Consider the following 143532-nt stretch of genomic DNA (forward strand, 5'->3'; position numbering starts at 1 on the left):
GCAGGAGCATTTAACGCAAAGGTGACCTGACACCTTTATCCTGACGCGCGCCCCCCGGCAGAGCCGAAGTGACCGCCGTCACTTCACCGCTCCGCTGACCGGCCTGACAGAAGGACAGCGCCGCCTGCGCCACTCCGACTGAAGTGCCACTTGACAGAGTGAGACTGACAGGCAGTCAGGCCCTGCCAAAGGCACCATAGGAAGCTCCGCCCGACCCAGGGCTCAGACTCGGGCTAAGTCCCGGAAGACGGCGAACTCCGCTCCGCCCGACCCAGGGCTCGGACTCGGGCTAAGTCCCGGAAGACGGCGAACTCCGCTCCGCCCGACCCAGGGCTCGGACTCGGGCTAAGTCCCGGAAGACGGCGAACTCCGCTCTGCCCGACCCAGGGCTCGGACTCAGGCTAAGTCCCGGAAGACGGCGAACTCCGCTCCGCCCGACCCAGGGCTCGGACTCGGGCTAAGTCCCGGAAGACGACGAACTCCGCTCCGCCCGACCCAGGGCTCGGACTCGGGCTAAGTCCCGGAAGACGACGAACTCCGCTTCGCCCGACCCCAGGGCTCGGACTCGGGCTCAGCCCCAGAAGACGACGAACTCCGCTTCGCCCGACCCCAGGGCTCGGACTCCGCCCTGGCCTCTGCCGAACGACCTCCGCCTCGCCCGACCCAGGGGCTCGGACTCGGCCTCGGCCATGGAAGACAGACTCGACCTCGGCTTCAGAGGAGCCTCCACGTCGCCCAACCTAGGACGCAGGCCAGCCACGTCAACAGGAAGCGCCATCATCACCCTACCCCGAGCTAACTCGGGCCGCAGGGAACAAGACCGGTGTCCCATCTGGCTAGCTCCGCCAGATAGGCAATGATGGCGCCTCGCATGCTCTGTGACGACGGCGGCTCTCAGCTCTCTTACGAAAGCAGGAGGACGTCAGCAAGGACTCAACCGCTCCGACAGCTGTCCCTCCACCAGGCTCCGTCGCTCCTCCGACGGCCACGACATCACACCAGCTGGGTGCCAAAATCTCTCCGACTGCCACATCGACATGTACTTAGGGCGCTAGCTCTCCCCCGCTAGACACGTAGCACTCTGCTACACCCCCATTGTACACCTGGATCCTCTCCTTACGCCTATAAAAGGAAGGACCAGGGCCCTCTTAGAGAGGGTTGGCCGCGCGGGGACGAGGACGGGACAGGCGCTCTCTTGGGGCCGCTCGCTTCCCTCTCCCGCGTGGACGCTTGTAACCCCCTACTTCAAGCGCACCCGACCTGGGCGCGGGACGAACACGAAGGCCGCAGGATTCCCACCTCTCTCACGCCGGTCTCCGGCCGCCTCGCTCCTTTCCCCCCTTCACGCTCGCCCACTCGCTCGACCCATCTGGGCTGGGGCACGCGACGACACTCACTCGTCGGCCCGAGAGACCCCCCGGTCTCAAAACGCCGACAGTTGGCGCGCCAGGTAGGGGCCTGCTGCGTGTTGACGAACAGCTTCCCGTCAAGCTCCAGATGGGCAGTCTCCAGCAACCTCTCCGACCCGGGACGGTGCTCCGTTTCGGGAGTCTCGAGTTCATGTCCTTCGACAGCAGCTACGACATGATACTCCTTCCACCACCGCGCGACAACGACAATGGCGGCCGACAGCCCACCCGCCGGCGGCGGAATCGACGACGTCTTCCCCGCGTGGTGGAAGAACAACATTCGAGCTCGCCCCGTCCTCTCCCCCACCAACGGAGGAGGAGGCGGGGCAACCAAGGCCAAGCGGGAGGCCGCGCCTCGTCGGCTGTCGAGCAAGTCGACGTCCCTAGCGCCCCAACGGGGGGCGAGTCGGGCGTCGACCACGCGTTTGAGATGAAGGCGAGCGCCGTCTCCCCGTGACACGCCAATCCCGAGCAAGCGGACGACGCCAGCACGCTCGCGGAAGGCTTGCTGGGCGTCACCCTCGTACCTGAGATGACGGTGCAGTCAGTCCCCGACGTGACTTCATCGCCGTTCGTCGACCAAAAGGTACCGACCGATTCCCATCCTACGTCATTTGGATTCAGCCTCAACCCGCCTAGCGACCTTGCTTTGGTGGGCACTCTCGTAGAGGCGAGTTCAAACCCTCTGGGGTTTCGCATGCGGTAGCCTTGGGACCGGCTGACGGACGTCTCGACCTACAGGCCCTCTGGGTCCGAGGAAGATGACGACCCCAACATCTGTTGGGATTTCTCTGGACTTGGCAACCCCAGTGCCATGCGGGACTTCATGACCGCATGTGACTACTGCCTCTCCGACTGTTTCGACGGTAGCCGCAGCCTCGACGACGAGGGCTGCGGCCCAAGCCGCGAATGTTTCCACGTCGATCTAGGGGGTCCCTCCGAAGGCAACCATCTCGGCATGCCAGAGGACGGTGATCTCCCTAGGCCGGTGCCTCGCGCTGATATCCCGCGGGAGCTAGCTGTGGTCCCCGTTCTGGTGGGGGGTCACGACCCCCAGCTCGAGCAAGTCCGCGGGGCGCAGGCCAGGCTCGACGAGGGAGCAGGAGCGCTTGAGCCGATCCGCCGGGACGTCGGGCAGGCATGGGCGGGCCAACCCTCGGCCGGAGACATACGTCACCTGCCCCAGGGTCTCCAGCTCCGCGTCGCCAACGACGTCAGGGTCGGGCCGCCACCCGCATCCGGTGGGGTCGGTCAGAACCTGGCCGCAGCAGCGATGCTTCTCCGCGCGATGCCGGAGCCATCAACCACCGAGGGTCGGCGAATCCAGGGGGAGCTCAAGAATCTCCTGGAAGGCGCTGCGGTCCGACGGGCCGAGAGCTCTGCCTCCCGAAGGCAGGGATACCCCTCGGAACCTCATGCCGCGACTTCCCGATTCATGCGGGAAGCCTCGGTCTACACCGGGCACACGCGCAACACCGCGCCTGCGGCCCCGGGCCACCTCGGCAACGAGCACCATCATCGCGACCGTCGGGCCCACCTCGACGAGAGGGTGCGCCGAGGCTATCACCCCAGGCGTGGGGGACGCTACGACAGCGGGGAGGATCGGAGTCCCTCGCCCGAACCACCCGGTCCGCAGGCCTTCAGCCGGACCATCCGGCGGGCACCGTTCCCGACCAGGTTCTGACCCCCGACTACTATCACAAAGTACTCGGGGGAAACGAGACCGGAATTGTGGCTCGCGGACTACCGCCTGGCCTGCTAGCTGGGTGGAACGGACGACGACAACCTCATCATCCGCAACCTCCCCCTGTTCCTCTCCGACATCGCTCGCGCCTGGTTGGAGCACCTGCCTCCGGGGCAGATCTCCAACTGGGATGACCTGGTCCAAGCCTTCGCCGGCAATTTCCAGGGCATGTACGTGCGCCCCGGGAATTCCTGGGACCTCCGAAGCTGCCGGCAGCAGCCGGGAGAGTCTCTCCGGGACTACATCCGGCGATTCTCGAAGCAGCGCACCGAGCTGCCCAACATCACCGACTCGGATGTCATCAGCGCGTTCCTTGCCGGCACCACCTGCCGCGACCTGGTGAGCAAGTTGGGTCGCAAAACCCCCACCAGGGCGAGCGAGCTGATGGACATCGCCACCAAGTTCGCCTCTGGCCAGGAGGCGGTCGAGGCTATCTTCCGAAAGGACAAGCAGCCCCAGGGCCGCCCACCGGAAGATGCTCCCGAGGCGTCTACTCAGCGCGGCGCCAAGAAGAAAGGCAAGAAGAAGTCGCAAGCGAAACGCGACGCCGCCGACGCGGACCTTGTCACCGCCGCCGAGTACAAGAACCCTCGGAAGCCCCCCGGAGGTGCTAACCTCTTCGACAAGATGCTTAAGGAGCCGTGCCCCTATCACTAGGGGCCCGTCAAGCACACCCTTGAGGAGTGCGTCATGCTTCGGCGCCACTTCCACAGGGCCGGGCCACCCGCGGAGGGTGGCAGGGCCCGCGACGACGACAAGAAGGAAGATCACCAAGCAGGAGAGTTCCCCGAGGTCCGCGACTGCTTCATGATCTACGGTGGGCATGCGGTGAATGCCTCGGCTCGGCATCGCAAGCAAGAGCGCCGGCAGGTCTGCTCGGTGAAGGTGGCGGCGCCAGTCTACCTAGACTGGTCCGACAAGCCCATCACCTTCGACCAAGCTGACCACCCCGACCACGTGCCGAGCCCGGGGAAGTACCCGCTCGTCGTCGACCCCGTCATCGGCGACGTCAGGCTCACCAAGGTCCTTATGGATGGGGGCAGCAGCCTCAACATCATCTACACCGAGACCCTCAGGCTCCTGCGCGTCGATCTATCCTCCGTCCGAGCAGGCGCTGCGCCCTTCCACAGGATCATTCCCGGGAAGCGCGTCGAGCCCCTCGGACGACTCGACCTTCCCGTCTGCTTCGGAACGCCCTCCAACTTCCGAAGGGAGACTCTGACGTTCGAGGTGGTCAGGTTCCGAGGAACCTACCACGCGGTACTGGGGAGGCCATGCTACGCGAAGTTCATGGTCGTCCCCAACTACACCTACCTGAAGCTCAAGATGCTGGGCCCCAACGGGGTCATCACCGTCGGCCCCACGTACAAACACGCGTTCGAATGCGACATGGAGTGCGTGGAGTACGCCGAGGCCCTTGCCGAGTCCGAGGCCCTCATCGCCGACCTAGAAAGCCTCTCCAAAGAGGTTCCAGACGTGAAGCGTCACGCCGGCAACTTCGAGCCAGTGGAGACGGTTAAGGCCGTCCCCCTCGACCCTAGTGGCGACGCCTCCAAGCAGATCCGGATCGGTTCCGGGCTCGACCCCAAATAGGAAACAGTGCTCGTCGACTTTCTCCGCGCGAACGCCGACGTCTTCGCGTGGAGTCCCTCGGACATGCCCGGCATACCGAGGGATGTCGCCGAGCACTCGCTGGATATTCGGGCCGGAGCCCGACCCGTCAAGCAGCCTCTGCGCCGATTCGACGAGGAGAAGCGCAGAGCGATAGGCGAGGAGATCCACAAGCTAATGACAGTCGGGTTCATCAAAGAGGTATTCCATCCCGAATGGCTTGTCAACCCTGTGCTTGTGAGAAAGAAAGGGGGGAAATGGCGGATGTGTGTAGACTACACTGGTCTCAACAAAGCATGTCCGAAGATTCCCTACCCTCTGCCTCGCATCGATCAAATCGTGGATTCCACTGCTGGGTGCGAAACCCTGTCTTTCCTCGACGCCTACTCGGGGTACCACCAAATCAGGATGAAAGAGTCCGACCAGCTCGCGACTTCTTTCATCACGCCCTTCGGCATGTACTGCTATGTCACCATGTCGTTCGGTTTGAGGAATGCGGCCTCGACGTACCAGCGGTGCATGAACCATGTGTTCGGCGAACACATCGGTCGCACGGTCGAGGCCTACGTCGATGACATCGTAGTCAAGACGAGGAAAGCTTCCGACCTCCTCTCCGACCTTGAAGTGACATTCCGATGTCTCAAGGCGAAAGGCGTCAAGCTCAATCCCGAGAAGTGTGTCTTCGGGGTGCCCCGGGGCATGCTCTTGGGGTTCATCGTCTCCGAGCAAGGCATCGAAGCCAACCCGGAGAAAATAGCAGCCATCACCAGCACGGGTCCCATCAAGGACTTAAAGGGCGTACAGAGGGTCATGGGATGTCTCGCGGCTCTGAGCCGCTTCATCTCACGCCTTGGCGAAAGAGGCCTGCCTCTGTACCGCCTCTTAAGGAAGGCCGAGCGCTTCACTTGGACCCCTGAGGCCGAGGAAGCTCTCGGGAACCTGAAGGCGCTCCTCACAAAGGCGCCTATCTTGGTGCCCCCAGCTACCGGAGAAGCCCTCTTGGTCTACGTCGCCGCGACCACTCAGGTGGTTAGCGCCGCGATTGTGGTCGAGAGGCAAGAAGAGGGGCATGCATTGCCCGTTCAGAGGCCAGTTTACTTCGTCAGCGAGGTACTGTCCGAAACCAAGATCCGCTACCCACAAGTTCAGAAGCTGCTGTATGCAGTGATCCTGACGCGGCGGAAGTTGCGACACTACTTCGAGTCTCATCCGGTAACTGTGGTGTCATCCTTCCCCCTGGGGGAGATCATCCAGTGCCGAGAGGCCTCGGGCAGGATTGCAAAGTGGGCGGTGGAAATCATGGGCGAGACAATCTCGTTCGCCCCTCGGAAGGCCATCAAGTCCCAGGTCTTGGCGGACTTCGTAGCTGAATGGGTCGACACCCAACTACCGACGGCTCCGATCCAACCGGAGCTCTGGACCATGTTTTTCGACGGGTCGCTGATGAAGACGGGAGCCGGCGCAGGCCTCCTCTTCATCTCGCCCCTCGGGAAACACCTACGCTATGTGCTACGCCTCCACTTCCCGGCGTCCAACAATGTGGCTGAGTACGAGGCTCTAGTCAACGGGTTGCGGATCGCCATCGAGCTAGGGGTCAGGCGCCTCGACGCTCGCGGTGACTCGTAGCTCGTCATCGACCAAGTCATGAAGAACTCCCACTGCCGCGACCCGAAGATGGAGGCCTACTGCGATGAGGTTCGGCGCCTGGAAGACAAGTTCTACGGGCTCGAGCTTAACCACATCGCTCGGCGCTACAACGAGACTGCGGACGAGCTGGCAAAAATAGCCTCGGGGCGAACAATGGTTCCCCTGGACGTCTTCTCCCGGGATCTGCATCAACCCTCCGTCAAGATCGACGACTCGCCCGAGCCTGAGGCGCCCTCGGTCCAGCCCGAGGTGCCCTCGGTCCAGCCTGAGGTGCCCTCGGCACAGCCCGAGGCACCCTCAGCTCGGCCCGAGGCGGCCTCGGTTCAACCCGAGGTACCCTCGGCCTCCGAGGGTGAGGCACTGCGCATCGAGGAGGAGCGGAGCGGGGCCACGCCTGATCGAAATTGGCAGACCCCGTACCTGCAATATCTCCACCAAAGAGAGCTACCCCTCGACCGAGTCGAGGCTCGGCGGGTAGCACGACGCGCCAAGTCGTTCGTCTTGCTGGGCGATGAGAAGGAGCTCTACCACCGCAGCCCCTCGGGCGTCCTCCAGCGATGCATCTCCGTCGCCAAGGGTCAGGAACTCCTGCAAGAGATACACTCGGGGGCTTTGCGGCCATCACGCAGCGCCTCGAGCCCTTGTCGGGAATGCTTTCCGGCAAGGCTTCTACTGGCCAACGGCGGTGGCTGACGCCACTAGAATTGTCCGCACCTGCGAAGGGTGTCAATTCTATGCGAAGCAAACCCACCTGCCCGCTCAGGCTCTGCAGACGATACCCATCACCTGGCCCTTTGCTGTGTGGGGGCTGGACCTCGTCGGCCCCTTGCAGAAGGCGCCCGGGGGCTACACGCACCTGCTGGTCGCCATCGACAAATTCTCCAAGTGGGTCGAGGTCCGACCTCTGAACTGCATCAGGTCCGAGCAGGCGGTGACGTTCTTCACCAACATCATCCATCGCTTCGGGGTCCCGAACTCCATCATCACCGACAACGGTACCCAGTTCACCGGCAGAAAATTCTTGGACTTCTGCGAGGATCACCACATCCGGGTGGACTGGGCCGCCGTGGCTCATCCCATGTCGAATGGGCAAGTAGAGCGTGCCAACGACATGATTCTACAAGGGCTCAAGCCTCGGATTTACAACAACCTCAACAAGTTCGGCAAGCGATGGATGAAGGAACTCCCCTCGGTGGTCTAGAGCCTGAGGACAACGCCGAGCCGGGCCACGGGTTTCACGCCGTTCTTCCTGGTCTACGGGGCCGAGGCCGTCTTGCCCACTGACCTGGAATACGGCTCCCCGAGGACGAGGGCCTACAGCGATCAAAGCAACCAAGCTAGCCGAGAAGACTCGCTGGACCAGCTGGAAGAGGCTCGGGACAAGGCCTTGCTACACTCGGCGCGGTACCAGCAGTCCCTGCGACGCTACCACGCCCGAGGGGTCCGGCCCCGAGACCTCCAGGTGGGCGACCTGGTGCTTCGGCTGCGGCAAGACGCCCGAGGGAGGCACAAGCTCACGCCCCCTGGGAGGGGCCATTCGTCATCGCCAAAGTTCTGAAGCCCGGAACGTACAAGCTGGCCAACAGTCAAGGCGAGGTCTACGGCAACGCTTGGGACATCCAACAGCTACGTCGCTTCTACCCTTAAGATGTTTTCAAGTTGTTCATATACCTCGCACCCGCGCAAAGTTTAGTCGTCAAGGAAGGGTCGGCCTCGCCTCGGCAAAGCTCGACCCTCCCTCGGGGGCTAAAAGGGGGGGAACCCCCTCCGCGTTGAAATTTTCCTCGAAAAAAGATCTCTTCTGCCAGAATATCTTTCGTGTTTTCTGACTACTTCGAAAAGTGGATCCTGAAAACGACGGAGTACACGTAAGCAGCCAAGGCTGACCGAGCCAAGGGACTCCTACGCCTCCGGGATACGGATACCTCACTCATCACCTTCTGTGATAAGTAACTCGCGTTCGGATAAAGTGATTCCGCGGACCGAACAAGTCTTCACGTTCGGAAGCTCTTCTGCCGAAGCGATCCTTCGAGCCTTCTCGACTGAGTCGGTGACAGGGCCTCATGGACGGGTGAAAGTGCGCGTAAGCGGCAAGGCCGACCGAGCCGAGGGACTCCCACGCCTCCGGGATACGGATACCTCACTCGTCACCTTCCGCGAGAAGCAACTCTCGCTCGCACAAACATCCCTGTTACTGACAAAAAAGTCCAGATACTCGAAACAAGAGGAAAGAAGACGCAGCTTTACAACACAGCGAGGGTGTGTATTCTGGCCTCGGCGGCCGCAGAAGGCACACGCTACAAGACACTCTGATCCTGCAGGCTTGGGTCTTGACGCTGGAAGGGGGCAGTAACACCCTCGACATCGGCGACACCTTCAGTAAGGTCCGACCTAGCCTCGGACGGCGACGCGGTCCAAGGATCCCCACTCTGGAGGACGACGTCATCGTCACGCCCGGACAATCGCTGCCAGGGACTTCTCCGGGAATCCGGCTCGAGCAGGCGGCTTGGCCGGTTACCCCTGGGGCCTCGGCCAACCATCTTCCAAGGGCGACAGCCCGACCCGAGGCCTCGGCTGATCGACTCCGGCGTCGGTCCCGCTAACGGACAACCCGGCTAGGCTCCAGCCAACCAGGTTTCATTTTCGAGCCAACTCCGCCTCTGTTCATGCTGATATCGCTACCCCTGGCCTCGGCTCGTCGAAGAGCAGCCAAGGGGTCCCTTTAACTGAGCTAGAGGAGCCTCAGACAACAATGCCGACCGAGCCGAGGGACTCCTACGCCTCCGGGATACGGATACCTCACTCGTCACCTTGACACGGGGCGACTCATGCTTGGTGAAGCGGTTCAGACAACCAACAGGCGAGTCTTAGTGCTCGAAAATGAGGAAAAAAAACACGGCTCCGTGCCAAAATTACATACATGTTCAGGCCCCGAAAGCCATAATGAACAAAACACTGGCATTCAAGATGCTATTACAAACGGAACTCCGGTTCCGTCCCCACGGGTACGGACAACCTCCACACCGGGGAAGCCTGCGGAGCGACAAGCTCCGGGCGAATCACCAGCAAACGCGGGTCGCCCCCAAGCGCACCGGCAGGTCCTCGCTGCCGTCCTCGCCGCGAATGCGAGGGAGAGGGCGGAATGTTGCATCCTAGCTAGGCAGCAACAGTTCGCCTTCCCCGGCATGGCTGGAGGACGTCTCCGCCGCAGGGCTGGAAGGCGATTGCCACCACCAGAAGCTGGAAGAAGAGGTGGCCCGCCGACCCACGCGGAGGCAGCCCCCCGACTCGCCTCATCCTCCATCTTGGCCTGGATGACGAAAATCCTTGAGGCTGAGGGAGGGGCAGAGGCCGCAGCCCGGCTCGCTTTCCCCCACCATCAAGCTGGAGGTCACCATCTTGGGTGACCGCCGGCGGAGGGGTGCAGCCGGGCTGCATGATGAAAATCCTTGAAGCCGAACGATGGCTGAAAGGTACCAATTCCCACGGAGTTGCGTTCCTCCAACGATGAGGCGAAACGACGGCGGGTATCCCCATCCGGGGGCTTGGAAGGTGGAAAGACGCAATGCATAAGGGAGCGAGAGGACATGGTCGCCTTCCGAAGGGGGTCACCCTCCTTTTAAAGGCAACTCTCCCTGCTTGCGCCCCCAACCGTCACGGGCTGAGTCTTCTCCAACACGCTCCAAGGCCATCCCCTGCGGCGCGGGGGCTGGGTCCCGCATGTCATGCAAGCCGGCTCAGAGCAGAAGAAGCCAAACCGCCGCGCGTGGTGCACACGACCGCCCAGCGGTTACAAGTGACCCTCCACTTTTGCCCAGACCAACGGGCGAAAGAGGCGGGCAGCCATACAGGCGGCATGCAACCACGCCAAGTGGACGCGCTTCTCCGACTCCCGACACGCCAGCATGGAGGCCCAGGCCCACGCGTCACGCAACCGACGCGCCGGATGCTGCATGCAAGCAACTGCACCGCCACTTGCGCCACGACCGCACCTCCTCGAGTGCGGAACCAATACCGCGACTCGAGGCGACCCAGCGCACGACCCAGCAGTGCCAGCCTGACGCGGCGGTCAATGCGGCCAAAGGTGGGCCGGCAGTAATGACGATGGCAGGCGGACGGGAGCAGCGGTCACGTCATCAGCCAAGCTCACGTCCCATCCGGGGGCAGCAAGAGAACCCCCTCTCACGGCGTGAAGACAACGCGCCCGTGATCCGTTCCTCGAGCGGCTCGCGCACGCGCAACGGCCGCCCCGCCAACCGCTCGCCCCGTCGCATTAACTCCGCGGCAGGACAGGCGGCGCTCCCGGCGGGAGCAGTGGGCGACGCTCCGCCTTCGCCGTAATAACTGCGACAAAAAAGGTACGCCGCGTCGTTCGATTTCGTATCCTTTTCCTTTTTTCCTCTTTCTCTATCTCTTGCAGCAGGGACTGGGAAAGGGGCATACCCCGAAAAGGATCCTTCCCCGTGAAGGAACCAGGCTCCGAGCCTCCCTACTGATCAGAGGTTCGAAGGCTGGCCCCCCGAAGGGTTCGACAGCCGCCTCAGATCGCGTGGGCCCTACACCCACTACTGGTCAGGGGTTTGAAGGCCGGCCCCCCGAAGGGTTCCACGGCCGCCTCAGGCTACTCGGGCTCCGCGCCCATTACTGATCAGGGGTTCGAAGGCTGGCCCCCGAAGGGTTCACAGTCGCCTCAGACGCCGAGCGAGGGATGACCAGGGGTACGTTCGATACATAACCAAGGCTCGGGCTGCGCTCCCGAGGTACCCTAGGACATTTCCGAGACCAGCGGGAGCGATCTTGTAACGGAATCCCATCAGAGGGAGGCATCGAGCCCTCGGACCCCGTCGCCAGGGGACCGGGTCCGGCAAATCACCCGCAGGTACTTTTGGGCGTGCCTCTGGGCCCCTAGCCGACCCCTAACGAACGGGGCACGGACGTCCACTCGGATTACCCGTTTGCAGCTCACCGGAGACACCATGTTCGGCGCCCATCGAGGGTAACATGGCGCTTTCCCCCCCTCCTCCTTGCGGAAAGGCGACGCAGGGGCGTATGCAAAAAGCCGAGTCTGTCCCTGATCGCCCTCTCGCCCTATGCAGAGGCTCGGGGGCTGCTCTCGCAAACCCGGCTCCGGCCGAACCGTTGACAGCGTCAACATACCAGCCCGAGAACTTGGGCCCCGACCGTACACCCGGGCTACGGCCAGTTCGCATGAGGGAACAACCAGACTAGCTGAAGCATTACACAAGGCATTAAGACCTCGAAGGAGTGAAACCACTCCTCCGAGGCCTCGGGGGCTACACCCGGCGGGTGCGCTCGCGCGCACCCACCGGAACAAAATGCAACCGATAAAGGCTGGTCCCCTTGCAAAAAAGTGCGACTAAAGCCTCCAAGCGAGTGCTAACACTACCTTTGAGGCTCGGGGGCTACTGTCGGGGACCATAATTAGGGGTACCCTCAAGACTCCTAATTCTCAGCTGGTAACCCCCATCAGCATAAAGCTGCAAAGGCCTGATGGGTGCGATTAAGTCAGGGATCAGTCCATTCGAGCGACTCGATCGTGCCTCGCCCGAGCCTAGCCTCGGACAAGGGTAGCCGACCCCGGAGGATTTCCGTCTCGCTCGAGGCCCCCCTCCAACGGCAGACACATCTCCGGCTCGCCCGAGGCCCTGCCTTCGCTAAGAAGCAACCCTGACTAAATCGCTGCACCAACCGACCAAGTCGCAGGAGCATTTAACGCAAAGGTGACCTAACACCTTTATCCTGACGCGCGCCCCCCGGCAGAGCCGAAGTGACCGCCGTCACTTCACCGCTCCGCTGACCGGCCTGACAGAAGGATAGCGCCGCTTGCGCCACTCCGACTGAAGTGCCACTTGACAGAGTGAGACTGACAGGCAGTCAGGCCCTGCCAAAGGCACCATAGGAAGCTCCGCCCGACCCAGGGCTCGGACTCGGGCTAAGTCCCGGAAGACGGCGAACTCCGCTCCGCCCGACCCAGGGCTCGGACTCGGGCTAAGTCCCGGAAGATGGCGAACTCCGCTCCGCCCGACCCAGGGCTCGGACTCGGGCTAAGTCCCGGAAGACGGCGAACTCCGCTCCGCCCGACCCAGGGCTCGGACTCGGGCTAAGTCCTGGAAGACGGCGAACTCCGCTCTGCCCGACCCAGGGCTCGGACTTGGGCTAAGTCCCGGAAGACGGCGAACTCCGCTCCGCCCGACCCAGGGCTCGGACTCGGGCTAAGTCCCGGAAGACGGCGAACTCCGCTCTGCCCGACCCAGGGCTCGGACTCGGGCTAAGTCCCGGAAGACGACGAACTCCGCTTCGCCCGACCCCAGGGCTCGGACTCGGGCTTAGCCCCAGAAGACGACGAACTCCGCTTCGCCCGACCCCAGGGCTCGGACTCCGCCCTGGCCTCTACCGAACGACCTCCGCCTCGCCCGACCAAGGGGCTCGGACTCGGCCTCGGCCATGGAAGACAGACTCGACCTCGGCTTCAGAGGAGCCTCCACGTCGCCCAACCTAGGGCGCAGGCCAGCCACATCAACAGGAAGCGCCATCATCACCCTACCCCGAGCTAACTCGGGCCGCAGAGAACAAGACCGGTGTCCCATCTGGCTAGCTCCGCCAGATAGGCAATGATGGCACCCCGCATGCTCTGTGACGACGGCGGCTCTCAGCTCTCTTACGGAAGCAGGAGGACGTCAGCAAGGACTCAACCGCTCCGACAGCTGTCCCTCCGCCAGGCTCCGTCGCTCCTCCGACGGCCACGACATCACACCAGCTGGGTCCCAAAATCTCTCCGGCTGCCACATCGGTATGTACTTAGGGCGCTAGCTCTCCCCCGCTAGACACGTAGCACTCTGCTACACCCCCATTGTACACCTGGATCCTCTCCTTACGCCTATAAAAGGAAGGACCAGGGCCCTCTTAGAGAGGGTTGGCCGCGCGGGGACGAGGACGGGACAGGCGCTCTCTTGGGGCCGCTCGCTTCCCTCTCCCGCGTGGACGCTTGTAACCCCCTACTGCAAGCGCACCCGACCTGGGCGCGGGACGAACACGAAGGCCGCGGGATTCCCACCTCTCTCACGCCGGTCTCCGGCCGCCTCGCTCCTTTCCCCCCTTCGCGCTCGCCCACGCGCTCGACCCATCTGGGCTGGGGCACGCGGCGACACTCACTCGTCGGCCCGAGGGACCCCCCGGTCTCGAAACGCCGACAATTTCTCATGGCAAAAACATAAGTATCCTTTATTAATATGGTATAAATATAAACAACTAAATTTTAGACTGCACAATCCAAATATAAACTAATTTACGCAAAGACCAATAGTAACTTGAACAAGTGAATCGTAGGATTAGATCCATAAGGCCATGTACAACCATATTAATTGAGAGGTCTATTGAGAGATTTCTAAACAGTAAGTGAAAAGAATAAGAGATTGATTTTAGCCCGTATGACTCTCTATATATATTGTCTCTCAACAACATTTAAGATTTAGAGGTTTAGAGCTATATATAATGGAGTTGGTTAGGTAGTCTGAGTAGCACTTCTACTGCATGGATCTACTCAGGAGTCCAATAAAATTAGATCTCTTATTTTATAATCTCTACTACTTATTGAGGCAGTAAGGGGTAGGCTGTCATTCCGTGTTCTGCCATTCCCATTCCCTATTCTACCTTTCCGATTCCCCCTCCCCGCACAGTCCATTCTCACCATTCCCTGTTCTGCCTTTCCGATTCCCCCTCCGCGCACAATCGGTCACCATTCCCTGTCCGATTCCCCCTCCGCGCACAATCGGTCATCATTCCCTGTTTCCTTTCTCATTCTCCCAGGCCTAGCTAAAATTAAATTAAAAAATAGGCCCCAAGGGGATTCGAACCCGTGACCCCTCAAGTAAATATGCTTGTAGCTACTACTACACCACATATGTGTTTATGTCTACATCTATTATAGTAAAAATATATACTACATCTCTCTCGAAGCTCACCTGCTATCCTTGCACAATGTGTAGTAGTAGATAAGTATCACCGAAATTATTAAATTATATTTTTGGATTGAGGGAGTAGTATTTAAAGAAGAGCCTTGCATGCAATAATGTTTTCAACTTAAATTTCTTTTTTTGCATGTGTGACATTTATTCTCCGTAATATTTTTCTATGGATCTGACTTATAAGTCATTTTCATAAACCAATGCCAAAGATGAATCCATGTTTCTTACTTGGAAACCCCGAACAAACACCACTAGCACGAGGCGCTCGCGTTGGCGTCGCTCATCGACGACGAGAAGAAACTTGGCGACTGCCAGTTCGACCTCTGGAAGCAGTCCTACATGGCCCATGCGCCGCTGTGTATGGCAAGCTCCGGCGCAGCCGCCGCTTGGACGCGGTCGAGAGCGGCTGCATCGTGCTGTCCATCGTCATACATGGGGACCTCATGGTCGTCGCCAATGCCGGCGACTCTCGGGTTGTTTTGGGCACCGCAACCAACGACGGCGCCATCACACCGTCCAGCTCATCATCCACCTGAAGCCCAACCTGCCACGTAAGTCGCTACTGACCAGCCATGAATTCTTGTGCGCTGAGCTGACGGTCATTGTTGCTGTTGTGTGAGTGTCCTCGAACAAGATGTATGTAGAGGAGTAGCACATCCGGTGGTGCAACGACTAGGTGTACTACCTCGATGATGAGTCCAGGGTGTACTTCATTTGGCAGCCCAGCCAAGAGTCATCGGTACTCACCATGTCACGCGCGTTCGCCGACTACTATATCAAGGATTGTGGCGTCATCTCGGCGTCGGAGGTGAGCAGAGGAGGACCGACAACAATGACCACTCGCCATCGTCGGGGTAGCTTTTGTGCCGGCCTGCCTTTAATTCTCTTCGCAAACACACACTTGCATTTTTTGTTTAAGAAAGTGTGTATGGTGGTGTGTGCCTGATGACTAACGATGTACGATGGAACTTCTACCAGTAGGTGTGGCACGTGCTCTCCAATGATGAGACCATGCAAATCATGACATATATCGAAGTCTGCATGATACTGATGGTTGCAATGTAGTAGTGAAACAACTAAATTAAAATAACAAAATTTATGTATGGCTAGGATCACAAATGGATTATGAAATATTTTCTTATAACAATATAAGACACATTTTGTATATAAGTTATTATGGTATTATATGTTCCCGTTGCAACGCACGGGTACTCACCTAGTTTTTCTATGATTTAAAGAAGAGAATGTTGACTTATGTGATACTAGGTATATGCCTGTGCGTTGCTACGGAATCAATGTGATAAAATACATTAATATATAAAAACCCTAATTGTTATTCTACACTTTTATTAGCATCACTAAAATAGATGTTTGCACAAGCAATGACTGTGCATTGCAACGACATAATGACAGAGACGACGCTTTCTGAATGTTCTGTAGACGCAACGATCGTTCCCGGATCACGCGGTCGTGGCAAAAATATCTCACAATTTACTGCCGAGCATAGGCTTTCAATACCATAGTCATCTTTTGTGAAATGTGCCAACATCCAATCAATGAAACCAAAAGGGACGTGCTTGCCTTCAACAATCTGTTGTCCCACACAAATAGTTATTTATAAAATGCTAAAGAAACTACCCTTTGAGACCGTAGTGACCCATAGCCTTCAAATTATTCCTTTCAGACAAGCTATTCTGAGCACTGCTCCTAGCAACATCACGAGCTTTGATAAGAATCTGAACAAGAAGAGATTGTATTGAGGTTAAAACAACTCAACCTAAAAAATGAATAATGCTCTGAATGACATATACATAATAATGGAAGTAAAACATAAGCAATCAGTACCTGAGGTTCACTCTATTTTGAAACAATTCCATACATCATGTCGCGTCTCCATCTTGTAGCGACCTAGCTCAGCTTCCAAATGCTTATCACGTGCCTTTTTAATAAGTTCCTTCACACCATTCTTAGAGTAGACACTTAAGTAGTAGGATTATAATATCTGATCCTCCGTCTGTCATAGCGTTCCTCGTTCATAAGCCAACACGCAGGATCGATTCATTCCGTATAAAATCTCCAAACAGACAGCTACAAGATCTGAGACAATAGGAGAGCGTAATTATAGTACCAAGAGTCTTTGCAGGTTTAGTGGCAGCACAGCTTATATGTATAAAGCTCACAGCACGCATCCGATGGAGTGTCAAAGCTTCTATGGGACGCCATGAATGGCCAGATGTGAAGTCTGAACACTATGATATCCCTGATGAGCAAGCAAGGTTGCTATTCACTATAGAAAATTATGGATTCAAGAGAAGTACGGACCCGTTTGTTTGGGATTATAATATACTCATGGATTATAATATACTCATGGTGGAGGAGGACTGAGGTTGCGCAAGTGCTGAGATTCTAGGCGTGTAGCTTACCCTGACCCAACCACACCAACAACCTGGACCTACGTGCTTCCCATCCCATGATATACTATCAAACGGTTGGCCAAAACGATCCAGACTTCTCCAGATGTTAGAAATAAACGGGGGAGGAAAAAAACAGCACTTTATTGGTAGCCACCATTTCTGAGTTTCATCCTACAAATAGGGATGTTTAAGATGCCCAACCAGATTGTTCACCTGGAAATCAAATGATGACCTAAACAAGAGTACAACTAAAGCTAGAAATTCTTGGGCTCCTTAAGATCTCGAATAGATCCTCTGAATTCAGAACAAAACCCATAACCACTTCTCTCCATGCTTTAGCTCAGCTCTGTTCTACACTGCTCACTCACTCCAGTACCCGTCATTTTCCTTCTCACATTTCTCATCCTCATCCTCATCATCCTCCTCGCCGATCTCCATCACTGCCTCTCGGAACCACCTGATATCATCCAATGTCGCCTTCCGGAACATAGCAATGTCCACTGCGCCAGCTACCATATGGTAACCCCTCAATTTGAGCTGCTCTGGCGGGTCATTCTGCATTGCAAACCCGCCCAGGTAAGCAGCATTGCCACCCGAGGCTGCTGACGCCTTCTTCTTCTTCTTAGCCTCCAGCACCTTCCTCTTGGCCTCCCTCAGAAAATAGCCCGGACCTTCCTGTTCCCGAGGTCCCATAGGTATCCCATGCTAGCCGACAGGTCGAGCGGGCCCATCTGCACGACGTCCACGCCGTCGACGGTGGCGATGGTGTCGATCTCCGCGATCGCAGTGGCGGTCTCGACCTGGCAGATGACGAGGGTATTGTCCTCGCAGCGGGAGAGGTAGGAGTCGTCGAAGCCATAGGCGGAGGCGCGGACGATGGGGTGTGCAACGCCGTGGACCCCGCGCGGCGGGTAGCGGCACTGCGGCAGTGGGAGACTGCCTCAGCGGCGGCCTCGGGGGACTCGATGGTGGGGAGCATGAGGCCCGCGGGGCCGAGGTCTAGCGCCTTCTTGGCCCAGATGGCGCTGGCCTCCGGGAGGCGGAGCACGGCGGGGGTGCGTGCGACGTCCAGCGCGCGAAGGCAGGCGAGCGCCTCGGGGATCCCGCCCGATCCGTGCTCCATGTCGACGACGACGTAGTCGTAGTCGGCGAGGGCGACGAGCTCGGCGAGCTCGGCGAGGGTACGGGAGAAGGAGAGGAGGAACAAAACGTACAGGGTGTCTCCGGCGGTGAGGCGGGACTTGAGGGAGGGTGCGGGAGAGAGGAGGTCGGATGCCGTGGCGGAGACTGCGACGGAGGAACGCCGCCCACGGCAAGGAAGCCGGTCCGTGTTGCGGTATTGAAGGAAGGACGCAGGGTGGATGGGGTCGCGGGCGGGATGCCCCGTTGAAGGAAGGTCGCGGGTGGGGCGCGGCGTTGATTGGTGGCCGCGGGAGGGTTGGCCGGGATGCGGCCGCGGGGTGCGCGAGCGGCAGAACAGAAAGGGAATTAGGCTTACACCTATTTCCTAAACTAATTTTGGTGGTTGAATTGCCCAACACAAATATTTGGACTAACTAGTTTGCCCAAGTTTATAAGTTCTACAGGTACCAAAGGTTCACAATAAGCCAATAAAAAGATCAAGAGAATGGGTTCAAACAAAGGAGCAAAGGGACAATCGAAGGCACCCTGGTCGGGCGCACCGGACTGTCTGGTGTGCCACTGGACAGTGTCCGGTGCACCACCGGACAGTGTCCGGTGCACCAGGGGACTCCAAGCTGAACTCTTCACCTTCGGGAATTTTTCAGAGGCGCCGCGCTATAATTCACCGGACTGTCCGGTGTACACCGGACAGTGTCCGGTGCTCCAAGGGGACGCGACTCTGAACTCGCCAGCCTCGGGAATTCTCAACGGCTAGTCCGCTATAATTCACCAGACATGTCCGGTGTACATCGGACTGTCCGGTGTGACAGCTGAACAACGTCTACTTCGGCGCCAACTGTCACCTGCAGCGCATTAAATGCGCGCCAGAGCGCGCAGAAGTCAGGCATGCACGAAGCGGCGCACCAGACATCCAGGCGGGCCCAGCAGTCAGAGCTCCAACGGTCGGAACCCTAACGTTCGGGTGACGTGGCTGGCGCACCGGACATGTCCGGTGTGCACCGGACTGTCCGGTGCACCATGCGACAGACAACCTCCACCCAAACGGCTAGTTTGGTAGTTGGGGCTATAAATACCCCCAATCACCCCACATTCAAGTAATCCAAGTTTTCCACCTCTCAACCACTTACAAGAGCTAGGCATTCAATACAAGACACACTCAAGTGATCAAATCCTCTCCAATTCCACACAAGGCTTTAATGATTAGCGAGAGAGATTTGTCGTGTTCTTTTGAGCTCTTGCGCTTGGATTGCTTCTTTCTTTCTCACTTGTTCTTGTGATCAAAACTCCATTGTAACCGAGGCAAGAGACACCAATTGTGTGGTGGTCCTTGCGGGGAAGTTTTGTTCCCGGTTTGATTTGAGAAGAGAAGCTCACTCGGTCCGAGGGACCGTTTGAGAGAGGGAAAGGGTTGAAAGAGACCCGGTCTTTGTGACCACCTCAACGGGGAGTAGGTTTGCAAAAACTGAACCTCGGTAAAACAAATCCGCGTGTCACACTCTTCATTCGCTTGTGATTTGTTTTGCCCCCCTCTCTCTCGGACTCTTTATTATTTCTAACGCTAACCCGACTTGTAGTTGTGATTATATTTGTAAATTTCAGTTTCGCCCTATTCACCCCCCCTCTAGGCGACTTTCAATTGGTATCAGAGCTCGGTGCTTCATTAGAGCCTAACCGCTCGAAGTGATGTCGGGAGATCACGCCAAGAAGGAGATGGAGACCGGCGACAAGCCCACTACAAGCCACGGGTCGACTTCTTCGGAGGAGTCCTGCAACAAAAGGAAGGAAAAGAAAGACTCTTCCAAAGGGAAGAGAAAGGAGAAGAAATCCTCTTCTCACAAGTCGCATCGGAGAGGCGACAAGCACAAAAGGATGAGGAAAGTGGTCTACTACGAGACCGACACTTCATCAACGTCGACCTTCGGCTCCGACGCGCCGTCCGTCACTTCTAACCGCCAAGAGCACAAGAAGTATAGTAAGATCCCCCTACGCTACCCTCTCACTCCTAAACATACACCTTTACTTTCCGTCCCATTAGGCAAACCACCAACATTTGAAGGTGAAGATTATGCTAGGTGGAGTGATATGATGCGATATCACCTAACCTCACTCCACAAAAGTATATGGGATGTTGTTGAGTTTGGTGTACAGGTACCATCCGTAGGGGATGAAGATTATGATGAGGACGAAGTGGCTCAAATCGAGCACTTCAACTCCCAAGCCACCACTATACTCCTCACCTCTCTAAGTCGAGAGGAGTATAACAAGGTGCAAGGGTTGAAGAGCGCCAAGGAGATTTGGGACGTGCTAAAAACCACGCACGAAGGAGATGAGGTGACCAAGATCACCAAACGGGAAACGATCAAGGGGGAGCTCGGTCGCTTCCGTCTTTGCCAAGGGGAGGAGCCACAAGACATGTACAACCGGCTCAAAACCTTGGTGAACCAAGTGCGCAACCTCGGGAGCAAAAAATGGGATGACCACGAAGTGGTTAAGGTTATTCTAAGATCACTTGTTTTCCTTAACCCAACTCAAGTTCAATTAATTCATGGCAATCCTAGATATACTCAAATGACCCCCGAGGAAGTTATAGGTAATTTTGTGAGCTTTGAGTTGATGATCAAAGGCTCAAAGAAGATCAACGAGCTTGATGGCCCCTCCACGTCCGAAGCACAACCGGTCGCATTCAAGGCGACGGAAGAAAAGAAGGAGGAAGCTACTCCAAGTCGAACACCCATCGACGCCTCCAAGCTCAACAACGAGGAGATGGCGCTCATCATCAAGAGCTTCCGTCAAATCCTCAAGCAAAGGAGGGGGAAAGATTACAAGCCCCGCTCCAAGAGAGTTTGCTACAAGTGTGGTAAGCCCGGTCACTTTATTGCTAAATGTCCATTATCAAGTGATAGTGACAGGGACAACGACAAGAAGGGGAGAAGAAAGGAGAAGAAGAGATATCACAAGAAGAAGGGCGGCAATGCCCATGTGTGCCCCGAGTGGGACTCCGACGAGAGCTCCACCGACGAGGACGCCGCCAACATCGCCGTCACCAAGGGTCTTCTCTTCCCCGACGTCGGCCACAAATGCCTCATGGCCAAGGAGGGCAAAAGGAAGAAGGTAAAATCAAGATCCTCCACCAAATATGAAACATCTAGCGATGAGGATAATGCTAGTAATGAGGAGGATAACTTGCGCATTCTTTTTGCCGACCTAAACATGCAACAAAAGGAAAAACTAAATGAGCTAATTAGTGCCATCCATGAAAAGAATGATCTCTTGGACTCCTAAGAGGACTTCCTAATCAAGGAAAATAAAAAGCATGTTAAGGTTAAGAATGCTTATGCTCTAGAAGTAGAAAAATGTGAGAAATTATCTAGTGAGCTAAGCACATGCCATGACACTATTGCCAACCTTAGAAATGAAAATGCCAAATTAATTGCTAAGGTTGATTCTCATGTTTGTGATGTTTCAATTCCCAATCTTAGAAATGATAATGATGATTTGCTTGCTAAGATTGAAGAATTAAACACCTCTCTTGCTAGCCTTAGGGTTGAAAATGAAAAATTAATTGCTAAGCCTAAAGAATTAGATGTTTGCAATGTTACAATTTCCGATCTTAGAGATAACAATGATATTTTGCGTGCTAAGATTGTTGAACTTAATTCTTGCAAACCCTCTACATCTACCATTGAGCATGTTTCCATTTGCACTAGATGTAGAGATATTAATGTTGATGCTATTCATGATCACATGGCTTTAATTAAACAACAAAATGATCATATAGCAAAATTAGATGCTAAAATTGCCGAGCATAACTTAGAAAATGAAAAGTTTAAATTTGCTAGAAGTATGCTCTATAATGGGAGACGCCCTGGCATCAAGGATGGCATTGGCTTCCAAAGGGGAGACAATGTCAAACTTAGTGCCCCTCCTAAAAGATTGTCTAATTTTGTTAAGGGCAAGGCTCCCATGCCTCAGGATAACGAGGGCTACATTTTGTACCCTGCCGGCTATCCTGAGAGCAAAATTAGGAGAATTCATTCTAGGAAGTCTCACTCTGGCCCTAACCATGCTTTTATGTATAAGGGTGAGACATCTAGCTCTAGGCAACCAACCCGTGCTAAGCTGCCTAAGAAGAAAACTCAGTGCATCAAATGATCATGACATTTCATTTAAAACTTTTGATGCATCATATGTTTTAACTAACAAATCCGGCAAGATAGTTGCCAAGTTTGTTGGGGGCAAACACAAGGGGTCAAAGACTTGTGTTTGGGTACCCAAAGTTCTTGTTTCTAATGCCAAAGGACCCAAAACCGTTTGGGTACCTAAAGTCAAGAACTAAACTTGTTTTGTAGGTTTATGCATCCGGGGGCTCAAGTTGGATCATCGATAGAGGGTGCACAAACCACATGACGGGGAGAAGAAGATGTTCTCCTCCTACGAGAAAAACCAAGATCCCCAACGAGCTATCACATTCGGGGATGGAAATCAAGATTTGGTCAAAGGTTTGGGTAAAATAGCTATATCTCCTGACCATTCCATTTCCAATGTTTTTCTTGTAGATTCTTTAGATTACAATTTGCTTTCCGTATCCCAATTATGTCAAATGGGCTACAACTGTCTATTTACTGATGTAGGTGTTACTGTCTTTAGAAGAAGTGATGATTCAATAGCGTTTAAGGGAGTGTTAGAGGGTCAGCTATACTTGGTAGATTTTGATAGAGCTGAACTCAACACTTGCTTAATTGCTAAGACTAACATGGGTTGGCTCTGGCACCGCCGACTAGCTCATGTTGGAATGAAGAATCTTCATAAGCTTCTAAAGAGAGAGCACATTTTAGGATTAACAAATGTTCATTTTGAGAAAGACAGAATTTGTAGCGCATGCCAAGCCAAGAAGCAAGTTGGTGTTCATCATCCACACAAGAACATCATGACGACTGACAGGCCACTGGAGCTCCTACACATGGATCTATTCGGCCCGATCGCTTACATAAGCATCGGCGGGAGTAAGTACTGTCTAGTTATTGTGGATGATTATTCTCGCTTCACTTGGGTATTCTTTTGCAGGAAAAATCACAAACCCAAGAGACCTTAAAAGGATTCTTGAGACGAGCTCAAAATGAGTTCGGCCTAAGGATCAAGAAAATTAGAAGCGACAATGGGACGGAGTTCAAGAATTCACAAATTGAAGGCTTCCTTGAGGAGGAGGGCATCATGCATGAGTTCTCCTCTCCCTACACGCCACAACAAAATGGTGTAGTGGAGAGGAAGAATCGAACTCTATTGGACATGGCAAGAACCATGCTTGATGAGTACAAGACACCAGATCAGTTTTGGGCCGAGGCGGTCAACACCGCCTGCTACGCCATCAACCGGTTATATCTGCACCGAATCCTCAAGAAGACATCCTATGAACTCCTAACCGGTAAAAAGCCCAATATTTCATATTTTAGAGTTTTTGGTAGCAAATGCTTTATTCTTGTTAAAAGAGGTAGAAAATCTAAATTTGCTCTTAAAACTGTAGAAGGCTTTTTACTAGGATATGACTCAAACACAAGGGCATATAGAGTCTTTAACAAGTCCTCAGGACTTGTTGAAGTTTCTTGTGACGTTGTGTTTGATGAAACTAACGGCTCTCAAGTAGAACAAGTTGATCTTGATGAGATAGGTGAAGAACAGGCTCCGTGCATCGCGCTAAGGAACATGTCCATTGGGGATGTGTGCCCTAAGGAATCCGAAGAGCCTCCACATGCACAAGATCAACCATCCTACTCCATGCAAGCATCTCCACCAACTCAAAATGAGGACGAGGCTCAAGTTGATGAAGGAGAATCAAAATGATGAGCCACCTCAAGATGACGACAATGATCAAGGGGGAGATGCAAATGATCAAGACAAGGAGGATGAAGAGCCAAGGCCGCCACACCCAAGAGTCCACCACGCAATCCAACGAGATCACCCCGTCGACACCATCCTCGGCGACATTCATAAGGGGGTAACCACTAGATCTCGTGTTGCACATTTTTGTGAGCATTACTCTTTTGTTTCCTCTATTGAGCCACACAGGGTAGAGGAAGCACTCCAAGATTCGGATTGGGTGATGGCGATGCAAGAGGAGCTCAACAACTTCACCAGGAACAAGGTATGGCATTTGGTTCCACGTCCTAATCAAAATGTTGTAGGAACCAAGTGGGTCTTCCGCAACAAGCAAGACGAGCATAGTGTGGTGACAAGGAACAAAGCTCGACTCGTGGCCAAGGGGTATTCACAAGTCGAAGGTTTGGATTTCGGTGAAACCTATGCACCCGTAGCTAGGCTTGAGTCAATTCGCATATTATTAGCCTATGCTACTTACCATGGCTTCAAGCTTTACCAAATGGACGTGAAGAGTGCCTTCCTCAATGGACCAATCAAGGAATAGGTCTATGTTGAGCAACCTCCCGGCTTTGAAGACAGTGAGTATCCTAACCATGTCTATAGGCTCTCTAAGGCGCTTTATGGGCTCAAGCAAGCCCCAAGAGCATGGTATGAATGCCTAAGAGATTTCCTTATTGCTAATGGCTTCAAAGTCGGCAAGGCCGATCCTACTTTATTTACTAAAACTCTTGATAATGATTTGTTTGTATGCCAAATTTATGTTGATGATATTATATTTGGGTCTACTAACGAATCTACATGTGAGGAATTTAGTAGGATCATGACACAGAAATTCGAGATGTCTATGATGGGGGAGTTGAAGTATTTCTTGGGATTTCAAGTAAAGCAACTCCAAGAGGGCACCTTCATTTGCCAAACGAAGTATACTCAAGACATTCTAAACAAGTTTGGAATGAAGGATGCCAAGCCCATCAAGACTCCCATGGGAACCAATGGGCATCTCGACCTCGACACGGGAGGTAAGTCCGTGGATCAAAAGGTATACCGGTCGATGATAGGTTCATTGCTTTATTTATGTGCATCTCGACCGGACATTATGCTTTCCGTATGCATGTGTGCAAGATTCCAAGCCGACCCTAAGGAATCTCACCTTACGACCGTAAAACGAATCTTGAGATATTTGGCTTATACTCCTAAGTTTGGGCTTTGGTACCCTCGGGGATCCACATTTGATTTGATTGGTTATTCGGATGCCGATTGGGCGGGGTGCAAAATCAATAGGAAGAGCACATCGGGACTTGCCAGTTCTTGGGAAGATACTTGGTGTCTTGGGCTTCAAAGAAGCAAAATTCGGTCGCTCTTTCTACCGCCGAAGCCGAATATATTGCCGCAGGCCATTGTTGCGCGCAATTGCTTTGGATGAGGCAAACCCTGCGGGACTATGGTTACAAATTAACCAAAGTTCCTCTTCTATGTGATAATGAGAGTGCAATCCGCATGGCGGATAATCCCGTTGAGCATAGCCGCACTAAACACATAGCCATTCGGTATCATTTTCTTAGGGATCACCAACAAAAGGGGGATATCGAGATTGCATACATTAATACTAAAGATCAATTAGCCGATATCTTTACCAAGCCACTAGATGAACAAACTTTTACCAAACTTAGGCATGAGCTCAATATTCTTGATTCTAGGAATTTCTTTTGCTAATTTGCACACATAGCTCATAAATATACCTTTGATCATGTCTCTTTTATATATGCTATGACTAATGTGTTTTCAAGTGTATTTCAAACCAAGTCATAGGTATATTGAAAGGAAATTGGAGTCTTCGGCGAAGACAAAGGCTTCCACTCCACTCTATCACTCATCCTTCGCCGTCGCTCCAAGCAATTCTTCGTCTTTGGTATAATCTTCACTCATATGTTTTATTTGCCAAAGGGGAGAAAATAGTTAACAAAGGGCTTATATTTCACTTTAAGTACCGTTTTTGGCGATTCATGCCAAAGGGGGAGAAAGTATGAGCCCAAAGCAAAAGGACCGCACCACCACCCTAATTTTAAAATGATTTTCAATTGGTAAATTTCAAATTGGTATCTCTTTGTGTTCTAAAGGGGGAGAAAGTAGTACCTTTCAAAATTGATATCTTAAAACCCTTTTGAACACTAAGAGGAGAATTTATTTGAGGGGGAGTTTTGTTTAGTCAAAGGAAATGCATTTGAAACAAGGGGAGAAAATTTCAAATCTTGAAAATGCTTCGCAAAATCTTATTCATCCACCTTTGACTATTTGCAAAAGGTCTTTGAAAAGGATTACAAAAAGAATTTGCAAAAACAAAACATGTGGTGCAAGCGTGGTCCAAAATGTTAAAAATAAAGAAACAATCCATGCATATCTAGTAAGTAATATTTATTGGCTCAATTCTAAGTAACCTTTGCACTTACATTTTGCAAACTAGTTCAAATTATGCACTTCTATACTTGCTTTGGTTGTGTTGGCATTAATCACCAAAAAGGGGGAGATTGAAAGGGAATTAGGCTTACACCTATTTCCTAAACTAATTTTGGTGGTTGAATTGCCCAACACAAATATTTGGACTAACTAGTTTGCCCAAGTTTATAAGTTCTACAGGTACCAAAGGTTCACAATAAGCCAATAAAAAGATCAAGAGAATGGGTTCAAACAAAGGAGCAAAGGGACAATCGAAGGCACCCTGGTCGGGCGCACTGGACTGTCCGGTGTGCCACCGGACAGTGTCCAGTGCACCACCGGACAGTGTCCGGTGCACCAGGGGACTCCAAGCTGAACTCTTCACCTTCGGGAATTTTTCAGAGGCGCCGCGCTATAATTCACCGGACTGTCCGGTGTACACCGGACAGTGTCCGGTGCTCTAAGGGGACGCGACTCTGAACTCGCCAGCCTCGGGAATTCTCAACGGCTAGTCCGCTATAATTCACCGGACATGTCCGGTGTACATCGGACTGTCCGGTGTGACAGCTGAACAACGGCTACTTCGGTGCCAACTGTCACCTGCAGCACATTAAATGCGCGCCAGAGCGCGCAGAAGTCAGGCACGCGCGAAGCGGCGCACCGGACACTCTACAGTGCATGTCCGGTGCGCCACCGGACATCCAGGCGGGCTCAGCAGTCAGAGCTCCAACGGTCGGAACCCTAACGTTCGGGTGACGTGGCTGGCGCACCGGACATGTCCGGTGTGTACCGGACTGTCCGGTGCACCATGCGACAGACAACCTCCACCCAAACGGCTAGTTTGGTGGTTGGGGCTATAAATACCCCCAACCACCCCACATTCAAGTAATCCAACTTTTCCACCTCTCAACCACTTACAAGAGCTAGGCATTCAATACAAGACACACTGAAGTGATCAAATCCTCTCCAATTCCACACAAGGCTTTAGTGATTAGCGAGAGAGATTTGTCGTGTTCTTTTGAGCTCTTGCGCTTGGATTGCTTCTTTCTTTCTCACTTGTTCTTGTGATCAAAACTCCATTGTAACCGAGGCAAGATACATCAATTGTGTGGTGGTCCTTGCGGGGAAGTTTTGTTCCCGGTTTGATTTGAGAAGAGAAGCTCACTCGGTCCGAGGGACCATTTGAGAGAGGGAAAGGGTTGAAAGAGACCCGGTCTTTGTGACCACCTAAACGGAGAGTAGGTTTGCAAAAACCGAATCTCGGTAAAACAAATCCGCGTGTCACACTCTTCATTCGCTTGTGATTTGTTTTGCATCTCTCTCGGACTCTTTATTATTTCTAACGCTAACCCGGCTTGTAGTTGTGATTATATTTGTAAATTTCAGTTTCGCCATATTCACCCCCCATCTAGGCGACTTTCAAGAACGCTGTGGCTGTGGACGCCTACAGTAGGTACTTAAGTAGTAGTAGAGATTTGAGTGAAACAAAACAGACTTTTTCCGGATTATTTAACCTTAACCTCAGACGTTTTAAGCCCATAGGGCTACACGTTTCAGCTCAGGTTCTATGTTGTTGAAATCCAGTTCGTACTTGGCTGGGCTGGGCTGGGCCACGGACTACTAGAGGAAATAACTGGGCCGGGACACGGCAATAAATCGAACTTAGCTATAAGCAAATCGCAGCACGAGTGCACAACTAACATGTTGATGGTCCACTAGGATGTGCCCAGGCAACGCCGCAACGGGCCCTTCCGTCTCTTTTCCGAGAACGACTGATGTACAAATAAGACTTAGGTGTAAACATACAAACAATCGTCTTAATCTGTTAGATCATGTCTTAATCATAGATGCAACTATAGTTTATTAGAGGTTTTTATAAAGCTTTTGTGAGCTAGTGTTAAAATGGTTTAAGTGATGTACAGTTGGATTATAATCTAGCGGATTAGAATGCTGGCTTTCACAATAGTGCTTGCCCTCTTTTTATGGTCTTTTGTTGTTAAATATGTAACATCCGTTAAAAAAAGAATACGTTTTTGCTATTGGTAGATTCTAAAACAGCCTTAGACATTGATTGCAATATTTTGAGAAATTTCAGCCTTTTATATCTTTCTGTTTTAAGCTAAATCTAACTTTTGGAAGCTTCTACACATATTTTCATGAGCTCTTGTTTCGATGTCTGGTATTCTAATCTATCTCTACGTTCTTTATCATAATTTTTAGAAGGTCACAAATATGTTTGGTGGTTTAGAAACCTTATCATGTCTACCAGATTTTTAAAAAGATGAAACGAATTTGAAATATATTTCCTCCATTTTTTATTTGCCATGTTTTAGTTTAAAAATAAATTAATGGACGATAAATATTTAAAAATGGACGAAGTACTTTTAACTGAGACAGGGAGGTTTTGTTTTTTTATAAAAAAATGTGCCTGATTTATCATAGAAAGGCACTTCGGTCTCTCGGTTTTCAGGGTCTTTTTTATTAGGTTTCAATCTACATTTTTTTTGTAAAAGTTAACAAAAAAAGTCATAGATGTTTTAGACGAAAAGTTGTTTTTTACTCTAGTACAAAACAGAGTAAAAACTAAAAATAGCCCACTTCTTACATTTACATTCTATAAAAGTATGGACGTGATCAACTTTAAAAAAAGTAATCACCTACACACTAGCTATGAAGACATCATATTATTATTTTCCCTTCTTTGTCGTCTCTTACTTCTTTCCATCCGAGAGATCGTGTCCCTTTTATCATTCCATGCGGTGTCTTCAGCGGTGATGGTGCTCCATCCTCCCTTGTGCTTAGGCTAACTCCAATGGAGCATCTAAATAGACACTCGAAACTAAAATAGGTACTCGTTGAGCACCGTAGCAACATCTATACCTCTCCAACGGGCGATTTAAGGGCTAGTTTGGAAACTCAAATCTCATTCGGGATTGAAGGGTATTGGAGAGGAAATTAGTTTATTTTCACCTTAATCCCCTCCAATCCCGAAAGGGATTTGAGGTTCCCAAAGTAGCCCTAAAAGGTAATACCCATTTTGTATGCAAGGAGAGAGAACCTAAATATGGATTTTTCTCTCTGTAGAACACTAGAACCCATTGTGTGGTGTGAGCGAGAGAAGAGAGAGAAAATAGGCCTAGGTTGGTGGATTGAAAGAAAAAAATAGTATTTTATTGATATGTGTCTATATTTGTATTGTTGTTGGAGAAAATCACTACACGACGGTTGATCTTTAGCGACCCTTATTTAGGACCAACGGTTGGTCGCTAAAAGTTATGGACCTACGGTTGGTCGCTAAATGCGTTTATAGCGACGGTCTGTGGGTCGCTAAAAGTCTAGAAATTTAACGACTTATGGTCGGTCGCTATAGAGGTAAGTGTGTGACTGATGGTGGGTCGCTATAGGGGTACGTGATTTTTGTGTTTCTTATTTACTCACCAAAGCCCATCTAAAGGCCTACTAAACAAACAAACGAAACCTTATTCCACGCGCGCAGTCGCCGTCACTTCTCCCATGGCCGCCCCCTCCCTCAGCCGTGGCGGGTGCCGCCGCCACCTCACTCTTGTGCTCGCCGAGCTCGCCCTTAGCCCTGTCGTCCCCCTTCCTGCTGAGGCCAACACCCCATCCCCTCGCCCTTCCCTGCTCGACAGCCCCATCCCTGGTCTTCCAAGGCTGCGCCCTCACCTCCTTCCCATGGTGAGCTCGCCCATGGCGGCTTTCCCCGCTCGGCGTACTCCCCTCTGCAGGAGCTCGCCCTCAAACTCCCTGACTGCTCGAGCTCGCCCAGGCCGCGACCTCACCGAATCGCGCAGCCCCTGCTCTCCTTCCCCAGTCGCGCTTAGCCTAGCCTCCCTCCTGGCTCCCTGCTCTTTTCCATCGCCGAGGATTTGGCCAGCGCTATCCCTACTCGCCTCTACCCTGGTGCTCCCCTATGTGTTGTGCGATGGGGAATTTTTAGTTGCGGCAATCGCTATCTGAACCTCCAATGTCCATGTTCTTTTGGTGTGCAATTTCAGGTACTCTGCAAGCACTTGTTTGTTCTGTTCCTGCTCTAGTTCTTTGCTGCATTTTCTGAATTAGGGAGCAAATTGGGAATTAGAACAGCAAATGAGTAACTCCAGAGAGCTGTCTCTTTTGAGGTTTTATTTTGACCAGGTTTAGAAAATCAGATTATTGCAATTGCTAGAGGTATGACTAACTGTCCTTAGATGAATTATACTGCCAAATGCACAATTGTGTGTTGGCTGAATGTGCCGTAGATTTCTATAGCAGGAATACAAAGCTTTATTTCTTGCTTTCTAGAACTGAATTGCTGATGTAGTGCATTGCAATTAGTTTCCTGATTTGAGCACTTTGTTTGTGAAATTGGATTGAGCAAATGGAGAAGGGCCATTGGTCCTACTGTTACTAGTGTTGTGTTGTTTCTTAGTTCAGTTTTATGACCTTGGTCTCTGATCTGTGGGATTTCTGCTCGGCCAACACCAGAAGTGTGCACACCTGCAGAGAACTACAAGGACTATGCTCATGACATCGAGTGATAAATGAAGTTGGGAGGGGGGGGGGCAAATTGCCAAATTTGCACACGTTAGGGCTCTAGTGTGTTATTCAAGTAGATGTGGTCCTTTTAGCTCATCTAATTGGTAATATGTATGCTATGTTATATTAGATGGTTTTAACTCTACTTTAATATAAGGTGTTAGTAATATTTGAAGTACTAAGCACATGATAGTTGTAGAAGCCAAATAGGAGCTAAATTGAATGTATTGTTGTTTAGAGCTACAAGTACAGTTTTAATTGCACAGCTAATTTAACAAAGTAAGCCATGTTTTCTGTAGAAATGCTATATAGGAAACTTGTAGATAACTTCTTTATCTCACTTGTGTAAAAATTTCATGACCATAAGCTTAGCAGTTTAGAAGTTATGCTTATCTGAAGTTCAGTATCTGAATCTGTCCAGATTCTGTACATATTTCGAAAATGACCTTGTTTGCCCAAGTTAAACTGAGAATCAGCCCTTAGTAATTATAGAAGAATTGTAGTACTTTTCTTAAGCTTTCCAACAAAATTTAGAGCACCCTTTTTGGTGATCTAGAGATCAAGTTACAGCTGTTGGAAATGTGATGTCTGAATCTGTCAAAAATCTGGACAGCAATGTTTGTTTGTATTAACTGACTTCGATACACATTGAATCACCTTGAGATGATTATAAATGAATTGTAGATAATTCTATTATCTTTCTAAAAAGTCTAGGATCACCTGAATTGGTTGCCTGAAACTCAAGTTATGGATTTTTGAAGTACGTAGTCGAATTCTGTCCAAATCTGAGAAAAGGCTAGATTCTTTTGGCATGCCAACTTTTGGTTTTAAAAATATGGCCTGTGATTATTCAACAGATAACAGAATAGGAATAAGCATATATTTGTAAACATTGTAAAAAGAAACCTTAAAATGCAGTAGCTAATAAGGATCAGTTGCAATGCTTCCCTTTTATTATATGTATAATCCTTAGTTTTGGTACAATTCTACTTTTTCCATGATATAAGTTTGCTAATATACTGCTTTTGGTGTGTGTCTCTTTTCAGGCTTCAATGCAGCAGTTGCTGGGTGCTTCTTTGCCATTGAAACTGTATTAAGACCTCTTAAACCAGAAAATTCACCTCCATTTACGACTGCAATGATAATATTGGCATCTATTATATCATCTACTGTTTCAAATGTTTTACTTGGAGCCAGACCAGCTTTTATAGTGCCAGCCTATGAGCTAAAATCTGCTGCCGGTAGCTGTTCTGATCTTTTCTTACAGTAACGTTAGTAGCTATCCTTCTTTTTATGGAGCTTCGGGGCACTTCTTGTAAAATGGTTTTCTAAGTTCATTAAGCCCAGATACGTGATTCCATTTGTTTAGGTTATGAGCATAATGGCCATAACTGTTTTCTTTTTTGTTAGTTAGGATTGACCTTTTTGGTATAAATTTTAAGTTCCCTTTGGAAAACTCATTTCAATGATGTTGACTTGGATTTTTGAATCCCACATAATATTGTTCTCCTATTTTGTAAACTCAAGCGTATGTGAAATGTGTGTTTTTAAGTTTGTCCTAATCTCTTCAACTTGTTTGCAGAGCTACCCCTGTACCTTATCTTAGGAATGCGATAAGTAATAATGTGCACTAGCTCTGACTTTCTGTAGGTTGGAATGGCTGCTACACTAGCTTCAGTCTGTTCAGTCCCATTGACTTCAGTACTGCTTCTCTTTGAGCTGACAAAGGATTACAGGATTTTGCTTCCTCTCATGGTAAGTGTTAAATGTCAATGCAGTCTTACTATATTTTTTGTTTCACAACACATAAACATAAGTTATTTCCGTCGTGTAGTGAACAAGGGAGAATATTATGAACTGAAGGTCATGTATCAGCGAAAAGCAGGCTTTCCTCTTGTAGCAATTGTGCACTGAAAAACTACAGTGCCCTTATGACACCACAACAGTAAGCAAGACTACAGGACATCTATGCGAAATGCAGCTAGCCAGCTACACTGATGTAGAGATCATTCATGCAATTTAACCTCTATACTGTATCATTTTAATTTAACCAGCTATTTCACTACTGCCTTTTATAGTGTTTAGGTTATAACCAATGACCTCTGTTAAAGTTTATAATTTAAACTCATTGATTGAAAAACATTTAGTTGTGATGTCACTAAAAGGTGAAATAAATTTCTTATAGTGTGCATTATTATCCCTTTTTTCATTTCTAAGTAAAATTCTTAACAACTTCTGTATAATAATGATTGAATTTATGATTGTTGTTTGCACTAACATCTGGTCTAATTTCATTATTCTTGAACTTCTTTTGTGCCCATGCTTCATTACACATGTAGGTCGCTCGAATGCAACTGTCTGGCCTAGCATCCAATCGACCTCAACCACTCTTCATCCCACGAGTGTGTGGAGCTGATGAACTTGTCGATGTGTACTGATTTTTTCTCATATGTTTCTAGCCATACTTTAATTGATTCTTTGTCAAATTGTGCAACTTGTAAACCATATGATTACTTGGTATTATTGCTTTGATATGGACATCCAGAAAAATATTCAACTTCGAATATCTTTGGCTTTAGTGACTAGTCTTCTCCATTGTTTCTCTAGACTTTGAGGTATTTGCCATCGTGTTATTCATCATGTAAGCTTAAAATATGACACAAAGAAACTCCTAATATTATGTTTTATTTTTAGACTACGCAGACAAATAGGGTAGCTATGCTAGATGAGATCCTGGATTATGTGAAGTTTCTAAGGCTTTAGCCTTTAGGTCAAGGTTCAGCTCATTGTGCTGACATATTTGGGTTATTAACCACCAATTGGGTTACTTGTTTGATCACCGATGGGTCCCTGATTTTGAAAATGTTAGGTTCTAAGCATGAGCAAGCTGGGTTATGATGGTGTTGTGGCACTGCTGGTTGCTGATATATCACTTTCAGTTAAGTTACACATGTGATTTGTGACTACTAACTATTTCCCTTTGGTAACTTCACTTTCACTGCCATGAGATATGAAAACATTCTGAGAAAATAGTGGGTTTAAAGAAGACTTCACAAGAAACACACGTCCTCCTTCAAAAGAAACGCACTGTAGGGAAAGGACAATGCATATTAAATAAGATCAAAATTCAGATGAAACGTTGAAGCTGTGCATTTTTTATTGCTATAGCTTGTTTTGTGATAAATGCTAATGAATTGATCAATCCCTGTTTACCAATGCAGATCGGTCCTGACCATATTGAAGCTTTGTATCAGTATGCCAAATTTCAGTTTGAGTGTGGTAACTACTCAGGGGCTGCTGATTACCTTTACCAGTATGGTGCTTTGTGCACAAACAGTGAGCGAAATGTGAGTGCCCTCTGAGGAAAGCTGGCAGCAGAAATCCTAACGCAGAACTGGGACCTAGCTTTGGAGGAACTCAACCGCTTGAAGGAAATAATTGATTCAAAGGTTCTAACTTCAATGTTTTGTTCTGTGTTCTTTGTTCTTTGTGTACACTATATCACCAACCATGTTCCTTCCTAATCTTTGGGCAGAACTTCTCATCACCTCTGAATCAGCTCCAGAACAGGATATGGCTGATGCATTGGGCTCTGTTCATCTTCTTTAACCATATCAGGTGATATACGTGCATGTTTAGAACTACACTGTTTTCCATTAGTAGGTTTCACATAATTCTTTTTTTGGAGAAATTTGAGCTTGATCCAAACTCGTTCTTTTGCAACTGTGTAATCCAGTTTGAGTCGCTACTATTTTTTGTCTTTAAGATTATGTATGCTCAGAATATACTAGTAAATTTACATTCACTTGTTTCCCTTGCAGGTACTTGAATGCTATACAGACAAATGCACACCATCTTATTAGGTATCTAGCTACTTCAGTTGTTGTCAACAAAAGGAGAAGGAATATGCTTAAAGAGTTGATTAAGGTCATTCAACAGGAGCACCATACCTACAAGGATCCCATAACTGAATTTCTGGAATGCTTATATGTTAACTATGTAGTTGTGGGCTTTTGAACAATAGCTAGAGTGATATGAAACATTAGTGATGTAGTTGTGGGCTTTTGAACTACTTCAAGCTAGAGTGATGTCGTTGTGGTGCTTTTGTGACTGATCATCTCTGGAGCTTTTGTGAATGATCTAGCTAGCTATCTGTAAATGATCTAGTTGTGAATGATATCATAATTGTGATGCTTTTGTGAATATATAATTGCGGTGCTTTTGTGTTTATGTGATGGATCTATGACTGTGGTATATTGATTAACTTTGTATGTCTTTATGATTTGTGTATAAAAATCTATGATTTGTGGTGCTTAATTAAATGCATATTATTATTAATAACAACTGTAAAAGGGCGACTTTCTGTTGGTTGCTAAATGTATAGTATGACGACTTACAGTTGGTTGCTAAATCTATAGTACAACAACTCACGGTTGGTCGCTAAATGTACAATATTAGCAGCGGACGGTCGGTCGCTAAAAAGATGTCGGTCGCTAAAGCCTTTAGCGACGACACTTATAGCGACCATCCTTATGGGTCGCTAAAAGTTTTTAGCGACCAACCGTAGGTCGTTGAAGGTCGTTTTAGCAACTAACCGCAGGTCGCTGTAAGTGAACCGTCGTGTAGTAGGCAAAGGATGAATTGGGTCTTTAAATTTTGTTCTCCTGAGAAATACCCTCAGACTCATTTTTAAAATCCCTACAAATATTTTCTTAATAATTTTCCTTGAGCTCATACGTCTCCGGTGTCATACCATGAGCTCTACAAGCTAATTTCACTTATCCACAACTGTTGGGGACTTGTTCTCAAATACTATGAGTTAAGAACAAGGCAACACAAAAAATGTTAAACGTTAATGCCCTTCGTCCATCGAAGCATTATTTCCCTTGGGATATAATGATCTTCGGACGAAGGTCATGAAGTACATACCTTCATCATTACGGCATACGATAATGAAAAAAGAATCACAAGAAATGTGAACGATAACATGAGTATTTGTGTATCATTATCAGCTCATTTCTATTTTATTATCATGGAAAAATAGAAATGATATCAAGTTACAAATGTACCTTCGGTTTGAAAGAAGGCAAAAGTACAAGCGTGACGCAAAAGCAAATGCCAAGTCAGCGTGAACAGTACGGGAGCACTGTTCATCTATTTATAGGCACGGTACGCAGCCCATGTAAAATTACACTCATGCCCTTTACATTTGCTAATGACTCTATAGTAATCCATCGAGGTCTAAATAGCCTTTTCCCTTTTAAGTCGGTTCCCCTTTCTGCTATAATGTAGAAGCTCCCCTGCGCACAGCTTCGGCTCTGCGCCAACCTTCACATTCTTTGTACTTCTTCACATTGTGGTTCTAATCCGAGTCCGAAGGTACCTGTTCATGTATTATACTCCAGAAACATTGTTAAATCATGTTTTTGAGGGCCTTCAGAAGACGAAGGCCCCCAACAGTAGCCCCTCGCAAGGTTAATTTGTTAGAATAACGAATTTAGATTGCGATATGGACGAAGGCCCTAAGCCGAAGGTCCGAAAAAACACCTTCCCTTTGCTAGAATAGCAACAGTCAATGATAGACGGGTCCCTCCAACTTGGAGCACGCTGGGCATATAAATAAGAACTCACCCCGAGCACATTTGCTACGCTACTTGCCGCCTGTTTTGTTTGCTCAATTTCTTAGCTTTTGCCTACCAACGCTTGCTTGGTTTTTTAGATTTTCTAAGCTTTGGCTTTAAGAACACATTTTCACCATTTCCGAAGAGAAGATGTCTCAAGACAAGAAGACGGTTGTTGAAACGAAGCTAACCGAAGAGGAGAAGCTTCTTGAGGAAAAAATTGTTGGATTCATTGAGTCAATTGCAAAGACAAATACAGAAAAGATTACAAAAGAATTTCTAGAGGGCTGTTGGGACTTGCTCTCACTCGCAAGGGGGCCAACAAGGGTGAACAGTGACGTTAACAGGGTTACGCGCTAGATGGCAATAGCTCTGTTAATCTGGCCTCCCACGGGCACTGTGCGGGGGTATTTATAGGTACCTGAGCGCCCAGCGCCTTGTGCTAAGGACGCATGTGCCCTCAGCTACCTAGGTTATCCCCAGAATATTCCCATAAAGCAGGGTTACAGACTGTAATTACAGGGATGCCTTTACAAATTAGGCCCGTAACGCGCGGCGGCCACGCAGGGCCCGTTACACTGGGCCGGATCACACGTGGGCCTCTGAGCTGGACGAGACCGCACTGTGGGATGACGCCGTCGCAGGCCTTCGTCTGGTGCTGAGTCGAGCGAAGGGTGTCCCTGCCCGTTTTGTCTCTGTCAGACCAGCGACTGCAGCGAAGGCCTCGAGCGAAGGGTGGCGTCTTTGCCTTCGCCCCAACATTTGCCCTCCGAGGGATCATTTCGACAAAGTCACCTGGTGCCGAAGACGTCGCTAGATGGCGGAGACGCTGCCCTCGCTCGAAGTGGTTCCGCGGGGGTTTTTGACATGACCGTTGATTGACAGCGTACTGTTGGATTGCGGGTTTCCCGAAGCGCCGCGCCCTGTTGGATTGCGGGTTTCCCGAAGAGCCGCGCCCTGTCTATAAAAGGGGGCGGGGTCAGCGGTTTTTGAACTTCACTTTCCGCGCTCCGTGAAAACCCTAGCCGCCTTTTTCACCGCCTTGCTGCTCGTCTGCCCGCCGTGCTCTTATTCGCCGGAGATCTGGCTCGAGTGAAGCAGACCGTCCGCCGCCGCCGACGGTACGTAGCGATGCCGACCTCCTCTTCTTCCGCTGCCGCTACGCTGCCGGTCGCCGCCTCGCCGCCGGCCGACGCCTCGTCTGAGGAGACGCTGAGTAGTTTGATGGCGGAGGAGTTGCGCGCCAGCGATTCTGTTGATTTTGGCATGTCGCGGATGTCGTCGGTCCGCGTGCAAGATATGCAGCGGTTGGGTTACTTTGGCGGCGACGTTGCTCGTGTCCCGGGGACGGAGGAAGTCCCCGAGCCGGAGGGCGAGTTGGTCGTGTTCGAGGCGTTCTTCGTCGCCGGTCTCCGCCTGCCTGCGCACCGATTTGTTGGCGAAGTCCTGCGCAGGTTTAACGTTCAGATACATCAGCTGACACCGAATGCCATAGTGGCTCTGTTGAAGTATGTCTGGGCGACGACTTCGTACGGCGGACAGCCATCGGTCGAAGTCTTTGCGAAGTATTATTGTTTGCACTGGCAGAAGAGGATGATTGGGGATGAAGTTGCTCAGTTTGGGTCCTGCACGTTTACGCCGAAGACCGGCAAGACCACGATGCAGGTAGTCGAGTTGGTTCCTTGCGCCCGCAACAAGTGGGGCAACTGGAATGAGTTTTGGTTTTACGTCGCTGAGGGTACCGTCGAAGGCCATGAGGGACTCCCCGTGTCCGAGATGTGTTCTCATTTTTACTCAGCATACCCGCCCTTTGAGGTGGCGGAGGAAGATGCGGACGAAGGAGCCCTTCGGTGCGCCGCCGGCCTGAGCAGTGGGCGCGATTTGGTTGAAGAATTTGTCGCGTACGGGGTATGGCCCTTGGCGCATGGCTGGGCGTTGGGCGAAGTGTGCCCTCGCCAGATGCCTTTCCATGGTGGAAGGGTGGTGCGAAGTCCCGCCTTCGCGCTGAACCTGCAAAGCCGCGATCCGGCCACCTTTGTGCGCGAGGCGGAGGATGGGGCAGTGCGGCTCGTTGGACGTTACGTGCCGAGGACAGAGGGCCAGCGCAGCTGGGATATCCGCGGGTCGAATGACCGTTTGAACAGGGTTTTTGAATTGAATCAATTGCCATATGATGGCTATCCTGGTCAAGACGATGTGGACCGCCATGGGAAGAAACCGGTAGTGGAGACTAGAGACGACCCTGCGCCGGCGGCCGCCCCATCCTCTAAAAAGAGGAAATTAGGTACTGCTATGGGAGGACTTGGGGTTTCCGATGGTTTTGCTAGAGAGTTGATGAGGACATACGCGGCCCCGTGGGGAAGGATGTCTTCGCCCGAGCTCCGGGAGTCTTCGGCTCGGATGCTGAGGGTTACCGGGGGTTGTTGGCCAAGGAATGTTCCTATCCCCCACGCGGCCGGCGAAGACTTTTTTACATCTCGCATGGTTCGTGAATGGAGAGTTTTTCCTTACGGGCGGAATATTGCTGCTGTTGTGTCAGCAGTGATGGACAAGGATCGCCAGGGAGCTGCACAAAAGCGCCAGGCGGTTGTCAGGCTCCATGAAGCCAGGCCGAAGAGGCAGTGGGGGGCTGCGAAGGCTGCGGCCCCCGGCGGAGGCAAGCCGCCGCTGGCGGCGAAGTCGGGCGTCCCTGCATCTAGCAAGGCGCCGGAGGCAGCGGCAGGCGCCGGAGGCTCCAAATCGACGAAGGCTGTGCCGCCGGCCGGCAGGGTGTCGGAGGTCGTGAAGGCGGCCCGAGAGTTGCCGTCGTCGGGCAAACGCGTCGCCGACTTCGCCACCGATATTAGTGTGGAGGACTATCTTGGTGGTAAGCCCTTGGCTCGTTTTTTTTAATTCGTTGAAACGTTGCAGGGTCGGACGAGGGCCAGCTTGCTATTGTTGCGCCTGCCGCGGCGACCATGGCGGCTGCCGTAGTGCCATAGGCGAAGGGCGGTGCTCTTAGTGCCGGAGGCGAGATGTTGGCACTGGCGGCCGTCAGGGATGAGGCGGACGCTGCGTCTCGCCGGCTGAAGGAGGTGACGGAGGCGCTAAGTCAGGTCCGCTGAGTTAGACTCCCTTTTTTTATTTTTTTATTTTTTTTTCGCGGTCTTACGTGTGTTCTGCAGGTGGCTGACTTCGCCAATCGCACGGCGTCGGGGGCCCTCACGGCAGTTGTGTCTGCCGAAGTCGAGAGGCTTCGGACGCAACATGCGGACGCCGTCCGTGAAAAATCGGCCGCCGACAGTAAGTGCCGCAAGCTGGCGGACAAGGTGGCCGCGCTGGAGGGGGAGAAGGCTGACCTCCGGCGCCAATTGGCGGGGGAGAGGAGGGAGACCAACGAGGCCCTCGCTAAGGCGCAGGCTGCGCAGGTGGAGGCCAATCTGGCGCGGGCGGAGGGCAATCTTGTCAGGGAGCGCGCCGAGCAGCTGCAGGAGCGGCTCATTGCCCTGGAGAGCCGCGTGGAGAGGGCCGAGGCCGCGACGCGCGCGGAGGCCGAGCGGACGCGCAAACAGCTTATGGACTCGTACCATAAGCTGGGCGTGCGGACCGGTGACTTCGAAGTGCCGGACCGAGAGTCCGGACTTCGCTGCCTGGAGTGGGTACAGGAGGAGCTACAGGCGCTCCCCACTATCATGGAGGGGTTCATGTCGTATGCCTCCCTGGTCACCTGCGAGGGGGCGATGAACGCGCTCTCCCGCGAAGGGTGCCGGCACTTCGAGGTCTTCGACCAGGCTGATGAAGACTTTGAGCGAGATATCTACAAGGTTGAAGACCCCGTAGTGAAGGAATCCGCCGGTGCCGTCTACGACCGGATGTGGGGTCCACACGGTTGCGAGGTGGTCAGGGAGCGGGCCGAGACGGCGAGGGCTCAGGTAACGTTTGGCGTTTGCTTGGCGTTTGCTGGATGTGGGCTATGTGTGTGTTCGCTGACTTTGTGTGCTGTGTCTTAGGCGGCGCGTGGCGAGAGAGTGGATGACTTCGGGGCGTTGAACAGCGTGCTGCCTGACCCGGGGCCGACCCCGGCGGAGGCCGTGTCCGGGGCCGCCCTGGAGCCGCCCCCGGAGACCGCAGAAGGCGCACCGGATGCCTCCGCATCCGCCGCGGCCGGCGGAGACCTGCCCCTAGAGACCGCTGAAGGCGCGCCTGATGCCCCCGCAGCCGCTGCGCCAAGTGCTGAAGATCCTGTGACGGTGGCGGCGGAGGCGACAGTGGAGGCAACGGCGGAGGCAACGGCGGAGGCTCCGCAGGTGGCGTAGTGGGTGTAGATAGTTAGGGAATTTTGGATATGTTGCTGAATTTTGGTTGCTGCGCAGGTTCAAGATTTTGGGCCTGCGCACGCAACCGCCATTACTAAATTTTTGGCGGCTTCGACCGTGGATGGTGGTAATAAATGTGATGGGTCTGCATCTGAGTTTTCTGATTTTGCTGACTCTGGAGCTCGGTTGAGTGGACTGAGGAGTCGTCGGAGGAGGACTTGGACTACTTTGCGGCCTTGGATGTGGCTGCGGCGGAGGCTTCACCGCACGCCGCGGACACAGAAGATGTGCCTGGTCCAAGCACCGGGCGCCGGCGGCGAAGGGCGGTTGCGAAGCGTAGAGTTAGTGGGGCGGAGGGAGGTCAGCTTCGTGTAAGCAGGGCTGGCCGGCAGGAACTGTTGTCTTTGCCAGCCGCCGTGAGTACAGGTGAAGGGGAACTGCGAAGTCTTTTTGCGGGTGAGGAGCTTAGGATAATGTTATTTAATTATAGGGAGATGGGAATTATTCCTAAGGTTGAGCTGATGTAGAGTGTGGTGCCCTCGCTTGTATATGTGTAAAGGCTTGTAAGATGAGGTTGTATGCCCTCGTTTGTCTATGCCTGCGAAGGCGTTGTGTACTTGGTCTGGTGTGTTTTGTTATGCTGTGCTGGTGCGCGTATAGTTGGTCTTGGCGCGGACAGTTTGGTGTTGTCGTTTTTGCTTTTGTTGTGCTAGTCCGGCTGCACCCTTAGGCGTCTTCTGCACGGATAGTCTACGCGGTAGACTTTGGTTTCTTTGCACTTGTTGTGCTAGTCCGGCTGCACCCTTAGGCGACTTTTGCGCGGATAGTCTTCGCGGTAGACTTCGGTTTTTTTTGCACTTGTTGTGCTAGTCCGGCTGCACCCTTAGGCGACTTTTGCGCGGATAGTCTTCGCGGTAGACTTCGGTTTTTTCGCACTTGTTGTGCTGGTCCGGCTGCACCCTTAGGCGACTTCTGCGCGGATAGTCTTCGCGGTAGACTTCGGTTTTTTCTCGCACTTGTTGTGCTGGTCCGGCTGCACCCTTAGGCGACTTCTGCGCGGATAGTCTTCGCGGTAGACTTCGGTTTTTTCTCGCACTTGTTGTGCTGGTCCGGCTGCACCCTTAGGCGACTTCTGCGCGGATAGTCTTCGTGGTAGTCTTCGGTTTTTTCTCGCACTTGTTGTGCTGGTCCGGCTGCACCCTTAGGCGACTTCTGCGCGGATAGTCTTCGTGGTAGACTTCGGTTTTTTCTCGCACTTGTTGTGCTGGTCCGGCTGCACCCTTAGGCGACTTCTGCGCGGATAGTCTTCGTGGTAGACTTCGGTTTTTTCTCGCACTTGTTGTGCTGGTCCGGCTGCACCCTTAGGCGACTTCTGCGCGGATAGTCTTCGCGGTAGACTTCGGTTTTTTCTCGCACTTGTTGTGCTAGTCCGGCTGCACCCTTAGGTGACTTCTGCGCGGATTTGTCGCACGCGAGGGTGGCTAGCGCTTAACCTCGCGGTGACCTCGTATTGGTCGAATGTCGAAGACCGTCGTCGCGGTCTTTGTTCGACGCATGTTTTTGCGGGGGATTTTTCAGACATATATTACATGGCTCTGCCTCGTTAAAAACCTCACCCCCGGGAGGAAAAGAGTGCGGACCAGAATAAGATTGTTTTTGCGAATTACAAGGGCGAATCAGCCCTGATAAGTCAAACAAAAAATTTGCGGAGGTTGTCGATGTTCCAGGAGTGCTCCAGGTCTTCGCCGTTTGGCGTTGTGAGCCTGTAAGCGCTGGGGGAAGCTTTCGTCTTGACTATAAAGGGGCCTTCCCACTTGGGCTCCAGCTTGCCCCTGGACTCTGTCCGAACCGTTCGGACGAGTACGAGGTCTCCTTCGCTAAATTCCCTCGGGATGACTGCGTGGTCGCGCCATGCTTTTGTCTGAGCTTGGTATTTGTTTAGGGCCTGCAGAGCGAAGACTCGGTCTCCGTCAATGAGATCCTTTGAAGTTGGCTCATCCACGTCGGGGACGGCTGACGGAACTGTTCGCGGGGACCCATGTTTTATTTCTTGCGGGGTCATGGCCTCCGATCCGTATAGAAGGCGGAAAGGAGTAAACCCGGTCGCCCTGCACTCAGTCGTGTTTAGTGCCCAGACCGCCTCGGGTAACAAATCGGTCCATATGCCTTTTTCATCGAGGAGCATCTTTTTGACAGCTGTGAAGATTTTTCCATTGGCGCGTTCCACAACTCCGTTGGACTGCGGATGATAGACTGAAGCGAAGGCAAGCTTGGTGCCAATGGAGAAGCAGAAATCCTTGAAGTCTTGGCTGTCAAACTGCTTGCCGTTGTCAACTGTTAGTTCGGACGGTACTCCGAAGCGGCAAACAATGTTCTACCAAAAGAACCTTTGGGCAGTTTTTGATGTTATTGTGGAAACAGCCCTTGCCTCGATCCATTTGGTGAAGTACTCGACAGCGACGAAGGCGAACTTAAGGTTCCCCTGAGCGGTGGGCAGGGGCCCGACAATGTCCAGGCCCCAGCGCTGGAGAGGCCATGTGTGGGCGATCAGCTTTGTATACTGCGAGGGGCTGCCTGACCGAGGAGAAAATTTCTGGCAGGCTTCGCAGGACCTTGTGACCCGGTTTGCGGCGCAGATCATTGCGGGCCAGTAAAAGCCTTGGCGGATCACCTTAGCGGCTAGGGCCCTTGGCCTTGCGTGCGAGCCGCACGTGCCACTGTGGACTTCGCGTAGGATCTGGATGCCTTCGGTTTCGGTGACGCACTTAAGCATTGGCTGACTGACCCCTTTCTTGTAGAGTTGGCCTTCAATCAGTGCGAAGTCTCGGCTTCGATGTCTGAGGCGCTTGGCCTCACTGATGTCGGTTGGATGATAGTACCCCTGTAGGAACAGGGTTATTGGTGCCCGCCAGTCTTCGGTCATGATAAGGTTGACTATGCGGTGGCCCTCGCTGTCATTAGTTATTTGGAGCCCTTCGGGGCTCCGGACGGCTGGCGTGCCGATGACATGAAAGAATACGTCGGAGGGCAAGGACTCGCCCCTAGCAGCGGCCTTGGCCAATGCGTCGGCCTCTTCGTTCTTGGCCCGATCCACATGCTGCAAGGTGAATCCCTTGAATTGCCTCTCGAGACTTCGGATGGCCGCGAGGTACTGCATGAGCGCGGGGTCCTTTGCTGCATAGTCTTTCTCGACTTGGCCGGCAACTACCTTGGAGTCTGTTTTGATGATGCAGGTGGTGACTCCGAGGGCCCTTAGCTTGCGGAGGCCGAGGATGACTGCTTCGTATTCTGCTATATTATTTGTGCATCTGTCGGATTCCAGATTGAAGCTGAGGCGTGCTGCATATCTGTGCTTGACCCCGGCGGGTGAGGTGATGACTGCAGCGGCGCCTGCCCCTGCATGGCACCATGCGCCGTCGCAATGGATCGTCCAAACCATCTCTGCGGACGGGTCTGGCTGTGTTGTTGGCCCAATCCAGTCGACGACGAAGTCTGCCAGGACTTGTGACTTGATGGCTGTCCTGGGCTCGAAGCTGATGTGGTAGCCGGAGAGTTCGGCCGCCCACTTGGCAATCCTCACCGATGCCTCCGGGTTTCTGAACAATCGCCGAGTCCCCTGTCTGAGGTGACTCGGACCTTGAATGCTTCGAAGTAATGGCGCAATTTGCGCGAAGACATGACGACTGCGTAGGCAATCTTCTCCAGCTCTGTCATTTTGCACTTGGACGGTGTCAGCACTTCGGAGACATAGTAAACAGGGCACTGCCTGACCACGCCCTCAACTGTCTGCTCCTGCACTAGTGCCGCGCTGACCGCATGCGGCGAAGCCGCGACGTAGAGCAACAGGGGGAGCGAGGAGTCGGGGCTTGTGAGGACGGCTAACTCTGTCAGGTACTATTTTAATGAGGCGAAGGCCGCCGCCTGCTCTGGTCCCCAGGTGAAGTCTTTTGCACCACGAAGTGTTTTGAGGAAGGGGAGACTTCGCTCGGCGGACCTGGAGATGAATCTGTTGAGAGCGGCCAATCTGCCTGTCAGGCGCTGGACGTCTCTGGCGGACTGCGGAGGTGTCATGCTTATGATGGCCTGAATCTTGGTTGGGTTGGCCTCGATGCCGCGGTGTGATACCAGGTAGCCCAATATCTTGCCTTGGCGAACGCCGAAGATGCACTTTTCCGGGTTAAGGCGGAGTCGTGCGTCCCGCATGTTCGCGAATGTCTCGGCGAGGTCGGCGAGATGGTCCTCCTTGCTCCTGCTGGCGACGACAATGTCGTCCACATATGTGAATATATTTCTGCCAACTTGCCCTTCGAGCACTGTTTTGGTAAGCCTGGAGAAGGTGGACCCAGCGTTCTTGAGTCCCTCCGGCATTCTGATGAAGCAATATGTGCCGAAGGGTGTTATAAAGCTGGTGCTAGCCTTGTCTTCCTCTTTCATGTATATCTGGTGGTAACTGAAAGTCGCCTAGAGGGGGGGTGAATAGGGCGAAACTGAAATTCTCAAAAATAATCACAACTACAAGCCGTGTTAGCGTTAGAAATATAATAGAGTCCGTGAGAGAGGGTGCAAAACAAATCGCAAGCGAATAATGAAGTGAGACACGCGGATTTGTTTTACCGAGGTTCGGTTCTTTTAAACCTACTCCCCGTTGAGGAGGCCACAAAGGTCGGGTCTCTTTCAACCCTTTCCCTCTCTCAAACGGTCCCTCAGACCGAGTGAGCTTTCTCTTCTCAAATGCTTGGAACACGAAGTTCCCACAAGGACCACCACAAGATTGGTGTCTCTTGCCTCAATTACAAGTGAGTTTGATCGCAATGAAGATTGAAAGAAAGCACGATTGCAAAAACCAAGTGACAAGAGCGACAAATAACACACGGATTGCTTTCTCTCTCAAGTCACTAATCACTAATGATCTCTTTTCTCAATTGTGAAACTTGGAGAGGTGGAGGCTTTGAATGTGTCTTGGAATGGATTGCTAGCTCTTGTATTGAATGTTGAAGGTTGGAATGCTTGGGTAAAGTGAATGGAGGTGGTTGGGGTTGTATTTATAGCCACCAACCACTTCCTAACCGTTACTCCATTCTGCTGAGCGCGGACGGTCCGCCCGCCAGGTCCGGACGGTCCGCCCCTGTAGATCAACGGCTGAAAATGCAACGGTCAGCAGTAACGGCTATATTGCATTTAATGCGTCGTCAGATGTCAGACAGACCCAGTCGCGGACGGTCCGGTCGTGCACCCCGGACGGTCCGCGAGGCCGCTATAATTCATTCTTCCGAACCCGTCACCTTCGGGTTTTTCGGATCCTTGCCTACCGGACGGTCCGCGCCCGAGGACGGACGGTCCGAGCGAGGTCTCAGACGGTCCGCGCTTATCCTCCGGACGGTCCATAGTGCAGACTCGGATTTTTGCATTTGTTCTGTCCGAGGGTCATCCTTGTGTCGCGGACGGTCCGCCGCAAGGACCCGGACGGTCCACGCTTGGCCTGTTTTTCCAAAAAACTTCTCCTGTCCGGAATAATCTACGGTATTCCGGACAGTCGATTTAGTATGGTTGTAGATGAACCTTTGACACCTGTAGAACATATAATCTAGAGCAAACTAGTTAGTCCAATTATTTGTGTTGGGCAATTCAACCACCAAAATCAATTAGGAAGTAGGTGTAAGCCTAATTCCCTTACAATCTCCCCCTTTTTGGTGATTGATGCCAACACAAACCAAAGCAAATATAAAAGTGTATAATTAAACTAGTTTGCATAATTGTAGGTGCAAAGGTTACTTAGAATTGCGCCAATAAGAATTCTTGCATGGATTGTTTCTTTATTTTTAACATTTTGGACCACGCATGCACCACACGTTTTGTTTTTGCAAATTCTTTTGTAAATCTTTTTCAAAGTCTTTTTGCAATTAGTCAAAGATAGATGAATAAGATTTCGAGAAGCATTTTCAGGATTTGAAATTCTCCCCCTGTTTCAAATACTTTTCCTTTGACTTAAACAAAACCCCCCCTAAATAAAATCCTCCTCTTAGTGTTCAAGAGGGTTTTGATATATCAGTTTCGAAATGCTACTTTCTCCCCCTTTTGAACACAATAAGATACCAATTTTGAAGTACCAATTGAAAATCTCTATTTTAAAATTAGGTGGTGGTGCGGTCCTTTTGCTTTGGGCTAATACTTTCTCCCCCTTTGGCATGAATCGCCAAAAACGGAGTCATTAGGGCCCTTGAATTACTCTCTCCCTCTTTGGTCATAAATAAATGAGTGAAGATTATACCAAAGACGGAGTGTTGCGCGGAGTGATGGCGAAGGATGAGTTATGGAGTGGAAGCCTTTGTCTTCGCCGAAGACTCCAATTCCCTTTTAATACACCTATGACTTGTTTTTGAGATAAACTTGAAAACACATTAGTCATAACATATGAAAGAGGCATGATCAAAAGTATATAGATGAGCTTATGTGTGCAAATCAACAAAAGAAGTTCCTAGAATCAAGAATATTTAGCTCATGCCTTAGTTTGTTAAAGGTTTGTTCATCAAGAGGCTTGGTAAAGATATCGGCTAATTGATCTTTAGTGTTAATATATGAAATCTCGATATCTCCCTTTTGTTGGTGATCCCTAAGAAAAGTGATACCGAATGGCTATGTGTTTAGTGCGGCTATGCTCGACGGGATTATCCGCCATTTTGATTGCACTCTCATTATCACATAGAAGAGGAACTTTGGTTAATTTGTAATCATAGTCCCTGAGGGTTTGCCTCATCCAAAGTAGTTGCGCGCAACAATGTCCTGCGGCAACGTACTCAGCTTCGGCGGTTGAAAGAGCTACAGAATTTTGCTTCTTTGAAGCCCAAGACACCAAGGATCTTCCCAAGAACTGGCAAGTCCCCGATGTGCTCTTTCTATTAATTTTACAACCCGCCCAATCGGCATCGGAATAACCAAGTAAATCAAATGTGGATCCCCGAGGGTACCAAAGCCCAAACTTAGGAGTATAAGCCAAATATCTCAAGATTCGTTTTACGGCCGTAAGGTGAGCTTCCTTAGCGTCGGCTTGGAATCTTGCACACATGCATACGGAAAGCATAATATCCGGTCGAGATGCACATAAGTAAAGTAAAGAGCCTATCATCGACCGATATACCTTTTGATCGACGGATTTACCTCCCGTGTCGAGGTCGAGATGCCCATTAGTTCCCATGGGTGTCTTGATGGGCTTGGCATCCTTCATTCCAAACTTGGTTAGAATGTCTTGAGTATACTTTGTTTGGCTAATGAAAGTGCCCTCTTGGAGTTGCTTGACTTGGAATCCTAGAAAATACTTCAACTCCCCCATCATAGACATCTCGAATTTCTGTGTCATGATCCTACTAAATTCTTCACATGTAGATTCGTTAGTAGACCCAAATATAATATCATCAACATAAATTTGGCATACAAACAAATCTTTGTCAAGAGTTTTAGTAAATAAAGTAGGATCGGCCTTTCCGACTTTGAAACCATTAGCGATAAGGAAATCTCTAAGGCATTCATACCATGCTCTTGGGGCTTGCTTGAGCCCATAAAGCGCCTTAGAGAGTTTATACACATGGTTAGGGTACTCACTATCTTCAAAGCCGGGAGGTTGCTCAACATAGACTTCTTCCTTGATTGGTCCATTGAGGAAGGCACTCTTCACGTCCATTTGATAAAGCTTGAAGCCATGGTAAGTAGCATAGGCCAATTATATACGAATTGACTCAAGCCTAGCTACGGGTGCATAAGTTTCACCAAAATCCAAACCTTCGACTTGGGAGTATCCCTTGGCCACAAGTCGAGCTTTGTTCCTTGTCACCACACCATGCTCATCTTGCTTGTTGCGGAAGACCCATTTGGTTCCTACAACATTTTGATTAGGACGTGGAACCAAATGCCATACCTCATTTCTCGTGAAGTTGTTGAGCTCCTCTTGCATTGCCACCACCCAATCCGAATCTTGAAGTGCTTCCTCTACCCTGTGAGGCTCAATAGAGGAAACAAAAGAGTAATGCTCACAAAAATGTGCAACACGAGATCTAGTAGTTACCCCCTTATGAATGTCGCCGAGGATGGTGTCGACGGGGTGATCTCGTTGGATTGCTTGGTGGATTCTTGGGTGTGGCGGCCTTGGTTCTTCATCCTCCTTGTCTTCATCATTGGCATCTCCCCCTTGATCATTGCCGTCATCTTGAGGTGGCTCATTTCTTTGATCTTCTCCTTCATCAACTTGAGCCTCGTCCTCATTTTGAGTTGGTGGGAATGCTTGAGTGGAGGAGGATGGTTGATCTTGTGCATTTGGAGGCTCTTCGGATTCCTTAGGACACACATCCCCAATGGACATGTTCCTTAGCGCGATGCACGGAGCCTGTTCTTCACCTATCTCATCAAGATCAACTTGCTCTACTTGAGAGCCGTTAGTCTCATCAAACACAACATCACAAGAAACTTCAACAAGTCTTGAGGACTTGTTAAAGACTCTATATGCCCTTGTGTTTGAGTCATATCCTAGTAAAAAGCCTTCTACAGTTTTAGGAGCAAATTTAGATTTTCTGCCTCTCTTAACAAGAATAAAGCATTTGCTACCAAAAACTCTAAAATATGAAATATTGGGCTTTTTACCGGTTAGGAGTTCATAGGATGTTTTCTTGAGGATTCGGTGTAGATATAATCGGTTGATGGCGTAGCAAGCGGTGTTGACCGCCTCGGCCCAAAACCGATCCGGTGTCTTGTATTCATCAAGCATGGTTCTTGCCATGTCCAATAGAGTTCGATTCTTCCTCTCCACTACACCATTTTGTTGTGGGGTGTAGGGAGAAGAGAACTCATGCTTGATGCCCTCCTACTCAAGGAAGCCTTCTATTTGTGAGTTCTTGAACTCCGTCCCGTTGTCGCTTCTAATTTTCTTGATCCTTAAGCCGAACTCATTTTGAGCTCGTCTCAAGAATCCCTTTAAGGTCTCTTGGGTATGGGATTTTTCCTGCAAAAAGAACACCCAAGTGAAGCGAGAATAATCATCCACAATAACTAGACAGTACTTACTCCCGCCGATGCTTATGTAAGCGATCGGGCCGAATAAATCCATGTGTAGGAGCTCCAGTGGCCTGTCACTTGTCATGATGTTCTTGTGTGGATGATGAGTGCCAACTTGCTTCCCGGCTTGGCATGCGCTACAAATCCTGTCTTTCTCAAAATGAACATCTGTCAGTCCTAAAATGTGTTCTCCCTTTAGAAGCTTATGAAGATTCTTCATTCCAACATGGGCTAGTCGGCGGTGCCAGAGCCAACCCAAGTTAGTCTTAGCAATTAAGCAAGTGTCGAGTTCAGCTCTATCAAAATCTACCAAGTATAGCTGACCCTCTAACACTCCCTTAAATGCTATTGAATCATCACTTCTTCTAAAGACAGTGACACCTACATCAGTAAATAGACAGTTGTAGCCCATTTGACATAGTTGCGAAACGGAAAGCAAATTGTAATCTAAAGAATCTACAAGAAAAACATTGGAAATAGTATGGTCAGGTGATATAGCAATTTTACCCAATCCTTTGACCAAACCTTGATTTCCATCCCCGAATGTGATAGCTCGTTGGGGATCTTTGTTTTTCTCATATGAGGAGAACATCTTCTTCTCCCCTGTCATGTGGTTTGTGCACCCGCTGTCGAGTATCCAACTTGAGCCCCCGGATGCATAAACCTACAAAACAGTTTTAGTTCTTGACTTTAGGTACCCAAACGGTTTTGGGTCCTTTGGCATTAGAAACAAGAACTCTGGGTACCCAAACACAAGTCTTGGAGCCCTTGTGTTTGCCCCCAACAATCTTGGCAACTACCTTGCCGGATTTGTTAGTAAGCACATATGATGCATCAAAGGTTTTGAATGAAATGTCATGCTCATTTGATGCACTAGGAGTTCTCTTTCTAGGCAACTTAGCACGGGTTGGTTGCCTAGAGCTAGATGTCTCACCCTTATACATAAAAGCATAGTTAGGGCCAGAGTGAGACTTCCTAGAATGAATTCTCCTAATTTTGCTCTCAGGATAACCGGCAGGGTACAAAATGTAACCCTCGTTATCCTGAGGCATGGGAGCCTTGCCCTTAACAAAGTTAGACAAATTTTTAGGAGGGGCATTCAGTTTGATATTGTCTCCCCTTTGGAAGCCAATGTCATCCTTGATGCCAGGGCGTCTCCCATTATAGAGCATACTTCTAGCAAATTTAAATTTTTCATTTTCTAAGTTATGCTCGGCAATTTTAGCATCTAATTTTGCTATATGATCATTTTGTTGTCTAATTAAGACCATGTGATCATGAATAGCATTAATATCAACATCTCTACATCTAGTGCAAATAGAAACATGCTCAACAGTAGATGTAGAGGGTTTGCAAGATTTTAATTCTACAATGTTAGCATGTAGTATATCATTCTCATTTCTAAGGTTAGAAATAGTAACATTGCAAATATCAAAATCTTTAACCTTAGCAATCAAATTTTCATTTTCTACTCTAAGGCTAGCAAGAGAATCATTCAATTCCTTAATCTTAGCAAGCAAATCATCATTATCATTTCTAAGATTGGAAATTGATATATCACATACATGAGAATCAACCTTAGCAATTAAACTAGCATTTTCATTTCTAAGGTTATCAATGGTCTCATGGCAAGTGCTTAGCTCACTAGACAATTTTTCACATTTTTCAACTTGTAGAGCATAAGCATTTTTAACCTTAACATGTTTTTTATTTTCCTTGATTAGGAAGTCCTCTTGGGAGTCCAAGAGATCATCCTTCTCATGGATGGCACTAATTAGCTCATTTAATTTTTCCTTTTGTTCCATGTTAAGATTGGCAAAAAGGGTACGCAAATTATTCTCCTCATCACTAGCATTATCATCACTAGAGGATTCATATTTAGTGGAGGATTTAGATTTAACCTTCTTCCTTTTGCCGTCCTTTGCCATGAGGCACTTGTGGCCGACGTTGGGGAAGAGGAGTCCCTTGGTGACGGCGATGTTGGCGGCGTCCTCGTCGGAGAAGGAGTCGGTGGAGCTCTCGTCCGAGTCCCACTCCCGGCAAACATGAGCATCGCCGCCCTTCTTCTTGTAGTACCTCTTCTTTTCTCTCCTCTTTCCCTTCTTGTCGTCGCCCCTGTCACTGTCACTAGATATAGGACATTTTGCAATGAAATGACCGGGCTTACCACACTTGTAGCAAACCTTCTTGGAACGGGATTTGTAATCCTTCCCCTTCCGTTGCTTGAGGATTTGGCGAAAGCTTTTGATGATTAAAGCCATCTCCTCATTGTCGAGCTTGGAGGTGTCAATTGGTTGTCTACTCGGTGTAGACTCCTCCTTCTTTTCCTCCGTCGCCTTAAATGCCACCGGTTGCGCTTCGGACGTGGAGGGTTCGTCAAGCTCGTTGATCTTCTTTGAGCCTTTAATCATACATTCAAAGCTCACAAAATTCCCGATTACTTCCTCGGGAGTCATTAGTGTGTATCTAGGATTACCACGAATTAATTGAACTTGAGTAGGGTTAAGGAAAATAAGTGATCTCAAAATAACCTTAACCACCTCGTGGTCATCCCATTTCTTGCTCCTGAGGTTGTCTTTTGGGCAGGCGTTGTTGAGACTGGTGAAGTCGATGCACATGCGCCACTTCCCGCTTTTTTTTCTGTACCATTACAACATTGGAGAGCCACGTAGGATAAGCCACGGGCTCGATGAATTTGGCTTCCAGGAGGCGGTGCACCTCCGCCTTGGCGGCCTCTGTCTTCTCGTCGGACATTTTGCGAAGCCTCTGCTTTTTTGGTCGCACCGAAGGGTCAATTCCCAAGCTGTGCTCAATTATGGATCGGCTGACTCCGACCAGATCGAGGGCAGACCAGGCGAAGACATCCTTATTCTTGGTTAGGCAGCAGAGGAGTTTCTCCTCTTCATGCGAAGTGAGGTCTTCGCTGATATTGACTGTCTGCTTAGGCGTGGCCTGATCGAGGGGGACAGTCTTGGTCCCGTCGTTGCTCTGCAGCTGTGCCTTGTCGTGCTGCTTATTGGTTGGGCTGGCGGGCGCGGGGACCTCGCGCTGTGCCGTGAGGCAGTGCACGTTTCTTTGACCGGGCACGAAGTCCCGCTCTATGTTGTGCGCAGTCTGTTGATTGTCGTGGACCGTAATGACGCCTAACGGACCTGGTATCTTCATACATAGGTACAGTCCGTGAATGGCTGCTTCGAACTTATTGATGGAGCCCCGGCCCATGATGGCATTGTATGGATATACCATGTCCACGATATCGAAGGTTACTTGCTCACTTCGGGCATTGGGTGCTACACCGAAGGAGAGAGGCAGCTCTATTTTACCGACAGGAAAGGTGCCCTTGCCGCCGAAGCCATACAACGGGTTGTCCGAAGGCTTGAGCAGGCTGTGGCTTATGCCCATGCGATCGAAGGCGTGGAGGAAGATGATGTCCGCCTGACTGCCATTGTCAACTAGGACTTTGTGCAGGTCCCAGCCTGCCACGCTACAACTGATAACCATGGCGTCACAGTGGGGGCGCTGCGTAGGTCGACGTCTCGTGCGTCGAAGGTTATCGGTATGTGGGACCACTTTGTCTGCACGACGGGGCCGGTGACGGCGACGTGGTTGATGCTGCGGTAGTGGTCCCGCTTCTGCCGCTTTGTGTCGAAGTCAGTGCTGGACCCCCCAGTTATCATGTGAATGACTCCGCGATATGGCTGATCGGCGAAGTCTTCCTGCTTTGGAGCATGGGGGATGTTTTGATGTTGTTGGTGTGGTGGTGGGGGTGGGGGAGGTATGATTTGTACTTCCGGATGGTGTTGGTAAGCGTGGTGCGGTGGATGCGGGGCGGGGGCGTGGATATATGGTGGAGGGGGTTGCTGGTAAGTGTGCGCGACAACTCTGGGGTTGTCGGCAGGCTGTGCCCGTGCCATCCTGTCTCTAGTGGCCTTCGTTTCTGGGCAGTCTTTGGTTTGGTGGGCGCAGTCTTTGCCATGGAAGAGGCAGTACAATCGGCGCGGCGGCTGCGCTCGCCCCCGACCCCTACCGCGAGTACCATTTCCGCGGCCCTGGGGGGATACTCCTGGCGACGAGGGGCGTCAGCAGCGGGATGCTGGTTGGCGATGTTATGCACTTGCTGTTGATTGCGGCCGTCTCAACCGGAGTCCGGCTGCGGAGTCCTCGTCCACGTGCGGCTGGACTGTGGAGCATCTTTTGGCTTCCTTTGGGACTCAACCTTGCGCTGGTGTAACTCTTCGGATTTGGCGTACTTTTCAAACAGCTGATATAATTCCTGGAGGTTCTTGGGCGGATCTCTGATGCAGTGGCTGTAAAGGACGCCGGCGCGAAGGCCACTGATAGCGTAGTGGATGGCGATCTGGTCATCGACTGAGGGCAGCTGTGACTTGAGTGTTAAGAATTTGCGGTAATACTCCCGCAGAGTCTCCTTTTCCAGCTGCTTGCAGAGCGAGAGTTCGGCCAATGCGTTGGTGTCTGGGCGGTACCCTTGGAAGTTGAGCAGGAACTTGTCCCGGAGGCTTCTCCAGGAATCAATGGACAGTGAAGGCAACCTGGTGAACCAGGTGAGAGCTGGGCCCTCTAGGGCGATGATGAAGGACTTCGCCATTGTGGCGTCGTCCCCTCCGGAAGATGCAACGGCGACCTGATAACTCATTATGTATTGTGTCGGGTCGGTGCTGCCGTTGTACTTGGGATAGGTCCCTGCTCGGAAGTTAGTTGGCCAAGGCGTCACTTGCAGGTGTGGTGCCAGGGGACTTCGCTCGTCGAGATAGTTGACCCCTTGGAATGGCGCGACGTGCTGGAAGGTGTGGTCGCGCTGGGGGAAACGCGGGTCTTCCGGTTGTGCGCGGTGTTGCAGGGGTGGCCCATGCTGCAGGCCGAGGTGGCCTTCGCGCGTGTCTTCCAGTTGTGCGCGCTGCTGGAGGGGTGGCCCTTGCTGCAGGCCGAGGTGGCCTTCGCGCTGCATCAGCGCGATCTCCCGCTCGAGGTCTTGGGCCTTCTGCTCTTTGTCTCGTATCATTTGTCGCACTTTGGCTAGCGCGGACACGCGCTGGCGCTTGGCCTCCAGTATCTCTTTCTGCCTCTGGAGATTGCGGTTCTTGAGGCGCAGGGCGCGCAGCTGTAGCTGTTCTTCCGCTGAGACGCCGAGGACCTCACCATCCTCGGTGAGGTCCGCGCCCTCCAGTGGGGCGAAGCCTGGGGGTGGCTGCGATTGTCCTTCAGGGCCGCAGGTGCGAAGAATGTCGTCTTCGCAGGTGCGGGGAGCGTTGTCTTCAGTGGCCTCTTGGTGGGTGGATTGGGTGAGGGCGAGGGCCTTGCCCTTTCTTGCGGCAAGCAGTGCTGCCTTCGCAGCCTCGTCAGCCTTCGGGTTAGCTCTCTTGGGTGCCATCGCGGGTGATTTTCTCCTAGCACGAACGGTGGGCGCCAAATGTTGGGACTTGCTCTCACTCGCAAGGGGGGCCAACAAGGGTGAACAGTGACGTTAACAGGGTTACGCGCTAGATGGCAATAGCTCTGTTAATCTGGCCTCCCGCGGGCACTGTGCGGGGGTATTTATAGGTACCTGAGCGCCCAGCGCCTTGTGCTAAGGACGCATGTGCCCTCAGCTACCTAGGTTATCACCAGAATATTCCCATAAAGCAGGGTTACAGACTGTAATTACAGGGATGCCTTTACAAATTAGGCTCGTAACGTGCGGCGGCCACGCAGGGCCCGTTACACTGGGCCAGATCACACGTGGGCCTCTGAGCTGGACGAGGCCGCACTGTGGGATGACGCTGTCGCAGGCCTTCGTCTGGTGCCGAGTCGAGCGAAGGGTGTCCCTGCCCGTTTTGTCTCTGTCAGACCAGCGACTGCAGCGAAGGCCTCGAGCGAAGGGTGGCGTCTTTGCCTTCGCCCCAACAAGGGCTTATCTGAAGATACCGATGACAGCGACAGTTATGATGCGGAAGGTGGGGGCGAAGACTCCGAAGATCGGCTCTGGCGGCCAAGTCACGCAGTCTTCGGGAAATCGACTATCAGACAGAGTCATCTTGATAACATGAGAGGAAGGTATTTTCGAGATATATCTATTGTGAGGGCTGACAACGGAGACATGACTATTCCTGTTCCTAAAGAAAATGAAGTTGTAATCTACTGAAGCTTCTTCAAGGCTGGACTTTGGTTCCCCTTAAGCAGATTTGTGGTTGAAGTTTTAAAGATATATGAGATTTTCCTTCACCAGATTACCCCCGAAGCAATTATCAGAATGGGGATCTTCGTCTGGGCCGTGAGGAGTCAAGGTTTGGAGCCAAGTGCAAAATGTCTCTGTAGCATGCACGAACTTTCATATGAGACGAAGCCCTGGGGTAAGGAACAGTATCATAACAATTTTGGTTGCAATAGCTTCGTTGCTCGCTCAGGCTCAAGCTGCCCAGTGCTAACTTTTTGGAAGAGATGGCCTGGAGACTGGATGAAAGAATGGTTCTATGTGAAGAATGATTTAAAGGCGAGGGCGGATATTACAGAGATCATCATGCGCCCCATTTGGTCCCGCTTCGGCCTTCGGAAACCGAAGGTAGAAATTGATGAATCAGCCGAAGGATGCCGAAGGGCCTTCGACATAGTTTGCTCTTTCATCGGGACAAGGGATTTAGTCCAAGAACATGTGGCCTACAGGATATGGCCATTGATAGACAACTGAGAGATGCCAAAAGAGACCATCAGCAACCCTAGCGAAGGTGGTTTGGTTCGATTGAAATATACCTTTAGGTTTAGAGACCAATTTATCGAACCAAACGATGACTGGCTGAAATGTGTTGAAAATACTAGTGATGAACTACTTGGAGCATACTCCAAGTCTGAAGATAATGCATTATCCGCGGCCTTCGGGAGCCGAAAAAAGAAAAGACTGAATAGGGTTTTTGATGCTATTGGATTTGTGTACCCTGACTATCGGTACCCGCCGCGGGGGCAGAAAATAAAGGGTGCAACTTTTGGAAAGGATGTTGCTTCAGCTGCTCCAAGCGAGCCCACGCTGAAGAGGAAAAAGGTGAAGGTTCTTACTCACCGACCGCGCTACATTGAACCGGCCACAGTGCCTGAATTTGGCGGTGAGACCTCTTCGACTACTGAAGCCAAAGGACCTACCCTTACGCAGAGGATTGAAGAGCCGGCTGCAATGCCGAAGGCTGACAAAATTGAAGAACCGAGAACTGAAGAGACAAAAACATCAGAAATTCTAAGCCCTTCGGTAGGAGTGGAGGCGCCGAAGATATAAAAAGATCTGGCAGCAACCCAAAGAGAAAAAGAATAGCTAGTGTGTTAGATGTGCTGGAGACGATAAAAACTTCAAGCTCTACTCCGAGAAAAATTGCCAAGGCTTCGAAAACACAGGTTGAAACGAGACAAAGCTGACCGAAGCCGAAGCTACAATGAGCCGGGCTGACGCTGAAACTGGGCCTTCAGAGCCCACCAAAGAGAAGTCCTCGGAAATTGGAGAAAAGGCAGCGGAGGAAGAAGCTATAGAACAAATTTTGCCTGAAAAATCTGCCGCTCCTATTCCCGAAGCTTTGAAAGAGAATATTGAATATATTATCCGTCATGTTTCGGGAAAAAATCTCTCTAAAGAAGAAAAACGAGAAGCTCAACACTATGCCCAGAAGCTGAAATATCCAAAGGGGGCATTGGTATTCAACGGCAGCAGAGAAGAGGATTTCTTGTATTGTCTCCCAGACAGCAAGGAGATTTCTGTCTGCCGGCAGATGAGCAGAAGCTTCAGATTCTCGACACTAGAAGACGGGCTTTCGGTACTATCGAAAGATGAATTGGCCGACATTTTAGCATATAATAGTATAAAGGTGTGAGAATGAATTTTTTGTACTTAAAAATGATTTTTTTTATTTGTTTATACTCAATACCGCACTTCTTTTGCAGGGCCTGATTCTTAGCAATGTCCTCAGGGCGCAGAAAAATGCCGAAGACGAAGGATGCACTATAGCTCTGAACAACCTTCGTTCCGAAGTAATTGAACTAAGGAACGAAGGTCTTGAAAAAGATAAAATATTAAATTCAATGGTGAGCAAAATAAAAGAAGACGAAGCTACTTGCAAAGCCCAAGCTGAAGCCCAGAAATGTGAAATTGAAGACCTTCAGAAACAGCTGGCTGAAGCAAAATTAAAGTGCGCTGTTGCCGAAGCTGAACGAGATGCCAGTGATTATTGGAAAAATTACTAGAAAAAAACAGTTACAGAACTTCGCGCGTCAAAAGAAAAATGTTTTGAAAAATCTATAGAATGTGTGAAAAAGATAAAAACTAGCTTCGCCAATGTTGGCGCATATTCAAGTGAAGATAACTTCGTACGGGGCGACCCCGAAGGCCCAATTGAGTGGATCAGCAACGAAGCCGAAGCTTTTGAAGAAATTCTGAGCAACCGCGGGGACGTCTGTGCCTTCTCTGGTCCAAGAGGAGTTGCAGCTATTTTGGAGAAAGCAGGGTGCGAACATGTGAAAATTCTGGCCCAAGCCGAAGCTGCTTTCTCTGTTGACGATACGAAAGACCCCTCGGCCGAAGCAAGCTTAATTGGTGGAAAATTCTTCACTGGCATCTGTGAAAATGGTGGCCGAGGGATGGCCCATGAAATAATAAAGAAGAGCGAAAAAGATACTCATGATGCTAGGGAAGCAACGAAAGCAGCTGAAAAAGCTGTGGAACTCAAAAGGCGGATAGGTATTGCTTAATAGCTTTTAACTCTATTGTTTATTTTTATGACTTCGAACTGATTTACGTTTTCTACGGCAGCTGAACTATCTCCTCCTCCAGAGCCCTTCGAGTCACTGGCCGACCCAGAGGCAAAGGAATCAACAGAAATTATTAGCATGGTCGAAACCATTATGGACGAAGTCGTTACCCAACTGCTGACCGAAGCTGCAGATAGAGTTTTGAAAGAAGAATAGCTATTGTATAAACATTTCTAGAATATGAATGTAATATTTGCTAGACTATGCTTGTAATATTTGGTGCTCATGGGTTTTGAATGTAATATATAAATGACTTTGTAATTCATTTCTTTGCGATGCATGAAACTTTTATGTACATACCGTTTTTGAGCCTTCGGCGAAAAAACACCTTCCCTTCTTTTCATGCTTCGTAAAGAACAGCTTTTATGCTTCATAAAAAATCCTCCAATCGTGGCAAAAATATTAATGCTTCGTCAACAATAGATTTTTTCCTCCACATCAGAATGCTTCGTAAAGAATCCTCCAAGTGTCGCCAAAACATTAATGCTTCATCAACAGTAGATTTTTCCCTCCGTATCAGAGCTGATGAAGCTGTATTTCTTCAAAACTTATTTTGTGCCTTAGCACAATTTCACTTTTTCAAAGCATTCTCCGAAGGTCAATATTGTATCCCCTTCTTGTGCCATTGATGCAATATGATGTATGATGTTATGTTATGCGAAATGATGTGATGATGTTATGCTATGCAAAATGATATTTGTGCCGAAGACACACATCCCCACAGTGTAATACACAATCTCTTTGTCGTTTATTTTTCGGCTTCACCGCTTATTTTTCGGTGTATCAGCGCTGACTTTTCGCTGTAAGTTCTGCATTCCCTTAGGAACGTCTTTTGAACTTCTTCGCCTTCTATTTCAGCGATATTCACGTTGACTTTTCGTGCTTCGCCTTATATTTCGGCGGTGTTTGGCTCTGCATTCCCTTTGGAACGACTTTTGAGCAGAAAACTTACACTGCGCTTCCTTAGGAACGACTTTTTGTAGCTTCAACAAACTTACGCTGCGTTCCTTAGAACGACTTTTTGTAGCTTCTGTGAAACTTATAATGTGATTCTTAGCCCCGTGTTCCCTTAGGAACGACTTTTGTGCTTCAGGGACTCTTTTGAACCTCGTGAGTCTGTGGAGAAGATATATTATACTATGGCATGAACGAAGCTATTACAGTAAATTGAAAATGACAAAAGGAACTAGGTTTTCAATGATTGTTCCTTATTAAAAAAGGAAATGATAACGAATGTAAAAACTATTTTAGGGGTAGGATATCTCTTAGTAGATATGCTTCGATTCTAGCACAGTACTGTTGACTGTGCGAGCTTCGGACTCCTCCTTGAAATCTCGCTGCTGATGAGTCTGTTGGCTCCCTTCTGGCTGCTGGCCTCGTGAATATGCAGGTTGTAGTGGTGGCGGAGGTGGAGGCTGTGGCCAGGATGCCTGCGGCTGACTAGCCGAAGCAACAGACGTTGCAGGATGGTTACCCACATACTCTGGTATGTAGGGTGAGTGATATGAAGTAGTATGCATGACCTGCTTCGGCTGGTTCTGCTGAGCTGCAGCTTCTGCTATTTCTTTTTGTTTCTGAATGGTGACATGGCACATCCTTGTAGTATGGCCCTTGTCCTCACCACAGAATAAGCAATAAATTTTCCTAGGTTGATCCCCAAACCTTCCTCCAAAGCCCCTGGCACCTCTGCCCCTTGGAGCTGGCGGCCGAAGATAGCTTTGTTGCTGCCCCGAAGCTTGCGAGGAATATTGTGGCCTCTATTGTTGACTTCCTCTGTCGTCACTCTAGAAGGAGTGGATTGACCTGACATGTATTGGGTGGATTCTCCCTCCGAAGCCCCTGGTCATCTCAGAGAACCTATAGGCTTCCTCCCTTCTTTGGCAAAAATCATTGTCAACGCAGATGTATTCATCCATCTTTTGAAGCAGCTTCTCCAAAGACTGTGAAGGCTTTCTAGCAAAATACTGGGCAGTAGGGCCTGGACGAAGCCCCTTGATCATGGCCTCAATGACAATTTCGTTGGGCACAGTAGGCGCTTGTGCTCTCAGGCGCAAGAATCTTCGGACGTATGCCTGGAGATACTCCTCATGATCCTACGTGCATTGAAACAGAGCCTGAGCTGTGACTGGCTTCGTCTGAAAGCCCTGGAAACTTGTCACCAGCATGTCCTTGAGCTTCTGCCATGAAGTGATAGTCCCTGGTCGAAGAGAAGAATACCACGTTTGAGCCACATTCTTGACTGCCATAATGAAGGACTTGGCCATGACAGCTGCATTGCCTCCGTATGAAGATATAGTTGCTTCATAACTCATCGAAAACTGCTTCGGGTCTGAATGCCTATCATACATCGGAAGCTGAGGTGGCTTATATGATGGGGGCCATGGGGTAGCCTGCAGTTCTGCTGCCAGGGGAGAAGCATCGTCAAAAGTAAAGGTACCATGATTAAAATCATCATACCATCCATCATCATCGAACAAGCCTTCTTGATGAGGCTCCCTGTGTTGGGGCCTTCGTTCTTGTTCATCTTGAGCAAGATGGCGTACTTCTTCGGTGGCTTCGTCAATCTGCCTTTGAAGGTCGGCTAGTCGAGCCATCTTCTCCTTCTTCCTTTGTACTTGTTGATGAAGCATCTCCATGTTTCTGATTTCTTGGTCCAACTCGTCCTCCTGGGGTGTTGGACTAGTGGCCTTCCTCTTCTGGCTTCGGACCTCTCGAAGAGAAAGGGTCTCCTGGTTTGGGTCCAATGGATGCAGAGCGACAGTCCCTATCGCTGAAGCTTTCTTCGGTGGCATGACGAAGGTCAGGATTGCCGAAGGTGGTCAAAAAGGATTCACCGGAGGTGGGCGCCAATGTTGGAGACTTGTTCTCAAATACTATGAGTTAAGAACAAGGCAACACAAAGAATGTTAAACGCTAATACCCTTCATCCATCGAAGCATTATTTCCCTTGGGATATAATGATCTTCGGACGAAGGTCATGAAGGACATACCTTCATCATTACAGCATACGATAATGAAAATAGAATCACATGAAATGTGAAAGATAACATGAACATTTGTGTATCATTATCAGCTCATTTCTATTTTGTTATCATGGAAAAATAGAAATGATATCAAGTTACAAATGTACCTTCGGCTTGAAAGAAGGCAAAAGTACAAGCGTGATGCAAAAGCAAATGCCAAGTCAGCATGAACAGTACGGGAGCACTGTTCATCTATTTATAGGCACGGGACACAGCCCATGTAAAATTACACTCATGCCCTTTACATTTGCTAATGACTCTATAGTAATCCATCGAGGTCTAAATAGCCTTTTCCCTTTTAAGTCGGTTCCCCTTTCTGCTATCATGCCGAAGCTCCCTGCGCACAGCTTCGGCTCTGCGCCAACCTTCGCATTCTTTGTACTTCTTCACATTGTGGTTCTGATCCGAGTCCGAAGGTACCTGTTCATATATTATACTCCAGAAACATTGTTAAATCATGTTTTTGAGGACCTTCGGAAGACGAAGGCCCCCAACAACAACTAATACATGCTTATCTCCCAATAATCCTTGCCTCCTCCCCTAATCCCCCACCTTGGCTATAAATAGAGGGGAAGAGGCTCCCTCATGCCATCCCAAGCCATTTCATGGCAACTCACTCCCACTCCCACACACGCACAACACAAGCATAAGGATCGTTCGGTCGTTCATTCGATCTTTCGTTCAAATGTTCACAATTTGTTCGTTCGATCGTTCGTCCATTCATTGTTATTGTTCATCCGTCATGTTGCCGAAATTCTGATCTTTTGATCGTTCGATTATTCGATCGTTCGTCTGTTGTTCATAATCCTAATTCATCGTTCATCATCCACTCATAATCCATATTCGTCGTTCATCGTTCGTTCTTACGAACTATTCATCATTCATCATTCGTTTATAATCCCTATTCATCGTGCATCGTTCGTGCATACAAACTATTCATCCTTCATCGTTCGTTCATAATCACTATTCATCGTTCATAGTTACTATTCATTGTTCATCCGATCGCCCAATTATTCATCTACTCATACATCATGATGTTCAACTCGTCTAAGACCCGCCAGACCAATATCTTAGTCATATGGACTCTGGTGACTGTGATTTCCCTTCTAGTGAAAACTTCTCGATTGGTCACTTATCCCAATAACTTAGTCATATGGCCCTCTTAAACAGTTTCTTGTAAAACTAGGTTTTTTACAAGCAGTTCTCTTGAACCGCTTCTAAAAAACAATTTTTACAAGAGATTTCTTAAGAAACTGCTCATAAAAAAACACAACACAACAACCCACCAAAAGGCCCATTGCAAATATAAAATCAACCAACAACGCCACCTCTATAATAACCCTAGTTAATAAGTCTTCATGATGCCGCCTCTTCCTGTTCTTACCTTCTTTTCCCTGAAGAGCTGCGGTGTGAGGAGATACAACGATGGCGCAACATCAACAAGCGATGGAGGATCCATGAACCATCCCACCTCCTTCATCTCGACCACCAGGTGCACATCCCCGACCCTCACCCTCCTTGTTTTTGTTCTTTGGCTAGATTCGTTCTGAGTCTTTTCCATCCATCTCTGCTAGGTCTACCATGGTGTGGATTTGACTCTAGCTATAGTGGGTCTAATGGTAGTGGCTCCAGCGATGACTGGTCTCGACCTCTACTTGGCGCCATTCCTTCCACGACCATGACAATAGTGGAGCTCAAGCAGAGGCATTGTGCTTGGCTCCTCGGCGGCGGCGACGCCTCCAAATCTGAGCGGGTCGTTGGCGGCGGCGACTAGATCTGGGTGACGACGCATTAACTCGATGGTGAAGAAAACCCAGTGGCGACGATGGACAAAATTAGTTGCGACGACAACCTAACCTTGACGAGCTTGGATCTGGAGTCGACGGGTTTAGATCCAGGCTCACAAATTTTTTATTATTTTTAAATGGGCCTTTACAAGCGGTCTACGTAAGAGCCTGCTTCTAAAAATAGTGTTTGTACAAATGGTTCTTGACCACCGCTTGATTAAAATTAGATTTTCTCAAGCTCTTAAATGGTAGCGCCCATGGACACCGTATAGAAAAAATTGTTTTCAACCACTTGTAAAGACTTTTTTTTGTAATAGTGTAAACTAGGTGTGGTATACACATTTTGATAATTGATATTAGCCTGGTCAGCATTATTATTGTCCATTGGTATTAACCGTGGTGTGAATATACATATTTTGATAATTGGTACTAGACCTAGACGTGAAAATAGACAAATTCCAAATGATTTTTTAAACTGAGATTTGTTATAGAGTCGTCTCTTCAAATGGAAAAAATGGTGAGCAATTATTTTTGCAACAGTCCATGTTCCATCTTGGGCGTAAGTAAAGAAAACATTATCCTGTGGGCCCAGCAGGTGTGATTTTCAGGTACCTTTTTTCCCAGAGATAAATGTGGAATAGCTCTACAAACAAACGGCATGATGCTGACACTTGGATGGCGACCTTGCAATCCCAAGAACTATTGCATACGGTTGCCAGTCGACAAATATCTACGCCATGCATGGCTACGGTCGGAATGCACCGTAGCGGCGGGTAACTCGCCGATACCGTCCACGTGTCCTTGGATGCCCGGTCGCTGATACTTCTGGTCTTCTGGACATGCACCAAGACAATCCAGTGATTCAACCTTAATTTAACATAACGAGGCGTTTGGATCCCTTCATTTTAGAGGAATTGAAATTCACTCAATAAAGTAACTTATTTAGTTTGGAATTTGACATTCCACCACTTTCCAAAGTTCATATATTAGTCTATCTCAAATTCATGGGGTGGGGGATGGGAAATGATTTTATACAGTAGTAGAATTTGTTTCTACTCTGTAACTTACGTGACACTCTTCATCTCACTCCTCTATAGTAAAAATATAGCACATAAATATCTTCGATATCTTGCTAATAATAGTATACAAATATATTTTGTATAAAACTGAATTAGCTTAATTGATATATGCCTAAATTACTATTATTAGAATAGAATTCAATTCCAATGATCCAAACGGGGCGTAATATAAATAATACGTAACATCCAACTGACGTGTTCACCTATAGAGAATATTCCTTCTGATTCTACTTTCAGAATGATGCCGTTGCCGTGTATCGAGCAAGTACTCTCACTCGAAGTATCTTATCTCCCACATCCAGCACAAAAATCTTCTGTTCGTGGCAAATCTTGTGGCGGTTGAACGAAAGAATGCTATATAAGTAGCTATAGAGAACGTATTATGTGTAAACCAACCGTTCAGTGTAAATCGTGTGTAAATAGTCATGTTAATTTTTTGGCGGCAGATCAAGTACAAACTGTATGCCTCGGACAAACATGTACAAACCACAACACTGGCCACTAGATCTATATCCAACGTTCATAACCATCCATCCCTCTTTGCTGCACTCTGCAAACGAGCACCCCCATCTCGTAGCAACATCTTGTCTCCGACAAGCTCTCGATGTAGTGGAGGCCCTCCACCGCAATATCCTAGTGTATATATGATGTTGGAGAAGCGACTCCTAAATAATGGTGGCAAGATGTTGCTAGGTTTGTAGCCATAGCCTCAATCTAAGATCATCCCAAGCCATGCGACCTGATTCTACGAGGCCTACAACCAGGCATGACACGTCGTCTACCCACTCTTGTGCATCATCGGTCACTTGATCTGACTTGGTTCCTAACCACTTACCCTAGGTTCCAAAGCCCTAAGTTTCTCGTATATTGTTAGTCATTCTTAGTGGGAGTTTTATGTGTATTTCATTCTTGTTAAATAGCATGCCAACTAAGCAAACATGATGACATAATATGCAATCTAATAAAAAGATATATGAGTGGGTTTCATAAAAAAGGGAGAGAGTTTCATGAGGAGTGAAACTCTGAATACAGATACTGATATGACAGCTTTAAAAGTAGTGTTATGAAATCATCATTGAGAAATGGTATTAGCACTCAATCGATTTCTACGCTGTCAATTGTCATGAGCACAATTTTCACCCAAAGAGGCACACCAGCAATGTCCGCTTGTAGTGTCCGAGACGTTGCTCCATCGCCGTCGTCTTGTTTCTGTGCGCTCCATTCAATGCGGCAAGTGGCTCAATCCCAAGCGGTCGTCGCCTCCCAGCCCCAGCAGCAAAATATCTTCCCATGCGGCCATGCCTTGAAAATTGGAATAGATTCTCTAGATTCACCGCCGCGTCATCTTCACTACTTTCTCACTGGCCCAATCAGCATCTCCTTCTCCGAGCTCAATCATGCTCAGTCAAGCGTCACCAATGGCGTCACGGTTGGTTTTGTCACTGTCTGCATGCAAGGGTATACTACGAATTTTGCTTCGCAAGTGTAAATGGAAAATGGATCTAAACAACTGCACTGCACCAATTTTGGAACGCGGAACCGAGAGTCTGTTTGGGTTCGTTTGAAACGCGCTGATGTTTCTCATTTTTTTAATAGATGTAGTTACCTGATATTTAAGTTGGACGATCAAACGACTGTGTCAAGTGTGATTAACAAAAGCATCGAAAATAAAATTTAACGCCATAAAAAACAGTGGATAATAGTAGGACTTCATAATAGAAAAAATTATCAAACGGAATGGAGGGGCCCAACGCAGTATATAGCAGCCGGGTGGTGCCGGACATCCGACGCTCGTGCCAGCAGGCCATTCTTCTCGCCTTACTCCCTCACAGAACCCAGTAAAATATTGCCAGTCCCGCCGTCGAGATGGCCCCACGCCGCCTGCTCGTCCTCGCCGTCGTCGCCCTCGCGGCCACCGCCGCCGCGGCCAACTCCGGCTTCGCGGACTCGAACCCGATCCGCCCCGTCACCGACCGCGCGGCCTCCGCGCTCGAGTCCACGGTCTTCGCCGCGCTCGGCCGCACCCGCGACGCGCTCCGCTTCGCACGCTTCGCTGTGAGGTGAGCACCCAGTCACCTAATCCAGCGGCCAGCGGTCCAAACCCCGCCGCCGTGCGCCCTCCCGTTTCCATTCTCCATGATGGCCTCACGATTTCTGCGGTTATGCCGCCGCCGTCTCGCGATACAGGTACGGCAAGAGCTACGAGAGCGCGGCGGAGGTCCACAAGCGGTTCAGGATCTTCTCCGAGAGTCTCCAGCTCGTCCGCTCCACCAATCGGAAAGGCCTCTCCTACCGCCTCGGCATCAACCGTATGACCTTGACCGCCTCAGTCCTCCTCGCCCCAATCTGTAACCGTGGGCTTCAGCGCGTCCCGGATTCTCATATGTTTGTTATGTGTGGCTGGTGTACAGGCTTCGCGGACATGAGCTGGGAGGAGTTCCGTGCGACCCGGCTCGGCGCAGCCCAGAACTGCTCCGCCACGCTTACCGGCAACCACCGGATGCGCGCCGCCGCCGTTGCGCTGCCGGAGACGGTGAGTTACCAAAGCTGTTCGTCGGTCGTCACTCGTCACAGATAATCCTCTCTGTCTTGTAACGTAACGTTTTGACTCCCAAACGGGCAGGCGAGTAGGTTGTAGCCACGTTGGTACTGTGATTTCATTTGTAACGGCATGAGACGGCCCTGTGTTGGTTCAGTTTATTTAGGCTTTACCGCTTTACAGGGGGGTTCGCAGCTTGTCTGTGGGCCTGTGGCTGCAGTATTTTCTCGTTGTTTTCATGCTTTGTGGTCTCTAGCTTTTGCCTATTTGCTCTGCCGGTCCCACCATGACAAGCAATGTTTTTCAGCCACTTCCTTCCTTGGCCCCATCACATGATGAAGTTAATGGTCCCTTTCTTTGCAGTACTAATTGCAACAGTGGAACTTCTCAAATTTGGTTTATGTTTCCAACAAAACCGCAAAATTGTTTAGAGCCTCTTTGGGAGAGCTCTTTCTCAGCTCCGGCTTCCCCGGAGGAGCTCTACCAAACTATTTATAGGAAGAGCCATTTTCAGCGAAAAACAAAAGCCCTACCAAACAGTTTATAGGAAGAACCATTTTCAGTGAAATACAAAGGGGCCGTAGCTGCTTTTGAGGAGCCACAAATTAGCTTCTCCAAAACGGCTCCAGCTCCCCTCAAGGAGCCCCTCACGAGGTCTGCCAAACACCCCCTTAATTAACTAGCTGGTGCCTTGTTAGCAACCATGTATCTTTAATGATTATAGAACAGCAGTTGTGAGATACATGCTTACTAGTCCAATAGTGGTTTTCGCAGTTTTGCAAGGCGTTGCTTTACTAGTTCTGAGCCATGTGACGTGGTTACAAATTAATACTTCAACTAGTCTTGGATGCTATAGTTTTTTTGGGCATTATGATGTGAAATGTGTATGTGATGTTGGTCTGGTTACTGCAGAAAGACTGGAGGGAGGATGGGATTGTGAGCCCAGTGAAAAACCAGGGCCACTGTGGATCATGCTGGACCTTCAGGTAACTACTGAAAAATCAACATCCACTTTTTCGTTCTCTTTTTTCTTATATATATCATTCCTAGAGGAAACTGGATGGAACATATGTTATTACTGGTTTACCTTGTTCTCTAATGTACTAAAAAGTAATAATATATGAGAATCATGTCAATGATGGTTGTGTTTGGTGCATGCTTACTTTACCAGTAAAAGGTGCAGATGGGATCCGACAGGAAGTACAGATTGGAGTCTGTATCCAAATTACTTGCATCGTCTTCATGTCCTTTAAATCAATCATGGTCTTGAAAGTAATCAGGGTGGGGCACATTCAAACCATGCTGATAAATAATTTAAAACTACTTTGGGTGTGGTCCAGGATGGGTTGTGATAGATATATCTGATGTTTTTGTGTAAAAAAATAGATATATCTGTTGTTGAAGCTGATTTTTGCTAGGAGTAGTACTTGATATCTTTCGTCCCAGAGTTTTTTTTAACGAAAGAGATTTTAAAAATGTCCAGTGATTGATAAAAACCTACTATACTCGTGAGACATGCAAGCAATTAAATAATTGGATCACGTTCAGATCTGTCCCAGTTAGTCGACCTAAACTAATGCACTCGTGAGACACGCAAACAATTAAATAATTGGATCAGGATCAACTAACCAACCTTAGCTCTTGGCCTCTCTATGCTTTGCATTCAAATGTCCCGGTTAGTTGACCTGATCAATTTTGGAGCTGTTCATGTTTCCTGCTAACTAAATTTACTTTCAAATAATAGTTTCCATTTCATATTAATGCATTATGAAGTTTTATATGCACACAAGCTAATATGTCATATGACATACATTACTATCCAATAGTGTAATGCAGACCTCCATGAAAAAGTTTGCCTGATGAATTTTAAAAAGATCAATTAATATGTAAAGCAATGCAAGTCTAATTGTCCAGTCGTTCCGAGTAACAAATTAATATATCAGATTTGAGTCATGATAGTGAGCAGAATCTCTAATAAATGTGATCCCTTGTAATAAAAGTTGGTTATTAGACAATATCCTTGAGACTGTTTATTCATAGTGAATAGTTAAGTTAGTATCAATCTCATCTTGTGTTTTCAAACATTTCTGTGTTTATATACTATCCTTCTGGGCCTGCCAAAAAAATTATAAAAAATCACAGTTCAAATCTGGGAGAAGCAAACTTGGTACATAGATAGAGAAACAAACCACTTCAGAGATAAGAAGCCAAGTTATATTCTTAATTGTCAGAGCATTGCAAACTCTGGTTACTTCCTTGATTCATGCCAATCTATATGAGAACAAATTCAGGCTGCAGGGTTAATAAAGTTTTATTCAGAGAGTTTACATGTAGTTTGGATTTTGTTGATTTAATGTCTTCATTTCTCTTCTGATATTCCTATATCAGTGAATCTGAATAAATATCATTTTTACCATTGGATTCTCTCACTGGTATCCAGTTTCAAACTGTAGGCTGTAGCCAAAATAAGATTGGCCAACAGCCTTCATGGAAAAGGAAATGATCCTAAGAAAGTGTTAGCTAGCACTTATACATCAATTCTGAAGTAGTGCACATTTGTATTATCAGATATGCCTCACAAACAAAGAGGCAAAGGGTAAACCTGTAGGAGAGCTTTCATGGAATGTTGAGGTGCAGAAACTTAAGCAATTAAGCATTTGAATATAATTCAGATAATTTTTAGCAGACAGTTATTAGACGTTCTTATATTTCGTGTTACATGTTCTTTTCACTCTTTATCTTTTCTTCTGCATAGAAATGACCATTATAGCATGTTCTGAGAGTAGAAAAAGGGGGTCGTGCATAAAAATAATTAAATTCGTTTGATGCTTATTATGGCAGCACTACTGGTGCACTTGAGGCTGCATATACCCAGGCAACTGGCAAGCCCATCTCTCTCTCTGAGCAACAGCTTATTGACTGTGGTTTTGCATTCAACAATTTCGGATGCAACGGAGGCCTTCCATCCCAGGCCTTTGAATACATCAAATACAATGGTGGCCTTGACACTGAGGAATCTTACCCTTACCAAGGTGTCAATGGAATCTGCAAGTTTAAGAATGAGAATGTTGGAGTCAAGGTTTTGGACTCGGTTAACATCACCCTGGTGAGAACTTCATCCTAAATTTTAGCAGAGTGTTATCTACAATTAGGGTGTGTTTGGTTTATAGAGATAAATTTTAGTCCCCTACTTTATTCTATTTTAGTCCCTAAATTACCAAATACGCTGTATTTGGCAATTTAGGAACTAAAATGGAATAAAATGGAGGGACTAAAAATTAGTCCCTATAAACCAAACACCCCCTTAGCTACTCTGAGTTAATAGTTCATACTATTTCTGTTGGTGTGGTTAGGGTGCTGAGGATGAACTGAAGGATGCTGTTGGTCTGGTTCGCCCAGTTAGTGTTGCCTTCGAGGTGATCACTGGTTTCAGGCTGTACAAGAGCGGAGTTTACACTAGCGACCATTGTGGAACTACACCGATGGTCAGTTGCAGTATCCTTGTGTCATCAACCTACGATTTATCTATGGTTTGCTTATGTAGAGTTCCTCTATGAATCGCTCCTATCCTATCATGCCAGGACTTCTTGTTATCCTGTTGTTCTGATCTGAATTTATGAATTCTTTTGCGTTACTAGGATGTGAACCACGCTGTTCTGGCTGTTGGCTACGGTGTCGAAGATGGTGTACCCTACTGGCTCATCAAGAACTCATGGGGCGCTGACTGGGGTGATGAGGGTTACTTCAAGATGGAAATGGGCAAGAACATGTGCGGTGAGTATTCCATGCATTTCCTCGCTACAATAAAGAACGAGAAGAGATCTTGTGTTTTCAGGTATGGTGCTCTAGCACTAGTGACACGATACTGACTGACCCTAAACGATGCAGGTGTTGCTACGTGTGCATCCTACCCTATTGTCGCATGAGGCCCTTACGAAGTGTTACATGGTCTGTTTGGCATCAATAATGCATGTTTAACCTGAGCTTGGCGATGGGTTATACAGAACGGAAACTCTGTTTGTGAATAGAAAATCATGAAGGGAAGGAGTTGACCGGACCCCTGCTTGTACGTCTCCCCGACTGTGTAGGTAGATTGTCAGTTGGGGTTCCGAAGTACTCTACTCATACGTGTGTATGACAGTTTATTTATGAAACAAAATACGCATTGATCGTTATGGTGCAGCCTGGGATTTCTTATTATAACATAATGTATCGTATGTATAAACGGACCGTCCTCAGCACGGACCTAATATAAGCACGACCTGTTGGCATCACATCAGGGATGGGCCGCATGGCACATCGCACCTAGAGAGATGACAATGGGAATCCGAATGCCCGACGGTTTTACTTGATATGAAAACATGATATGAAGGCGGATGCAGATCTAGAGATGGCAATGGGTGCTTAATACTCGACAGGTTTTACCTGATATGAAGACGGATACGGAATGATTTCTCTACCCATGGGTATGTTAATGGGTACAAACCTCTACCCGTTGGGTATGAGTATGGGTTGATATTATTCATACCACTTGTCTACACATGGGTAAAATGTACCCGCATCAATATCACTATAACCATCTAATAGAGTTCATCTTAGCTAAAAATAAAATCTTTCTCTAGCTATCATTTATCTAGATACCAACTTATGTAATCACTAGGTGAGTGCCGGTGCGTTGCAACGGAACTGTATAATAACACGATAACTTATGTACATATGTGTGTTGTATTGTTATAGGTATGTGCCCGTGCGTTGCGACGGAAGTAAAAGATTTGTATGAAACATTGATACGGAACAACAAACATCACTATAATATGCAAAATCCGTGTGGAAAATATAAGGGAAATTATCTGTTGCGTTTACATATCACACAAGTTTTTGTCGATATCTAGGTGAGTGTCCGTGCGTTGCAACGGAAACATATAATACCATAATAATTTATGTACAAATATGTGTTATACTATTTTGAGAAAAATACCACAATATTTATGTACTGCACCAACAAAGTAGACAATTTGTTGTATGGTTATCTAGACGGTTTGTGCCTTACAGACTATTTATTTATGAAACTGTCGTGGCATCTGCTCCAAATTATTCGTTTCGAATTAAACTCAGTTATTCGAAATGCTGCAGTTCTAATACATGGATTGATGCCCCATGTACTGCAGTTGTAATACACATGTAATACATTTCTTTTCCGCGACATGATTGATGGGCCAAGCTACGGATATGAACTTTTTTATCATTTATATTGGGTGTCCTGCTGAAAACGGCCTTAGAGTTAGGCCCCTACATGACCCAGCGTAAATGGGCCAACCGCACAGAGTCCCTAGAATTCTAGGGCCTCAGCCCTCAACTCGTACATGTGTGATCGTGTGTTAGGCTATGATCTGCTATTTGCTACACAATCTAGCTTTGAAATCGGCGAGATAACACAAGAAAACCTATAGTTTTTTATATTTCCTTGTACAGGGTCTCAGTCTGTGTTTCATGCCAGTAAAACAAACCAAGTCTCCAACAGTACAACCATGGCCTTAGACAGACAATCAGGGCGGGCTGGAATTGTTGGAGAAAACAAACCAAGTCCCCATCCAAAACAAAGGGATTTGGAGTAATCCCTGCCCATCTCAATTCTCACTCAACACACATGGATTTGATCTGAGAGTCCTTAGTAACAATAACAAAATAAAGAAAGAAGGAATCTCTTCCTGAGAGAAGATTCATATGCTCAACCAGCCATCAGCCCGTGCTGCAGCACCCAAGAGCGTTCAGTCCTCCCTTCACAAGCATAGATAGGCTTCCAGAATCCAGCCCCCATTTTTTAGTTCCCAATGCAGTTACATTACAACACAACAGGTACAGCTACTTTAGAAATGTGCACTCTACAGATAACACACCCAAGCGTGGACCATCGCCACAAGAGCAAAAACATCAGAACAAAAACACAGCCACGCCAGAGTAACCCGATATGCTTCCTACCATGTTCTTGCAGGGTGCAAGAGATATACATTACAATGCCAGTGCGTTCTCCATCAGTTATCTTGCCCTTGAGGGTCGCCCTTCCGTTTCGTGGTGCCTCGGGGCCGAGACGATTTGTTGCCTCTTACAAGTGCCTATCCTCCAGCTTTTGCTTGTCATCCAATAACTCGGATGGAAGCCGGTGGTGGTTTTAGGCCATGGAGTGCGCTTTGCGGGGACGACGATTTCCAAAGGTGGCTCAATTACCCACCTGCAAAAGAACGTATTCGGTTGTGGCTAAGAAAGAAAACGAAAGCTAAATGGGCAAAAGAAATAAACGAGAGAGAGAGAGAGAGAGATGAGTAAACAGCTAACTACACTCTAAACGATCCAATTTCTTAGCTAAGGGAACCCAATCCTTTCACTATGTTGGTTTCACTAAGAGAGAGAGAGAGATGAGTAAACATCTAAGTACACTCTAAACAAACCAATTTCTTAGCTAAGGGAACCAATCCTTTAACTCTGTTGGTTTCACTGAAACTAATGTTTTCCTAAGGAAACCTAATGTTTGCACTCTGTTGCTTTCAGTGAAACTAACCATTTTCCTTACAAAACCTTTTCGCTGTTCAAGGTCTCAGGAACAAGGTGCTATCACACATGGTTATCAAATTCTTGAATTTAGATTTGAATACTGTCAGTTGGTCGGACAAGATATGAATAGATATCCACATCATATATTTCGAATTTGAGCATTTGGATATGAACAAATTTGAACTCTAAACGAATTAGAACACAGATACAAACAGAAAATATATGTACTATTTGTTCCCCAACCTTTTAGTGTCGAAGCTATTTGGGAGAGGCTACATGGCTAAATCAGTTTACAATAGAAAAACACATATAATTTGAGCATTATAAAGGTAAAGCAAAGCAACTATATTTAAGTTGCATATATCAAAATAAAATTCCTTATACGAAGTAAATTAAACATGGTGTCTTCAGTAGCACAAAACATTCATACTACGATCACAAAAATGGGATTTGTCCTAAGTCAAACTTCTAACCAAAAAAATGACATGAAATATCTATATCAAATGAAAAAAGCTATAAGTTGTAAAAATAATTTTACATAATGAATCTACTTGTGTTGTCAACATATATAAAATTTTAGTTGTTGGTTATCAAAGTTGAATTTTTTAACTTAGACCTCGATGGGCTTAGGGCCTGTTTGGTACAACTTATAAGCTGCCTATGGCCAAAATAGGTTGAAACCAACAGCTAATCGAAATGCTTTTTTGCAGATTATTCTGGACTGGATTATTCCCACCCACTCTCATTTGTACTAAAAACAGAAGCTGGATCAGAGCAGCTTATTTTGACAGTGCTTTTACTCTAATTGTGCAGCTTATCTAAGAAGCACTTCCCAGATAAACCTATATTTACAATTAAATCTTAAGAGGAAGTAGATTATAGAGTTTTCAATCACAGTCCTTTTACTCTATGTGTGCAGCTTATATAAGAAGCGCTTCCTAGATAAAACCTATATTTACAATTGGAGTTTAATAAGAAGTACATTATAGAGTTTTCAATCATAGTGTTTGCCGGTATTATCACATCATAGACAAGTATGGAAACTCTATGACCAGACCAGACTGGCTTAGTGAAGGGCAACATAAACTATTTTACCTGACGAATTAAAGGACTACTGTAAAGCAGTTGTTGTTGACATACTTATCTGAGTCAATCATTCAATCACATCTTCATGGTAACTTTTAGCAATAAAGCTGATCTTCACATGCAGGCTAATCTTCACATCTTCATGGTAACTTTTAGCAATAAATCTGTCAACCTGAAATGCTTCTGAGTGGGGCCTGGAATCACGAAATAGTTACCAGAATCTAATGCAGCATACATCACCTGCATGGAAATATTTAATTATAATTTTTGGTCAGAGGATCTTCATCCATATGACAATGACTCAATGATTGTTGAAATAACAATCAGATCAGAAGTAAATACCGGTAATATATATTTTGGGAAAACTATAACATTTGTCCTGCTGAATACATCTTTCCAAGCTTTTATGATTCACTTGAAAACGTTCATTCATCAGGACTGCAACACGTTTGCAGAATTCAATTTTATTGTCCTGATACGATAGTGCCCCTGCAACTATCCCAGCAAATTCAAATAGAGCATTTTCTTCCGCATCAGTCCATGTATGTTGGTGTCGTTCAGGCTTCTATATATAAAAACCAGAGTCAATAAAGAGGCAATGCATTGAAATATGTAGACTTCATCCGATCTGCCAACGCCGCGGTGGGTCGAGCTCCAGTCGTTCCGGTTCATCCGATCTGCCAATGCCACGATGGTCGAGCCCACTTCATCCGATCCGCCAACCCCACGTTGGGCTGAGCCCGCTTCTTCCGATCTGCCAACGCCGCGGTGGGCCGAGCTCCAGTCGTTCCGGTTCATCCGATCCGCTAACGTCGTGATGGCCGAGCCCGCTTCATCCGATCTGCCAATGCCGCGCTGGGCCGAGCCTATTTTATTACAATGGATTTGTTGACTCCAGGATGCTATATTTGACCATTTGTCTTATTCAAAAATTTTGCGCTAAACTTTATCAGATAATCATCCATTCAACCCCTAAAAATAAGGAGAATGTGGATAATATGCTGCATACTGATGGAGAAAATGGAATATTCACACGTAAAGGTTTTTGATTGAATAAATCACAGAAATATGCAGTGACATGTTGCATTTTAGTCTCTAAATATATATATATATATATATATATATATATATATATATATATATATATATATATATGTGTGTGTGTGTGTGTGTACATCTAATTTGGGCCCACCAGTCACAGATAAAACTAAGGGCGTATTTGATTGCCAGCCAGTTTTGTGGTATGCCAAAGGACTAAAATATGGCACACCATATTTTTGACTGCAATTAAAGGCAGCAATTCAGCGAAAGTATTTTGATGTACATCATAATGCTGAATCTTATTTTGATTAGTCTAAAGTAAAATATTGCTAATTCACAACTTATGCAGGCAACATTTTATATTACACACAAAAAGGGTAAAAGTATCAGTTCCTTGCACATTTTAGCACATAAGACTATACACCAAAGAGGCAAAGTTGATCAATCTGGATACCAAAATGCTTCCAAGTTCTGACAGAAACTTATTAGAGGAGGCAACTCTCAGGACAAAACATAGTAGATGAAGTAAATTCATCAAAAAGGATTGCATCTCCAATTTAGCCCATCAATTTTTTTCCATACCACAGAAACTGCACTGACACAAACCTAGCAAAATACAGTTCGCATTACATTACTTCAACATTACACCAAACTGCATAGCATTTAACTGTTATGCGTCAATTGAAGTAACCTCATAGGTGCATTCATTGGGGGGCAAGCTTCGGCATCATACTGTCGTCGCAAATGAGGCATGAGACTCATCTATCCCCAAAGACGCGACGAAGAGGACGTACACGCCAGTCGAGATTTGCCTGCAGGGCTAATCGAACAGGAGCTAAGGGAGCAGGGCCAGCGGTAACTCGAACGATGAAGAGGAGGTGGATCAAGAGGTGACAGGAATGCCTCACGGGGCCTTGCCAGGAGGTGAAGGAGCTCGACGTGTCCCGCACCACCTCGCACAGGAGCTCCAGCGCCTCCTCCGTCATCTCCGGCTATAGACGTGTAGAGGTGTTTCTCGCCTCCCGGTGTTGCAGACTTGAATCAAATAATGAATAGATCGAAACGAGCAAGAAATGGACACTTCATAACCAGGAGAACAAATGGTTCAAACTTGTGTGGTTATTTCTTATAAGTCAAAGGGCTCAGTAAAAATTATCAAGAGAGAAATAGCGCCGGCCTGCTCCTCGACGGCAAATTGAAACAGGCGGCAAATTGAAGGTTTCCTACATCAACACATCATCATCAAAAAAATGAAATATGGGTGAAAGATATAGCGCACATGCTCCCAACCCACGAACAAAAGTAGACAACAAATAATCCAAAAACATGTCATTTGTAACATATTGAAGCACAACATCATCAGAAAAGAATTGCCTTCTCATTCACAGCGTGATGTGACGATCCAGAGAGTTGCTAATCTGCTGCAAATTCACTAATTGAACAAAGGGAATGTAAAGAATAGCAAACGAAATTGACGATCCAGAGAGTTGCTAATCTGCTCAAGGCTCACACAAGGTGTCAGAAATAAGGAGTAGCTCGTCACAGCACAGTCGGCGTCATCTAAGAAAAAGTAAAGACCTGCGATCTCACAAACTCATAATAAAATGCTAAATGACGGAGCAAATGGCCAGGTTAGCTCAGAAAAAAATGTGAGGGAGGAGCTCAGAGAATTGCTGAATCTGCTCAACGGAGGGAACAAAGTCCCTGCTCATACAAGAGGTGTCAGAAGAAAGCAGTGCTCATCACAGGTACTACCACCATATCGTAACCTGGCTCCGATGAATAAAAACAGAAGGCAGACTAATTCGCAGGCATTCTAGTTCTAGCTACTGCATGCAAATTCAAGACAGAACGGGATTCATGAGCGACAGTACGAAAGGTCGGAAGAACACCGCCAGATGACCGAGGCCTGCAGGTCGCGACGAGCAGGAGGCGGCTGGGAGGACTCGACGCTCGGCGAACGGCTAGGTGGTGTAGGGGGCTAGCGCGAGGGCTCGAGTAGGTGGCGTAGGGGGCTAGCGCGAGGGCTCGAGTTGGTATGGCACGAACCTATCGCGGATCTGGAGCTGGTCGATCATGGCGGCCATCCACATCTTGTCCTCCTCGGGGAGGTCATCCAGGTCGCCGAGCATGCTCTTGTCCATGGCCGCCGCCGCCACTACGGATCCAGCACCTAAACAGCCACCACAGATCTTGTCAGATGTTACGAACAACCCCATGAAATTCGTTGAGAGCCGAGATCCACACTGGGAGAAGCAGGTAAGGAGAAGAATCAGTCAGATTTACCTGGCTGGCGACGACGATCCGAACCAGACGAGATCCACCGTCGTCATCCACCATCTCCACTGAGGCACTGCCGGACGGGGCGCAGAGGTGCGTGGATTGTGTGGGCGAAGCCGATCGGGAAGGCGCGGGGACTGTCTGCTGTCCATGGATCACGCGGATGGTGTATGTTGGAGAGCAGATCGGGCATGGGGGAGTGGATCGCGCGGTCGCGGGGGTGGGGTGTAGATTTCGGAAGGCCTGAGGCCGTGCTCTCCATGGACAGCAGATCGCGGGGACGGCCTTCCATGGAGAGCAAATCGGGCGTGGGATGGCGGCGCCGGCCTTCCATGGAGAGCAGAGCGCGGGGATGGCGTGGCTGCGCGGGTGTGCGTGGAGGTTTCGGAGTGCCGCAGGCCTTCCATAGAGAGCAGAGCACAGGGACAGCACGGCCGCATGGGTGTGCGCGGAGGTTTCGGAGCGGCGCCGGCCTTCCATGGAGCGCATAGCGCAGGGACGGCGCGGTCGCGCGGGTGTGCGCGGAAGTTTTGGATCATGGCGTCGGCGGACGGTTGTGGACTGCTATAGCGGGGACGGCACGGAGGTTTCGGGATGGAGATTTCTGGAAGCGCTGCGGCGAAGGAAGGGCTGCGGTGGCGGAGGCGCGGATTGCGGGCGGGATGCGGGGCGGGGTGCGGCCGCGGCAGAACGTGCGCCATGTGGACGCCTACATTACCTACATAATTAGTAGTAGAGATATGATTTGTTATATGTGAAGTTGAACTTGTTTTGTATGTTTATTTAATATTTTGAGTGATTGATATATTAGAATTTAAAATTTTTGGGTACTGGTTACCCAACGCGTAAAATTACCCGTAAGCATATATAAGTAACCCGACGAATATAATTTTTTTGATAGCTTTGTATCTGGCCAATAGACCAGGTATGGCACTAAGGGATATTTTCTGGATCGTGCGAGCCCCCCAAAAAAACACATCCCTAACAATGAATTGGACAAGCCTATAGCCTGCTATCACAAAAATCCCTTATTCAAATAATCAATCATTTAGATACACGCATTGCAACAATTTTATATATATGACATAGGATAAATTTTGTTTTAATAAATCACGAAATATATGTTTTCTGTTGATTATGTAGGTGTGAATGTGGAGCCAACAAATAAGGTTCAAACACTCGCTTATACATAATTTTATCTTAATTTTTACATAAACTCTTCTATTATAGTAATAGATAAGAGATTATAGAAGTGCGGGTTGATTCTAAAGAAATGTAGAGTTTTTTTTGAAAAATATTAATGCAAGACTGTCGTTGAAACCGGTTCTTTAATATAGTAAAGAAACGAATAAAACTGCGCTGTTCATTCCCTGTGATCAATGGTGTCAGAGAGATGACTTTCAAATAAAACTGTCTTGTCATTTGTAATAAATGAAGAAGAACAGCCTATCCAGTATCAACGGTGTCATACTTCTTTGAGCTCATGTTTCCCTTTAATCTCATTAACGATGTGCGCTAGACTGCTAGGTCATCTAACCTGTGATCCTCGCTGCCATATTTTTTATACCCTAGAAACTGTTGTAAACCGTAATCAAATGGAGTCCGGGGATATCTGTTCATACAGAGCTTTATCATTGATGTCAGATAAAATAAATCTAATGTCTTTAACTAAAAGGGATGAATTCTATACTTGTCGGGGACCATAATTAGGGGCACCCTCAAGACTCCTAATCTCAGCTGGTAACCCCATCAGCACAAAGCTGCAAAGGCCTGATGGGCGCGATTAAGGTCAAGGCTCAGTCCACTCAAGGGACACGATCTCGCCTCGCCCGAGCCCAGCCTCGGGCAAAGGCAGCCGACCCCGGAGGATTCACGTCTCGCCCGAGGCCCCCTCAAGCAACGGACACACCTTCGGCTTGCCCGAGGCCCAGTCTTTGCAGATAAGCAACCTTGGCCAGATCGCCACGCCAACCGACCGTATCGCAGGAGCATTTAATGCAAGGATCGCCTGACACCTTATCCTGACGCGCGCTCTTCAGTCGACAGAGCCGAAGTGACCGCAGTCACTTCGCCGCTCCACTGACCGACCTGACAAGAAAACAGCGCCGCCTGCGTCGCTCCGACTGCTGTGCCACTCAACAGAGTGAGGCTGACAGCAGCTAAGTCCAGCCTCGGGCGCCATAGGAAGCTCCGCCTCGCCTGACCCCAGGGCTCGGGCTCAACCTTGACGCTGGACGACGAACTCCGCCTCGCCTGACCCCTGGGCTCGGACTCAGCCTCGGCTCTGGAAGACGACGAACTCCGCCTTGCCCGACCCCCGGGCTCGGACTCAGCCTCGGCTCCGGAAGACGACGAACTCCGCCTCGCCCGACCCCCGGGCTCGGACTCAGCCTCGGCTCCGAAAGACGACGAACTCCGCTTCGCCCGACCCCCGGGCTCGGACACAGCCTCGGCTCCGGAAGACGACGAACTCCGCCTCGCCCGACCCTAGGGCTCAAACTCAGCCTCGACCTCGGAGGAGCCTCCGCCTCGCCCGACCTAGGGCTCGGACCGACCACGTCACAGGGGGGGCCATCATTACCCTACCCCTAGCTAGCTCAGGCTACAGGGAACAAGACCGGCGTCCCATCTGGCTCGCCCCGGTAAACAAATAATGATGGCGCCTCACGTGCTCCATGATGACGGCGGCTCTCAGCCCCTTACGGAAGCAAGGAGACGTCAGCAAGGATTCGACAGCCCCGACAGCTGTCCTTCCACAGGGCTCCAGCGCTCCTCCGACGGCCACGACATCACATGAACAGGGTGCCAAAACCTCTCCGACTGCCACGACGGCATGTACTTAGGGCTCTAGCTCCTCTCTGCTAGACACGTTAGCACACTGCTACACCCCCCATTGTACACCTGGACCCTCTCCTTACGCCTATAAAAGGAAGGTCCAGGGCTCTCGTACGGGAAGGTTGGCCGCGCGGGGGAACGGGCCGGCGCATAAGGCTCCCTCTCTCTCTCTCTCTCCCACGCGGACGCTTGTAACCCCCTACTGCAAGCGCACCCGACCTAGGCGCAGGGCAACACGAAGGTCGTGGGTTTCCCCTTTGCCTGTCTCTTCCCCCCCTTCGTGCTCCGTCTCGCGCCGACCCATCTGGGCTGGGACACGTGGCGACAATTTACTCGTCGGTCCAGGGACCCCCCGGGGTCGAAACGCCGACAGTTGGCGTGCCAGGTAGGGGCCTGTTGCGTGTTGACGAACAGCTTCCCGTCAAGCTCCAAATGGGTAGTCTCCAGCAACCTTTCCAGCCCGGGACGGTGCTCCGTTTCGGGAGTCTTGAGTTCATGTCCCTCGACGGCAGCTACGATATGATACTCCTTCCTCCGCCGCGCGACAGCGACAATGGCGGCCGTCAGCCCACCCGCCGGCGGCGGAATCGACGACGTCTTTTCCGCGTGGCGGAAGAACAACATCCGGGTCCATCCCGTCACCTCCCTCGCCGATGGAGGAGGAGGCGGGGCAACCATGGCCAAGCAGGAGGCGGCACCTCGTCGGCTGTCGAGCGAGTCGACGACGCCGGCGCCCCAGCGGGGGACACGTCGGGCTTCGACCTTGCGTCTGAGACGAAGACGAGCGCCGTTTCCCCATAACACGCGAACCCCAAGCAGACGAACGACGCCAGCACGCTCGCGAAGGACTTGCTGGGCGTCGCCCTCGTACCTGAGACAACGGTGCAGTCCGCCCCTGACGTGACTTCGTCACCGCCCGTCGACCAAGAGGTACCGACCGGTTCCCATCTCGTGCCTTTTGGATTCAGCCTCGACCCACCAAGCGACTTCGCTTCGGTGGAAGCCTTCATAGAGGCATGTATCAACCCTCCGGGGTACCATGTGCGGTCGCCCTGGGACAGACTGACGGCCGTCTCGACCTACGGACCCTCGGGTTCCGAGGAAGATGACGAGCCTGACTTTTGTTGGGATTTCTCCGGGCTTGGTAACCCCAGTGCCATGCGGGACTTCATGACCGCATGCGACTACTGCCTCTCCGATTGTTCCGATGGTAGCCGCAGCTTCGGCGACGAGGACTGCGGCCCAAGTCGTGAATGTTTCCACGTCGATCTAGGGGGTCCCGGTGAAGGTAACCATCTTGGTATGTCGGAAAACGGCGATCCCCCTAGGCCTGCGCCTCGCGTTGACATCCTTCGGGAGCTAGCTGTGGTCCCAGTCCCTGCGGGGGTCAGGACGCACAGCTCGAGCAAATCCGCGAGATGCAGACCAGGCTTGACGAGGGAGCAGGAACACTTGAGCAGTTCCGATGGAACATCGGGCAGGAATGGGCAGACCAAGCACCGGCCGGAGAAGCGCGTCATCTACCCCAGGGCATCCAACACCGCACTGCCGACGACGTCAGGGCAAGGCCGCCACCGGCTTCCAGTGGGGTCGGCCAGAACCTGGCTGCAGCAGCAATACTACTTCGCGCGATGCCAGAACCATCGACCACCGAAGGGCGGCGTATCCAGGGAGAGTGATAGTCGCCTAGAGGGGGGGTGAATAGGGCGAAACTGAAATTTACAAATATAAACACAACTACAAGCCGGGGTTAGCGTTAGTAATAATAAATGAGTCCGTAAGAGAGGGCGCAAAACAAATCCCAAGCGAAAAAGCAAATGAGACACGGAGATTTGTTTTACCGAGGTTCGGTTCTTGCAAACCTACTCCCCGTTGAGGAGGCCACAAAGGCCGGGTCTCTTTCAACCCTTCCCTCTCTCAAACGGTCCCTCGGACCGAGTGAGCTTCTCTTCTCAAATCAAAGCCGGGAACAAAACTTCCCCGCAAGGGCCACCACACAATTGGTGCCTCTTGCCTTGATTACAATGGAGTTGTGATCTCAAGAACAAGTGAGAAAGAAAAGAAGCAATCCAAGCGCAAGAGCTCAAATGAACACGGCAAATCACTCTCTCTAGTCACTAGGGTTTTGTGTGGAATTGGAGAGGATTTGATCTCTTTGAATGTGTCTAGAATTGAATGCCTAGAGCTCTTGTAGTAGTTGAGAAGTGGAAAACTTGGATGGCAATGAATGTGGGGTGGTTGGGGTATTTATAGCCCCAACCACCAAACTTGACCGTTGGCTGGAGCCTTCTGTTCGATGGCGCACCGGACAGTCCGGTGCACACCGGACAGTCCGGTGCCCCTGCCACGTCATCACTGCCGTTGGATTCTAGCCGTTGGAGCTTCTGACTTGTGGGCCCGCCTGGATGTCCGGTGCACACCGGACATGCACTGTTTGATGTCCGGTGCACCGGCATGGGCGATTCTGACTTCTGCGCGCGCTGCGCGCGCATTTAATGCACCGCAGGGAGCCGTTGGCGCCGCAGGGAGCCGTTGCTCCGCTGGCACACCGGACAGTCCGGTGTACACCGGACAGTCCGGTGAATTATAGCGGAGCGGCTGCCGCGCGAACCCGAGGCTGGCGAGTTCAGGAGGCCGAGCTTCCTTGGAGCACCGGACATGTCCGGTGCACACCGGACAGTCCGGTGAATTATAGCGCGCCGGCTTCCGAGAATTCCCGAAGGCGAAGAGTTTGAGTCTGAGTTCCCTGGTGCACCGGACAGGTACTGTTCACTGTCCGGTGGCACACCGGACAGTCCGGTGCGCCAGACCAGGGGTGCCCTCGGTTGCCCCTTTGCTCCTTTATTGAATCCAACACTTGATCTTTTTATTGGCTTGATGTGAACCTTTTGCACCTGTATAACTTATACACTAGAGCAAACTAGTCAGTCCAATATTTGTGTTGGGCAATTCAACCACCAAAATTATTTAGGAACTAGGTGTAAGCCTAATTCCCTTTCAATCTCCCCCTTTTTGGTGATTGATGCCAACACAAACCAAAGCAAATATAGAAGTGCATAATTGAACTAGCTTGCATAATGTAAGTGAAAAGGTTACTTGGAATTGAGCCAATATAACTACTTACAAGATATGCAAGGAATGTTTCTTTCTTATATAACATTTTGGACCACGTTTGCACCACATGTTTTGCTTTTGCAAATTCTTTTTGTAAATCCATTTCAAAGATCTCTTGCAAATAGTCAAAGGTACATGAATAAGAGTTTGCAAGGCATTTTCAAGATTTGAAATTTTCTCCCCCTGTTTCAAATGCTTTTCCTTTGACTAAACAAAACTCCCCCTAAAAGAGATCCACCTCTTAGTGTTCAAGAGGGTTTTGATATACCATTTTTGAAATACTACTTTCTCCCCCTTTTGAACACAATAGGATGCCAAATGATAAAGACTTTTGGAAAGCACTAAGTTTTTGAATTTGGTGGTGGTGGTGCGGTCCTTTTGCTTTGGGCTCATTTCTCCCCCTTTTTGGCATGAATCGCCAAAAACGGAAACATTAGAGCCCTCGAAGTGCAATCTTCCCCTTTGGTCATAAATAAGTGAGTTAAGATTATACCAAAGACGAAGTCCTTTTGCGTTTGAGCTTTTACTCTCTCCCCCAAGGATGAAGTCCTTTTCCTTGATGCTCATTTCTCCCCCAAAGAAGAGAGAGTTGCTCGGAGTGGTGGCGAAGTATGAGTTACGGAGTGGAAGCCTTTGTCTTCGCCGAAGACTCCAATTTCCTTTCAATATACCTATGACTTGGTTTGAAATAAACTTGAAAACACATTAGTCATAGCATATAAAAGAGATATGATCAAAGGTATTCAAAAGAGCTATGTGTGCAAGCTTAGCAAAAGAAATTTCTAGAATCAAGAATATTGAGCTCATGCCTAAGTCTGGTAAAAGATTGTTCATCAAGTGGCTTGGTAAAGATATCGGCTAATTGATCTTTAGTATTAATGTAAGAAATCTCGATATCCCCCTTTTGTTGGTGATCCCTAAGAAAATGATACCGAATGGCTATGTGCTTAGTGCGGCTATGCTCGACGGGATTGTCGGCCATTTTAATTGTACTCTCATTATCACATAGCAAAGGGACTTTGGTTAATTTGTAACCGTAGTCCCGCAGGGTTTGCCTCATCCAAAGCAATTGCGCGCAACAATGTCCTGCGGCAATGTACTCGGCTTCGGCGGTGGAAAGAGCGACCGAATTTTGCTTCTTTGAAGCCCAAGACACCAAGGATCTTCCCAAGAACTGGCAAGTCCCCGATGTGCTCTTCCTATTGATTTTGCACCCCGCCCAATCGGCATCCGAATAACCAAGTAAATCAAATGTGGATCCCCGAGGGTACCAAAGCCCAAACTTAGGTGTATAAGCCAAATATCTCAAGATTCGTTTTACGGCCGTAAGGTGGGATTCCTTAGGGTCGGATTGGAATCTTGCACACATGCAAACGGAAAGCATAATGTCCGGTCGAGATGCACATAAATAAAGCAATGAACCAATCATCGACCGGTATACCTTTTGATCCACGGACTTACCTCCCGTGTCGAGGTCGAGATGCCCATTAGTTCCCATGGGTGTCTTGATGGGTTTGGCATCCTTCATCCCAAACTTGGTTAGTATGTCTTGAGTGTACTTCGTTTGGCAAATGAAGGTGCCCTCTTGGAGTTGCTTGACTTGGAATCCTAGAAAATACTTCAACTCCCCCATCATCGACATCTCGAATTTCTGTGTCATGATCCTACTAAACTCTTCACATGTAGACTCGTTAGTAGACCCAAATATAATATCATCAACATAAATTTGGCATACAAACAAGTCTTTTTCAAGAGTTTTAGTGAATAAAGTAGGATCGGCCTTGCCGACTTTGAAGCCATTTGCAATAAGGAAATCTCTTAGGCATTCATACCATGCTCTTGGGGCTTGCTTGAGCCCATAAAGCGCCTTAGAGAGCCTATAGACATGGTTAGGGTACTCACTGTCTTCAAAGCCGGGAGGTTGCTCAACATAGACCTCTTCCTTGATTGGTCCATTGAGGAAGGCACTTTTCACGTCCATTTGATAGAGCTTAAAGCCATGGTAAGTAGCATAGGCCAATAATATGCGAATTGACTCGAGCCTAGCTACGGGTGCATAGGTTTCACCGAAATCCAAACCTTCGACTTGTGAATACCCTTTGGCTACGAGTCGAGCTTTGTTCCTTGTCACCACACCATGCTCATCTTGCTTGTTGCGGAAGACCCATTTGGTTCCTACAACATTTTGGTTAGGACGTGGAACTAAATGCCAGACCTCATTCCTCGTGAAATTGTTGAGCTCCTCTTGCATCGCCACTACCCAATCCGAATCTTGGAGAGCTTCCTCTACCCTGTGTGGCTCAATAGAGGAAACAAAAGAGTAATGTTCACAAAAATGAGCAACCCGAGATCGAGTAGTTACCCCCTTATGAATGTCGCCGAGGATGGTGTCGACGGGGTGATCTCGTTGGATTGCTTGGTGGACTCTTGGGTGTGGCGGTCTTGGTTCTTCCTCATCCTCCTTTTCTTGATCATTTGTATCTCCCCCTTGAGCATTGCTATCATCTTGAGGTGGCTCGTCTTCTTGATTTTGCTCTTCATCATTTTGAGCCTCATCCTCATTTTGAGTTGGTGGAGATGCTTGCATGGAGGAGGATGGTTGATCTTGTGTACTTGGAGGCTCTTCGGATTCCTTAGGACACACATCCCCGATGGACATGTTCCTTAGCGCGATGCATGGAGCCTGTTCTTCACCTATCTCATCAAGATCAACTTGCTCTACTTGAGAGCCGTTAGTTTCATCAAACACAACGTCACAAGAGACTTCAACTAGTCCAGTGGACTTGTTAAAGACCCTATATGCCCTTGTGTTTGAGTCATAACCAAGTAAAAAGCCTTCTACAGTTTTAGGAGCAAATTTAGATTTTCTACCTCTTTTAATAAGAATGAAGCATTTGCTACCAAAAACTCTAAAATAGGAAATGTTGGGCTTTTTACCGGTTAGGAGTTCATATGATGTCTTCTTGAGGATTCGGTGAAGATATATCCGGTTGATGGCGTAGCAGGCGGTGTTGACCGCTTCGGCCCAAAACCGGTCCGGTGTCTTGTACTCATCAAGCATGGTTCTTGCCATGTCCAATAGAGTTCGATTCTTCCTCTCCACTACACCATTTTGTTGTGGCGTGTAGGGAGAGGAGAACTCATGCTTGATGCCCTCCTCCTCAAGGAAGCCTTCAATTTGAGAGTTCTTGAACTCCGTCCCGTTGTCGCTTCTTATTTTCTTGATCCTTAAGCCGAACTCATTTTGAGCTCGTCTCAAGAATCCCTTTAAGGTCTCTTGGGTTTGAGATTTTTCCTGTAAAAAGAATACCCAAGTGAAGCGAGAATAATCATCCACAATAACAAGACAATACTTACTCCCGCCGATGCTTATGTAAGCAATCGGGCCGAATAGATCCATGTGGAGTAGCTCAAGCGGCCTGTCGGTCGTCATGATGTTCTTGTGTGGATGATGGACTCCAACTTGCTTCCCCGCCTGACATGCACTACAAATCCTGTCTTTCTCAAAATGAACATTTGTTAATCCTAAAATGTGTTCTCCCTTTAGAAGCTTATGAAGATTCTTCATCCCAACATGGGCTAGTCGGCGGTGCCAGAGCCAACCCATGTTAGTCTTAGCAATTAAGCAAGTGTCGAGTTCAGCTCTATCAAAATCTACCAGGTATAGCTGACCTTCCAACACTCCCTTAAATGCTATTGAATCATCACTTCTTCTAAAGACAGTGACACCTATATCAGTAAAAAGACAGTTGTAGCCCATTTGACATAATTGGGAAACAGAAAGCAAGTTGTAATCTAAGGAATCTACAAGAAAAACATTGGAAATGGAATGGTCAGGAGATATAGCAATTTTACCAAGACCTTTGACCAAACCTTGATTTCCATCCCCGAATGTGATAGCTCGTTGGGGATCTTGGTTTTTCTCATATGAGGAGAACATCCTTTTCTCCCCTGTCATGTGGTTTGTGCACCCGCTGTCGAGTATCCAACTTGAGCCCCCGGATGCATAAACCTACAAAACAAATTTAGTTCTTGACTTTAGGTACCCAAACGGTTTTGGGTCCTTTGGCATTAGAAACAAGAACTTTGGGTACCCAAACACAAGTCTTGGAGCCCTTGTGTTTGCCCCCAACAAATTTGGCAACTACCTTGCCGGATTTGCTAGTAAGCACATAAGATGCATCAAAAGTTTTAAATGAAATGGCATGATCATTTGATGCATTAGTGGTTTTCTTTCTAGGCAACTTGGCATGGGTTGGTTGCCTAGATCTAGATGTCTCACCCTTATACATGAAAGCATGATTAGGGCCAGAGTGAGACTTCCTAGAATGAATCTTCCTAATTTTGCTCTCAGGATAGCCGGCAGGGTATAAAATGTAACCCTCGTTATCCTGAGGCATGGGAGCTTTGCCCTTAACAAAGTTAGACAAGTTCTTAGGAGGGGCATTAAGTTTGACATTGTCTCCCCTTTGGAAGCCAATGCCATCCTTGATGCCAGGGCGTCTCCCATTATAAAGCATGCTACGAGCAAATTTAAATTTCTCATTTTCTAAGTTGTGCTCGGCAATTTTAGCATCTAGTTTAGCTATATGATCATTTTGTTGCTTAATTAAAACCATGTGATCATGAATAGCATTAATATCAACATCTCTACATCTAGTGCAAATGGAAACATGCTCAATGGTAGATGTAGAGGGTTTGCAAGATTTTAATTCTACAACCTTAGCATGCAAGATATCATTCTTAGTTCTAAGGTCGGAAATGGTAGTATTGCAAACATCAAAATCCTTAGCCTTAGCAAGCAGTTTTTCATTCTCAATTCTAAGACTAGTAAGAGAAATGTTCAATTCTTCAATCCTAGCAATCAAATCATCATTATTATCTCTAGGAGTGAAAATTGAAACATCACAAGCATGAGAATCAACCTTAGCATTTAAAATAGCATTTTCATTCCTAAGGTTGTCAATTATTTCACGGCAAGTGCTTAGCTCACTAGATAATTTTTCACATTTTTCTACTTCTAGAGCATAAGCCTTTTTAACCTTAACATGTTTTTTGTTTTCTTTAATTAGACAATCCTCTTGGGAATCCAAAAGGTCGTCCTTTTCATGAATAGCACTAACCAATTCATTCAATTTTTCTTTTTGAGCTATGTTAAGGTTGGCAAAAAGGGAACGCAAATTATCTTCCTCATCACTAGCATTGTCATCACTAGAGGATTCATATTTAGTGGAGGATTTAGATTTAACCTTCTTTTTGCCGTCCTTTGCCATGAGGCACTTGTGGCCGACGTTGGGGAAGAGGAGTCCCTTGGTGACGGCGATGTTGGCGGCGTCCTCGTCGTCGGAGGAGTCGCTTGAGCTCTCGTCGGAGTCCCACTCGCGACAAACATGGGCATCGCCGCCCTTCTTCTTGTAATACCTCTTCTTTTCCTTTCGTCTCCCCTTCTTGTCGTCACCTCGGTCACTGTCACTAGATATAGGACATTTAGCAATAAAATGACCGGGCTTACCACACTTGTAGCAAACTTTCTTGGAGCGGGACTTGTAGTCTTTCCCCCTCCTTTGTTTGAGGATTTGGCGGAAGCTCTTGATGACGAGCGCCATTTCCTCATTGTCGAGCTTGGAGGCGTCGATTGGTTGTCGACTTGGTGTAGCCTCCTCCTTCTTCTCCTCCGTTGCCTTGAATGCAACGGGTTGGGCTTCGGATGAGTCGCCAAGCTCGTTGATTTTCCTCGAGCCTTCTATCATGCACTCAAAACTTACAAAATGCCCGATAACTTCCTCGGGGGTCATTTTAGTATATCTAGGATTACCACGAATCAATTGAACTTGAGTGGGATTAAGAAAAATGAGAGATCTTAAAATAACATTTACCACTTCGTGGTCATCCCACTTCTTGCTCCCGAGGTTGCGCACTTGGTTCACCAAAGTCTTGAGCCGGTTGTACATGTGTTGTGGCTCCTCTCCTTTTTGAAGCCGGAACCGACCGAGCTCCCCCTCGATCGTTTCCCGCTTGGTGATCTTGGTGAGCTCATCTCCCTCGTGCGCAGTTTTGAGCACATCCCAAATTTCCTTTGCATTTTTCAATCCTTGCACTTTGTTGTATTCTTCCTTGCTTAGAGAGGCAAGGAGTATGGTTGTGGCTTGAGAGTTGAAGTGCTCGATTTGGGCCACCTCATCCTCATCATAGTTTTCATCCCCTATGGATGGTACCTGCGCACCAAACTCAACAACATCCCATATGCTTTTGTGGAGCGAGATTAGATGAAATCGCATTAAATCGCTCCACCTAGCGTAATCTTCACCATCAAAAGTTGGTGGTTTGCCTAATGGGACGGAAAGTAAAGGTGTATGTTTGGAAATGCGAGGGTAGCGTAGGGGGATCTTACTATACTTCTTGCGCTCTTGGCGCTTAGAAGTGACGGAGGGCGCATCGGAGTCGGAGATAGAAGTCGATGAAGTGTCGGTCTCGTAGTAGACCACCTTCCTCATCCTCTTGTGCTTGTCGCCTTTCCGATGCGGCTTGTGGGAAGAAGATTTTTCCTTCTTCTCTTTGTGGTGAGAAGAAGATTTCTTCTCCTTCCCTTTGTTGGAGGAGCTCTTCTTCTTCTCCCTCCTTTTGGTGCGGGACTCTTCCGATGAAGTGCTCCCGTAGCTTGTAGTGGGCTTCTCGCCGGTCTCCATCTCCTTCTTGGCGTGATCTCCCGACATCACTTCGAGCGGTTAGGCTCTAATGAAGCACCGGGCTCCGATACCAATTGATAGTCGCCTAGAGGGGGGGTGAATAGGGCGAAACTGAAATTTACAAATATAAACACAACTACAAGCCGGGGTTAGCGTTAGTAATAATAAATGAGTCCGTAAGAGAGGGCGCAAAACAAATCCCAAGCGAAAAAGCAAATGAGACACGGAGATTTGTTTTACCGAGGTTCGGTTCTTGCAAACCTACTCCCCGTTGAGGAGGCCACAAAGGCCGGGTCTCTTTCAACCCTTCCCTCTCTCAAACGGTCCCTCGGACCGAGTGAGCTTCTCTTCTCAAATCAAAGCCGGGAACAAAACTTCCCCGCAAGGGCCACCACACAATTGGTGCCTCTTGCCTTGATTACAATGGAGTTGTGATCTCAAGAACAAGTGAGAAAGAAAAGAAGCAATCCAAGCGCAAGAGCTCAAATGAACACGGCAAATCACTCTCTCTAGTCACTAGGGTTTTGTGTGGAATTGGAGAGGATTTGATCTCTTTGAATGTGTCTAGAATTGAATGCCTAGAGCTCTTGTAGTAGTTGAGAAGTGGAAAACTTGGATGGCAATGAATGTGGGGTGGTTGGGGTATTTATAGCCCCAACCACCAAACTTGACCGTTGGCTGGAGCCTTCTGTTCGATGGCGCACCGGACAGTCCGGTGCACACCGGACAGTCCGGTGCCCCTGCCACGTCATCACTGCCGTTGGATTCTAGCCGTTGGAGCTTCTGACTTGTGGGCCCGCCTGGATGTCCGGTGCACACCGGACATGCACTGTTTGATGTCCGGTGCACCGGCATGGGCGATTCTGACTTCTGCGCGCGCTGCGCGCGCATTTAATGCACCGCAGGGAGCCGTTGGCGCCGCAGGGAGCCGTTGCTCCGCTGGCACACCGGACAGTCCGGTGTACACCGGACAGTCCGGTGAATTATAGCGGAGCGGCTGCCGCGCGAACCCGAGGCTGGCGAGTTCAGGAGGCCGAGCTTCCTTGGAGCACCGGACATGTCCGGTGCACACCGGACAGTCCGGTGAATTATAGCGCGCCGGCTTCCGAGAATTCCCGAAGGCGAAGAGTTTGAGTCTGAGTTCCCTGGTGCACCGGACAGGTACTGTTCACTGTCCGGTGGCACACCGGACAGTCCGGTGCGCCAGACCAGGGGTGCCCTCGGTTGCCCCTTTGCTCCTTTATTGAATCCAACACTTGATCTTTTTATTGGCTTGATGTGAACCTTTTGCACCTGTATAACTTATACACTAGAGCAAACTAGTCAGTCCAATATTTGTGTTGGGCAATTCAACCACCAAAATTATTTAGGAACTAGGTGTAAGCCTAATTCCCTTTCAGAGAGCTCAAGAATCTCCTGGAGGATGCCGCGGTCCGACGGGCCGAAAGCTCGGCCTCCTGAAGGCAAGGGTACCCCTCGGAGCATCGCGCCGCGACTTCCCGATTCATGCAGGAAGCCTCGGTCCACACCGGGCGCACGCGCAACACGGCGCCTGCGGCCCCGGGTCGCCTCGGCAACGAGCACCACCACCACAACCGTCGAGCCCACCTCGACAAGAGGGTGCGCCGAGGCTACCACCCCAGGCGTGGGGGATGCTACGACAACGGGGAGGATCAGAGTCCCTCGCCCGAACCACCCGGTCCGCAGGCTTTCAGCCGGGCCATACGACGGGCGTCGTTCCCGCCCCGGTTCCGAACCCCGACTACCATCACAAAGTACTCGGGGGAGACGAGGCCGGAACTGTGGCTTGCAGACTACCGACTGGCCTGCCAGCTGGGTGGAACGGACGATGACAACCTCATCATCCGTAACCTCCCCCTGTTCCTCTCTGACATCGCTCGAGCCTGGCTGGAGCATCTGCCTCCGGGGCAGATCTCCAACTGGGACGACCTGGTCCAAGCCTTCGCCGGCAACTTCCAGGGCACATACGTGCGCCCTGGGAACTCCTGGGATCTCCGAAGCTGCCGCCAGCAGTCGGGAGAGTCTCTCCGGGACTACATCCGGCGATTCTCGAAGCAGCGCACCGAGCTTCCCAACGTCACTGACTCGGATGTCATCGGCGCGTTCCTCGCCGGCACCACCTGCCGCGACCTGGTGAGCAAGCTGGGTCGCAAGACCCCCACCAGGGCGAGCGAGCTGATGGACATCGCCACCAAGTTCGCCCCTGGCCAGGAGGCGGTTGAGGCCATCTTTCGGAAGGACAAGCAGCCCCAGGGCCGCCAGTTGGAAGACGTCCCCGAGGCGTCCACTCAGCGCGGCGCCAAGAAGAAGGGCAAGAAGAAGTCGCAAGCGAAACGCGACGCCGCCGACGCGGACCTTGTCGCCACCGCTGAGTACAAGAACCCTCGGAAACCTCTCGAAGGTGCCAATCTCTTCGATAAGATGCTCAAGGAGCCGTGCCCCTATCATCAGGGGCCCGTCAAGCACACCCTTGAGGAGTGCGTCATGCTTCGGCACCACTTTCACAAGGTCGGGCCACCTGCGGAAGGTGGCAGGGCCCACAACAACGACAAGAAGGAGGATCACAAGGCAGAGGAGTTTCCCGAGGTCCACGACTGCTTCATGATCTACGGTGGGCCAGTGGCGAATGCCTCGGCTCGGCACCGCAAGCAAGAGCGTCGGGAGGTCTGCTCGGTAAAGGTGGCGACGCCAGTCTACCTAGACTGGTCTGACAAGCCCATCACCTTCGACCAGGGCGACCACCCCGACCGCGTGCCGAGCCCGAGAAAATATCCGCTCGTCGTTGACCCCGTCATCGGCAACGTCAGGCTCACCAAGGTCCTCATGGACGGAGGCAGCAGCCTCAACATCATCTACGCCGAGACCCTCGGGCTCCTGCAGATCGATCTGTCCTCGATCCGGACAGGCGCGACGCCTTTTCACGGGATCATCCCCGGAAAACGCGTCCAACCCCTCGGACAACTCGATCTGCCCGTCTGCTTCGGGGCTCCCTCCAACTTCCGAAGGGAAACCCTCACGTTCGAGGTGGTCGGGTTCCAAGGAACCTACCACGCAGTACTGGGGAGGCCATGCTACGCCAAGTTCATGGTTGTCCCCAAGTACACCTACCCCAAGCTCAAGATGTCGGGCCCCAACGGGGTCATCACCGTCGGCCCCACGTACCGACACGCGTACGAATGCGACGTGGAGTGCGTGGAGTACGCCGAGGCCCTCGCCGAATCCGAGGCCCTCATCGCCGACCTGGAGAGCCTCTCCAAGGAGGCGCCAGACATGAAGCGCCATGCCGGCAACTTCGAGCCAGCAGAGACGGTTAAGTCCGTCCCTCTCGACCCCAGCAACGACGCCTCCAAGCAGATCTGGATCGGCTCCGAGCTCGACCCCAAATAGGAAGCAGTGCTCGTCGACTTTCTCCGCGCGAACGCCGAAGTCTTTGCGTGGAGTCCCTCGGACATGCCTGGCATACCGAGGGATGTCGCCGAGCACTCGCTGGATATCCGAGCTGGAGCCCGACCCGTGAAGCAGCCTCTGCGCCGATTCGACGAAGAAAAGCGCAGAGCCATAGGCGAGGAGATCCACAAGCTGATGGCCGCAGGGTTCATTAAAGAGGTATTCCATCCCGAATGGCTTGCCAACCCTGTGCTTGTGAGAAAGAAAGGAGGAAAATGGCGGATGTGCGTAGACTACACTGGTCTAAACAAAGCATGCCCGAAAGTTCCCTACCCTTTGCCTCGCATCGATCAAATCGTGGATTCCACTGCTGGGTGCGAAACCCTGTCTTTCCTCGATGCCTACTCAGGGTATCACCAAATCAGGATGAAAGAGTCCGACCAGCTCGTGACTTCTTTCATCACACCTTTTGGCATGTACTGCTACGTTACTATGCCATTTGGTTTGAGGAATGCGGGTGCGACATACCAAAGGTGCATGAACCACATGTTTGGCAAACACATTGGTCGAACGGTCGAGGCTTACGTCAATGACATCGTAGTCAAGACGAGGAAAGCCTCCGACCTCCTCTCCGACCTTGAAACGACACTCAGGTGTCTCAAGGCGAAAGGCGTGAAACTCAATCCCGAGAAGTGCGTCTTCGGAGTCCCCCGAGGCATGCTCTTGGGGTTCATCGTCTCCGAGCGGGGCATCGAGGCCAACTCGGAGAAAATCGTGGCCATCATCAACATGGGGCCCATCAAGGACTTGAAAGGCGTACAGAGGGTCATGGGATGCCTTGCGGCTCTGAGCCACTTCATCTCGCGCCTCGGCGAAAGAGGCCTACCTCTGTACCGCCTCTTAAGTAAGGCCGAGTGCTTTACTTGGACCCCCGAGGCCGAGGAAGCCCTCGGGAACCTGAAGGCGCTCCTTACAAACGCACCCATCCTGGTGCCCCCCGCTGCCGGAGAAGCCCTCTTGATCTACGTCGCCGCTACCACTCAGGTGGTCAGCGCCTCGATCGTGGTTGAGAGACGAGAAGAAGGGCATGCATTGCCCGTCCAGAGGTCGGTCTACTTCATCAGTGAGGACGTGAGGTACTGTCCGAGACCAAGATCTGCTACCCACAAATTCAGAAGTTGTTGTACGCAGTGATTCTGACGCGGCGGAAGTTGCGACACTACTTCGAGTCTCATCCGGTGGTTGTGGTGTCATCCTTCCCCCTGGGGGAGATCATCCAGTGCCGGAGAGGCCTCGGGTAGGATTGCAAAGTGGGCGGTGGAAATCATGGGTGAGACAATCTCGTTCGCCCCTCGGAAGGCCATCAAGTCCCAAGTCTTGGCGGACTTTGTGGCTGAATGGGTCGACACCCAGCTTCCAACGGCTCCGATCCAACCGGAACTCTGGACCATGTTTTTCGACGGGTCGCTGATGAAAACAGGGGCACGCGCGGGCCTGCTCTTCATCTCGCCCCTCAGGAAGCACCTCCGCTACGTGTTGCGCCTCCATTTCCTGGCGTCCAACAACGTGGCTGAGTACGAGGCTCTGGTCAACGGGTTGCGCATCGCCATCGATCTAGGGGTCTGATGCCTCGACGCTCATGGTGACTCGCAGCTTGTCATCGACCAAGTCATGAAGAGCTCCCACTGCCGCGACCCGAAGATGGAAGCCTACTGCAACGAGGTTCGGCGCCTGGAGGACAAGTTGTACGGGCTCAAGCTCAACCACATCGCCCGACGATACAACGAGATTGCGGACGAGCTGGCTAAGATAGCCTCGGGGCGGACAATGGTTCCCCCGGACGTCTTTTCCCGAGACCTACATCAACCCTCAGTCAAGACCGACGACACGCCCGAGCCCGAGAAGGCCTCGGCCCTGCTCGAGGCACCCTCGGCTTAGCCTGAGGCGCCCTCGGCTCAGCCCGAGGCACCCTCGGCCCCCGAGGGTGAGGCACTGCGCGTCGAGGAAGAGCGGAATGGGGTCCCGCCTAATCGAGACTGGCAGACCCCGTACCTGCAATATCTCCACCGAGGAGAGCTGCCCCTCGACCGAGCCGAAGCTCGGCGACTGGCGCGGTGTGCCAAAATTCGTCTTGCTGGGGGACGGGAAGGAGCTCTACCACCACAGCCCCTCAGGCATCCTCCAGCGATGCATATCCATCGCCGAAGGCCAGGAGCTCTTACAAGAAATACACTCGGGGGCTTGCGGTCATCACGCAGCGCCTCGAGCCCTTGTTGGAAAAGCTTTCCGATAAGGTTTCTACTGGCCGACCGCGGTGGCCGACGCCACTAGAATTGCCCGCACCTGCCAAGGGTGTCAATTCTACGCAAGGTGAACGCACCTACCCGCTCAGGCTCTGCAAACAATACCCATCACCTGGCCGTTTGTTGTGTGGGGTCTGGACGTCGTCGGTCCCTTGCAGAAGGCTCCCGGGGGCTACACGCACCTGCTGGTCGCCATCGACAAATTCTCCAAGTGGATCGAGGTCCGACCCCTAAATAGCATCAGGTCCGAGCAGGCGATGACGTTCTTCACCAACATCATCCACCGCTTCGGGGTCCCGAACTCCGTCATCACCGACAACGGCACCCAGTTCACCGGTAGAAAGTTCCTGGGCTTCTGCAAGGATCACCACATCCGGGTGGACTGGGCCGCCGTGGCTCACCCCATGACGAATGGGCAGGTAGAACGTGCCAACGGCATGATTCTGCAAGGACTCAAGCCACGGATCTACAACGACCTCAACAAGTTCGGCAAGCGATGGATGAAGGAACTCCCCTCGGTGGTCTGGAGTCTGAGGACAACGCCGAGCCGAGCCATGAGCTTCACACCGTTCTTTCTAGTCTATGGGGCCGAGGCCATTTTGCCCATAGACTTAGAATATGGTTCCCCAAGGACAAGGGCGTACGACGACCAAAGCAATCGAACCAACCGAGAAGACTCATTGGACCAGCTGGAAGAGGCTCGGGACATGGCCTTACTACACTCGGCGCGGTATCAGCAGTCCCTGCGATGCTACCACGCCCGAGGGGTTCGGTCCCGAGACCTCCAGGTGGGCGACTTGGTGCTTCGGCTACGACAAGACGCCCAAGGGCGGCACAAGCTCACGCCTCCCTGGGAAGGGTCGTTCATCATCGCCAAGGTTTTGAAGCCCGGGACGTACAAGCTGGCCAACAGTCAAGGAGAGGTCTACAACAACGCTTGGAACATCCGACAGCTACGTCGATTCTACCCTTAAGATGTTTTCAAGCCGTTCATATACATCGTTTACATATGAAGTCTAACCATCAAGGAAGGGTCAGCCTTGCCTCGGCAAAGCCCGACCCTCCCTCAGAGGCTAGAAGGGGGGAACCCCCTCTGCGTCAAAATTTTCCTCGGAAAAGGTCTTTCTGCCAGAACGTCTTTCGTGCTTTTCGACTACTTCGAAAGTGGGATCCTGAAAACGACGGAGTACACGTAAGCAGCCAAGGCCGACCGAGCCGAGGGACTCATACGCCTCCGGGATACGGATACCTCACTCATCACCTTCTGCGATAAGTAACTCACGCTCGGATAAGCGATTCCGCTGATCGAACAAGTCTTAATGCTCGGAAATTTTTCTGCCGAAACGATTTTTTCATGCCTTCTCGACTATATCGATAGCAGAATCCTACGGACGAGTAAGAGTACACGTAAGCGGCAAGGCCGACCGAGCCGAGGGACTCCTACGCCTCCGGGATACGGATACCTCACTCATCACCTTCCGTGAAAAGTAACTCTCGCTCGGACAAACAATTCTGTTACCGACAAATAAGTCCAGATACTCGAAACAAGAGGAAAAGAAACGCAGCTTTACAACACGATGACAGTATGTTTGGGCCTCGGCGGCCGCAAAAAACATATGCACACTACAGGCGAACTGATCCTGCAGGCTCAGACGTCGATGGAAGGGGAGCAGCAGCACCCTCAGCGTCAACTCCACCTTCGGCGAAGTCCGACCGAGCCTCGGACGGCAACACGAGCGAAGGATATCCGCTCCGAAGGACGACATCAGCACCACGCCCGGGCCATCGACACCAGGGTCTCCTCCAGGAACCCGGCCCGAGCAGATGGCTCGGCCGGCCGCCCCGAAGCCTCAGCCAGTTGTCCCCCGAGGACACCAGCCCGGCTCGTGGCCTCGGCAACTCGACTCCGACTCTAGTCCCGCTAGTGGACGGCCCGGCCAGGCTCCGGTCGACGAAGTCTTCTTTTCGAGCCAACTCTGCCTTTATCCATGCTGACACCGCTGCCTTCGGCCCCGGCTCACCGCAGAGCGGCCGAGGGTTCCTTTAACTAAGCAAGAGAAGCCTCGGGCGGCAAGGCCGACCGAGCCGAGGGACTCCTACGCCTCCGGGATACGGATACCTCACTTGTCACCTTCGCACGAGGCAACTCACACTTGGTTAAGCAGTTCAGTTAGCCGACAGGCGAGTCCTAGTGCTCGAAATAAGGAAAAAACACGGCTTCATGCCAAAAATACATACATGTTCAGGCCCCGACAGCCACAATGAACAGACACCGGCATTCAAGGTGCCATTACAAATGGAACTCTGGTTCCACCCCCGCAGGTACGAACAACCCCCCACATTGGAGGGCCTGCGGGGCGACGAAACCCCAGGTGGCTCGCCGACACCCGCTCCGGCAGCAGCGACAACGACTTCCGCTCCGGGCGGCCAAACAGTAGCAGCAATGACCTCAGGGCAGACGCTGCTGCGATAAGGCCCTCGCCCACGTCCCCGCTCGAGGGGCGAGGACATGCAGAAGGCCGTAGAGTTGGAGGTTAGTCCGCGAGTGGCGCCGACTATCTCGTCGGTGGAGAAACCTCTTCTCGCTGCCTCGGTGGGAGGTAGCACCGGAAGCAGCACCGAAGCCGCTCAGGCTGGAGAGCCGGACACGCGGCAGCTGCCAGCGCCACGGACGGCGAATGCCCTTCCCCCCGATCACTGAGGGAAGGAGTGGGCCGCTGCCCGCGTGAAGACGGGCCCCAACTCGGCGCACTCCCCTCCCCAGCACTGATGATGAACATCCTTGAAGCTGAGGGAGGGGCAGAGGCCGCAGCCCGGCTTGCTTCTCCCCACCCTCGAACTGGTGGTCACCGTCTTGGGTGACCACCGGCGAGGGGATGCAGCCGGGCTGCCTGATGAAAATCCTTGAAGCCGAGCGATGGCTGAAAAGTACCAACTTCCGTGAAGTTGCGTTCCTCCAACGACAGCAAGACGAAAGCGACGCGAGTGCTCCCCATCCGGGGGCTCGGAAGGTGGAAGGACGCGATGCATGAAGGGAGTGCGAAGACATGTGCCGCTCCACTGACCGACCTGACAAGAAAACAGCGCCGCATGCGTCGCTCCGACTGCTGTGCCACTCAACAGAGTGAGGCTGACAGCAGCTAAGTCCAGCCTCGGGCGCCATAGGAAGCTCCGCCTCGCTGACCCCAGGGCTCGGGCTCAACCTTGACGCTGGACGATGAACTCCGCCTCGCCCGACCCCCGGGCTCGGACTCAGACTCGGCTTCGGAAGACGACAAACTCCGCCTCGCCCGACCCCCGGGCTCGGACTCAGCCTCGGCTCCGGAAGACGACGAACTCCGCCTCGCCCGACCCCCGGGCTCGGACTCAGCCTCGGCTCCGGAAGACGACGAACTCCGCCTCGCCCGACCCCAGGGCTCGGACTCAGCCTCGGTTCCGGAAGACGACGAACTCCGCTTCGCCCGACCCCCGGGCTCGGACTCAGCCTCGGCTCCGGAAGACGACGAACTCCGCCTCGCCCGACCCTAGGGCTCGGACTCAACCTCGACCTCGGAGGAGCCTCCGCCTCGCCCGACCTAGGGCTCGGACCGACCACATCACAGGGGGGCCATCATTACCCTACCCCTAGCTAGCTCAGGCTACGGGGAACAAGACCGGCGTCCCATCTGGCTCGCCCCGGTAAACAAATAATGATGGCGCCCCGCGTGCTCCATGACGACGGCGTGATGTAGCTGAGGTGCCCGATCTTTCGACGAGAGGAGATAATTCCGATTTGGCGGAAGATGACCCTTGCGATCCGACTACGACGAGCAAGCCCGAGGCGCCAATGCAATCGCTGAACCAACTCCATGTGGTTACCGACCTTGCTGATGCGAGATCGGCCTGATCACGAAGATCGTTTCCTGTGCGCAATTGAAGAACGAACAAGAAAAAGATACGAGCAATCTAATCTATTACTCGTGGGTGGAGTTCTGAATACAAGAAGACAGCGCAGATTTGCACGTGTTCGAGAGTAGCTAAGGCTAACGTAAGACAAAACTCGAAAATAAAGGAGGCGCAGCTCCTGGATAAATAGAGAGGGCGCAGCCCCTAGGGGCGGCCAACCCTAGGTCGTCCACTATGGGCCGCAGTTGGGCTGGTCGTCTATTCTTCTGGGCCCTCATTCTTTAGTAGCATGACGAAGTTAAGATCTCTGGCACGGGCCCGAGTGATTGGCCCAGCTAATGAAGGAAGTGGCGCTTGATGTGGAGGTGCTGCTGGTGTAGTCGTACTCATAGTGATGTCCTCATCATCCTCCCCTTCTTGAAGTGAAGTCGTCCTCGACGACAACTCCTCATCCTCAGCCATATATGGTTTCAAATCTGCAACATTAAAACTAGTGGAAACACCAAATTCCGCAGGCAGGTAAAGGATATAAGCATTATTATTAATCTTTGTTAGCACCTTAAAAGGACCAGCAGCACGAGGCATTAATTTAGAACGGCGCAAAGTAGGAAACCGATCCTTTCTCAAGTGCAACCAAACCATATCACCTGGCTCAAAAGTAACATGTTTTCTTCCTTTACTACCAGCAACCTGATTTTTTGCATTAGTAGCAGCAATGTTCTGTTTCGTTTGTTCATGTATGGTAATCATTTGTTCAACATGTGCAGCAGCATCTACATGTGGGGCGTTCGCAGCATTAAGTGAAATCAAATCAATAGGTGCCCTAGGGATGTAACCATAAACAATCTGGAAAGGGCACATCTTTGTAGAAGAATGCGTGGCATGATTGTAAGCAAATTCAACATGAGACAAGCAATCCTCCCAACGTCTCAAATTCTTGTCTAAAACAGCCCTAAGCATGGTAGATAAAGTTCTATTTACTACCTCAGTTTGTCCATTAGTCTGAGGGTGACAAGTAGTGCTAAACAACAATTTAGTTCCCAATTTATTCCAAAGAGATCTCCAAAAATGGCTTAGAAACTTAGCATCGCGATTAGAGACTATTGTTTTTGGAATACCATGTAAACGAATAATTTCTCTAAAGAATAATTCAGCAACAATGCTAGCATCATCAGTTTTATGACAAGGTATAAAGTGAGCCATTTTAGAGAATCTATCAACAACCACAAAAATACTATCCCTCCCCTTCTTAGTTCTAGGCAAGCCCAAAACAAAGTCCATAGAGATATCAAGCCAAGGAGACGAAGGGACAGGCAAAGGCATATACAAACCATGGTTGTTCAACCGTGACTTAGCTTTCTGGCAAGTAGTGCAGCGTGCAACAAGGCGCTCAACATCAGCGCGCATCCGAGGCCAAAAGAAGTGGGCAGCCAACACCTCATGCGTTTTGTAGACGCCAAAATGCCCCATGAGACCGCCTCCATGCGCTTCCTGTAACAACAAAAGACGAACCGAGCTAGCTGGAACACACAGCTTGTTAGCGCGAAACAGGAACCCATCCTGTATGTGAAATTTGCCCCATGGTATCCCATTAATACAATGGCCGAAAGCATCTTTAAAATCAGCATCGTCAACATATTGATCCTTCACAGTGTCCAAACCAAAGATTTTAAAATCTAATTATGACAGCATGGTATAGCGACGAGACAAAGCATCAGCAATAACATTGTCCTTCCCGTTCTTGTGTTTAATAATGTAAGGAAAGGACTCAATGAATTCGATCCATTTAGCATGACGACGGTTCAGATTGTTTGGGTACGAATATGTTTTAAAGCCTCATGATCAGAATGAATTATGAACTCACGATGCCAAAGATAGTGCTGCCAAGTATGCAAAGTGCGCACTAAAGCGTAAAGCTCCTTATCATAAGTAGAATATTTCAGACTAGCACCGCTTAATTTTTCACTAAAATAAGCAACTGCTTTTCCTTCTTGTAACAAAACAGCACCTAGCCCAATACCGCTAGCATCGCATTCAAGCTCAAAAACTTTATTAAAATCAGGCAATTGCAAGAGGGGAGCTTGGGTTAACTTATCTTTCAAAGTGCTGAACGCTACCTCCTGCGAATCACTCCAAGCAAACGGCACATCTTTCTTTGTAAGCTCATGTAGAGGCGCTGCAATGGAGCTAAAATCACGAACAAATCTGTGGTAGAAACCGGCAAGTCCAAGAAAGCTCCGAATTTGTGTGACCGTCGTCGGTGTAGGCCACTCCCGAATGGCAGCAATCTTGCTGCTATCCACCTCAATGCCCTGCGGAGTAACCACATAACCAAGAAACAAGACACGTTGCGTGCAAAATGTGCACTTTTCCATGTTACCAAACAAGCGAGCAGCACGCAAAGAATAAAAAACAGCACGCAAATGTTCTAAATGCTCCTCTATAGACTTGCTGTAAATAAGGATATCATCGAAATAAACAACAACAAACAAACCTATGAAGGCCCGTAGAACTTCGTTCATTAAACGCATAAAGGTGCTGGGAGCATTAGTCAATCCAAATGGCATAACCAACCATTCATATAAACCAAATTTCGTTTTAAAAGCCGTTTTCCATTCATCACCGAGTTTCATTCTAATCTGATGGTAACCGCTACGCAAATCAACCTTAGAGAAAATAACGGCACCACTAAGCTCATCTAACATATCATCAAGGCGTGGAATAGGATATCGATAACGAACTGTGATGTTATTAATAGCACGCCAATCTACGCACATACGCCATGACCCATCTTTCTTTGGAACGAGTAAAACAGGAACCGAGCAAGGGCTAAGAGACTCACGAATGTAACCTTTATCAAGCAGCGTCTGCACCTGGCGCTGGATCTCCTTCGTCTCATCTGGATTTGTACGGTACGGGGCGCAGTTCGGAAGAGAAGCGCCGGGGATGAGATCGATCTGATGCTCAATGCCACGGAGGGGAGGAAGACCCGGTGGTAAGTCCGTAGGATAAACATCAGCATACTCCTGCAAAAGGTTAACAACAGGAGGGGGTATCTCCAAAGACGGTGCATCATCAAGCGGAACAAGCATGCGCGAGCATACAAGTGCATAACAGGGCATATGAGCTTCATGGAGATCATCAAAATCAGCACGTGTAGCAAGTAAAACAGGAGAGTGCAACTTGATTTCAGATTTAATAGGTGTGGCTGATGTTGATTTGACTTGTTGTGCAGTTTTAGCAGCCCTAGTAAGATCATCTTTCAAAATTTGGTCAGGGGTCATTGGATGTATAATTATTTTCTGGCCTTTAAACATGAAAGAATAATGATTTGAACGACCATGATGTAAACTATCAGTATCATATTGCCAAGGTCGACCCAATAACAAAGAGCATGCTTCCATAGGAATAACATCGCAATCAACATAATCAGAATAAGAACCCAGCAAAAAGGGGACACGTACCGAACGTGTTACCTTTATTTTACCACCATCATTAAGCCATTGAATGTGATACGGATGTGGGTGTGTGCGAGTGGGCAAGGATAATTTCTCTACCAACGCTGTACTTGCCAAATTGTTGCAGCTGCCACTATCGATGATGATGTGAATCGACCGTTCGTGCACAACGCCCTTGGTATGGAATAGAGTGTGTCGCTGATTTTTTTCGGCCTGGGCAACCTGTGTGCTGAGAACACGCTGCACAACAAGACTCTCATACATATCGGCTTCGATGGGATCAACGTGGACTTCCTCATTTTCTGCATGGTTAGTGGCAATCATAGCATGACTAGTTTCCTCAGAATCACTGGCTGAAGAGTACTCACCATTGTCACGTATAAGCAAGGTACGCTTGTTTGGGCAGTCCCGAATCATGTGCCCAAACCCTCTGCAACGATGGCACTGAATATCCCGTGTACGTCCTGTGGAAGAAGCGGCGCCTTTGGCAGGGGGCGCCACTGGCTTGGTCGTCCTTGTGCGCGATGTAGTGCTAGGCGTAGAAGGTGCAGGGCTAGAAGGAGTTGAGCTGTGTGTGGGACCCCGGCCTGCAAAAGAGTTAGTATATGTCTTTGATCGTCGTCCCTGCACTTCACGTTCAGCTTTGCAAGCATATTCAAACAATGTGGTTATATCAAAATAATCCTTATAATCAAGTATATCCTGAATTTCCCTGTTCAAACCACCACGAAAACGTGCCATAGCAGCGTCATCCGACTCAACCAAACCACAACGAAGCATACCCTTTTGTAACTCCTGGTAATATTCCTCAACAGATTGTGAACCTTGTTGAAAACGCTGCATTTTGTTAAGCAAATCACGAGCATAATAGGAAGGAACAAATCTGTGGCGCATGGCAGTTTTTAATTGGGTCCAAGTAATGACACTGTTAATGGGAAGTTTTTGTTTATACTCACGCCACCAAATTAAAGCAAAATCAGTAAATTCACTAATGGCAGCCTTCACTTGGCTATTAGCAGGAATATCATGGCATGAAAATTTCTGTTCTACCTCTAATTCCCAATCAAGATATGCAGCAGGATCATATTTACCAGTAAAAGATGGAATTTTAAATTTAATCTTAGAAAATAAGTCATTAGGGGGGTGACGAACCACACGACGTGCACGACCACGGTGATCTCCATCGTCCTGCTCAGTGTCACCGTCGTATTCCTGCTCTATCTTTGTGGTCAATGCATCAAGGCGTGCCAGGATGGTGTCGAGTGTGGTGCGAGTCGCCGTTTGAGCAAGGTCAAGTTGGTTGAAACGCTCGGTCGTCGAAGTGATCGTTGAATCAAGCCGTTCATGCATCGTCCTAATGTCAGCAGCAAGTCCATCAACTTGTTTCCTTACTTCCTGCAACTAGGCATCCACCATGTCGTGTGCTCCTGCCATAGTTAGCGCAAACACCAAAACACCAAAAGGAGAAAAAAACCAGCGACAAAAACAGGGGTGTACTGCTCACAAGGCGCTCACACTAGTGTTGTTATCAAGTTCTTATCCGTTCTTACCAAGCCACAGTGGTGAACTGCAACCAACAGGTGGAACCGGTGAAAGATTGGATGAGCGATTGCCTGGAGAAACAGAAACCTTCTCGTCGTAGAAATATGTGGAGTTTTGGGTAGGCTGCACTCAAGTCAATGATTAGCACAATCAAACAATAATGCACAGTTGAATTATAGTGCAGAACACGAAACTATATTGCTGGCCACAAGTGCAAAGGACGGATGGAACTAGCAGAATGGCAGTACCGTAAATATTGTACTAGCGAGGCCACTAGTAGGAATCACAAGTGATTTTGTTTTTCTTTTTTGTATGATTTTTTCGATATTTTTCTCAGCATAAGAAGCAACAAAATAGGAGCTACACGAAGTTTCACCTAAAACAGAGTTCAGATGTGGTCTACAGAAAATCAGAAAGTTCTCTGAAAAGCGTGCGAGAACTTTGATGAATTTTTTTCTTTATTTTCCTGAATTTTTTTGACAATTTTGTCGAAACCCAAACAGACCCTAGGTCAGTTTGGCCGGCCTCAGAATGGTGTCAACAAGCTCCTGTAAAAATTTCAGATTTTTTGGACACCCGAGCGAAAAGTTATGCCCGTTTTACGGAAGGTACCTCAAGTTATGTTTTAAAACGACCGGGATGAAACAACCGTATCCTTTCTCCTTCGTTTTCTTTTTTTTGTTTCTGTTTTTTTTACGTAACCGAAGGAGAAAAACAAGGAAGCGGCCGTTGACTCGGTTTGTTTTTTCTGTTTTTTTCGTAACCGAAGGAGAAAAACAAGGAAACGACCGTTGACTCGGTTTGTTTTTTCTGTTTTTTTTACGTAACCGAAGGAGAAAAACAAGGAAACGATGTTGACTCGGTTTGTGGCGTGATCAAACGTGAGATGGTGGCGGCGCTAGGGATTGAATGGTGGAAGAACACAATGCAACCAGCAACAAATGACGCGAAAGCACACAAATTCAACAATGCAGATTATTGAAAGAAAGTGCGAGGCTCAAAAGGGTGCTGGGATAAGGTCTAACCTGAATTTTTATGTGGTTTTGTGGACTGTAGGAAAAAAACACTCGATAAACTCACCGATCAACCTGGAAATCTGATACCAATTGATGTAGGTGAGGTGCCCGATCTTTCGGCGAGAGGAGATAATTCCGATTTGGCGGAAGATGACCCTTGCGATCCGACTACGACGAGCAAGCCCGAGGCGCCAATGCAATCGCTGAACCAACTCCCTGTGGTTACCGACCTTGCTGATGCGAGATCGGCCTGATCACGAAGATCGTTTCCTGTGCGCAATCGAAGAACGAACAAGAAAAAGATACGAGCAATCTAATCTATTACTCGAGGGTGGAGTTCTGAATACACGAAGACAGCGCAGATTTGCGCGTGTTCGAGAGTAGCTAAGGCTAACGTAAAACAAAACTTGAAAACAAAGGAGGCGCAGCTCCTGGATAAATAGAGAGGGCGCAGCCCCTAGGGGCGGCCAACCCTAGGTCGTCCACTGTGGGTCGCAGTTGGGCTAGTTGTCTATTCTTCTGGGCCCTCATTCTTTAGTAGCATGACGAAGTTAAGATCTCTGGCATGGGCTCGAGTGATTGGCCCAGCTAATGAAGGAAGTGGCGCTTGATGTGGAGGTGCTGCTGGTGTAGTCGTACTCATAGTGATGTCCTCATCACAGCGACTTTTAGCCCCTTACGGAAGCAAGGAGACATCAGCAAGGATTCGACAGCCCCGATAGCTGTCCTTCCACAGGGCTCCAGCGCTCCTCCGACGACCACGACATCACATGAACAGGGTGCCAAAACCTCTCCGACTGCCACGACGGCATGTACTTAGGGCTCTAGCTCCTCTCTGCTAGACACGTTAGCACACTGCTACACCCCCCATTGTACACCTGGACCCTCTCCTTACGCCTATAAAAGGAAGGTCCAGGACTCTCGTACGAGAAGGTTGGCCGCGCGGGGGAACGGGCCAGCGCATAAGGCTCCCCCTCTCTCTCTCCCACGCGGACGCTTGTAACCCCTTACTGCAAGCGCACCCGACCTGGGCGCAGGGCAACACGAAGGCCGCGGGTTTTCCCTTTGCTTGTCTCTTCCCCCCTTCGTGCTCCGTCTCGCGCCGACCCATCTGGGCTGGGACACGCGGCGACAATTTACTCGTCGGTCCAGGGACCCCACGGGGTCGAAACGCCGACAATACTAAAAATATTTAACTTGATTTTTATACAAGCATTTTTAAGTGGCATTAACAACCACACATCTCTACTCTCTACTATACTTAAAGCATCAGTTTCAACGGTCGTTCTTCGTCATCTTTTTACAAAAAAGTCCCTACATTTCTTCCAAATCACGTCATCTTTTTCAAAATATTGAGTTGGAAGTGGGGAAGGCGTGGGATGAGGGTCTCTGATTTACTGCATATGGTACTCGCGCGTTCATAAAAAAATATTATGTGAAGATCGGACACAATCAATAAAAAATCTTTAGATCTTTTTGATGAATAATTTACGTAGGTATTGTTGTGAGCCATCGTAACGCACAGTTAACCAACTAGTATGTTTCTTACATGTCAGAGTTGTTATCTTTCAGTTCTTATCACGCCAACTCAGCGAAAATGGGCCAAGCAAGTTTTTCCTTCTTGGCTGAAATTCCTGCTATGAATTCCGACTTGCCTGAGTAGGGGAGGCATCGAGCATTGATGCTGATGGCCTAAAAGGCGAACAGGTGCAGCAAATGTATCAACATCAGAACATTAGGAAAATAAAGTGCCAGAAAACTAGAAGCTACGTAACTAAAATTAATCGTCATGGTGTTAATATTATGTTAGTTTTCAGTTAAAAAACCATAGGATGGCAGAAGTGGCATTAAACAAGTACATTTGCGGACAGTGAGAAAAGTTAGCAATAGAAAAATGACTGGTCACTGGTACGTTAGAACTGCCTCATTGCTAGTTTTAAGGGTTGTCCATCCCACACTAAGAATTGCTGTGAGAATAGATAGGATTGAGATACCTTGGAGAAGAGCAAGGGGAACAGTGCTGCTGGCTAGATTGGTACTGCAGTGTAGCCTCTAACATTGTTTCTGCCATTACAGCTACCACTTCATCAGAGAAAAAGCCCAGCTACCAACGAGGTGACAGGCACTGGAATGGAGGGCAGGACAGTGTAACCGGACTGAGGTGGTGGAGCGTCTAAACCTTGAAGGAGGTGATGGCGGCCCAGCTGCAGGAGGCTGACGATGGCCTGATTGGAGGTGGACATATGCTGTCCGATTATATGTTTTCACCTTATTAAAAAAAACAAAGGGTCAGCCAGGCTGGGCCGCTACAAGGCCTAAGGCCGAGCAGCCCACCCAGCTGGCTGGTAGAGAGGACGCACGTTCCTAGGGCAAAAGGGAGAGACCGCAGAAGGAAGCAGGCGAGCGGACAGAGGGAGAAAGGAAGCGGGAGGCTGGCGGCGGCGCTCACCGGCCGATCTGTTCGACTCCCGCTGAAATCCACGCCACCCCCTGCGTAACTTCCTGGAGTTCGGCTCCTTAAAGAATGGGCACTTTCTCCCTCCCGGTATCGCACTGTGAGACTCGCTGCTCCACCTTTTCTCTTCCTGCCCGTTGATACAACTGCCGCCGCCATTGCTTGCTGTGGCTGCCGCACTTGTGGAGGATTGTATTCCTCTCTGTTGGATTTAGAGGTGGCACGGTGCTGCTCGGTTGCATACTGTATTGCACGGTGCTGCTCGGTTGCGTACTGTATTCCTCTCTGTTACTGTGCTTGGGTACCTGTGTGGTGCCGTGCACTCTGGCTGGTCTCTGTCCACCGTGGCCTGGTGTTTGGGCTTCCTGCTGCGCGGTGTTCCTCTTCTCGGGCTGGTGGCGTGGACGTCTCCCTCGGCTCCAGCAGCGGCTCTAGTATCTCCGTCAACCTCCCGCCGTGCAGGCCCGAACGTGGGCGGCAGAATTGGTTTTCTGGGACAGAACTTCGTGTTCGCTGAGCTGATCTTCCCACGTAGGCAATCTACGTGCTGTGAGTTATTCGTTGCCTCACTTTATTTACTGTTTAATTTTGTGCAATCTGCTAGTATTAAATACTTGGGTGTGATTGCACTGTTATGGGCGGATTTGTGTGCTCGATGATGATAGCGGTGTAGTGAGACAACGTGACAGTCTGGGTTTTAGTGTATTATCATTTTCAGCATTGATATTATTTGTGCCTAATTAAATCTCTTTGTTGAGGCTGTTTACCTGTGTTAAATTCTGTTAATTTATTTAGTACACAGCTCCTCTCTATCAGTATTTATATTTGATTATTAGGCTTATTACATCTGATCTAAAACCCTTATTTGGTAAGATAGGACTGTCACGTTAGTCGAGGATCTCTGATCACCTTTTAGCGTTGGAGAGCTGTTTATTACAGCAACCCGCTATTTTGAGAGCAATAGTTTAAGATAAACAATTATGTTTATTTGTTTAATTTGCCTTCTTCATCTGTAAGCCATGTTTAATTATGAAATGGACCTGTGTAGCTATTTTACATGTTTACATGTCTTAGAATTGCTACTGTTCATTGCTGCTATAATTTCATATGGTATTTATCTGAGTTATATGATTGTTTTATTCGGAATTAAAATATTTAATATATATAAATATGTAGAAAGCATGTCACTTATTTCTCTAAATTTACAACAATCCAGAAAACCAATTCGTATAATGGCCTCCAGTTCTGATGTCATTAAGCCTGAAGCGTTCGACGGCACAAGCTTTAAGCGCTGGCAGATTAAGACTCGCATGTGGCTCACTGACCTAAAATTATTTTGGGTAGTGACGTCGGCTGTTCCCGAGGCTGCATCAGATGATTCTGATGATGCAGCGAAGGCCGCCGCACTAGCGGAGAAGGCCAAGTGGGACGAAGCCAATGAGGCATGCTTGTCTCGTCTGTTGAACGTCTTGTCGAACCGCTTATTTGACGTGTACTCTGGTTTTACCTCCGCCAAGGGTCTATGGACTGAACTTGAGAACGAGTTCTCTGAAGTTGACAATGGCAATGAGTCATTCACAACGGAAAACTACCTCAACTATAAAATGGTTGAGGGAAGGTCTGTTATGGAGCAGCTACAGGAGATTCAACTCCTTGTTAGGGACTTGGTCCAATATGGCTGCGTCCTACCAGACAGTTTTCAGGTGAATGCAATACTGGCAAAGCTCCCGCCTTCTTGGCGAGACTTTGTGACTTCACGCCGCCACATGAAGAAGCAAATGACTCTCACTGAGTTGTCAGCTGCGATTAATGTGGAAGAGCGTGCAAGGTCCAGTAACAAGCCATCTCAGCAACTCCAGGCTCACGTTGTTGAGAAGGGTGGAGATAGAAAATTCCAGAAGAAGAAGAACTCTCCACAGAAGAATATGAACCAACCTAAGTCCAAAAAGATGAAGAAGAAAAAGGAGGACTTTATCTGCTACGTTTGTGGTGTCTCCGGGCATACAGCTCGGAGGTGCAAACTTAGAAAGGGAAAAGGTCCTCCACCTCAGCGCAAAGAAGGGAACGTGGTGGTTAATTCCACCCCAGGGTATGCACCTCAGGCCTTTATGGCAAGTCCATCAGATGACTGGTGGATGGATTCCGGTGCTACTGTTAATATTTGTGCTGATCGATCCATGTTCTCTTCATTCCAGGGATACAACAGTGCACCAGTCTTGATGGGAAATGGTGTTCCGGCAGCAGTTCGAGGTACTGGACAGGTCTACCTGAAGTTAACTTCAGGAAAGACGCTCGTGCTGAAGGACGTACTCTATGTGCCATCGATGAGCCGGAACCTCATATCAGTGTCGCTGCTATGTCGACAGGGTCTCAAATTAGTGTTTGAGTCTAATAAAGTGGTCCTGTCTAAGTTTGGTACTTTTGTTGGAAAGTCATATGAGTCAGGCGGTTTGTTCCGTCTTTCTGTTTTGAATAATCATTCTTCTTACCATGTTAATGTGGTCTGTAATAACGATTCCATTAATAATATATGGCATTCCCGTTTGTGTCATGTGAATTTTGAGGCCATTAAGAGATTAAGTGACATGTCTTTAATTCCTGAATATAAACATGTTAAAGGTGTAAAATGTGGTATTTGTGTGCAAGCTAAGCAGCCTAGAAAACCGTTTCATACGGTTGAAGGCAGAAGTACGACTCCTTTAGAACTAATTCACTCAGATATCTGTGAGATGAATGGTATAATCACAAAAGGTGGTAAAAGATACTTTCTTACCTTGATAGATGATGCTACCAGGTTCTGTTATAATTACTTACTCAGAACTAAAGATGAGCACTAGAACATTTTAAGATCTATAAGACTGAAGTTGAAAACCAGTTAGACAAGAAAATTAAAAGGCTCCGGTCTGATAGAGGAGGTGAATACCTTTCCAACCTTTTTGATGAATACTGCAAAGAGTGTGGAATCATTCATGAAACCACTGCTCCATATTCACCTCAGTCAAATGGGGTAGCTGAAAGGAAGAACCGAACGGTGTGTGACTTAGCAAATGCTTTGTTGCAAAGTTCGGGGATGCCTGACATCTGGTGGGGCGAGGCAGTACTCACAGTGTGCTATGTCCTGAACAGGGTGCCGCCTCGCAACCGTGAGGCCACGCCCTATGAAGGATTTAAAGGAAGGAAGCCAGATCTTTCGCATCTTCGAACTTGGGGCTGCCTTGCAAAGGTGAATGTCCCGTTGCCGAAGAAGAGAAAGCTAGGCCCTAAGACCGTAGACTGTGTCTTCCTGGGTTATGCACATAACAGTGCAGCTTATAGATTTCTAGTGGTCCATTCCGAGACAAGCGAAATCGCTGTAAATGTAATAATGGAGTCTCGGGATGTGACATTCTTTGAGAGCATCTTCCCTATGCGGGATAAGGAAGTAGTAGCCCCAGATGGTCCATCTCGGACATATTCTCTGCCCTCGAGTGTCCATGACCAGACTCCAGATTTGGAGTTAAGGAGGAGTAAGAGACAAAGGACTGAAAAGTCTCTGGGTGATGATTATATTATCTATCTAGTGGATGAAGAACCACGCTCCCTCACAGAGGCATATACATCTCCGGATGCAGAGTACTGGAGGGAGGCTGTCCGTAGCGAGATGGATTCAATCATCTCGAACGGTACTTGGGAGATAATCGATCTCCCAGCTGGTTGCAAGCCTGTGGGCTGCAAATGGATCTTTAGGAGGAAGAGGAGACCTGATGGTACTATTGAAAAGTACAAGGCCCGTCTTGTGGCTAAGGGTTTTACTCAAAAGAAAGAGGAGGATTATTTTGATACTTATTCTCCAGTGGCTCGATTGCCCACAATCCGTGTGCTTTTAGCGCTAGCAGCTGCTTATAAACTTCTTGTTCATCAAATGGACGTAAAGACATCATTCCTAAATGGAGAGCTGGAAGAGGAAATTTACATGCAGCAACCAGAAGGATTTGTGGTTAAAGGTCAAGAGAGCAAAGTGTGTCGCTTGATTAAATCCTTATACGGTCTTAAACAAGCTCCCAGACAATGGCATGAGAAGTTTAATAATACTCTGACCACTGCTGGGTTTTGTGTAAACGAAGCCGACAAGTGTGTGTATTATCGCTTCTCTGGGGGCAAAAGTGTCATCATGTGTTTATACGTTGATCACATATTGATATTTGGGACCGGTTTGGAGGCTATCATGGAGACAAAAGTATTCCTCTCCAAGAACTTTGATATGAAGGACTTGGGTGAAGCTGATGTTATACTGAACATCAAGCTGATAAAGGGTGAGGATGGGATTACTTTGTCACAATCCCATTATGTGGAAAAGGTTCTGACTCGCTTTGGACATATGGACTGTAAACCAGTCACCACGCCCTATGATCCATCCTACACGCTCAGTAAATATGAAGGCGAGCCTGTGAACCAGCTACTATATTCGCAGATCATCGGATCTCTCATGTACCTGAGCAGTGCAACTAGACCAGATATCTCATATGCAGTATGCAGACTGGCTCGTTATTCGGCCAGTCCAGGAGATAGACACTGGGTAGCCTTGTACATAGTGCTTCGGTATTTGAAGGGAGTGATGAATCTTGGTATTAAATATACCGGATTTCCGTCAGTACTTGAAGGATTCAGTGATGCAAACTGGATCTCTGACTCGGATCAAATGAAGTCTACAAGTGGCTATGTGTTCACTTTAGCTGGTGGGGCCGTGTCATGGAGATCGTCTAAACAATCAGTGTCGACACGTTCCACCAAGGAGGCTGAATTAGTTGCACTTGATTTAGCAGCATTGGAGGCTGAATGGTTGAGAGACCTGTTGTCAGACCTTCCAATGCTAGCAAAGCAGATACCGGTTGTCCTAGTATACTGTGACAACACTTCTGTGTTGCTGAAAGTGAATAGTAGAAAGGACAACCAAAAATCCTCGAGGCATATCAGAAGACGACTTGATTCATGTCGGCATGCTAGAGAGACGGGTGTAATAACCGTAGATTACATCAAGTCTGAAAGGAACCTTGTTGATCCTTTCACCAAAGGACTGGCTCAAAAGCCAATCCAAGCAGCGTGCATGGGAATGGGACTCGTACCCTGTTAGTGGTTTCAACTGCGGATAACTGTCCTGTGTGACCGGAGATCCCGAGATCCAGGCTCCAGGAAACGAAGCACTGTGGAACCAAGAGCACAAAAGATAAAGAGTCTCATGAGCTGCTGTGCTCTGTCTGTATGGCAGGTTGAGCGATATGCTCTTAATGAAGTCAATGCTATAAGCAGGGAAATTGTCCTACAGAATTTTCTTAACGATTTCACCTATATGAGCTGACTGTGGGGTCGCAGTCCAGGAGAGAATGGGGTTTTCTCTCTAGTGAGCTCATGAATAGATATTAAAGGGCATGACCGTAACGCCCTGCCCCGTAAGAGAAGCAGATAATCTGCTTAGTACTATGTGCCTTTTGTGCGAAGATTCTCACACTAGGGTTTGTGGATCAAGGCGTAGTCCTCCGCTTACTCGTGCAGGGTTGGAGTACACTGGGATAGGCTTTGGTTCAAACCTAACAAGTACCTCTGCTGAAAAGTAGTATATAAACAGTACGGGAGCTCAATGACATTGATCAGAAAATAAGAGTGAAAATGGTGGGGATTGTTGTCCGATTATATGTTTTCACCTTATTAAAAAAACAAAGGGCCAGCCAGGCTGGGCCGCTACAAGGCCTAAGGCCGAGCAGCCCACCCAGCTGGCTGGTAGAGAGGACGCACGTTCCTAGGGCCAAAGGGAGAGACCGCAGAAGGAAGCAGGCGAGCGGACAGAGGGAGAAAGGAAGCGGGAGGCTGGCGGCGGCGCTCACCGGCCGATCTGTTCGGCTCCCGCCGAAATCCACGCCACCCCCTGCGTAACTTCCTGGAGTTCGGCTCCTTAAAGAATGGGCACTTTCTCCCTCCCGGTGTCGCACTGTGAGACTCGCTGCTCCACCTTTTCTCTTCCTGCCCGTTGATACAACTGCCGCCGCCATTGCTTGCTGTGGCTGCCGCACTTGTGGAGGATTGTATTCCTCTCTGTTGGATTTAGAGGTGGCACGGTGCTGCTCGGTTGCGTACTGTATTGCACGGTGCTGCTCGGTTGCGTACTGTATTCCTCTCTGTTACTGTGCCTGGGTACCTGTGTGGTGCCGTGCACTCTGGCTGGTCTCTGTCCACCGTGGCCTGGTGTTTGGGCTTCCTGCTGCGCGGTGTTCCTCTTCTCGGGCTGGTGCCGTGGACGTCTCCCTCGGCTCCAGCAGCGGCTCTAGTATCTCCGTCAACCTCCCGCCGTGCAGGCCCGAACGTGGGCGGCAGAATTGGTTTTCTGGGACAGAACTTCGTGTTCGCTGAGCTGATCTTCCCACGTAGGCAATCTACGTGCTGTGAGTTATTCGTTGCCTCACTTTATTTACTGTTTAATTTTGTGCAATCTGCTAGTATTAAATACTTGGGTGTGATTGCACTGTTATGGGCGAATTTGTGTGCTCGATGATGATAGCGGTGTAGTGAGACAACGTGACAGTCTGGGTTTTAGTGTATTATCATTTTCAGCATTGATATTATTTGTGCCTAATTAAATCTCTTTGTTGAGGCTGTTTACCTGTGTTAAATTCTGTTAATTTATTTAGTACACAGCTCCTCTCTATCAGTATTTATATTTGATTATTAGGCTTATTACATCTGGTCTAAAACCCTTATTTGGTAAGATAGGACTGTCACGTTAGTCGAGGATCTCTGATCACCTTTTAGCGTTGGAGGGCTGTTTATTACAGCAACCCGCTATTTTGAGAGCAATAGTTTAAGATAAACAATTATGTTTATTTGTTTAATCTGCCTTCTTCATCTGTAAGCCATGTTTAATTATGAAATGGACCTGTGTAGCTATTTTACATGTTTACATGTCTTAGAATTGCTACTGTTCATTGCTGCTATAATTTCATATGGTATTTATCTGAGTTATATGATTGTTTTATTCGGAATTAAAATATTTAATATATATAAACATGTAGAAAGCATGTCACTTATTTCTCTAAATTTACAACAACATATGCATACGTGCTTGGATGGAAGAGCTGAGAAGAGAGCAGTGGCGAACGGATCCGAGGCCTTCGGTGGAGGAGTAAGGCGAGGCGGCGGCGGCGGCGTGAGAAGAGGCCGCGTGGTGGATGAGGACGATTGGTGACCATGCCGGGCACGGGCAGCATGCTCGACACTATTGAGCCATGCGGCGTTGTCCTCGGCGAGGACGGGCACGCTCCCATCCGGCCATCCCGCGTCGCTTTGCACACGTTCTCGCTCGCGCGAACACGGGAGGCCTCCGTGCAGTCCAGTGTCACGTGGGGGGAGACACCCTCAAGCGCGATGGTGCGCTGAAGTGTTAGCGTCACTCATACTTCTAGAGAGATAGCAGGCAGAGATCAGATGTAGCAGGGAGAAGACTTGAGGTGGAAGAAGACGTGAATAAGGGGAAAGTTGTATTGATTATATTTCTGTTCTTTGATGCCCATTCAGATTTCTGATCGTTGCTTAAGTACTGTCTACTGTGACCCACCGGCCAGTGCCCGTATAGGACGTCGTTCACGGCCAACGCACCCACGTACAACCCACTCGTGTTTACAGGATCCATTGCGGCCCGTTGTACTTGACACTTGGACGTCGTACCCGCGCTTGCGTTGTCTTCTCATCAGGTTCTTCAGTTGTTGACTCCTTCGACGCGACCGATTGAGACCCCATTGCTGCTTCCTCCTTGGAGTTGCTGACATTCCCCCGACCATGAAAGTCGGCTTGTCCCCATGTCGGTGCGCCTTGGAACTTAACGCGAAGGGCTTCGGTATCTTCCCAAGTAGCCAGTTCTTCATCCATGTTCGACCACAAGACCTTCATTTTGGTGATGAGCTCGCCTCCTCGTGAGACCATACGGTGTTGCACAAGCTTGAGATGTACTAAATCTCCAACAGCAAAGTAGCATTCTGCACGACCCTTGTTGTCGGCGTTTCGACCCCGGGGGGTCCCTGGACCGACGAGTAAATTGTCGCCGCGTGCCCCAGCCCAGATGGGTCGGCGCGAGACGGAGCGCGAAGGGGGAAAAGGCCGGAGGGAGGCAGGCGTAAAAGGGGAAACCCGCGGCCTTCGTGTTTGTCCCGCGCCCAGGTCGGGTGCGCTTGCAGTAGGGGTTACAAGCGTCCGCGTGGGAGAGAGTGAGAGGCTTATGCGCGCCGTCCCGTTCCCCCGCGCGGCCAACCCTCTGTAAGAGGGCCCTGGACCTTCCTTTTATAGGCGTAAGGAGAGGGTCCAGGTGTACAATGGGAGGTGTAGCAGTGTGCTAACGTGTCTAGCAGAGAAGAGCTAGCGCCCTAAGTACATGCCGTCGTGTCAGCCGGAGAGGTTTTGGCACCCTGTTCGTGTGATGTCGTGGCCGTCGGAGAAGCGCTGGAGCCTTGCGGAAGGACAGCTGTCGGGGCTGTCGAGTCCTTGCTGACGTCTCCTTGCTTCCGTAAGGGGGCTGAGAGCCGCCGTCGTCATGGAGCATGCAGGGCGCCATCATTGTTTGTTTTACCGGGGCGAGCCAGATGGGACGCCGGTCTTGTTCCCCGTAGCTAGAGTTAGCTAGGGGTAGGGTAATGATGGCCCCTCCTGTGACGTGGTCGGTCCGAGCCCTGGGTAGGGCGTGGCGGAGGCTCCTCCGAGGTCGAGGTCGAGTCTGTCTTCCGAGGTCGAGGTCGAGGTCGAGCCCTTGGGTCGGGCGAGATGGAGATCGTCGGCTGAGGCCGAGGTCGAGTCCGAGCCCTAGGTCGGGCGAGGCGGAGTTCGTCGTCTTCCGGGGCTGAGCCCGAGTCCGAGCCCTGGGTCGGGCGAGGCGGAGTTCGTCGTCTTCCGGGGCTGAGCCCGAGTCCGAGCCCTGGGTCGGGCGAGGCGGAGTTTCTTATGGCGCCTGAGGCCGGGCTTGGCCACTGTCAGCCTCACTCTATCGAGTGGCACAGCAGTCGGAGCGACGCGGGCGGCACTGTCTTCTTGTCTGACTGGTCAGTGGAGCGGCGAAGTGACTGCGGTCACTTCGGCTCAGTCGACTGAAGGGCGTGTGTCAGGATAAGGTGTCAGGCCACCCTTGCATTAAATGCCCCTGCGATACGGTCGGTCGTCGTGGCGATTTGGCCAAGGTTGCTTCTTGGTGAAGACTGGGCCTCGGGCGAGCCAAAGGTGTGTCCGTTGCTTGAGGGGGCCCTCGGGCGAGACGTGAATCCTCCGGGGTCGGCTGCCCTTGCCCGAGGCTGGGCTCGGGCGAGGCGAGATCGTGTCCCTTGAGCGGACCGAGCCTTGACTTAATCGCACCCATCAGGCCTTTGCAGCTTTGTGCTGATGGGGGTTACCAGCTGAGATTAGGAGTCTTGGGGGTACCCCTAATTATGGTCCCCGACAGTAGCCCCCGAGCCTCGAAGGGAGTGTTAATACTCGCTTGGAGGCTTTTGTCGCACTTTTTTGCAAGGGGACCGACCTTTCTCGGTTGCGTTTTGTTCCGGTGGGTGCGCGCGAGCTCACCCGTCGGGTGTAGCCCCCGAGGCCTCGGAGGAGTGGTTTGACTCCTTCGAGGTCTTAAAGCGTTTCGCGATGCTTCGGCCGGTCTGGTTGTTCCCTCATGCGAGCTGGCCGTAGCCCGGGTGCATGGTCGGGTCCCAAGTTCTCGGGCTGGTATGTTGACGCTGTCAACGGTTTGGCCGGAGCCGGGTTTGCGAGAGCAGCCCCCAAGCCCCTGCACAGAGCGAGAGGACGGTCAAGGACAGACTCGACTTTTTTACATACGCCCCTGTGTCGCCTTTCCGCAAGGAGGAGGGGGGGAAAGCGCCATGTTGCCCTTGGAGGGCGCCGAACATGGTGTCTCCAGTGAGCTGTTGACGGGTAATCCGAGTGGACGCCCGTGCCCCATTTGTTAGGGGTCGGCTAGAGGCCCGGAGGCGCGCTCCAAAAGTACCTGCGGGTGATCTGCCGGAACCGGTCCCCTTTTGACGGGGTCCGAGGGCTCGATGCCTCCCTCTGATGGGATTCCGTTACAAGATCGTTCCCGCTGGTCTCGGAAATGTCCTAGGGTACCTCGGGAGCGTAGCCCGAGCCTTGGTTATGTATCGAACGTACCCAGGGTCATCCCTCGCTCTGCGTCTGAGGTGGCTGTGAACCCTTCGAGGGCTAGCCTACAAACCCCTGATCAGTAGTGGGCGCGGAGCCCGAGTGGCCTGAGGCGGCCGTTGAACCCTTCCGAGGGGCCGACCTTCGAACCTCTGACCAGTAGTGGGCGCGGAGCCTGAGCGCTCTGAGGCGGCTGTTGAACCCTCCGAGGGGGCCAGTCTTCGAACCTCTGATCAGTAGGGGGGCTCGGGGCCCATTTCCTTCGCGGAGAAGGATCCCTTTCGGGGTATCCCCTTTCCCGGTCCCTGTTGTAAGAGAGAGAAAGAGGAAGAGGAAAAGGATACGAAATCGAATAACGTGGCGCACCTTTTTGACGCGGTAATTATGGCGGAGGTGAAGCGTCGCCCGCTTCTCCTGCCAAAGGTGCCGCTTGTCCCACCGCGGAGTTAATGCGACGGGACGAGTGGTTCACGGGGCAGTCGTTGCGCGTGCGCGAGCCGTTCGAGGAACGAAACACGGGCGCGCCGTCTTCACGCCGTGGGAGAGGGTTCTCTCGCTGTCCCAGGAGGGGACGTGAGCTTGGCTGACGACGTGACCGCTGCTTCCGCCCGCCTGCCACCGCCATTACTGTCAGCCCATTTTTGGCCGTATCGACCGTCGCGCCTTCTCCCGCAGCTGACTGACCCGTGACCGATGTGCCTGGCTGGCACTTTTGGGTCATACGCAGGGTTGCCTCGAGTCGCGGTACTGGTTCCACAGTCGAGGAGGCACGGTAGTGGCGCGAGTGGCGGTGCAGTTGCTTGCACGTAGCAACCGGCGCGCCGGTTGCATGACGTGTGGGCCTGGGCCCCCATGCTGGATGCGTTGGAGTCGAAAGGGTGCGCCCACTTGGTGCGGTTGCATGCCACCTGCATGGCGGTCCACCCTTTCACCCGCTGGTCTGGGCGAAAGTGGAGGAATGCTTGTAACCGCTGGGAAGTTGCGCGCACCGCGCGCGGTGGTTTGGCTTCTTCTGCCCTGGGCCAGCTTGCATGACGCGTGGGACCCAGCCCCCGTGTCGTAGGGGGAGGACCTTGGAGCGTGTTGGAGAAGACTCAGCCCGCGATGGCTGAGGACGCAAGTGGGGAGAGTTGCCTTTAAAAGGAGGGTGACCCCCTTGAAAGGCAACCATGTCTTCGCGCTCCCCTTATGCATCGCGTCTTTCCACCTTCTGAGCCCCCGGATGGGGAACACTCGCAGTCCTTCCGCCTTGTCGTTGGAGGAACGCAACTTCACGGAAGTTGGTACCTTTCAGCCATCGTTCGGCTTCAAGGATTTTCATCAGGCAGCCCGACCGCATCCCCTCGCCGGTGGTCACCCAAGATGGTGACCACCAGCTCCTGGGTGGGGAGAAGCAAGCCGGGCTGTGGCCTCTGCCCCTCCCTCAGCTTCAAGGATGTTCATCATTAGTGCTAGGGAGGGGAGTGCGCCGAGTTGGGGTCGGTCTCCGCGCGGGCAGCGGCCCGCTCCTTCCCTCAGCGATCGGGGGGAAGGGCGTTCGCCGTTCGTGGCGCTGGCAGCTGCCGCGTGTCCGGCTCTCCGGTCCGGGTGGCTTCGGCGCCGCTTCCAGTGCCACCTTCCGTCGCGGTAGCCGGAAGAGGTTTCTCCGCCGACGAGATAGTCGGTGCCGCCCGTGGACTGACCTCCAACTCTACGGCCTTGTGCTCGTCCTCGCCTCTCGAGTGAGGACGTGGGCGAGGGCCTTATGGCAGCAGCATCCGCCCTGAGGTCATCGCTGCTGCTGTTCGGCCCCTCGGAGCAGAAGTCGTCGTCGTCGCTGTTGGAGCGGGCGGCAGCGAGCCATCCGTTGGCCTTTTGTTGCTCCGCAGGCCCTCCAATCGTGTGGGGTTGTTTGTACCTGCGGAGGTGGAACCGGAGTTCCGTTTGTAATGGCACCTTGAGTGCCGGTGTCTTGTTCATTGTGGCTGTCGGGGCCTGAACATGTATGTATTTTCGGCACGGAGCCGTGTTTTTTCCTCATTTCGAGCACTAGGACTCGCCTGTCGGCTAACTGGACCGCTTAACCAAGTGTGAGTTGCCTCGTGCGAAGGTGACGAGTGAGGTATCCGTATCCCGGAGGCATAGGAGTCCCTCGGCTCGGTCGGCCTTGCCGCCCGAGGCTTCTCCTGCTTAGTTAAAGGAAACCCTCGGCCGCTCTTCGATGAGCCGAAGCCGGAGGCAGCGGTGTCAGCACGGACAGAGGCAGAGTTGGCTCGAAAAGAAGACTTCGTCGGCCGGAGCCTGGCCGGGCTGTCCACTGGTGGGACCAACGCCGGAGTCAAGTTGCCGAGGCCACGAGCCGAGCTGATGTCCTCGGGGGACAGCTGGCTAAGGCTTTGGGGTGGTCGGCCGAACCGTCTGCTCGGGCCGGATTCCTTGAGAAGACCCTGGCGGCGACGGCCCGGGCGTGGTGCTGATGTCGTCCTTCGAAGTGGAGATCCTCCGACCGCGTCGCCGTCCGAGGCTCGGTCGGACTTCGCCGAAGGTGTAGTTGACGTCGAGGGTGCTGCTGCTCCCTTCAACTGTCAAGGTCCGAGCCTGCAGGATCAGTTTATCTTGTAGTGTGCGTATGTTTTCTGCGGCCATCGAGGCCCAAACATACTGTCGTCGTGTTGTAAAGCTGCGTTTCTTTTCCTCTTGTTTCGAGTGTCTGGACTTATTTGTCGGTAACAGAATTGTTTGTCCGAGCGAGAGTTACTTTTCACGGAAGGTGATGAGTGAGGTATCCGTATCCCGGAGGCGTAGGAGTCCCTCGGCTCGGTCGGCCTTTCCGCTTACGTGTACTCTTACTCGTCCGTAGGATTCTGCTATCGATATAGTCGAGAAGGCCCGAAAAATCGTTTCGGAAGAAGAGTTTTCGAGCGTGAAGACTTGTTCGGTCCACGGAGTCACCTATCCGAGCGTGAGTTACTTATCGCAGAAGGTGATGAGTGAGGTATCCGTATCCCGGAGGCATAGGAGTCCCTCGGCTCGGTCAGCCTTGGTTGCTTACGTGTACTCCGTCGTTTTCAGGATCCCACTTTTGAAGTAGTCGAAAAGCACGAAAGACGTTCTGGCAGAAAAGATCTTTTCCGAGGAAAAATTTGACGCGGAGGGCGTTCCCCCCTTCTAGCCCCCGAGGGAGGGTCGGGCTTTGCCGAGGCAAGGCTGACCCTTCCTTGATGGTTAGACTTTGTGTGTGAACGAAGTGTACGAATGACTTGAAAGCATCTTAAGGGTAGAAGCGACGTAGCTGTCGGATGTTCCAAGCGTTGCTGTAGACCTCGCCTTGACTGTTGGCCAGCTTGTACGTCCCGAGCTTCAGAACCTTGGCGATGACGAACGGCCCCTCCCAGGGAGGCGTGAGCTTGTGCCGCCCTCGGGCGTCTTGCCATAGCCGAAGCACCAAGTCGCCCACCTGGAGGTCTCGGGACCGAACCCCTCGGGCGTGGTAGCTTCGCAGGGACTGCTGGTACCGCGCCGAGTGTAGTAAGGCCATGTCCCGAGCCTCTTCCAGCTGGTCCAGTGAGTCTTCTCGGTTAGCTCGATTGCTTTGGTCGTCGTAGGCCCTCGTCCTCGGGGAACCGTATTCTAAGTCTGTGGGCAAGATGGCCTCGGCCCCATAGACTAGAAAGAACGGTGTGAAGCCCGTGGCTCGGCTCGGCGTTGTCCTCAGACTCTAGACCACCGAGGGGAGCTCCTTCATCCATCGCCTGCCGAACTTGTTGAGGTCGTTGTAGATCCGAGGCTTGAGCCCTTGCAGAATCATGCCGTTGGCACGCTCTACTTGTCCATTCGTCATGGGGTGAGCCACGGCGGCCCAGTCCACCCGGATGTGGTGATCCTCGCAGAAGTCCAGGAACTTTCTGCCGGTGAACTGGGTGACGTTGTCGGTGATGATGGAGTTCGGGACCCCAAAACGATGGATGATGTTGGTGAAGAACGCCACCGCCTGTTCGGACCTGATGCTGTTTAGGGGTCGGACCTCGATCCACTTAGAGAATTTGTCGATGGCGACCAGTAGGTGCGTGTAGCCCCGGGTGCCTTCTGCAAGGGGCCGACGAGGTCCAGACCCCACACAGCAAACGACCAGGTGATGGGTATGGTCTGAGAGCCTGAGCGGGCAGGTGTGTCTGCTTTGCATAGAACTGACACCCTTCGCAGGTGCGGACAATTCTAGTGGCGTCGGCCACCGCGGTCGGCCAGTAGAAACCTTGTCGGAAGGCGTTTCCAACAAGGGCTCGAGGCGCTGCGTGATGGCCGCAAGCCCCCGAGTGTATTTCTTGTAAGAGCTCCTGGCCTTCGGTGATGGATATGCATCGTTGGAGGATGCCTGAGGGGCTGCGGTGGTAGAGCTCCTTCTCGTCCCCCAGCAAGACGAATGACTTGGCGCGCCGCGCCAACCGCCGAGCTTCGGCTCGGTCGAGGGGTATCTCTCCTCGGTGGAGATATTGCAGGTACGGGGTCTGCCAGTTTCGATTAGGTGTGACCCCGCTCCGCTCCTCCTCGACGCGCAGTGCCTCACCCTCGAGGGCCGAGGGTGCCTCGGGCTGAGCCGATGTAAAGCCCAAAATATGTATCAGAAAAAAAAATCTATTGTGAGACTCAGGAGGTAGAATTCCAAGATTTAAGTCTTTTATAATAAGAGATTAAATAAATGACCCTCATATAATTTAAACCAACCTTTGTTGAATAATGTGATCAGAGATATTCGCTAAAAGAATTAAGTTTAAGAAATACCCTAACGAATACTATACACTAGAAAATCTTTTCTTTTAAATAACTATGAACATATTTTAAATGGAATAAACATTCAAGGGAATAATTTTTATGTGGGTGCATGCTATACTTAAAATATTTGGATAAATTAAACAAAATTAAACCTATGTATATATTCATGCACATCAAGTTGGAGTTTTATTTGCTGGTGCATTTAATCTTGGAAACCTTTGAACTTTGAATCAAATTTGATTTTTGAATTTGAGATTTGGAATAAAATTGAAAATAGGAAATAGAAAAGAAGAAACATGTTGCTGGGCCGAATGCAGTCCAGCCCATCTTGTCCCTGCCCACCCTCCTTCTGCGGCTGGGCCAAAATGGCCTTGGCCGGCCCATTTGCACCCCGCGCTTGCACACTCGTGTCACTGACGCGTGGGCCCACTTAAGCATTGACGCCGCGTTCCTCGCTCAGGCTCACTGGCAGCCGGGGCCGGAATGCCAGGACCGTCTTCTCCCTCCTCAAGTCGAACTCGCCGCGCCTGCCGCCGAAATCGCCGGGTGGAGCGCGCCAACCTGTGCGCGATTTTCGCGGGCATGCGCTCCTGTTTCCTCGCGGCTATCTCACCCAACCTCATCTCCTTTTCCCTGGCTCGGACTTCGCCTTCGGAGTATAAATCGCGTGCACCTGTGACCCCATTGTCGTGCGCGGTCAATCGGGACTGTGAGAAAGCCGGGACCCCTCTGTAGGCACGGGGTTATTCACGGACGTCCTTCGAAGCGATGCATGGCATCGGCGGGTCGAGTGTGTCCTCGGCACTGCTCTAATTGCTCACCGGAGCACGGCAGTCACCGTGGATCGCTCCTCGCCGTTGGCAGGCTTACTCATTACACGATTCACGGTAAGGTTTCCCTCAAACTGTTCACCTCCATCCATAGATCGCATAGCAACAATTGGAGTGCGGAATAGGGCATCAGGGCGCCACTCTGGGTCTGCTCCGGGGAAGGTCACGGCCGCCGATACGGGCGGCGCTGCTTCGGGTGGGCGCCAGGTGGAAGAATGCTGTGGGTCGTTCATTTGGATTTGGGCGGCGTAGATTAGGGCACGTGTATCCATTCGCAAGTGCAAATCCGGGTCGCTGACTCAAAATCGTGGGGTCGAGATCGGGTCCATGTTACTTTGAATCGCCACCCTCGGTTCCGGATCTATGGGTTCATATAAGTATACTACGGTGATCTAATCGAGGTCGTTCAATTATGATCTAGCGGCTGGGATTGAAGCATACCCCTTCGGCCCGTACGTTTTACAAAAGAGACCCCCTGCTTTAACCAAATCAACCCGCCGTCCATTGGGTTGTTCGCCTTAGTCTAGGAAAGTTATAGTTTGACCCCTGCACTTTACAGAATTTGATGTGCGGTCCAGAGAGATAGAAAAAATCAGAAAAATAAATTTAGAAAATGATTTTAATGTGAAAATAAATACTAGAAACTTGTAAAATTAATAGTTAATTCATTTTAACTTCAAATTGAGTCATTCCAGTTGCAATAATTTTGTATTAATATTGTTTATCACCTAGTACCTTTGTTTAGCCACAAAACTTGAATTAAAATTTTTCATTTGGATTAAACTATTCTAAGCACTAAATAATTTCGGAAATTCATAACTTAATAATCGTAGTTCCGAATTTAGTGGTTCTTGTTTCTACGATCTCGTAGCAACGTGTAGATTACTACTATGCAATTGTTCTTATGTTTGGTGTAATGTTAATTTTGTCTATACCATATTTGTTTGTATTGCTACGACTAGCGTGAGGTCACGAGTCACCTGAAGATCATCCTGGTACCTGGAATCTCAAAGTCCCAGGCAAGTTGTGCCCTTGATCACTTCTTTTTACCCACTCATGTTCTAATTAATCATAATGATATACATAGGTTAATTTTGATGGGACCCAATAGGTTACCCTAGTATGATTATCTTTATACCTTGTTTACCACTGAACTTTTTGGGTAGTACTTGCTAGTGCTTTATGTGGTTTTGGGTATGAAGATACATTATTCATGATCACACTGTTATTATCTGTTCATTATATATTGTTCATGATAAGATCATTATGTTAATTGAAACATGGAGCGACCACCCGGGAAAACAGTGCTACCACAAGGGTTTATGGACGCCCTTGGCTGATTAATTAGGAAAGCTAGTGGAGGACTACCTTACCCGAAAGGGGCAAGGGCAGTAGGGGAGTGGTCAGTGTAGGGAGGTCCTTGGTTGATTTTGCTGCGATGGCGGTCAGGCAAGAACCCTGCATTGGAGCTTCCTATAAACTGTAGCGGGTTTTCTGAAGCTAGTGGAACTTTGTAAAGGCCTCGTAGTGTTACCCTGCCTCACCTCCTCGGTAGAGGTGTATGGGAAGTCGCGATCCCTTGGCAGATGGGTAACATGACTTGTGGGTAAAGATGCGCAACCTCTGTAGAGTGTAAAACTGGTATACTAGCCGTGCTCACGGTCATGAGCAGCTCGGACCCTCACATGATTAAATTATGGAACTAAATTCAATTTGTCATATGCATTGCATCGCAGGTGATGTCGTTACTCCTTTTGTTCTACTACTTAATTGGGTTGGTATTTACTTATACTTAGTAATTGCTAATAAAATTTTGACCAACTTTAAAAGCAATGCTCAGCTTCAACCATCCTCTTTGGTAAGCCTTACACTTCACGTGAGCTCCCACCTTTGGCGAGTTCATGCACATTATTCCCCACAACTTGTTGAGCAATGAACGTATGTGAGCTCACTCTTGCTGTCTCACACCCCCCACAGGTCAAGAACAAGTACCGCAGGATGAGGCGCTTGGAGGATGCTGTGACGAGTTCGTGAGAGGTCTAGGTCGTCGTCTCCCAGTCAACTTTGGGTTGTTGGACCGTTGTCTCCTTATAATGTAATTATTTATTTTGTATAGAACTCCTGTTATTTAGTAAAGATGTGACATTCGATCCTGTGCCATGATTCATCATATGTGTGAGACTTGGTCCCAGCACACCTGGTGATTATGTTCGCGCCCGGGCTTTGGACCCCTGAAACCCGGGTGTGACAGAAGTGGTATCAGAGGAATGTTGACTGTAGGACGAAACCTAGATAGAACTGGACAACCAATACTTACTTATCTTTGCTACTCTGATTCTTTTCTAAACTTCTCTTAATCTGTTCTCATCTAATTCCGCTTTACTCTGATTATTCTTACCTTTTCCTTCTAAAGACAAATGTGGATTTCACACTTTGAAATCCTGTGCCTAAAGTGACTTTTAGGACTAGGAGACCTACTCTTAGAAACAAAAAAACTATTTTTATAGTTATCTATACGCTTGAGTGTTTGTTCTTATGATATTTGTCTGATTTGGATCTTTGATTGAGTGTGATGAGTTGTGGAGTAATGTCCACAATTACATTTACATATACGTATAGGCATAAATATAAATAAATAAATAAATCATAAGATGACTATAAAACTAAGAATGTTCCCTGTTGGGGACTTGTTCTCAAATGCTATGAATTAAGAACAAGGCAACATAAAATGTTAAATATCAAAGCCCTTCATCCTTCGAAGCATTATTTCCCTTCGGATATAATGGATTTCAGACGAAGGATATGAAGGTTATACCTTCATATTCATAATAAAAGATAGAAAAGATTTATACACAAAACACGGAAAATAACATGATTACTTTGAACATTATTATTAATTTATTTCTATTTATTTTACTTATATAAACAACAACAAATTACAAATGTACCTTCGGCTTGAAGAAAAGTAAGGGTACAAGCGTGATGCTAATGCCAAGTCAGCGTGAACAGTACGGGAGTACTGTTCATCTATTTATAGGCATGGGACACAGCCCGTGTAAAATTACATTAATGCCCTTTACTTTTATCAATAACTCTATAGTAATTCTTCGAGGTCTAATTTGGCTTTTCATCTTTAAGTCGGTTTCCCCTTTCTGCTGTCATGCCGAAGCTCTTCTGCACATAGCTTCGTGATCGTTTCATCCTTCGTCATGATCGTCTTCCATTTCAGTCAAGCTTCGTCTTGACCATGCTCTTGTATACCCGCAACCTGATTCCGAAGATACCTGCTCGCATACTTGGAAAACATTGTCAAATCATGTTTTTGAGGACCTTCGGAAGCCGAAGGCCCCCCAACAGTAGCCCCTCGCAATATTAATTTGCTGGAATGATAAATTCATATTGCGACATGGACGAAGGCCTTAAGCCGAAGGTCCGAAAAAAACACCTTCTCTTTGCTAGAATAGCAACAGTCTTTGACAAGCGGGACCCTCCAGTTTTCAACGCACTAAGTGTATAAATAAGAGCTCATCACGAGTTTATTTGGCACGCTCTCTTGCCAACTGCTTTTACTCACCCAACTTTTAGCCTGCGCGCAACAACACTTGCTTGGCTTTTAGATTTTTAAGCTTCGGGTTCGAGAGCACTTTCGCAGCGTTTGCAAGGATGTCTGAAGATAAAAAAGTTGTTGGTGATTCGAAGCTAAGTCTTTCTGAGGAGATGCATCTGGGCTTTCTTCAATCAATGTCGAAGACTAATACAGAAAAGATTACTAAAGAAATTTTGGAGGGTTTATCTGAAGATACCGGCGACAGTGACAGTTATGATGTGGATAGCGGTGGTGAAGACTCCGAAGATCGACCTTGGCGACCAAGCCATGCGGTTTTTGGTAAATCAAGTATTAAAGAAAATCATCTTGTCAATATGAAGGGCAGATATTTCCGGGACTTTTCCGTTGTGAGGGCTGATGAAGGAGAGAAGACTTGTTCGACTCCTGAGGAGAATGAAGTCGTGGTATTCCGAAGCTTCTTGAAAGCTGGACTACGATTTCCCTTAAGCAGTTTTGTTGTAGAAGTACTGAAGATATTTGAAATCTACCTTCACCAACTTACCCCCGAAGCAATCATAAGGATGAATATCTTTGTGTGGGCTGTGAAAAGCCAAGGTTTGGAACCTAATGCGAAAAGTTTCTGCAACATACATGAATTATTGTACGAGACAAAACCCTGGGGCAAAGAACAGTATCACAACAATTTTGGCTGCTACAGCTTCGGCTCCCGGTCTGGGTCAAGCTGCCCCGTGCCGACCTTTCGAAAGAGGTGGCCCGGCGACTGGATGACGGAATGGTTCTACGTGAAGAATGACTTGAAATCACGGGAAGATATAAAAAGGATCATTATGCGCCCCATCGGGCAACGCTTCGGCCTGCGGAGGCCGAAGGTAGAAATGAATGAAGCAGCTGAAGAATGCCAGAGAGCCTTTGGTGTTGTTTGTTCTTTTATTGGGACAAGGGATTTGGTCCAAGAACATATTGCTTTCAGAGTATGGCCACTTGTGGAAAAATGGGAAATGCCGGAGGAAACCATTAAAGAAACTGACGAAGGTGGACTAGTCAGGCTGAAATACACATTTAAATACGGAGATAAATTCGTTGAGCCGGATGATGACTGGTTAAAAAGTATTGAAGCCATCAGTGATGAATTGCTTGGCGTATACTCAAAGGCCAAAAGATACTGCATTATCAGCGGCCTTCGGAGGCCGAAAGAGAAAGAGGCTCAATCGAGTATTTAATGCAATTGGGTTTGTCTACCCCGACTATCGCTATCCAGCGCGGGGTGAAAAAAGAAAGAATACGTCTTCGGCGAAGGAAACTGCTCCAGCCGCTCCTAGCGAGCCGGCACCGAAGAGGAGAAGGGTAAAAGTTCTCACACACCGGCCACGTTATATTGAACCGGCCACAGTGCCTGCATTTGTCGGTGGGACTCCTTCGGCCATTGAAGCTAAAGAGACAGCTCCCCTGCCAAATATTGAAGTGCTGGCCGAAGTGCCAGTGACTGAAAAAATAGAAGAAACGAGGGCTGAAGAAGTAAAGACATCAGAAGTCTTGAGTCCTTCGGCAAAAACTAAGGCAACAAAAAGCCATAAAGGTCCAGTAGTGACCCCTAAAAGAAAAAGGATGGTTAATGTGCTAGATGTTTTAGAGACAATCAAATCTTCAAGCACAACTCCAAAGAAAATTGTTAAAACTTCCGAAGTGCACACAGAAACCTTTGACGCCGAAGCTTCAAAGCCACAGTCTGAAACTGAAGCCGGGCCTTCAGAGCCCGCCAAGGTGAAATCCTTGGAAGCTGAAAAAACAAAAATGGCGGAACAAATTTTGAGTGAAGAAACTGGCACTGCTGCCCCCGAAGCGTCTTCCAAAATACATGATTATATTATACGACACGCTTCGGGGAAGAAATTATCTGAAGAAGAGATTTTTGAAGCTAATCACTATGCCCGAGAACTGAAGTATCCGAAAGGGGCCTTAGTATTCAACGGCACAGATGAAGATGACTTCTTATACTGCCTCCCAGACAACAAAAAATTATCTGTCTGCCGGGAAATGGCTAGAAGTATGGGGTTCCCGAAGCTTGAAGCTGGGCTCTGCGCTGTGACGAAGGATGATCTTGCAGATAGCCTTGCATATAATAGTCTGAAGGTATGAGAATTGTATATTTGGAAATTTGCAATTTTTGAATCATTCTTTTATTCTTATACTAATTCTTTTTTCATATAGGGTTTAATACTGAGCAACGCTTTGAGAGCGCAAAAGAATGCCGAAGACGAGAGCTATAATATTGCTTTCAACAACCTACGAACAGAGGTTATTAAGCTGAGGAACGAAGCTTTGGAAAAAGATAAAATTCTGCTTACACTGGTGGATAAAATAAAGGAGGACGAAGCTACCTCTAAGGTTCAAGCTGAAGCCCAAAAACGTGAAATTCAGGATCTTCGGAAACAGCTGGCCAGAGCTAAAGAAGAATGCATACTTGAAGAAACAAAACGAGAACTTAGTGATCAATGGGGCGAATCATTTGGAAATAAATGTTGAAGAGCTTCGTGCCTCCAAGAAAAGGTGCTATGACAAATCCATAGAGTGTGTTAAGAAGATAAAATCCAGCTTCGCCAACGTTGGCGCATTCTCTAGCGAAGAGAGTTTCACAAGGGGGAATCCAGAAGGCCCGATTGAATGGATCATTCACGAAGCTGAGGCCTTCGAGGAAATTTTGAATAGCCGCGGAGACATATGTGCTTTTTCAGGCGCCAGGGGAATTGCTACTGTTTTGGAAAGAAAAGGCTGTGATCATGTGAAATCTTTAGTGGAATCCGAAGCTGCCTTGTCTTCCAAAGATATAAAAGACCCCTCGGCCGAAGCAAGCCTGGTTGGTGGAAAAATTTTCACCGACATCTGGGACAATGGCGATCGAGAAATGGCCCAAGAAATCATTCAAAAAAGCGAAAAAGGCATCCATGATGCTAGAAAAATAGCAGAAGCTGCTGAAAAAAGCGCAGAGCCCGAAGGGAAAATAGGTATTAACTAGTGGTTTTTATTCTGTTGTAATTTTTGATTTCAAACTTTGTTCGCGGTTTGTAATAGTAATATAGCTGTATCTTCTCCTCCCTCAGAGCCTGCTGAGGCATCTCCGGCCCCCACCCGAAGGGGGACGACGAAATTAGAAAAATGGCCGAAGCCATCATGGACAAAGTTGTCGATCAGCTACTGAACGAAGCTGCAGAAGTAGTTCTTAGGGAAGATTAAATGCTATTGTAAAAACATTTGGAATGTAACATGTGTAATACTTTGTAATTTTGAATGTAATATATAATCTATTTATGGTTCAATTCTTTACGATGCATGAAATTTTGCATACATACCATTTTTTGAGCCTTCGGCGAAAAAACACCTTCCCTTCTTTTCATGCTTCGTGAAGAAAATCTTTTATATATCACAATAATTTCCATACTTCTCTGATGAAGAATATCCAAGCTCCGTGAAAACATTCTCCGAAGCAATAAAAAGTTTTATGTTGTCTCTCTAATGAAGCTACACTTCTTCTCAATTTATCTTGTGCCTTAGCATGATTTTCTCTTTTTCAAAGCATTCTCCGAAGATCAATACTGTATCCCCTTCTTGTTCCACATGCAAAATGATGTATGATGCTTATGTTATGCAAAATGATGTGATGATGCTATGTTATGCAAAAATGATATTTGTGCCGAAGGTACACACATCCCTGCAGTAGAGCACACAATCTTTTTATATCAGCGCTGACTTTTCGCTGTAAGCCTCCCTTAGGAGCTTCTTCGCCTTTTACTTCAGCGGAATCAGCGTTTATTTTTCGTTGTAAGCCTCCCTTAGGAGCTTCTTCGCCTTTTACTTTCAGCGGAATCAGCGTTTATTTTTCGCTGTAAGCCTCCCTTAGGAGCTTCTTCGCCTTTTACTTTCAGCGGAATCAGCGCTTATTTTTCGTTGTAGGCTCAAAAAACTTACACTGCGCTCCCTTAGGAACGACTTTTTACTGCTTCGAATTAATTGCACTGTGTCCCTTAGAACAAATTTTTGATAATTCAAAGGTCCTTCGTGCCACCATAAATTCTTATGCTTCGGCAACTCAAGCCTATGGAGAAGATATATTTTCATCATGGCAAAAGGCGAAACTGTTACAAGAAATTGAAAAACGATAAAAGACACTTAGACTTCCCATAATTGTTCCTTATTAACAAGAAAGTAATACTGAATGTGAAAATGCGAAAAAAATTGTTGTCGAGGTAGGATATCTATCAGTAAATGTGCTTCGACTCTGGCACAGTGCTATTGACTGTGCGAGCTTCGGACTCCTCTCAGAAGTCCCGCTGAAGGTGAGTGTGGTGACTCCCTTCTGGCTGCTGACCTCGCTGCGTTGGTGGTGGCGGTGGAGGCTGTTGCCAAGATGCTTGGGGTTGACTTTGCGAAGCAACAGAAGCTGAAGGGTGATTGCCTACATATTCTGGAATGTAAGGCGAATGGTACGAAGCAGTGTGCATGACCTGCTTCGGCTGACTCTGTTGTGCTGCAGCTTCTGCTATCTCCTTTTGCTTCTGGATGGTGACATGGCACATCCTGGTGGTATGGCCCTTGTCTTCACCACAGAATAGGCAGTAAATTCTTCTTGGCTGATCCCCAAATCTTCCCCCGAAGCCCCTGGCGCCTCTGCCCCTTGGCGCTGGCGGCCGAACAGAGCTTTGTTGTTGCCCCGAAGCTTGCGAAGAGTATTGTGGCCTTTGCTGTTGGCTCCCTCTATCATCACTTTAAGTGGAGTTATGAATTGACCTGACGTGCCTCGGATGAAATCTTCCTCCGAAGCCCCTGGTCATTTCAGAGAACCTGAATGCCTCCTCCCTTCTTTGGCGGAAGTCACTGTCAGCTCGGATATACTCATCCATCTTCTGGAGCAGCTTCTCCAAAGTTTGTGGTGGCTTCCTGGCAAAGTATTGCGCTAAAGGTCCCGGCCGAAGTCCCTTAATCATGGCCTCAATGACAATTTCATTGGGCACTGTTGGCGCCTGTGCCCTCAGACGCAGAAACCTTCGGACATACGCCTGAAGGTATTCTTTGTGGTCCTGGGTACACTGGAATAAAGCTTGAGCAGTAGCTGGCTTCGTCTGAAACCCTTGGAAGCTGGTTATCAACATATCCTTCAGCTTCTGCCATGAGGTGATTGTCCCTGGCCGAAGAGAGGAGTACCAGGTTTGAGCGACACTCTTGACGGCCATGACAAAGGACTTTGTCATGACTGCAGTATTGCCACCATATGAAGATATGGTTGCTTCATAGCTCATCAAGAATTGCTTCGGGTCTGAATGACCGTCGTACATGGGGAGCTGGGGTGGCTTGTAAGACTGGGGCCATGGTGTAGCCTGCAATTCTGTTGATAGAGGAGAAGCATCATCAAAAGCAAAATTTCCATGATGGAAATCTTCATACCAGTCGTCCTCATTGTAGAAGCCCTCCTGATGAAGCTCTCTGCGCGGAGGCCTTCGGTTCTGGTCATCCTGAGCAAGATGACGAACCTCTTCCGAAGCTTCATCTATCTGCCTCTGAAGGTCAGCTAGACGAGCCATCTTCTCCTTCTTTCGTTGCACCTGTTGATGGAGCATCTCCAGGTTTTGGATTTCCTGGTCCAAGTCGTCCTCCGGAGGTGTTGGACTGGTGGCCTTCCTCTTCTGGCTTCAGGCCTCCCTAAGGGAAAGGACGTCCTGATTGGGGTCTAGCGGCTGCAGAGTGGCAGCCCCTGTCGCTGAAGCTTTTTTCGGCGACATGACGAAGGTGATGCTTGCCGAAGATGTTCAAAGTTCAAGAAATGGAAGTGAGTTTACCGGAGGTGGGCGCCAATGTTGGGGACTTGTTCTCAAATGCTATGAATTAAGAACAAGGCAACATAAAATGTTAAATATCAAAGCCCTTCATCCTTCGAAGCATTATTTCCCTTCGGATATAATGGATTTCGGACGAAGGATATGAAGGTTATACCTTCATATTCATAATAAAAGATAGAAAAGATTTATACACAAAACACAGAAAATAACATGATTACTTTGAACATTATTATTAATTTATTTCTATTTATTTTACTTATATAAACAACAACAAATTACAAATGTACCTTCGGCTTGAAGAAAAGTAAGGGTACAAGCGTGATGCTAATGCCAAGTCAGCGTGAAAATTCGGGTCGCTGACTCAAAATCGTGGGGTCGAGATCGGGTCCATGTTACTTTGAATCGCCACCCTCAGTTCTAGATCTATGGGTTCATATAAGTATACTACAGTGATCTAATCGGGGTCGTTCAATTCTGATCTGGCGGCTGGGATTGAAGCATATCCCTTCGGCCCATACGTTTTACAAAAGAGACCCCCTGCTTTAACCAAATCAACCCGCCGTCCGTTGGGTTGTTCGCCTGAGTCTAGGAAAGTTATAGTTTGACCCCTGTACTTTACAGAATTTGATGCGCGGTCCAGAGAGATAGAAAAAAATCAGAAAAATAAATTTAGAAAATGATTTTAATGTGAAAATAAATGCTAGAAACTTGTAAAATTAATAGTTAATTCATTTTAACTCCAAATTGAGTCATTCCAGTTGCAATAATTTTGTATTAATATTGTTTATCACCTAGTACCTTTGTTTAGCCACAAAACTTGAATTAAAATTTTTCATTTGGATTAAACTATTCTAAGCACTAAATAATTTCGGAAATTCATAACTTAATAACCGTAGTTCTGAATTTAGTGGTTCTTGTTTCTACGATCTCGTAGAAACGTGTAGATTACTACTATGCAATTGTTCTTATGTTTGGCGTAATGTTAATTTTGTCTATACCATATTTGTTTGTATTGCTACGACTAGCGTGAGGTCACGAGTCACCTGAAGATCATCCTGGTACCTGGAATCTCAAAGTCCCAGGCAAGTTGTGCCCTTGATCACTTCTTTTTACCCACTCATGTTCTAATTAATCATAATGATCTGCATAGGTTAATTTTGATGGGACCCAATAGGTTACCCTAGTTTGATTATCTTTATACCTTGTTTACCACTGAACTTTTTGGGTAGTACTTGCTAGTGCTTTATGTGGTTTTGGGTATGAAAATACATTATTCATGATCACACTGTTATTATCTGTTCATTATATACAGTTCATGATAAGATTATTATGTTAATTGGAACATGGAGCGGCCACCCGGGAAAACAGTGCTACCACAAGGGTTTATGGACGCCCTTGGCTGATTAATTAGGAAAGCTAGTGGAGGACTACCTTACCCGAAAGGGGCAAGGGCAGTAGGGGAGTGGTCAGTGTAGGGAGGTCCTTGGTTGATTTTGCTGCGATGGCGGTCAAGCAAGAACCCTGCATTGGAGCTTCCTATAAACTGTAGCGGGTTTTCTGAAGCTAGTGGAACTTTGTAAAGGCCTCGTAGTGTTACCCTGCCTCGCCTCCTCGGTAGAGGTGTATGGGAAGTCGCGATCCCTTGGCAGATGGGTAACATGACTTGTGGGTAAAGATGTGCAACCTCTGCAGAGTGTAAAACTGGTATACTAGCCGTGCTCACGGTCATGAGCAGCTCGGACCCTCACATGATTAAATTATGGAACTAAATTCAATTTGTCATATGCATTGCATCGCAGGTGATGTCGTTACTCCTTTTGTTCTACTACTTAATTGGGTTGGTATTTACTTATACTTAGTAATTGCTAATAAAATTTTGACCAACTTTAAAAGCAATGCTCAGCTTCAACCATCCTCTTTGGTAAGCCTTACACTTCACGTGAGCTCCCACCTTTGGCGAGTTCATGCACATTATTCCCCACAACTTGTTGAGCAATGAACGTATGTGAGCTCACTCTTGCTGTCTCACACCCCCCCACAGGTCAAGAACATGTACCGCAGGATGAGGCGCTTGGAGGATGCTGTGACGAGTTCGTGAGAGGTCTAGGTCGTCGTCTCCCAGTCAACTTTGGGTTGCTGGACCGTTGTCTCCTTATAATGTAATTATTTATTTTGTATAGAACTCCTGTTATTTAGTAAAGATGTGACATTCGATCCTGTGCCATGATTCATCATATGTGTGAGACTTGGTCCCAGCACACCTGGTGATTATGTTCGCGCCCGGGCTTTGGACCCCTGAAACCCGGGTGTGACAGCCGATGGTGCCCCGGGCTGAGCCGAGGGTGCCTCGAGCTGAGCCGAGGCTTTCTCGGGTTCGGGCGCGCCGTCGGTCTTGATGGAGGGTTGATGCAGGTCTCGGGAGAAGATGTCCGGGAGAACCGTTGTCCGCCCCGAGGCTATCTTAGCCAGCTCGTCCGCGGTCTCGTTGTATCGTCGGGCGATGTGGTTGAGCTCGAGCCCGTAGAACTTGTCTTCCAGGCGCCGAACCTCATCGCAGTAGGCTTCCATCTTCGGGTCGCGGCAGTGGGAGTTCTTCATGACTTGGTCGATGACGAGCTGCGAGTCACCGCGAGCGTCGAGGCGTCGGACCCCTAGCTCGATGGCGATGCGCAACCCGTTGACCAGAGCCTCGTACTCAGCCACATTGTTGGACGCCGGGAAGTGGAGGCGTAGCACGTAGCGTAGGTGCTTCCCGAGGGGCGAGATGAAGAGCAGGCCCGTGCCTGCCCCTGTCTTCATCAGCGACCCGTCGAAAAACATGGTCCAGAGTTCCGGTTGGATCGGAGCTGTCGGGAGCTGGGTATCGACCCATTCAGCCACAAAGTCCGCCAAGACTTGGGACTTAATGGCCTTCCGAGGGGCGAACGAGATTGTCTCGCCCACGATTTCCACCGCCCACTTTGCAATCCTTCCCGAGGCCTCTCGGCACTGGATGATCTCCCCCAGGGGGAAGGATGACACCACAGTCACCGGATGAGACTCGAAGTAGTGTCGCAACTTCCGTCGCGTCAGGATCACCGCGTACAGCAGCTTCTGAATTTGTGGGTAGAGGATCTTGGTCTCGGACAGTACCTCACTGATGAAGTAGACTGGCCTCTGGACGGGCAATGCATGCCCCTCTTCTCGTCTCTCAACCACGATCGGCGGCGCTGACCACCTGAGTGGTAGCGGCGATGTAGATTAAGAGGGCTTCTCCGGCCGCGGGGGGCACCAAGATGGGCGCGTTCGTGAGGAGCGCCTTCAGGTTCCCGAGGGCTTCCTCGGCCTCAGGGGTCCAAGTGAAGCACTCGGCCTTTCTTAAGAGGCGGTACAGAGGCAGGCCTCTTTCGCCGAGGCGCGAGATGAAACGGCTCAGAGCCGCAAGGCATCTCGTGACCCTCTGTACGCATTTCAAGTCCTTGATGGGCCCCATGTTGGTGATGGCTGCGATTTTCTCCGGGTTGGCCTCGATGCCCCGCTCGGAGACGATGAACCCCAAGAGCATGCCTCGGGGGACCCCGAAGACACACTTCTCGGGATTGAGCTTTACGCCTTTCGCCTTGAGACACCGGAATATCGTTTCAAGGTCGGAAAGGAGGTCGGAGGCTTTCCTCGTCTTGACTACGATGTCATCGACGTAGGCCTCGACCGTTCGACCAATGTGTTCGCCGAACATGTGGTTCATGCACCGTTGGTACGTCGCACCCGCATTCCTCAAACCAAACGGCATGGTAACATAGCAGTACATGCCGAAAGGTGTGATGAAAGAAGTCGCGAGCTGGTCGGACTCTTTCATCCTGATTTGGTGATACCCTGAGTAGGCATCGAGGAAAGACAAGGTTTCGCACCCAGCAGTGGAATCCACGATTTGATCGATGCGAGGCAGAGGGTAGGGAACTTTTGGACATGCTTTGTTTAGGCCAGTGTAGTCTACACACATCCGCCATTTCCCTCCTTTCTTTCTCACAAGCACAGGGTTAGCAAGCCATTCGGGATGGAATACCTCTTTGATGAACCCTGCCGCCATTAGCTTGTGGATCTCCTCGCCTATGGCTCTGCGCTTTTCTTCGTCGAATCGGCGCAGAGACTGCTTCACGGGTCGGGCTCCAGCTCGGATATCCAGCGAGTGCTCGGCGACATCCCTCAGTATGCCAGGCATGTCTAAGGGACTCCACGCGAAGACGTCGGCGTTTGCGCGGAGAAAGTCGACGAACACTGCTTCCTATTTGGGGTCGAGCTCGGAGCCGATCCGGATCTGCTTGGAGGTGTCGTTGCTTGGGTCGAAAGGGACGGACTTAACCGTCTCCGCTGGCTCGAAGTTGTCGGCATGGCGCTTCACGTCTGGCGCCTCCTTGGAGAGGCTCTCCAGGTCGGCGATGAGGGCCTCGGATTCGGCGAGGGCCTCGGCGTACTCCACGCACTCCACGTCGCATTCGTACGCGTGTCGGTATGTGGGGCCGACGGTGATGACCCCGTTGGGGCCCGACATCTTGAGCTTGAGGTAGGTGTAGTTGGGGACGGCCATGAACTTGGCGTAGCATGGCCTCCCCAACACCGCATGGTAGGTTCCTCGGAACCCGACCACCTCGAACGTGAGGGTTTCCCTTCGGAAGTTGGAGGGAGTCCCGAAGCAGACGGGTAGATCGAGTTGTCCGAGGGGCTGGACGCGTTTCCCAGCGATGATCCCGTGAAAAGGCGTCGCGCCCGCCCGGACCGAGGACAGATCGATACGCAGGAGTCCGAGGGTCTCGGCGTAGATGATGTTGAGGTTGCTGCCTCCGTCCATGAGGACCTTGGTGAGCCTGACGTTGCCGATGACGGGGTCGACAACGAGCGGATATTTCCCCGGGCTCGGCACACGGTCGGGATGGTCGCCCTGGTCGAAGGTGACGGGCTTGTCGGACCAGTCTAGGTAGACTGGCGCCGCCACCTTCACCGAGTAGACCTCCCGACGCTCTTGCTTGCGGTGCCGAGCCGAGGCGTTCGCCACTTGCCCACCGTAGATCATGAAGCAGTCGTGGACCTCGGGGAACTCCCTGCCTTATGATCCTCCTTCTTATCGTCGTCGCGGGCCCTGCCACCCTCCGCAGGTGGCCCGGCCCTGTGAAAGTGGCGTCGAAGCATGGTGCACTCCTCAAGGGTGTGCTTGACGGGCCCCTGATGATAGGGGCACAACTCCTTGAGCATCTTGTCAAAGAGATTGGCGCCTCCGGGAGGTTTCCGAGGGTTCTTGTACTCGGCGACGGCGACAAGGTCCGCGTCGGTGGCATCACGTTTCGCTTGCAACTTCTTCTTGCCTTTCTTCTTGGTGCCGCGCTGAGTGGACGCCTCGGGGACATCTTCCGGCTGGCGGCCCTGGGGCTGCTTATCCTTCTGGAAGATGGCCTCAACTGCCTCCTGGCCAGAGGCGAACTTGGTGGCGATGTCCATCAGCTCGCTCGCCCTGGTGGGGGTCTTGCGACCCAGCTTGCTCACCAGGTCACGGCAGGTGGTGCCGGCGAGGAACGCGCCGATGACATCCGAGTCGGTGACGTTGGGCAGCTCGGTGCGCTGCTTCGAGAATCGCCGGATGTAGTCCCGGAGAGACTCTCCCGGCTGCTGGCGGTAGCTTCGGAGATCCCAGGAGTTCCCAGGGCGCACGTACGTGCCCTGGAAGTTGCCGGCGAAGGCTTGGACCAGGTCGTCCCAGTTGGAGATCTGCCCCGGAGGTAGGTGCTCCAGCCAGGCTCAAGCGGTGTCGGAGAGGAACAGGGGGAGGTTGCGGATGATGAGGTTGTCATCGTTCCTTCTACCCATATGGCAGGCTAGCCGGTAGTCCGCGAGCCACAGTTCCAGCCTCGTCTCCCCCGAGTACTTTGTGATAGTAGTCGGGGTTCGGAACCGGGTCGGGAACGGCGCCCGTCGTATAGCCCGGCTGAAAGCCTGCGGACCGGGTGGTTCGGGCGATGGACTCCGATCTTCCCCGCTGTCGTAGCGTCCCCCACGCCTGGGGTGGTAGCCTCGACGCACCTTGTCGTCGAGGTGGGCTCGACGGTTGCGGTGATGGTGCTCGTTGCCGAGGCGACCCGGGGCCGCAGGCGCTGTGTTGCGCGTGCGCCCGGTGTGGACCAAGGCTTCCCGCATGAATCGGGAAGTCGCGGCGCGATGTTCCGAGGGGTACCCCTGCCTTCAGGAGGCAGAGCTTTCGGCCCGTCAGACCGCGGCATCTTCTAGGAGATTCTTGAGCTCTCCCTGGATACGCCACCCCTCGGTGGTTGATGGCTCCGGCATCGCGCGGAGAAGTATTGCCGCTGCAGCCAGGTTCTGGCCGACCCCACTGGAAGCCGGTGGCGGCCTTGCCCTGACATCGTCGGCGATGCGGTGCTGGATGCCCTGGGGTAGATGACGCGCTTCTCCGGCCGGAGGTTGGCCTGCCCATTCCTGCCCGATGTCCCGGTGGAACGGCTCAAGTGTTCCTGCTCCCTCGTCGAGTCTGGCCTGCATCTCGCGGATTTGCTCGAGCTGTGAGTCCTGACCCCCCGTAGGAACTGGGAACACAGCTAGCTCCCGTAGGATGTCAACGCGAGGCGCAGGCCTAGGGGGATCACCGTTATCCGGTATACCAAGATGGTTGCCTTCACCGGGACCCCCTAGATCGATGTGGAAACATTCACGACTTGGGCCGCAGTCCTCGTCGCCGAGGCTGCGGCTACCGTCGGAACAATCGGAGAGGCAGTAGTCGCATGCGGTCATGAAGTCCCGCATGGCACTGGGGTTACCATGTCCGGAGAAATCCCAACAAAAGTCGGGCTTGTCATCTTCCTCGGAACCCGAGGGCCCGTAGGTCAAGACGGCTGTCAGCCGGTCCCAGGGTGACCGCATACCGTACCCCGGAGGGTTTGGACTCGCCTCTATGAAAGCATCCACCGAAGCGAAGTCGCTTGGTGGGTCGAGGCTGAATCCAAAAGGCACGAGAAGGGAATCGGTCAGTACCTCTTGGTCGATGGGCGGTGACGAAGTCATGTCAAGGGCAGACTGCACCGTCGTCTCAGGTACGAGGGTGACGCCCAGTAAGTCTTTTGCGAGTGTGCTGGCGTCGTCCGTCCGCTTGGAGTTGGCGTGTTGCGGGGAGACGGCGCTCGTCTTCGTCTCAGACGCGAAGTCGATGCCCGACGTGTCCCCCGTTGGGGCGCCGGCGTCGTCGACTCGCTCGACAGCCGACGAGGTGCCGCCTCCTGCTTGGCCTTGGTTGCCCCGCCTCCTTCTCCGTCGGCGGGGGAGGCGATGGGACAAACCCGAATGTTGTTCTTCCGCCACGTGGGGAAGACGTCGTCGATTCCGCCGCCGGCGGGCGGGTTGTCGGCCGCCATTGTCGCTGTAGCGCGGCGGGGGAAGGAGTATCATGTCGTAGCTGCCGTCGAGAGACATGAACTCAAGACTCCCGAAACGGAGCACCGTCCCGGGCTGGAAAAGTTGCTGGAGACTGCCCATCTGGAGCTTGACGGGAAGCTGTTCGTAAACACGTAGCAGGCCCCTACCTGGCGCGCCAACTGTCGGCGTTTCGACCCGGGGGGTCCCTGGACCGACGAGTAAATTGTCGCCGCGTGCCCCAGCCAAGATGGGTCGGCGCGAGACGGAGCGCGAAGGGGGGAAAAGGCCGGAGGGAGGCAGGCGTAAAAGGGGAAACCCGCGGCCTTCGTGTTTGTCCCGCGCCCAAGTCGGGTGCGCTTGCAGTAGGGGGTTACAAGCGTCCGCGTGGGAGAGAGTGAGAGGCTTATGTGCGCCGTCCCGTTCCCCCGCGTGACCAACCCTCTATAAGAGGGCCCTGGACCTTCCTTTTATAGGCGTAAGGAGAGGGTCCAGGTGTACAATGGGAGGTGTAGTAGTGTGCTAACGTGTCTAGCAGAGAAGAGCGAGCGCCCTAAGTACATGTCGTCGTGGCAGCCGGAGAGGTTTTGGCACCCTGTTCGTGTGATGTCGTGGCCGTCGGAGGAGCGCTGGAGCCTTGCGGAATGACAGCTGTCGGGGCTGTCGAGTCCTTGCTGACGTCTCCTTGCTTCTGTAAGGGGGCTGAGAGCCGCCGTCGTCATGGAGCATGCGGGGCGCCATCATTGTTTGTTTTACCGGGGCGAGCCAGATGGGACGCCGGTCTTGTTCCCCGTAGCCAGAGTTAGCTAGGGGTAGGGTAATGATGGCCCCTCCTGTGACGTGGTCGGTCCGAGCCCTGGGTAGGGCGAGGCGGAGGCTCTTCCGAGGTCGAGGTCGAGTCTGTCTTCCGAGGTCGAGGTCGAGTCCGAGCCCTTGGGTCGGGCGAGATGGAGATCGTCGGCTGAGGCCGAGGTCGAGTCCGAGCCCTGGGTCGGGCGAGGCGGAGTTCGTCGTCTTCCGGGGCTGAGCCCGAGTCCGAGCCCTGGGTCAAGCAAGGCGGAGTTCGTCGTCTTCCGGGGCTGAGCCCGAGTCCGAGCCCTGGGTCGGGCGAGGCGGAGTTTCTTATGGCGCCTGAGGCCGGGCTTGGCCGCTGTCAGCCTCACTCTGTCGAGTGGCACAGCAGTCGGAGCGACGCGGGCGGCGCTGTCTTCTTGTCAGACTGGTCAGTGGAGCGGCGAAGTGACTGCGGTCACTTCAGCTCAGTCGACTGAAGGGCGTGTGTCAGGATAAGGTGTCATGCCACCCTTGCATTAAATGCCCCTGCGATACGGTCGGTCGTCGTGGCGATTTGGCCAAGGTTGCTTCTTGGTGAAGACTGGGCCTCGGGCGAGCCAAAGGTGTGTCCGTTGCTTGAGGGGGCCCTCGGGCGAGACATGAATCCACCGGAGTCGGCTGCCCTTGCCCGAGGCTAGGCTCGGGCGAGGCGAGATCGTGTCCCTTGAGCGGACCGAGCCTTGACTTAATCGCACCCATCAGGCCTTTGCAGCTTTGTGCTGATGGGGGTTACCAGCTGAGATTAGGAGTCTTGGGGGTACCCCTAATTATGGTCCCCGACACTTGTCAACGTGCTGCTTCATTCTGGCTTGCGCTCTTGCCAGATGCAGTTTGATCACCTTTGTCAATAACTCGTGTTCATGCAACCAAGCAGCTAAGTCGGGGATAGGAATAATAGCATCAGCAGTGACGCCAAAGTGTTTTGGTTCATACCCGTAGAACACTGCAAAAGGAGTGTGACCCAAAGCTGACTGGTAGCTGGTGTTGTACCAGGACTGACCGACTGACAGCCATTGCTGCACCAAGTCAAATGAAGGTATATGCAAGAACTTGCGGTCTGCTAAAAAATGAGAGCCTGACATTGTTCGATGATGACACTAGGTAATCATTTGACCACTAGCCACTTGAATGGTGATTGGGGTTACCAACGGTTGCACACCAGATAACTCTGAGCGCGAGCTGTTACTGAGAAAAACGTGAGAGGATCTGGAATCAATGAGCACCAGAATATATTGATGATGAATTTGACCTTGTAAACACAATCTCGTAGCTGCCTTAGTACTACACCATGTTGAAGATGACAACACCATCAGGAGCTGATCAGTGGTTTCAGAACGACCTTCACTTCTTCTTCCGGGGTTAACAACAGTACTGACCTCACTACAATCCATCCGTGTTTAACCAACATTGCATGGGTGCACAAGCCAATCAAACATGCAGCTAAACTCGATAGATCAGCATCTTCAGAACAAAGACTTTGCCCAACCTTATGTGGGACAGCTCCCTAAAATGCTTCTGAATGTTCCATAGAAGGGAACATTGAACTTCCTTCACCCACTGATTTGATCATTCT

At 49.8% G+C, this 143532-nt stretch overlaps 2 protein-coding genes, 1 long non-coding RNA gene, 1 other non-coding gene and 2 pseudogenes across 4 annotated transcripts; 4 read left to right on the top strand and 2 right to left on the bottom strand.

Moving 5' to 3' along the window:
- Positions 1 to 17170: 17170 nt before the first annotated feature.
- LOC103634153 (2-keto-3-deoxy-L-rhamnonate aldolase-like) lies at positions 17171 to 18863 on the bottom strand (annotated as a pseudogene).
- An 11002-nt stretch (positions 18864 to 29865) lies between these two features.
- LOC103632824 (chloride channel protein CLC-f) lies at positions 29866 to 32993 on the top strand. Its single transcript, XM_008654554.3, has 4 exons — positions 29866 to 30276; positions 31843 to 32037; positions 32447 to 32551; positions 32631 to 32993. The coding sequence occupies exons 1-3, from the start codon at positions 30246 to 30248 to the stop codon at positions 32512 to 32514; spliced, it is 294 nt and encodes a 97-aa protein (XP_008652776.1). The 5' UTR covers positions 29866 to 30245; the 3' UTR covers positions 32515 to 32551; positions 32631 to 32993.
- Positions 32994 to 33387: 394 nt separating this feature from the next.
- On the top strand, positions 33388 to 34901 carry LOC103632823 (eukaryotic translation initiation factor 3 subunit E-like; annotated as a pseudogene).
- A 27947-nt stretch (positions 34902 to 62848) lies between these two features.
- Positions 62849 to 63733, top strand: LOC100276630 (uncharacterized). The gene is made up of 2 exons (XR_556164.4): positions 62849 to 63044; positions 63127 to 63733. It is a non-coding gene; the product is annotated as an uncharacterized lncRNA (long non-coding RNA).
- Positions 63734 to 66206: 2473 nt separating this feature from the next.
- LOC542451 (cysteine protease 2) lies at positions 66207 to 71231 on the top strand. The gene is made up of 8 exons (NM_001112009.2): positions 66207 to 66478; positions 66606 to 66727; positions 66830 to 66951; positions 67870 to 67943; positions 69799 to 70063; positions 70311 to 70442; positions 70596 to 70731; positions 70846 to 71231. The coding sequence occupies exons 1-8, from the start codon at positions 66285 to 66287 to the stop codon at positions 70881 to 70883; spliced, it is 1083 nt and encodes a 360-aa protein (NP_001105479.2). The 5' UTR covers positions 66207 to 66284; the 3' UTR covers positions 70884 to 71231.
- A 6061-nt stretch (positions 71232 to 77292) lies between these two features.
- Positions 77293 to 77383, bottom strand: LOC111589845 (small nucleolar RNA snoR1). The gene has a single exon (XR_004851677.1). It is a non-coding gene; the product is annotated as a small nucleolar RNA snoR1 (small nucleolar RNA).
- Positions 77384 to 143532: the final 66149 nt, after the last annotated feature.

This window comes from Zea mays, chromosome 7 (assembly GCF_902167145.1).
Source record: "Zea mays cultivar B73 chromosome 7, Zm-B73-REFERENCE-NAM-5.0, whole genome shotgun sequence".
NCBI lineage: Eukaryota > Viridiplantae > Streptophyta > Magnoliopsida > Poales > Poaceae > Zea > Zea mays.

What these genes read in the sequence shown, in the direction of transcription:
- LOC103632824 (XM_008654554.3), top strand. Translation starts at nt 30,246, where the DNA reads ATGTCCATGTTCTTTTGGTGTGCAATTTCAG. An exon ending in CTTTTGGTGTGCAATTTCAG is followed by an intron (nt 30,277 to 31,842) that starts GTACTCTGCAAG and finishes GTCTCTTTTCAG; the next exon opens with GCTTCAATGCAGCAGTTGCT. An exon ending in TGAGCTAAAATCTGCTGCCG is followed by an intron (nt 32,038 to 32,446) that starts GTAGCTGTTCTG and finishes GACTTTCTGTAG; the next exon opens with GTTGGAATGGCTGCTACACT.
- LOC542451 (NM_001112009.2), top strand. Translation starts at nt 66,285, where the DNA reads ATGGCCCCACGCCGCCTGCTCGTCCTCGCCGTCGTCGCCCTCGCGGCC. An exon ending in CTACCGCCTCGGCATCAACC is followed by an intron (nt 66,728 to 66,829) that starts GTATGACCTTGA and finishes GCTGGTGTACAG; the next exon opens with GCTTCGCGGACATGAGCTGG. An exon ending in ATTGTGGAACTACACCGATG is followed by an intron (nt 70,443 to 70,595) that starts GTCAGTTGCAGT and finishes TTGCGTTACTAG; the next exon opens with GATGTGAACCACGCTGTTCT.